The sequence below is a fragment of the Homo sapiens genome, chromosome 5 (genome assembly GCF_000001405.40).
Source record: "Homo sapiens chromosome 5, GRCh38.p14 Primary Assembly".
In the NCBI taxonomy this organism is placed as follows: Eukaryota; Metazoa; Chordata; class Mammalia; order Primates; family Hominidae; genus Homo; species Homo sapiens.
In genome coordinates, this window is record NC_000005.10 from 156,869,390 (window position 1) to 156,973,538 (window position 104,149).

General features: G+C 41.7%; 1 protein-coding gene and 1 pseudogene across 4 annotated transcripts, besides 4 other annotated features; one reads left to right on the top strand and one right to left on the bottom strand.

Annotated features, from left to right (window-relative positions):
- Window positions 43,219–44,418: an enhancer, noted in NCBI's record as "CDK7 strongly-dependent group 2 enhancer chr5:156339619-156340818 (GRCh37/hg19 assembly coordinates)". NCBI's record gives its function as "activates an origin of replication core promoter dependent on BRD2, BRD4, P300/CBP, MED14 and CDK7 cofactors, with strong dependence on CDK7, by STARR-seq in HCT116 cells {active_cell/tissue: HCT116}" and the evidence as "EXISTENCE:reporter gene assay evidence [ECO:0000049][PMID:35650434]".
- Window positions 44,419–45,364: an enhancer, noted in NCBI's record as "OCT4-NANOG-H3K27ac-H3K4me1 hESC enhancer chr5:156340819-156341764 (GRCh37/hg19 assembly coordinates)". NCBI's record gives its function as "activates a minimal SCP1, AML or CMV promoter by ChIP-STARR-seq in naive and primed H9 embryonic stem cells {active_cell/tissue: H9 hESC(naive and primed)}" and the evidence as "EXISTENCE:reporter gene assay evidence [ECO:0000049][PMID:30033119]".
- On the bottom strand, window positions 49,903–93,837 carry TIMD4 (T cell immunoglobulin and mucin domain containing 4). 4 transcript variants are annotated; one of them, NM_138379.3, is made up of 9 exons: window positions 93,752–93,837; window positions 85,026–85,367; window positions 82,123–82,401; window positions 80,262–80,342; window positions 79,027–79,110; window positions 56,874–56,923; window positions 52,710–52,827; window positions 51,075–51,114; window positions 49,903–50,152 (listed from the first exon to the last, which is right to left on the bottom strand). In NM_138379.3, the coding sequence occupies exons 1-9, from the start codon at window positions 93,807–93,809 to the stop codon at window positions 50,068–50,070; spliced, it is 1,137 nt and encodes a 378-aa protein (NP_612388.2). In that variant the 5' UTR covers window positions 93,810–93,837; the 3' UTR covers window positions 49,903–50,067. The 4 variants fall into 4 exon arrangements, with proteins under 4 accessions (NP_612388.2, NP_001140198.1, XP_016865510.1 ...); NM_001146726.2 differs by lacking the exon at window positions 79,027–79,110; XM_017010021.2 differs by lacking the exons at window positions 79,027–79,110; window positions 80,262–80,342.
- Window positions 51,405–51,514: an enhancer, noted in NCBI's record as "active region_23495". NCBI's record gives its function as "activates an Ori minimal core promoter by ATAC-STARR-seq in GM12878 lymphoblastoid cells {active_cell/tissue: GM12878}" and the evidence as "EXISTENCE:reporter gene assay evidence [ECO:0000049][PMID:35858748]".
- Window positions 53,084–53,363: an enhancer, noted in NCBI's record as "active region_23496". NCBI's record gives its function as "activates an Ori minimal core promoter by ATAC-STARR-seq in GM12878 lymphoblastoid cells {active_cell/tissue: GM12878}" and the evidence as "EXISTENCE:reporter gene assay evidence [ECO:0000049][PMID:35858748]".
- Window positions 54,700–55,610, top strand: APOOP1 (apolipoprotein O pseudogene 1; annotated as a pseudogene).
- Window positions 93,838–104,149: the final 10,312 nt, after the last annotated feature.

Sequence of the window (104,149 nt, forward strand, 5' to 3'; positions counted from 1 at the left end):
CCTAGCCTCTGTGAAGTCTATTGTATGAATTCAATTCAGTGCAGGTATTAGGAGAGAGCCTACTGTTACAAGCAGAGGCAGGAAAGGAAATAATGACAAGTTCATGTCCCCCATCTTGTGGGCAAAACACTAAGATACATAACCTGCTCTAGGGCCGGGCACAGTGGCTCACGCCTGTAATCCCAGCACTTTGGGAGGCCGAGGTGGGTGGATCATGAGGTCAGGAGACCGAGACCATCCTGGCTAACATGGCGAAACCCTGTCTCTACTAAAAATACAAAAAATTAGTTGGATGTGGTGGCGGGTGCCTGTAGTCGCAACTACTCGGGAGGCTGAGGCAGGAGAATCGCTTGAACCCGGAAGGCAGAGGTTGCCATGAGCTAAGATCACGCCATTGTACTCCAGCCTGGTCGACAGAACGAGACTCTGTCTCAAAAATAAATAAATAAATAAATAAATAAATAAATAAATAAATAAATAAATAACTTTTCTAATAAAAGGTGGAGTTAGAGAAGTGATAAACAGATGTGTAAACAGCTTCTATTGAGACAGAGGCAGAAAAAATGAAATCTGCCTGAGAGATGAGGGAAAGTGTAATAGCAGAGTTGGTAACTAATCTGGGCTTTAAAGAATGAACAGAATTTTGATAGGCAAGGGGCCTGCAGGCCAGGGACAGAGCATGAATGCAGGCTTATATGTGTGGGGAATGGAAGCAAAAGAGCTCCTTATCTGCCATGATAATCTAAGCACTTCCTGACAATGACGGCTGCCATTTCTGAGTACTTACCCACGGCCAGTTGTTGTATGTGCATTTTCTCAGTAAATCCTCAGTACAAGCCACCAAAAAGTAAGGTACTCTCATTATCATCCTCATCATACAGATGAAGAAAGTGTAACTTCAAGAAGTTAATTTCTCCAGGATAACAGAGCAGAGTCATAAGGGGCAAAGATGAGATACTGGCACAAATCACTCTAGCTCCAGAGCCCTGCCTCTTAAGTCTCTGCTTCAATGCTTGATAATGTTCCCATGAAGGACATTACTAAAAGATGAGAGTGGCTACTGGCATGCGGAACTAGTGGAATCCAATGGCTAATGTGACTGCAAAGTTTTTAAGAGTGTTGTGTTGTCGAGAGTCTGGACTGAAACTGACTGTTCAAGATCTAAAACTACACTGGGGCCCCCAAACATCATTGGTCAAGACAAGAGCTTAGCCAGTTCCTAAGTAAGATGTAAAATCCCTATGCCCACAACCCTTGTGGCCAAGGAGAATAATGCAAAGAAAAGAATTTCCTGTAAAGCAGAGCAGGGACAAGGAAGAAAAATTTACAATAGAAATGTTCCCAGGGAGCAGAATGGAAGCCTGTGAAGGAATATGCTCCAATAACAAGATAGGAAGCCTTCAAAATGTGGTCAGAATTGCTCCAGACCAGTGACTACTTTGTGTCTTCATTTCTCCTTATTCCAAATGGGAATGATTATTAAAATTAATCTGATTCTCCCTCTTTTATCACTGTATATGGCAGACTTAAATGAGAGAAACTTTGTTTTTTAAAAAAGGTCACGAAACAGAATCAAGAATAATCTTCTGTTTCCAGCAGCATTATTGACAAATTCTGAAAGACCCATTCCCTCAAAACAACTAGATCCTATGTAAAGCATACTTCTAATTGCATTGAACTCACAGGATGCAAGAGTAACTCACAAAGGGAAGCCAACAGACATGTATTGAACTTAAAGCCATGAGCAGTAAGCACATAGGAGCAGTGTGGTTGCACACAATCAGTGTTTCAATTTTAAGACAAGACCTGAAGCCAATAGCAAGCTGGGGGTGGAAGCGAAATCTGAGTTAGACAAAATAAGCCAGGGACCCTGGAATGAACTAACATGGTCCTATTTGGTAGCACACCTTGATTCACAACAGAAGCAAAATAATTGCAGGTCCTCTCTGGAGGAAACCATCTCCAATTTAACATCAACCCCATACTCTCACAACCAAAGATTACCAGACATACAAGGGAATGAACCACCATGAGTGAGAGTCAGCAGGACAAAAACAGTATCACATTTAGACTTTTTTGTCTCCAAAAACTTGAGAAATTAGAATTATCAGACTGAGAATTTACAATGACAGTGTATAAAATGATTTTATAAATAAGAGATGGACTCAGAAAACTATTTAAAAATGAACCAATTCTTAGAAATGAAAATCATAATATGCATTTATAATATAAATGATAGTATAGTTTACATATATATTTTTCTGCATATGAATTCTGCTACAATTGCTATATATTATTAATGAGTGGGACAAATAGAGATTAATCATCCCTGATGAGAATACTTGTGGATTAAAAGATAGATCTGAAGTAATGACTCAGCATGTAGCATTGAAAGACAGAAATGAAAATTCCCAAAAAAGAGATTGCAGGATAAAATAAGATATGCAAAACTTCTAAATAAACTATTAGCAAAGTCATTTTATGAATAAATCAAACATGCCTATATGAATGCAAGAATTAACAGAATAACAGAGGGGGGAAAATGATCTTAACATATACAGAGAAAACTTTGATAAAAAATTAAGATTTTCTTATGATAAAAAACAATCAGTAAAATAGGAATAGGAATTTCTTAATTTGATCAAATGCATATATCAAATATTATGCTTAGTAAGGAAAGGATAGAGACATTTGCTTTAAAGTCAGAAGATTTATTACTGCTTCTATTCTATATCAAATTGAAAATTCCAGCTGGAAGAGTATGACAAAAAATAAAAGGTCCACTCTGTCCACTGAAAGGACCAAGACTGAAAGACATCCCACTAGCAATGGGTGCACCTAACACTCAAAACTTAGTCTGAGTTCTAAGGATTTTCCACTGAAAGAAATCAGAGCTTCTCAGAGAAATGACTGACTCCATGATTTCAGGATTTAGGTCAGGTTAGGGAACAAGATGAGCTTGGAATATTTTGGGATATATAAGAAAGCAAAGTCTTAAATAAATGATAAGGGCATATTACAAGGACACAGGAATCAGCTTTGGACACCAAAGTAGTAAAGGACAGTGATGAACTATAAACCTCTGGGAGAAAACTAAGGGAATCATGAGTTCATTCCCATAAAAAAGCAAATAAAGTAGCATAATGATAGTAGAATGCTAAGGCTGACTGGTGAATATGGAGGGCATACCAGAGTTGGGAAATTAGCATTTTGGAACCATCCTAGTAAAGGTCAGATCCGGCAAGAAGTGTCAATGAATGTTAAATCTATAGGAAAATTTTAATGAGGACTAGAGTAATTGTATGGTCTTTATTATGAGTCGCAAGGGAGAAAACAAATAACAGTAGATAAATAACTAATATATAAATCAGATAGCACCTTAACTGGGAATTCAAAATTAATATCACTAAAGAGGGAGACAGGGACATCTATACCTCCAGATGTGATGCCCTCAGAAGGACAGATCACATATACAGTGTCCTGGCCACAAATGTATAACCTAAATATAATTGCAAGGAACCATCAAGCAAATCCATGCTGAGAAACATTGTTTTTTTTAATTAAAAACTTTTTTTTAAATTATACTTTAAGTTCTGGGATACATGTGCAGAATGTGCAGGTTTGTTACATAGGCATACAAGTGCCATGGCGGTTTGCTGCACCCATCAACCTGTCATCTACATTAGGTATTTCTCCTAATGCTATCCTTCCCCTAACCCCCACCCACTGACAGGCCCCGGTGTGAGATGTTCCCCTCCCTGTGTCCATGTGTTCTCATTGTTCAACTCCCACTTATGAGTGAGAACATGCAGTGTTTGGTTTTCTGTTCTGGTGTTAGTTTGCTAAGAATGCTGGTTTCCAGTTTCATTCATATCCCTGCAAAGGACATGAACTCATCCTTTTTGTGGCTGCATCGTATTCCATGGTGTATATGTGCTACATTTTTCTTTATCCAGTCTATCATTGATGGGCATTTAGGTTGGTTCCAAGTCTTTGCTATTGTGAACAGTGCTGCAATAAACATACGTGTGCATATGTCTTTATAGTAGAATGATTTATAATCCTTTCGGTATATACCTAGTAATGGGATTGCTGGGTCAAATGGTATTTCTGGTTCTAGATCCTTGGGGAATCACCACACTGTCTTCCACAATGGTTGAACTAATTTACACTCCCACCAACAGTGTAAAAGCATTCCTATTTCTCAACATCCTCTCCAGCATCTGTTGTTTCCTGACTTTTTAGTGATCGCCTTTCTAACTGGCGTGAGATGGTATTTCATTGTGATTTTGATTTGCATTTCTCTAATGACCAGTGATGATGAACTTGTTTTCATGTTTGTTGGCTGCATGAATGTCTTCTTTTAAGTGTCTGTTCATATCCTTTACCCACTTTTTGATGGGGTTGTTTTTTTCTTGTAAATTTGTTTAAGTTCTTTGTAGATTCTGGATATTAACCCTTTGTCAGATGGATAGATTGCAAAAATTCTCTCCCATTCTGTAGGTTGCCTGTTCACTCTGATGATAGTTTCTTTTGCTGTGCAGAAACTCTTTAGTTTAATTAGATCCCATTTGTCAATTTTGGCTTTTGTTTCTATTGCTTTTGGTGTTTTAGTCATGAAGTCTTTGCCCATGCCTATGTCCTGAATGGTACTGCCTAGGTTTTCTTCTAGGGTTTTTATGGTTTTAGGTCTTACATTTAAGTCTTTAATCCATCTTGAGTTAATTTTTGTATAAGGTGTAAGGAAGGCATCCAGTTTCAGTTTTCTGCATATAGCTAGCCAGTTTTCCCAACACCATTTACTAAATAGGGAATCCTTTCCCCATTTCTTGTTTTTGTCAGGTTTGTCAAACATCAGATGGTTGAACTACAAACCACTGCTCAAGGAAATAAGAGATGACACAAACAAATGGAACAACATTCCATGCTCATAGATAGGAATAATTAATATCGTGAAAATGGCCATACTGCTCAAAGTAATTTATAGATTCAATGTTATCCCCATCAAGCTACCATTGACTTTCTTCACAGAATTAGAAAAGACTACTTTAAATTTCATATTGAACCAAAAAAGAGCCCATATAGCCAAGACAATACTAAACAAAAAGAACAAAGCTGGAGGCATCACACTACCTGACTTCAAACTCTACCACAAGGCTACACTACTGGTTCCAAAACAGATATATAGACCAATGGAACACAACAGAGGCCTCAGAAATAACACTACTCATCTACAACCATCTGATCTTTGAAACGTTGTCTTAAAAATGGGGTTTGGGGCTTCAGGGAGAAAGATCTAAATACAATATGATATTCTAGATTGTATATTAAAACAAAAAATAGATATCTGTAGAAAAAGGTAAATCTGAACAAAGTCTGTAGTTTAGTTAATAATACTGTACTAATGTTAATTCTTAGTTTTGACAAATGTCCTATAGTTATATAAGATACTAATATTAGAGGACACTGGGTAAAGAATACATAGTAATTATCTGTACTGTCCTTATAACTACTATGTAAATCTAAAATTTATTTATTTATTGAGAAACAGTCTCATGGTGTTGCCCAGGCTGGAGTGCAGTGACGCCATCTTGGCTGACTGCAACATCTGCTTCCCAGGTTCAAGAGATTCTCCTGTCTCAACCTCCTGAGTAGCTGAGATTACAGATGTACACCACCACACCTAGTTAATTTTTGTATTTTTAGTGGAGACGGGTTTCGTTATGTTGGCCAGGCTAATCTTCAATTCCTGGCCTCAGGTGGTCCTCCTGTCTCGGCCTCCCAAAGTGCTGGGATTACAGGTGTGAGCCACTGCACCCGGCCTGCTATGTAAATTTAAAATTATTTCAAAATAAAAGGTTTTAACAAAAAATGAAAGTAGAGAAGGTTTTTTTTTTAATGCCCATGTTATAAAAGAAAAAATAAAGTGGTAGAAATGTTGCTGGTTGAAGGAGGCTAAGGAGACAGGACAACTAAATGCCATACCTGACCTTAGACTGGATCCTGTACTAAAGAAATGAAATAAAAGATCTTGGGTCAAGTGATAAAACTAGACTATGAATTGTAAAGTACAACATCAATGTTAAATTTACTGATGTTGATAACTGTACTGTGGTTCTGTAAGAGAATATCCGTATTCTTCAAAAATACCGCTGAAGTATTTAGGGAGAGGTAAAAAAGGAGAAATAAAGGAATACAACAAATGATAAAGCATGCAGGGTTAGATGTTAATGACAGATGAATCAGAGTAAAGGGTACTGCAATGCAATTCGGGCCCTAACTATCCAGAGTTGAGTCAGATTTCACAGGCTAAGGACACAGTCCTCTCCAAGACTGCCCTCACTTCAGAGACCAGCTACAAGCTCTGGGGTTTCCAGGCCAGCCACAATTCTGACCAATTAGATATTAACTCAGGAGATCCCACTATGCCTTCAGGTTTGATAACTTGCTGGAACAACTCCAGAACCCAGGAAAATGCTATGTAATAATACAAATTTTAAAATGCAGTGTAACTAGTATTTACATTGTAATTGGCATTATAAGTAATCTAGAGATGATTTAAACTCCACAGGAAAATGTACATAGGTTACATGCAAATACTATTCCATTTTATATACAAGACTTGAACATGTGTTGGTTTTTAATATCTGCTGGGGTCCTGGAACCAATCCCCCAAGAATACCAAGGGATGACTTTACTTTCAATTACAGGTTTTGGGACCAGCCAAATGAAAAAAAAAAATGCATAGGATCAGGTCTAAGAAGGCACCAAATGAGAAGCTTCCATGTCCTCAGGACACATCACCCTCCTGGTACATCCATGTATGATTACCAATCAATTACCAATCAGGGAGGCTCTCCTGAACCTCAATGTCCCGACTTCTTACAGGGGTCTCATTACATAGGCATAATTGATTCAATCATTGGCCATATCCTTTAACGCAATCTCCAGCCTGTCTCCTATTCCTAAAGATCAGGCTGATATCACCTGACTTAAATCTCAACCATCTAATCACAAATGGTTTTTCTGCCATAGCCAGCCCCACCCTGATTCTTCTCCTTAAGCCTGAACTCAGGCAGGTGCCAGGGACCCACCATGAGTAACTAAGACACTCCCATTACTCAAGACAATCTAAGGATTTAGAGGTTACCTCCCAGAAACCAGGGACAAATCCAGCCAAATTCTTTATTATATAACACTATGTAAGTATACTGTATACCATTTTAATTTTGCAACTTTCCTGTAAATTTTCCAAAGAACACATTGTTTATGTAAAAAATGAAAAATATCTAAGCAGAAATGATCAACACAAATAAGAATTCAAAAGGTTTTGAGGTATAAGTCAATACCTCAAAACTGACATCAACTGACATCAACTCTGCTCCTATATGTGAGCAACTGTTAGAAAAGGTAATACTGTACGAATCCCCTTTATAATAGCAACAGATACTTATAAAGTATAAAACATTAATAAAAAGAATTTTTATAAAACATTCAAGACCTAAATAACGAGTATATACTGTGAACGTGACATATTATGTTGTATTATAAAGATATCAGTTCTTCTCCAAATTATCCTGACAAGGCTGTTGTTAATGTTTTAGTAGTTATTATTAACTTTTAAAAGGGTGTATGTTCGTTTGTATGTGTAAATATAGAAGATGAATCTCTTAAATTTGTATAAAGGAGCAAAGAACTAAGAATAATCATGGCATTTCTTTAAAAGAAGAGTAAAATACAGGGATTGCCCTACCAGGTATCAGGACTTTCTATTAAGCAATGATAATTAACACAATGTGTAATTTGGTGTGGGAACAGATAGAGTAAATGTTAGTAATTATTATGTCAAGTGGATGCTTTTGGCTGCAAACAATAGGAAAACTGACTCAAATTGCTTAAACAATAATTTAATAAGAAATTTAAAAGTAGAGCTATTTTCAGGGTTGATTAATGTCACGGCTTGGCAGAGACATCAAGGAAAGAAGTTTGTCCTATCCCTCTGTTCTGCCATCCTCAGTGTGGTGACTTTGACCCCATGCTGAAGCCCGTCATAGCCATGAGGTGGCTGCCACAGTTCTAGGTATCACATAGGCAGAAAGGGTAAATGCCTTCTTATGTTTCTTTCTCAGGGGTTAGGAAACATTTCTAAAAGTCCCAAGAGAGGACTGGGTCACTCACTCAATTCCTAAACCAAATACACTTATTCTCCAAATACTAGCAAGGGAATTGAGGTCAGTATAATTGCCTTAGACAAATCATTCTAGGTAGAATTGATATTGGGGTGTCAATGCTCAAGACAATAATGTTAATTCTATTTGATGGGGAAAAAAGTGATTATTCTTTATACATTGGGATTTTTTTCTCAAAATTAAAAAATAAATTTACCTCCAAATGAAACTAGATGTCCTACTTAATGAGCATCGTATTCAATCTCTCTCTGAATAAATGTGGAACCCACTGAGAAACTGACATTTGTTGACTGCCTGCTGAAGGCCAAGTACTAAGCTAAGTACACCATCACATCTGTCCTTACAATACCCCTGAAGGACCATTTGCTGAATGATGAAACTAAGTCCAGAGAAGGAAAGTGACTGGGATAAAGTCACTTGTTGAATATGAGGTAAAGCTGGGGACTCTACCTTGATTTTTAGACAATTACCCCATACTTCAACCCAGACCTATGTTCTCTACCCTTTATTGTGCCAGAAAAAAACATATCATTCAGATATATGGATTCAGGTACCAAAAAGAGCTGGCAAATATTTCTATAAATGTTTTCTTCTCCACAAACCATATAAGAAAGAAAGATGATTAAATTTCAAAACTCTTAGGACCTGCTCTCAACCATCAGACCAATGTTGGAGTGGGCAGGTGGATTTCTTCATTGGAAATAGCTTAATCTGTCAAACAAGCTTAAAAGAATTTCCCAGGAAACACAGCAGGTCTGGCATTCCCATTGTGTCCACTCATGCAAATCAGATTTCACAAATACATGGACACCTTGGCTTCCTTACAGGGTACATTCAGGATGTCAATACTCAAGGTGACTTAAGGTTAGACAATTAAGGAAGGAGCAGCAGTGTGGCAGGAAAAAACTTTGAGAAGACAAAGATGAACTTGGCCAATTGGATAGAAATGAAACAGCCCAGTGTTGTGGAGAATTGCAGGGCCAGTGGTGTGGTCATGATGGACAGTCTCCTCCAAGGCCACCTGTGATTGAAGCCCGATTGTCAAAAACAGACAGTAAACCAGGAGAGAGAAGCAAGAAGTTAGATGGTGCTGTCAACTTGCCACAGGATATGCAGCAAAGGGTATCGGACTTGCATGAAGAGTGAGGAGAAAAAAACCAGGTGGGGGTGGTAAGAGGTAGTGGATGAGTTCTTAAAACAGCCTCCAAGAACATCTGGAAGAAAATCTTGGGCATCTGATATCCTAACAATGATTTTGCAAACAGTCTCATTGTCTTCCGGGATGTGAAGTTCTCTCCTAGTACCAGGGCTGCAAGCCAGAGAAGAGCCAGCTGTGGGTCCCCACCTCTAGTGAACCTCAAGAGACTCAAAGGGGATGCTCCAGGAGACAAGAAGCTCTCTCTTCAGGAGCTGACCAACAGTGGGTAGGCCAGAACCCTTGGCTTGTCCACCTTACTCCATCCAGGAAGGAAGGGATGCTTCCTAACAGCCCTGGGGTGTTGACATTCCAGGGCTGTTAGGAAGGCTTGGTTCTGTTCTGGAGCCACTACTGGTGACTCCTGAGAACCATGGGGCAGCTGCTTAATTCATCTTAAAATTCAATGTGGAAGGACAAGTGTGCTAGTCCCCAATAGACCAAGGAATCTGAAAAGCCCAGAGGAAAACTAGCAAGTCTAGTATTGTCACATGGTGCTCTATAAAGTCTTAGGGGTTCTATGAAAATATTTCAGGGACACAATTAGTTGGCGGACAGCAGGGAGGGCTGCCAACACAGCGCTTTACTTTTGCACGGGGTTTCAAGTTATACTAACACTTATCAAGGACTTACAATATGCCAGATGCTGTCTGAAGCATTTTACATGTGTTCTCTCATTTTATTCTTATAACAATTGAATGAGGTGATGCAATATTACTTTTAATGGTAAAAAATGCAATTACTTTTATACCAACCTAATAATAATTCTATTATGCAGGCAAGAAAATAAAGCACAGAGAGGTTAAGTAACTTGCCCAGAGTCATGCAGCTCATAACTTATACCTGTGAGATTTAAACCCAGCTACATGCCACTGTGTTATACCAAAGTCCTCTGTTAAGATTTCCTCAGATGAGAGGGCTTTCTCCCCAACACACAGTAGAGGATTTATCTAAGGTGCCTCATTCACAGGCAGAAACCTCAGGACCAAGACAGCCTAGGGCTATTCAAAAATCTCTTTTGGCAGCTCCTGGTAGTGAGAGTCACAGCTGCTCTGTGGTTTACTCTGCCATCTGTTAAAATGAAAAGAATATTAACTATTGACCTCTTGTGGCTCAGGCAAGCTTTGTGAGTTTTAAGGATTTAATATCTGAAAATCACCTCCTACAGTTACATTGGGAGCTTCACAGTAACCCTCCTGTGGATCTCAGTCTTTTTGTCTTCACACACTCAGGGCTAATGAAGGAGCAGGTGCCAATGTGAGTGCTTTATCCAGACACACACCAGGAAGCTCAGCATCAAAAACCGTAAAAGATATAAATCCCATGGGGGTAAGGAGGCTGCTGGTGGAAACTACAAAGAAAATGATAGATAAGCATGGGGCCAGGCATGGTGGCTCATGCCTGTAATCCCAGCACTTTTGGAGGCTGAGGCAGGCGGATCACCTGAGGTTGGGAGTTTGAGACCAGCCTGGCCAACATAGTGAAACCCCGTCTCTACTAAAAATACAAAAAGTAGCTGGGTGTGGTGGTGGGAGCCTGCAATCCCAGCTACTTGGGAGGCTGAGGCAGGAGAATTGCTTGGACCCAGGAGGCAGAGGTTGCAGTGAGCCGAGATCATGCCATTGCACTTCAGCCTGGGCAACAGAGCAAGACTCCATCTCAAAAAAATAAAAATAAAGTAAAAAATAAAAACCATGGGAGAAAGACAAATGAATGTTATCATTCATATTAAAGAAGGAAACAGTCTGTTTCCTGAAGAATCACTGTTTGCTTTTATGAGTCTGTGAAAGACAGCAACGTTTTTTCTACCTTGCCTTGTGTAAGAAAACTCGGTTAAATTTTATGTTTGATTTCAGTTTATTTCCTTAGCTTAGGTTTTTAGCAACTAGCCTGTCCCTTACAATAACATTGAAAACTATCCAAAATTAGGTAACTGTGCTTTGTTAGCTTCATATTTGGGGGAGAAGTGGAAAGAAGATAAATAATGAAGTATTATACTAAGAATGGAAGAAGACACGCACTGGCCCAGGATATGAGTGCTGAAAAGAGACTTTCTCAACTGGGATCTTCCCAGAAATAATTGCCGCTTCAGGAAACAAAGCCCAAGGAGAACATAAAATTGCTTTTTACTGAAAAAATGTATAAATGTATAACATTTTAAAAATTAAAATGTTTACAATATAGAAGTCATCTGAAACAAACAGAAATAGCATCGGAGTGGTAGGCACACAGCTCTTTTTCTGTACATTTTGAAATCTATCATAATTTTATTATTTTGTTTTTATTTTTTAACTCCTACAGCTCACATATGTCATAATTTTGGAAAAAAAAATCCAAATTGCTGCCAGGTGCAGTGGCTCACGCCTGTAATCCCAGCACTTTGGGAGACTGAGATGGGCGGATCATGAGGTCAGGAGATCAAGACCATCCTGGCTAACAAGGTGAAACCCCATCTCTACTGAAAATAGAAAAATTAGCCGGGTGTGATGGCGGGCGCCTGCAGTCCCTGCTCCTCGGGAGGCTGAGGCAGGAGAATCGCTTGAACCCGGCAGGCAGAGCTTGCAGTGAGCCAAGATTGTGCCACTGCACTCCAGCCTGGGCAACAGAGCCAGACTCCGTCTCAAAACAAAACAAACAAACAAACAAACATCCAAATTGCTGAGAGAGATGATCAGCTAGCATGATCATGAGAAGTCCTGGACAGCCTGAATGGACTCTGATTTTGTCATATAAACAGCTCATATTTTGAATCTGAAGTCAGGTAAGATTAAGGTAAGAAACAAAACTGTCAATCCTACTTTTACATTTCTGTAGTCATTCAGACATTTATAGAGCTCCATAGTATACCTTGTACTTTTGCAGTATACCAGGACCACGTTACACCTGGTCCTTAAGTACCTAAGAGTGATCTAAACAGACATAGTCCCTGCCTTCCCTGAGCTTCTAGTCTAGTGGAAGAAAAACAAAGAAGTAATCTAACAAATGGATGAATAACTACACATAGTGATAAGTGTTCTAGGAAGACAAGAACAAAAACAAATAGTATAGATAGAACACAGTGGCAAGGGAGCATTGCCCAGTTTAGACCGGGGGATTACAGATGAGGTCTATGAGGAAGTTCTATTTAGCTGAGAAGTGAAGGATAAGAAACAAGGGAAGAAGCAATGTTCCAGGCTGAGGTGACAGTATGTGCAATGGTGTGAAGTAGGACAGGCTGTCGAACTCCCAAGTACAGAAGACATCCAGTGTCTGGTGCACGTCACTAAGGAGGAAAAGGAGCTCCAGATGAGGTTCAGGAGGTAGACAGAGGCCAGGCCAGGCAGAGACTTGGATATACATTAAGGAGTTAGCATTTTTACCAAAAATAAATATGGCAGCCACTTTTTAGTGCAATGTAGTGACATGCTCTGAGTACATCTTGAAAAAGATTGCTCTAGCTGCTATGTACGAAATGGGCTTGGAGGTTGGTAAGGATGAAAGCCAGGACATGAGTGAGTACAGGTATCAGCAAACTGCAGCCTGCAAGCCAAATCTGCTGCACCGCCTGTTTTTGTAAGTAGAGTCCGATTGCAACACTGCACACTCATTTGTTTATGTATTATCTCTGGCTAGTCCCACACACCACCACCAGAGTTTAGTTGTTCCGACAGAGACTATATGGCCTACAAAAAATATTTAGTATTTGGCCTTTTGAAAAAAAAAAAAAAAAGCCAACTCCTGAGCTAAAAGTCTGCAGCAGTAGTCAAAATGCTATATGGTGGTAGCTAATCAGCATTTGTCCAACAAGAACTATTGAGCACCTACTGTATGCCAAGGAGACCAGATCCCCATAACTATAAATACTATGTAAGACTAGGTCTCCATTCTCCAAAACTCTCCATCTCATAAGACCCATCTTTAAAATATTCTACTTTTCCAGTGCCTCAATGACTCTTTCCCAAAACTGCAAGTCTGCCTTGAGTTCTAGCCTCTCTGTAAAGTTTTCCCTTACTTACACCTTACTCTGTGTTTTTGAACTCCAGCCATAAGTATCTCCTATGTCCAATACTTTGGGTGTGATTATACTGAGCGTATTTGTGGGTTTGGATAACGAAAACATTTTCTCCTGCAGTTATGAGAACAATCTTCTCCACCTTTTCTCCTAACCTCCAAGGTACCACTCAATCCTGCCCAAAGAGAGAACCCCAGCTCCAAGGCTACAGTAGTTCATTCAGAGATGGACTAGGATGGACTAGGACCCTAACAATCTCCTCCAGAGGTGGATGGTGGGAGGGTGGGTTCTGCTGGAACAGGTAAGGAAGACTGCCTTTTTTCTCTGCTGTGATGGTACTAGAAGGCTATGAGTTTGGGGTGGCCAATGACTCCACCAAATGTGCTCATGGGGACCAACAGAGTCTGCCTTCAGTGAGGGGGGAGACAGTGGAGAAGGAAGCAGGCTGAGAGCTGGGAGTCCTGATGGCTGTCCTAAGCCATGCATTCCACAGTACCTCTCATCCTTCCTAATTGCAGAAGCCAATAAATTCTTAATGTTTTGCTGACTGAGTTTCTGCCATTTACAACAGAAGGAGTCCTATCCCCTATAACAGCCTTCATCAAGTAGGCAATTATCTCTACCAAAAGACGACCAAGTCAGGGCCATTTGGTATCTCCACAACTCTTAGCTTGGCGCCAGTGTAGGAGACCAAAATAGGCTGCCCCAAAATATGAAGGGCTGTTGAGTTAACGACAATAAAGAGGAAGCAGGTGCAGGAGAGTTCTCTGCCCTCCCTCTGCCTGTTTAAAGGTAGAACATCAATTTAAAAGAAAAAAAGTGTCCCCTTCACCTGCCCCTTACACCAGGGAGAACAAAGTTAATCACCAACTTTGGTTCCTTTTCAGCCTGCAGATGGTACAAGCTTTACTAACAAGCCTTTATCTGCCTTTCCATAAGGTGCTGCCCCTAAAGACTCAAAGTTCTTTTCCTTCATCTCATCACTTCTCTAAAAATGTACTGCTCTTTGTTGAAGATGCTGTATAAACTAGAATTCAAAGCCACCACATCAAGAACAACTTATTCTCTGGGTGTCTCCCATGTATATATATGAAATATACATGTTACTAAACTTCTGTTTTTCTCTTGTTCATCGGCCTTTTGTTTCAGGGGATCCATTACAAACAAGAACCTGTGGGGTTGTTCTTCCCCTGCCCTAGGGAAATTCAGATCACTGGCACACTGGAAACTGACTGGTTGATGGACACATAGGTCCTTCACACTTTGCCTGGTCTGTTAGAGCTTCTCCCATAACCAGCTTCTGCCTGGGAAAAGAAACCTGGAAAGGGTCTGGTACAAAACCAAGATACTGTACCCTCTAATAGCTGTGATGTTGTCTTGGCCTGTACCTTGCTGTGTGATCTCAGATAAGTCCTCCTCAACTTCCCTATCTATAAAAGAAAATTGGCCTTCCTGAGCAAACTTCCATATTCTCCAATTCCTTGTGCTTAGGTTATGGTTCAATTCTTCCCAGAAAAGGAACATTTTTAGCCCATCATTTTGGGTCCAAGGTGACTGTTTTCATAGAGCATTATTTGATTTTGTTCTGGAAAAGTTAATATCTGAACCACACACAGAAGCAGGAGTCTGTTATTTACATCGCACTTCTCATTCCATCCTACACTTGGGCAAGCTCCACACACCAGACAAGGACAGGTTAAGGGGAATGAGAACACTTTGTTTTTTACTATGGTTATGTGTGTCCCATGAAAGACCTCAGGGACTTCTTGAAAAATGTAACAAGGAAATATGAAAAGATTTACAAATGTCTTAGAGGCTGGCATGACCTATAGGGAATTCCAAAGCTGGTGGAAAGTGTTATTTTCCTCTTTTCTATGAAAGCACCTTGTTAAAAATAAATAAAAACTGATCAAGAAGTTCTCTGGCGATGGGGCCAGGCATGGTGGCTCACGCCCGTAATCTCAGCACTTTGGGAGGCCAAGGCAGAAGGATCTCTTGAGCTCAGGAGTTCAAGACCAGCCCGGGTAACATAGCAAGACCTCATCTCTATGAAAAATTTTTTAAAAATTTAGCCAAGCATGGTGGTGCCTGCCTGTGGTCCCAGCTACTTGGGAGGTGGAGATGAGAAGATTGCCTGAGCTCAAGAGGTGGAGGCTGCAGTGAACTGTGCCTCCAGCCTGGGCAACAGAGCAAGACTCCATCTCTTTTAAAAACAAACAAAAACAAAACCCAGAACTTATCTGGCAATGGTTTCTTGTTTTCTGTCCTTAGCCCAATTTCTCACAAACCTATCACAGCTACAGTGCAGGTCAAGATCATCACAGTGTTTCTCAGCTGGGACACTATTAGCATTTTAAATGAGATAATTCTTCTTTGTGCTTCAATGTGCCTTGCATTGCAAGACATTTACTTTCCCCAATAAATGCCTGGAGCATAGTCCAACCTCACTGTGATATTCAGTCAAAACATACCCCCGTGCATTGCCAATAACCACGACAGGGTGCCAGTACCACCTCCTAATCATACTCTCTTTTTGTAAATGGGTTAAATAACATCCAGAGATGTGACATGACTTCCCCAAGATCACACAAACAAAAGGGTCAAGGCTAGATCTGAAGCTGCATATTTGGACATCCAGTCCTAGTGATCTTTATACTACCTTATTCCATCTATAATATCTGTGGGTTTTCATTCTACAGCTTGATACTGCTATAAAGCTTAGAACCAACTTACTAATATTAATACCAACCATTACCTCCCTATTATAATTTAACTGCACTTAATACATTCTTGCACTGAGCAACTTTTTTCATATTCATGAGGGTCTTCATTACCTTAAGTGGCCTCATCATGCTTGCATTTGTTCATGGACAAAGGATAGCACACTGGAATCCAAAAGCAGAGTTCTAATTCTTATCCATTGGCTCTAAAGGAGCAGAGAGGAGTTGATGGGAATTTACCCAGAAGGCAGAGATCAATTATATTCAGCAACTCAGAAAGCTACGTTGCCCAGAAAATCATAGCATTTCTGACATTTGGAGCCCTTCTGGATCAATGTTTATATTTTCTTCTGTGTTGCTCCTATTGGGTGACTCCACTACTAAGAGTAGGGTGAGTTTTTACCAGTAATAAAGTATCATGACTAAATATGCTGATCCCTTATCTGTTACAGCTCCCCAAATCCCATCCTGTTACTAAATTCTAGAGGAGGTGTGAAAAGAAAGATGCTATATTAGAGTTAGTGGTATTTGTATTACACTGTCCTGCTACGTTTAAGCCACTGGCAACAAGGACAAAAAAATCTGCCCGCACGTAATCTGGCTCTGACTCCACCTCACGCTCACGCACACCTGATCCATCAATATTGTGCAAAGGTGAAAAAGGACAGAGCCTTCAGGACTCTGTGTTCTCATGGTATTTTCAGAGCAATTCATGAACCTCTTTTAATGCATTTGCCTCCTCCAAGATGTGCTTCAGACAAGCCCACATGATCAATAATCAAGTGATGCCCCGTCACTTTTTCAGAGTTTTGGTAGACCAGCAGGCCTGGAGTTGCATTTTAATAGCAAGCCTCATAATCCAGGGAGTCTTTTTTTCTGCATAAGAATATTGTAGACACGAAAAATAGACTGCTTTAAAAGTTTAATATGATGTGAAAAGTTTGAGTACTGCTTAGCCAAAGGCATTTAAAGCAGTAAATACAATTGCAGGGAGACACTAATTTATGGCTAATGACCATCAGGGAAAAATGGGGAAAAAATGTGTATACCCCAGAGAAAATATGCGGTAATGGCAAAGTGGGTTTTTTTCCCCTCATTTTTAGCAGTGTTATTAGGAACTCATTAGGAGTCAATTAACATTTAATTTCTCTAAAATACCCAATTACAGTTTTGTTGTCCAGGAAAATAATGTTTAAAAATGTTTCTTCATATCATATGGGCTACTTCAAACAAAACTAAGTCTTTCCTCCCCACTTCCACCGCCACACACCAAAAGAGGGTCAGTTGTGGGTTTCAAGTTCCAAAAGCCCCTTTTCTATTTTTGAGAATAATCTTCCAGGGGAACCAGAGAAACTTGTCTGAGTCCTATAAAAATGCTGGCAGCTAAGCAGAATGCCCTCTTCATCTCCCCTCCTTTTGTAAAGCTGAGCGCTACCCAAAGTGTTTATCCAAATTTATTCTTCACCAAATATTTGTTGCCAACAAGGAAAAGGCACACAGAAATGTACTGTTAGCAAGGAGAGTAAAAAAAAAAAAAAAAATCTTTCATGAGAGAGGGGAAAATAAAGACCCTAAAAGATGCAATTATCGGGCATGCCTTAAAGCTAGTCATAACTATTTTAAATTACTTTGCATATAAATATCAGTTATCCCAATAGGAAAATGTAAAACCCAAAGAGAAGTGCCTAGCAATGATTGACTTATAAATCTGGCATTATTGTTGGTAGAGTTATGCAATAGAAAAATGCGTAGCACCCTACCCTATGTTCCCAATCCACCTTCAGTTCTCTCCTCTGAAGCACACGGGCAAAGTACAACTTTCTAGCGGTTAAAAACAACAACAATAACAATCAAAAACCAACAACAACAAGAAAACTTGGAAGCAAATCAAATAACTGCATCAGACCAAAAAAAAATCAATAAGACTGATCTTCAACTCAATTATTTCCTCTCTGAGGATGAATGTCTTTCACAATGAAGTATGTGTAAATACTCTATTGGTGTGTGTGTGTGTGTGTGTGTGTGTGTGTATAGTTCACTTGAACATAGCATCATCTCTCAGCTCATGCCACTATTTCATTCTTTTCCTCCCAAAGCCTCACCTCCATCTTCCAAGAGGTAGTAATAAGAAAATAATCAGAGAAAAGGTTGTTATCTTGTAGCAAACTGCAGATGGTAAAGGAGCAGTATATCTTATTTTGAAAAGCTTGCCAGAATGTGGACAGAAGGATTTTCAAAGCTTAATTCAATAAACTTCAATAAGCTGAGCTCCAGTGTTTTTTGACTAATTAATAAAGAAAAATGTCAACTCATCTGACCTCAAATAATCAAAATCCTCAAGCAAAAGAAAATCCTTTTTTATTCCCTTGACCCCAATTTTTAGTATGTAAACCAGCCCAGGGCAAAGCATGCCTTGTGCTACCAAACCTTTTTTTTTTTTTTTTTTTTTTAAATATACAAGGAGGACCACTGTTTAAATAAATATCAAGCTATATTATAAGAAACATCAGTATTGTAAGATTAAGGTCAGATGCAGTGGCACACGCCTATAATCTCAGCACTTTGGGAAGCCAAGGCAGGAGGACAGCCAGAGTCTAAGAGTTCAAGACCAGCCTGGGTGACATAGCGAGACCCTGTCTCTACAAAAGTGTAAAAAAACAAACAAAAAGAGTTGGGTGCAATGGTGTGTGCCTGTAGTCCCGGCTACTCTGGAGACTGAGGTGGGAGGATTGCTTGAGCCCAGGAGTTCAAGGTTGCAGTGACCTACAATGGTACCCCCGCACTCCAGCATGGGTGACGGAGCAAAAAAAATTAAAAAATAGAATTAAGCCAGATGCAGTGGCATGTAATCCCAGCCCTTTGGGAAGTTGAGGTGGGCAGATCACCTGAGGTCAGGAGGTCAAGATCAGCCTGGCCAACATGGTGAAACCCCCTCTCTACTAAAAATACAAAAATTCACTGGGCATGTGGCACATACCTGTAGTCCCAGCTACTTGGGAGGCTGAAGCAGGAGAATCACTTGAACCTGGAAGGTGGAGGTTGCAGTGAGCCGAGATTGTACCCCTGCACTACAGCCTGGGCAACAGAGCCAGACTCTGTCTCAAAAAAAAAAAAAAATTAAATTAAATTAAAAAAAAATTTTTAATGAAAATTTATTATAGCCATAGGACTCACCCAAACCTCTGTCAGGGCTGACACTACATGTTATTTAGCAGTATGAAGCAACCTGGCCTGGGGATTTCCAGGAGACAAAACCACCTCGGCACAGATCCAACTCTCATAAATCTTAAAACAAAGCTTACCCTAATAAGAATAGCTTAAACTCCCTTTACAAGCAAAACACCTGGTAATTGATCCAGACTGAATACAGATATCAGACAGGGGAATGATCCCCTTAAATTCTACAAATGGTCCCCAGCCATAAAAAGGAATGGGATCATGTCCTTTGCAAGGACATGGATGGAGCTAGAAGCCATTATCCTCAGCAAACTAACGCAGAAACAGAAAACCAAACACCACATGTTCTCATAAGTGGGAGCTGAATGATGAGAACACATGGACACACAGGGTGAACAACACACACTGGGGCCTGTCAGAGGTGGGAGGTTGGGGTGAGGGAGAGCATCAGGAAGAATAGCTAATAGATGCTGGACTTAACACCTACTTGATGGGATCATCTGTGCAGCTAATCACCATGGCACACATTTACCTATGTAAAAACCTGCACATCCTGCACTTGTGCCCCCAAACTTAAAAGTTGATGGAAAAAAAGAAAATTAATCCAGAAAATGGCAATCCCCAGACATTGTGGTTTATTAAGGATATGGAGTTTTTGAAATAGTTTTGTATTAAGGATGAAAAGCTGTGAAATAAATGAAGAAGTGAAGAAGATTCAGATTTGAGCCACTATTCTGACCATTTTGATAGAGTAGAGGCCACTCTGGGAAAAAGTAAGAGCTAAGCCAGGAAAGACAGGGCAGATGAGATGGATTGGGGTTAGGTGGATGACAGCTCACAGAGCCCATTCAATGCCCGGCTAAGGAGTGGTGATGTATCCTCTGTGCTGGATGGGCCATTAGAGGTTTTGGAGACAGAGAGGGCCTTAGTTTGAGTAGTGTTTAGAAAGTTCTCTGGAAGCATTCATTCTTGATAAATTGACCACAGGCAAAAAGACCAGCTAGGGGACAACTGTGGCCCCACAGACAGGAGATAATGAGGGCCTGAAGCTGACAAGACAGTGGGGATGTGGGAGGTCGGATATGAGAAAGCCTGGAAGGAGACGCTAGACAACTGGACGCTGTCTTTGAAACATGCTGGCTTCCAAGTGCCAGTGAGTGTGAGGGTGGAAATGGCTAGCAGGCTGTTGGAAATACTCAGAGAACCAGGTAAAATTCACAAGTTCATGCCAGGCTCCAGACCCCTTTAACTAGATATGATGTATGGAAACAGAGCAAATTCATATGCACAAGCAAACCTGGGCAACCTTCTGCAGAAACAGAAACAAAAAGAACAAATGGCTCTGAGGAGCCGCTCTGCTCAGTCAGCCAAGCTGAAAAATGGCTTCACATGAGCCTCAGCTTCATTCATTTAATAAAATCTTCCTCCTTATCCTCAGGTTCCTCAGCAACAGTGCCTGGCCAGCAGCTAGGTTAATCCAATCACCTGTGGCCTCTCTCCCCAGGTGAGGGAATAGTCAGCTTATAAACGCTGCTGCTGAAGCAAGAGGCAGCCTCACCATGGCCCCCAGAATATGTTCACTTTTCTGCTCCCCTCTCAGCCCATCTCTGCACACTTGAACACAGACTGTTCATTCCCCTGCCAAAACAAGAGCCTTCTTAGTTCTCCCTCTCTTCATGGCCCTCAATTTGAGAGAAATCTCTTCCTCTCAGTAACAATGTCTCAAAAACTCAAGAAGAGACCCCAAAGCCGAGAGCCAGCTAGCTTTGACAGACTGCATTTCATCTAGTTTCAGGAGCCACACACTTCCTTCCCTTTCTCCCACTCTATTTCTGAAAACCACAGGTTAAAAACACTGGGAAGCATCCTGAATGTCCATCAGTAAGTGAGCAGTTAATAAAGTCTGGATTCTCCATGCAGCCAAGCACTATTCACTTAATAAACGATGCAGACGTATGCCAAATCAGAACCATCTCTATACTCACTGTTAAATGAAGACACAACATGGCAAAACAGCGTACATTGCATTCTACCATTTAAGCCAGGAAAGGGACTCTAACTGCTCATATTTGTATCAAAAAGCTCTGGATAAACACTGTTTTTAAATAGATCAATTTCAGAAAGCAGTGCCCATAGGTTTGCCCCAGTCACGTATAAGTTAGGGGTAAAGGAACTTATAATAAAAATTATTTCAGTCACTACTTCTATATATGAAAACTGAAAAAGACTAGTTTTCTGCTAATGTTTTGATACCATACCTTTTTTTTTTTTCAATTGCACACGAAGAGATTACTAACTCTGATTTTATTCCACTGGGACTGTTCAACATTGTATTTCCACCATCCACAGCAGTTAAATAATGAGTTATAAATGTCACAATCATAATGAAATTCTCAGAATGAATTCTGTAAGGTCCAAAATAGGTTTTCCTGGCAGGATGGAGGAGGCCAAGGAGAGGGAAGGTAAGCATTCACAGTGGAAATGTCTGATGTACTCAATTTGATTTTACAGAGCAATGGAAGCCCCCACAAACCTCAATCTCAGAATTTACCATAATTCCATTCAACAAATATTGTTGAGCCCCAGTGTCTGGGAGAGTTTAGAATTAAATGCAATAGGAATCATTTGCAATGTTTGGCCAGGCGCAGTGGCTCACACCTGTAATCCCAGCACTTTGAAAGGCCGAGGTGGGCAGATCACTTGAGGTCAGGAATTTGAGACCAGCCTGGCCAACATGGTGAAAACCCGTCTCTACTAAAAATATTTTTAAAACGTAGCCAGACATGGTGGCAGACACCTGTAATCCCAGCTACTTGGAAGGCTGAGACAGGAGAATCACTTGAACCCAGGAGGCAGAGGTTGCAGTGAGCTCAAATCGTGCCACAGCACTCCAGCCTGAGCAACAGAGCAAGACTCCGTATCCAGTATCCAAAAAAAAAAAAAAAAAGAATCATTTGCAATGGTGCTTGCTGCCAAATTACCTTACCGGGAGCCTCTTTGGAACTTCCACACAAATAGGGAATTGTTAGCAAACTCCGACCTGGGCAACTCTCTCTGTGCAGAGAGGAAATATGGCTATAAATAGCCACTCCAGCCTCATTCTCCCTATGATGAGTTCACGAGGGATCTGTGAGGCCCTGCATCAGGTGAGTCCACCAGATGCAGGTCCTTGAGAGGCAGAAGGCATGCAGCAAGTCCTGGGAGTGGCTGAGAAGGGCTAAAAGTTGAGCCTGGGCCCTGACTGTAGTAGGGACTAGTAGTAAGCCATGTCAGTTGCTATAGCAGCATCTGAGAGCTTGTTAGAAAAGCAGAATCATGGGTCCTATCCAAGCCCTGAAGGATCAGAATCTGCATTTTAACCAGACATCAGATGATTGACGTGCATAATAAATTTGAGTAGCCTTAATGTTGAGTGGCACTAATGATAAATGCTTGCCGTGTTGAACACAAATAAGCAAGAAAGAAGAGTCCCGCCCTTTTGAATCTAGCCATGTAAAATGTTCAAAACTTACTTTCTCAAATCATGGCATGATGCAGATGCTTTGGAAAGATACTTCTGCAGAGAAGCATGGCATCCCTACTTAACCCAGGTCAAGGGGAGGGGAGCTGCAACAAAGGCTCTATTCCTAACTTCCTCACTGTCTCCATCTGATGGCAGGCAAGTTCTTTTCTTTTTAATGTCTGTTTGCATTGCTATAAAGCAGGCAAGTTCTTTGCCCTTTCCAGGGACCTCATTTCCCCAACATGTAACATGAAGATTTCAGAACTAGACCATCTTCTAATCACCCTCCTAGGCAGTGACGGTCTCCAGTCTACTCATAAGAAGAACTGTCTCTGCTGTGAGGTCTCCAGATCCCAGATAAAAACATCCTCAACCTCCCTTTTTCATTCACCCTTGAATTAGACAAGCCCTTTCTTGCCAGAGCCCTCCTTTGATCTTTTTGGCTTTCTTGGTTGTGTTTAGCACCCTTTACTCTGCCAGAGGACCTCACTTTTTCTTTGAGGCCAGCTGGTCTGTTTCCTGGACTCTTTTCTTCAGTGAGTCGTGTTAGACATGAATGCCTGGAAGTCAAGCTTTTGTCAGGAGAACACACTGTTTCCCAAAAAGAAAGATCACACACACAAACACACACATTTGTGAAGATGAGTAGTTTATCTTGTTTGGTATTTGTGACAGTGTTAATCATCGTAGTTTTCCAAAACCCACGGCGGCTATAACACAGCTGATTATTCTTTACATAGAATTCTAAGGTTAAAAAGTCTCCTTAAAGATCAAGTACCCCAAATTTTATTTAATTATCCCCTTTACATACCCTGACACATTATCTTTCAGTCTCCATTTGACCACCCCATAGAGGCAACCAGTACTATTTCACCTGCTCTCTAGAAAGTTTGTTCAGTTTATGAATCACTCATCTTCCCTCTGGTCCCTTCTACTCACTGGGACTGGTTCTTCCTCACAAAGCCTCAGCACACCCCTCTTCTTCAGAGGAGGCATCCAGTTATTGTTCTTCTGTTAAGCATCCCAGTTCTTCCATCACTGTTTAAACTCTTTTTTTTTTTTTTTTTTGAGACGCGGTCTCACTCTGTCCCCCAGGCTGGAGTGCAGTGGTGCCATCTCGGCTCACTGCAAGCTCTGCCTCCTGTGTTCACGCCATTCTCCTGCCTCAGCCTCCCGAGTAGCTGGGACTACAGATGCCTGCCACCATGCCCAGCTGATTTTTTGTATTTTTAGTGGAGAAGGGGTTTCACCGTGCTACCCAGGATGGTCTCAATCTCCTGATCTCATGATCCACCCGCCTCGGCCTCCCAAAGTGCTGGATTACAGGTGTAAGCCACCGCGCCCGGCCATTAAACTCTCTTTAGTAGGTTCACAACACTTTTAAAGAGTAGCACCTGGACTTGAAATCAGTATTTCAAGGATAGAAAAGAGCAGGATCCAATCATGAGTGTTTTGCTGATTCTCTTCTTTGCAAAGGAACTGAAACTATTATGTGGCAGGATGATTTACTGAGATACTAGGTAACGTTTTGTTCTTCCTGTTTGTCACACCATGCCACCTAGACCAATTAGTGAGACCTTTGTTCTCCCATACCTCTGGGGCAGTTTGTGTTGCAAAGTCAAGAGCTATGCTGTCCTCCCAACACTGGCATACTTGACTTTGGTTTCCCAGGATCTTCTACACCTTGGCAAACTTGAGGGATGGCAAGAAAAGCAGAGAGATAGCAGTGCCTTTGAAGCAAGAGAACTAAGAACAGATGCCCCAAGAATGAAATGAGATGAAGGTGATCCACAAGGTGTTGGAAACCTTTGCAAATGTGGTACTTAAGAGATGTGAATGATGTTTGATAGGAGAATAGCTGTCTGGGGAAACTAGGGAGGCTGGGCTGTAGTCATTGGAGATTCCACCTAAGCTTGGCAAAAAAAGCAACTGAAACATTTGTCTTCAAGAGACCCCACCTACCCCACCTCAGGCTTGGTAATGAAGAGGCCATGATGGATTGAAAATGAAGGAGTCTTTCCACCATTTTCTAGCCACAACTTACATCCCCAAAACTTGGATGTGACCCCTGCAAAGGGGAGGGGAGCCTCCAAAAATCACTGTAGGTTACTTTTCTTACAGCCCTTCTGTAGGTTTAAAGTCTAAGATTTAGAGAAAATGAAATACTTTCATTTTTTTACACTTGCACTTACTGTTTAAATTGTTTTTCCATTATAACTGTGTGAAGTATTATAAAGGGACTCAAAGAAAAGGCTTCCTGTATCAATGAAAGTACTGTCTAATCTGGAGATAGCTAGTACTTTGATTTTTCTTGGTGATGACAGGAATTGTAACCTAATATAAAGCAATGTGACCCCTTGTCATGTCATTTTAAATCTCTTTATCTTATTTCCCTCCTCTAATAGAAGTAAAAATGCAATAACTTCATAAAATTAATGGTAGAATTCTGGACTCCCATGCAAATGGACATGTTAAATTTTTACTAACCATAGGATTTGTTTAGGATATGGGTTCAAAGCTTAGACTCCAGGCCAGAGCACCTGTGTTTAAACCCTGGCTCTGTGAGTCTCTGTGTGGCTCTGGAAAGGCTAGTTACCCTCCCAACACTTCAGCTCCTTCATCTATAAAATGGGGATAATAGCAGTAGCTAGTTTGTAGGCTTTTGTGAGAATTACATAATATCCATATAATGTTCTTAGCAAAGTACTTGCTACATGCTAAGTGATAATTAACTATTATACATCGAGGACATTGAGGTGAAAACATTTTGCAAAATTAAGCACATCACACAAATGTAAATCATCGTTATTAAGCACTTACTATTCCAGTTGATTTGACATTTTCTCATTTTTAAAAATAAATTAAACATCTGGACCAAAAACATATATAATTATAACAACAAAAGGAGAGAAAATATTTAAATCCACAGATGGGGCATGTTACTTATATTGGCCTAAAAATAACCCAACACTGTGATATAACTCAGATCCAATTTCCATAAATATTCATGGGATAGTTAAATGATAAAGTACAGTACTCAAAACTTCTTTTGTGCATATATGTCTGAATGTGAACATCTTTTTTCTTTATTTATTTACTTTTTTTTGAGACAGGCTATCACCCAGGCTGGAACACAGTAGCATGATCTCGGCTCACTGCAACCTCCGCCTCCCGGGTTCAAGCGATTCTCATGCTTCAGCCTCGTGAGTAGCTGGGATTGCAGACATGTGCCACCATGCCTGGTTAATTTTTATATTTTTAGTAGAGACAAGGTTTTTGCCATGATGGCCAGGCTGGTCTCAAACTCCTGGCCTCAAGTGATCCACCTACCTCAGTCTCCCAAAGTGCTGGAATTACAGGTGTGAGTGACTGCACCCAGCCTGGATATGAACATCTTTAAAATTAAACAGTTTTCCTTCATCTCCTGGGCAGAAGATGAAAGATCTAATTAATTATTCACCCCTGGCAAAGAAACTCATTATTCAGCCAAGGCTATAATGCAAATCCTGTCAAGAAGCTTTGTTTTGGCTAAAAAAAAAAAAGATAATTTAGTACAAAGTGAATGATCCAGCTCTTTAAAAAATCTTTCATTCCAGAATTAAACATTATAGATTACTCCATTTAATATGCATCCCAGACCTGGACATGTATTAACCTCTATATTGGCTGGGCGCCATGGCTCACACCTGTAATCCCAACACTTCGGGAAGCTGAGGCGGGTGGATCGCCTGAAGTCAGGAGTTCGAGACCAGCCTGACCAACATGGAGAAACCCCCATCTCTACTAAAAATACTAAATTAGCCAGGCATGGCGGTACATGCTTGTAATCCCAGCTACTTGGGAGGCTGAGGCAGGAGAATCGCTTGAACCCAGGAGGCAGAGTTGGCAGTGAGCCGAGATCACACCATTGTACTCCAGCCTGGGCATCAAGAGCCTGTATCGCTTGGCCCTAAGCAATGGCCAATCCAGTGTTCTTGTAGTCTCTTTGAAGCTACCAAGTCCACTGGGCAGAACACAAGCAAAATCAAGTTTTGGAGGAGCCAAGAATTTAAAGTTGGAAGTCCTCAAAGCCAGCCTTTCACATAATCTGGGCATCCCTTCCGTACCTACTGTGAAGGCTGGTCATCTCCTCTGTGTGGAAACTACTGTGAATGCAGTGTTCACTACCCATTTTAGTTAAAACTTTTCACTTCAAATGGCAGAAAACCCAGCCCAAACTGGATTAAGCAAAATGGGAATGTATTTCCTCATATCACAGACCATGAATCTTCTAGGATCTTAATTTCAGTCTTGGCATGATCAAGACTCAGCCAACATCACCAGGGTCTGGTTTTCATTCCCATAGCTGAGCTCCACTTCTCAAATAGGCTCTCTCCGTGTGATAGCAAAACGGCAGCTGTAGCTTCCCATTCTCTTCTTCAGGGTCAGCAGGAAAAGATCAGCATCCTAAATAACTCAAACAAAAGTCTTAGGATTGCATCTTTTGGTTCTAATCGGCCTAACTTAGGTCTTACAGTACCCAGTCACTATTGTCAGGGTTATGGTGGGTTATGCAATGCTCTGACTTGCCAGGCTTAGCTGTCAGATGGATGGGGATGAGTCAGTTTCAAGGGAACTACGAATAATAAAAGGACAGAAAGGAGGTATCGAAGAAATCCAAATGGCCAAGCGTGGTGGCTCATTCTTGTAATCCCAGCACTTTGGGAGGCCAAGACAGGCGGATCACTTGAGGTCAGGAGTTCAAATCCAGCCTGGCCAACATGGTAAAACCCCGTCTCCACTAAAAATACAAAAATTAGCCAGGCTTGGTGGTGCATGCCTGTCATCCCAGCTACTCTGGAGGTTGAGGCAGGAGAATTACTTGAACCCAGGAGATGGAGGTTACAGTGAGCCGAGCTCACACCACTGCATTCCAGCCTGGATGACAGGCACTCCAGCCTGGGTGACAGAGCCAGACTCTGTCTCAAAAAAAAAAAAAAAAAAAAAAGCCAAATGAAAAAAATTGAACAAATGAATCCTGGATTATCAAAATCCTACCCTTCACAACATTCACCACTGTAAATTATTCTAGTAATGTATTTTAGTGAAATAGAAATTAATTTCTGGAATTTTGATTCCTAGTCCTAAATTTATCTTCTGGAATCACACAGAACAAGGCTACTTCCTCTTCCTGATGACAGTCCTTCAACTCTTTGTAGATAGACATCAAATCTCACTCAGTCTGCTGTCTTCCCAGTTAAACATATTGCATACCAGGTGGTAGACTTTTTGGACTGAAAATAAATCAACGCATCCTATTAGGTAGATACCAGAGTTGATTTTTTAAATTAATTTTTTATTTTTATCTGTTTAATTTTATTTTGAAATAGGGTCTCACTCTGTCTCCCAGGCTGAACTGCAGTGGCACAATCTCAATTCACTGCCATCTCTGCCTCCTGGGCTCAAGAGATCCTCCCACCTCAGCCTCCCACAGGCATATGCCACTACACCCAGCTAATTTTTGTATATTTTGTAGAGATGAGGTTTCGCCATGTTGCCCAGGCTGGTTGTGAACTCCTGGGCTCAAGCAATCCACCCTCCTCAGCCTTCCAAACTGTTGGGATTACAGGCATGAGCCACTGTGCCTAGCCTGACATCAGAGTCTTTTTGTGGAAATGAAATATAATGTTAGTTTATATTCTTTTTATCTTCATCTTGAAGAAAATAATAATAATATAATAATAAATTTGATAATGAAAAGCATTGGCAAGGCTATTGGGGAAATAAACATTATCAAGGAGAATCAGTTCTGGTAATGCTGATTTGGTAATTGGGACCAACCATCCTACATTAGACACACAAAAGATGAACAAAATATATTAAAATATTTTTAAAATATCAAAAAGTTAATAAAATTCAAAATGAATAGAACTCAAACTAAAGAATATGCTAATCCACATGAGCTCAAAGTTGCTTTGGCCTTGGAATCACTTTCCAATCTGGAATGAATATCAGCAAAATTGAGCTGAGGTTCTGGCTGCCTCATAGAGCTAGAGGAAAGTGTCCAGGCAGAGGACTCACCAAAGTTAGGGACCTTGATAAACCACTACCCATTATAAGCAAGGACAAAAAAGGCCATACCCTTAGAGTGAGTGTGAAGCAGTAGTAACTATTCTCAGATGGGCTTGTAACCTGGTTCCAGGTCATCTAAGTAGTTCATGGAACCTAAAGCCTTGAACTTGAATTAAGATGTGACACAAAAAGATGCCTGATAGAAGCAAATGCAAGTTTCTGCAGAAGATCACATTATTATCAGCCTCAAATTATTCCTACGAAAAATTTTCAATTGCAATAAGCTCCATACAATCAAAGATAACCAGGCACACAAGAAATTAAGACACATGAGTAAGAGTCAGCAGAGACCATGACCTCAAATGGTGAAATTACGAGACAAACATCCTTAGTATCTTCAAATAAATAAAGCTAACTTTGGGGTCTAAGTCCATTTAGTGGAGGAAAATATTTTTTGTAGGAGTAATTTGAGGCTTGGAATAATGTGTTCTTCTTCAGAAAACATGCATTTGCTTCTGTCAGACATCTACTTGTGCCACATCTTAATCCAAGTTCAAGGTTTTAAGTTTCATGAATTACTTATATGACCTAAAACCAGGTTACAAATGGAACAAGTGGATTTCTAACGAATGCAAATGAATGCGGTTGGACTCCTACTTCTGTGTGTGTGTGTGTGTGTGTGTGTGTGTGTGTGTGTGTGTAATTTTTTAAAATTTTTTTGAGACAAATCTCGCTCTGTCACCCAGGCTGGAGTGCAGTGGTGCAATCTTGGCTCACTGCAACCTCCATCTCTCAGGTTCAAGCGATTCTCCTGCCTCAGCCTCCCGAGTAGCTGAGATTACATGCATGTACCACCATGCCTGGCTAATTTTTGTATTTTTAGTAAAGACGGGGTTCCACCATTTTGGCAAGGCTTGTCTTGAACTCCTGACCTCAGGTGATCTGCCCACCTTGGCCTCCCAAAATGCTGGGATTAGATTACAGGCATGAGCCACCATGCCTGGTCAATATATTTTTAAAAGCTCAAAATGAATCAAGGATCTAAATTTAAGACTAAACCAAAGCACTCTTAAAAGGAAACATTGGGTAAATCTTCATGACCTTGGATTTGGCAATGAATTCTTTGATAGGACAATGACAGCATGAGCAATGACAATGAACATTTCTTGATAATGTCCTTTGTGCATTGAAGGACATTATCAAGAAAGTGAAAAGACAACCTACAGAATGGGAAAAATTATTTGCAAATAATATATCTGATAAGAGATTAAGATTTAGAATACATAAAGAACTCCTGAAACTCAACAGCAAACAGATTAACAACCTGATTTAAAACTGGGCAAGCAGTTGAAGGGAGACAGGAGAAAATAAATAAATAAAATAAAATGGAAAAGGGATTTGAATAGATACTTCTCCAAAGAAGATATACAAATGGCCAATAAGGATACAAAAAGATGGTGAACATCATTACTCATTTGACAAATGCAAATCGAAGCCATGAGATACTGCTACACACCTATTAGAATGACTATATATATATTTTTTTTTAAAAAGGAAAATACTGTCCTGGGTACGATGGCTCACACCTGTAATCCCAGCACTTTGGGAGGTCAAAGCAGGTGGATCATTTGAAGTCAAGAGTTCAAGACCAGCCTGGCCAACATGGTGAAACCCCATCTCTTCCAAAGATACAAAAACTAGCCAGGCGTGGTGGCACACATCTGTAATCCCAGCTACTCAGGGTGCTGAGGTAGAAGAATTGCTTGAACTTGGGAGGCAGAGGTTGCAGTGAGCTGAGATTGTGCCATTACACTCCAGCCTGGGCAACAGAGCAAGAGTGTCTCAAAAAAACAAAAAAAAAAAACCCAAAAAACAAAAAAAGGAAAAATACCAAGTGTTGGCAAGTATGTAGAAAAATTGGAACATTCATACATTTCTGGTGAGACTGTAAAATGGCGCAGCCACTATGGAAAACAGTATGGTGGTTCCTTAAAAAGCTAAGCATAGAATTGCCATATGACCCAGCAGTTCCATTCTTATGTATATATCCAAAAAAATTCAAAGCAGAGACTCAGATACTTGTATGCCAGTGTATTGCACTATTATTCACAATAGCCAAAGGGTGAAAACAACCAAAGTATCTATCAACAGATGAATGAATAAACTAAATGTGGTACATATATACAATGGAATATTATTCAGGGATATTATTAAAAAGGAATAAAATTCTTATACATGTTAAAATAGAGATGAACCTTGAAATCATTTTGTTGTGTGAAATAAGCCATATACAAAAGGACAAATATTGCATGATTCCGCTTATATAAAATAGCTAGAATAGGCAAATCCATAGAGACAGAAAGTAGAATGATGGTTGCCAGGGCCTGAAAGGAGAGGAATGGAGAGTTATTGCTTAATTCTTACAGAGTTTCTGTTTGGGGCGATAAAAATGTTTTGAACATAGGTAGTGATGATGGTTCTGCAATATTATGAATATAATTAATGCCATTGCATTGTGCACTAAAATGGTTAAAATGGCAAATTTTATGAAAAATTTTAAAACGTTGGCAGGGAACTGGGAACTATAAAAATGATGTAGCAGATTTTAAAAACAACCAAATACAAATTTTAGATCTAATTTTAAAACCTAAAATCAAAAACCTAACCAGTTAAACAACATATTAGATTCCGTTTAAAAGATAATTTTGACCTTAAAGATAGAAGACACTGTTCATAATGCTCCTGAGAGAGACAGAATATGGAAAATACAGAAGAGAGGTTAAGAAACAAGGAAGATTGCTGGGTGCAGTGGCTCACGCCTGTAATACCAACACTTCAGGAGGCCATGGCGGGTGAATCACTTGAAGCTAGGAGTTCGAAACCAGCCTGGCCAACATGGCAAAACCCTGTTTCTACTAAAAATACAAAACAGTGGCACACACCTGTAATCCCAGTTACTCAGGAAGCTGAGGCATGAGAATCACCTGAACCCAGGAGGTGCAGGTTGCAGTGAATCAAGATCATGCCACTGCACTCCAGGCTGGGTGACAGAGTGAGACTCTGTCAAAAAAGAGAGAGAGAGAGAAAGAAAGAGAGAAATAGAGGAAAGAAAGAAGAAAGAAAAGAAAGAAAGGAAGAAAAAAAGGAAAGAAAGAAAGAAAGAAAGAAAGAAAGAAAGAAAGAAAGAAAGAAAGAAAGAGAAAGAAAGAAAGAAAAAGAAAGAAAGAGGAAGGACATCAGAACAAGGTCTTTTCTTTTTTTAAGTTAGCACAGACAAAAGAGAGAAAGAACTGAGGCAAAATTTTGAAGTGATGATAGCTGAGAACTTTTCAGAATTAATGAAAGACATGAGTCTATTGATTCAAGAAGTCAAACATCCTGAACAGGAGAAATAAAAAGAAATCCATGTCTAAACACATCATATAAAATTGCAGAAAACCAATGACAGGAAAAAGTCTTTAAACAGTCCAAAATAAAAACATGAATTAACTTCAAAAGAGCAACTGTTAGACTGTTGTTGTCTTCTCTGCAGAGATAATCAAGCCAGAAGAGTACTATGTTATCAAAAATCTGAAAGAAATTAACTGCCAAACTAGGATTCTAAACCCAGGGAAAATATTCTTTCTAGAATGAAAGTCAAATAAAGACATTTTAAGAACACAAAACTATCAGAGATGACTACAAATAAATTTGCACAAAGAAAATGCTAGCATGGGTGCAAAGGCTCATGCCTGTAATCCTAGAACTTTGGGAAGCCAAGGTGGGAGGATGACTTGAGCCTAGGAATTCAAGACCAGCCTGGGCAATATAGGGAGACCCCATTTCTACAAAAAATTTAAAAATTAGCTGGGCATGGTGGTGCACACCTATAGTCCCAGCTGCTCAGGAGGCTGAGGTGGGAGGATTGCTTGAGTCTGGGAGACAGCAGTTAAAGTGAACCAAGATCATGCCACTGCACTCCAGCCTAGGTGACAGAGTAAGATGCTGTCTCAAAAAAAAAAAAAAACAAAAAAAACAGAAATACTAAAGACTGTATTTTAGGGGGAAGAAAAAGAAAAAGAATATCAGATGGAAAGTCAGATATTCAGAAAGGAATAAAGATCACAGAAGCTGGTCAAAACAAAGTAAATGTTGACTATATAAAACCACAACAGGCCGGGCGCAGTGGCTCATGCCTGTAATCCCAGCACTTTGGGAGGCCGAGGCGGGCGGATCACGAGGTCAGGAGATCGAGACCATCTTGGCTAACACAGTGAAACCCCGTCTCTACTAAAAATACAAAAAATTAGCCGGGCTTGGTGGCGGGCGCCTGTAGTCCCAGCTACTCGGGAGGCTGAGGCAGGAGAATAGCATGAACCCGGGAGGCGGACTTGCAGTGAGCCGAGATCGCACCACTGCACTCCAGCCTGGGCAACAGAGCGAGACTCCGTCTCAAAAAAAATTAATAAATAAATAAAAAATAAAACCACAACAATAATATCATGTTGAATTAATAAATTTACATATACTTAAAATGCAGAACAATAGCATATATCAAGAGAGGATTAAGTGAAAAGAAAGTATTTTAAGGTCCTCAATGGTCCAGGAAGTTAATGGTGTTGATCAACATTAGACTTTGATAAGATAAAGATGTATGTGATCAGTTGTAGAGCAAACACTAAAAAATAGATATACAGTTATAATTTTCAACCTAATGGAGAAAACTAATGGGAAATTTTTAAAAAATCAATCCAAAGAAATTAAGAAGAAAAAAACAGCAAGCAGCACAAATAACACAAAATAACATCATATATTTAAATCTAAATTTTATCAGTAATTCACTTAAATATAAATAAATTGTTCCAGTTAAAAGGTAAATATTGTCAAACTGAGAAGCAAATCTAATTGTGTGTTGCTTATGAGGAAAACAGGCATTTCATAATAAAATTAATGGAAGTATAAATTGGGAAGGTACTTTGGACCCTTCCAAGGTATTTTCAATGAACAAACTACCAAGACTTTAACATACGCTTCGAGCCAGGAATTTCACTTATTGCAATTTACCATCCAGTTTTGCTCTTATTCATGCACAAAGATGAACATGTGAGACTGTTATTGCAGTGTAGTCTATAACAGCAGAGGACTGGTCTTCGTGTAACTACTTACCATCAGGAACCTAGTTACGTCGTAATAATCTATATAATGGTACATTCTTCAACAATAAAAAAAATAAATGAAGTATATCTTTATGTGCTGATAGAAAAAGATATCCAAGCTGTATTACAAAGTAGAAAAGAATAAGATGCCAAGCAATCTGTAGGGTATAATCCTTTCTGTATAATAGAATATATTAATGTATACATTTTGCTTATTCATGAATGAAGCATTTAGGAAGAATACACAAACACATACCCAAAACAGGCAAGGGTGGTTTCCCCAGAGAAGGAGACTGCAGACGGCAGGAGGAAGGGAAAGAGATAAAATATTTAAATTGTGTGTACAACTTTTATATAATAAAATAATACAAAAATGATGTAAAAATTTTCTTTTGTCACAGTAAGGAGTTTTGCAATTGAAAGCTGTCTCCTGGCCAGGCACGGTGGCTCATGCCTGTAATCCCAGCACTTTGGGAGGCCGAGGTGGGCAGATCACTTGAGGTCAGGAGTTCGAGACCAGCCTGGCCAACATGGCAAAACCCTATCTCTACTAAAAATACAAAAGTACAAAAGAAAAATTTGCCGGACATGTTGGTGCATGCCTGTAGTCCCAGCTATTCAGGAGGCTGAGGCAGGAGACCCGCTTGAACCCAGAAGGTGGCTGCCGAGATTGCACCACTGCACTCCAGCCTGGGCAACAAAGGAAGACTCTGTCTCAAAAAAAAAAAAAAAAGAAAAGAAAAGAAATAAAGCTGTCTCCTATTTGGCTAGAGCATCACCTTTGCCTTTCATTTTCCATTTCTGCCTATCACACACACACACACACACACACACACACACACTTTCTGTCTCTCTCTCTCTCTCATACTCATCATCCACAAAAGTCTTCTTCCTCCAGACTATGCCAGAATCCCAGCTACTCAGGAGGCTGAGGCAGGAGAATCACCTGAACACTTAGGTAGTGTTCATACTTGTAACAATGTACCAGCAACATAGGCCAGAGAAACTTTTTTTTTTTTTTTTTTGGAGACAAGGTCTGGAGCACAGTGGCATGATCTTGGCTCACTGCAACCTCTGCTTCCTGGGCTCAAGTGATCCTCTCACCTTAGCCTCCCAAATAGCTGAGACTACCATAGGTTCTCCATCATGCCCAGCTAATGTTTTTTTTTATTTTCAGTAGAGATGAAGTCTCACTAAGTTGCCCAAGTTGGTCTTAAACCCTGGGGCTCAAGCTATCCTCCTGCCTCGGCCTCCTAAAGTGCTGAGATTATATGTGTGAACCACCATGCCCAGCTGCCAGGGAAACTTTAATCACCACAAACTCAGTATAAAGTAACTAGGTGAGATACTGCTGTTTTAAATATGATTGTCGTCTTAGGTTGCATTGTAGAATAATGTGATGGCTTTATTCTATTCTATGGTGGCCAGGCCTCTGCATTCATTTCAAGCAACACTTGGCCAGGCTTGATGATGTATGCCTATAATCCCAGCACTGTGGGATGCCGAGGTAGCGGGATCACTTGAGCCCAGGAGTTTGAGACTAGCCTGGGCAACATAGCAATGCCCCATCTCAATTGAAAAAAAAATAATAAAACAAACAACATCATTTTTAAGATCCTTATTAAAATATAAACTACATACCGTAAATTCACCTGTATTAAGTGTTCAATTCAATGGTTTTTAACATATTTACAGATGTATGCTACTATAGCTATAATCTAATTTTAGAAGATTTTCATTGCCCCTAAAAGAAATCTAGCACCCATTAGTGGTCACTCCCCATTTTTTGCATCCTCCGCCCCACATAACCAAAAATTTTTCCTTTTTTTTTTTTGAGACAGGGTTTCACTCTGTCACTCAGGACAGAGTGCAGTGGGCATGATCATGGCTCACTGCAGCCTTGATCTCTTGGGCTCAAATGATCCTCTTCCCTCAGCCTCCCTAACTACTGGGATTACAGGAGTGAGTCATCTTGCCTGGCCATAAGCACTAATCTCTATGTCTCTACAGATTCACCTATTCTAGAAATTTTGTGTAAGTGAAATCATACAATATGTAGTCTTTTGTATCTGGCTTCTTTATCATAATGTTTTTGAGGTTTATCCATGTTGCGTGAATCAGTACTTATTTTATTTTATTTTATTTTAGACAGAGTCTCACTCACTCGGTCACCCAGGCTGGAGTGTAGTGGTGCAATCTTGGCTCACTGCAACCTCTGCCTCCTGGGTTCAAGTGATTCTCCTGCCTCAGCCTCCCGAGTAGCTGGGATTACAGGCACCTGCCACCACACCCAGCTAATTTTTGTATTTTTAGTAGAGATGGGGTTTCATCATGTTGGTCAGGCTGGTCTCGAACTCCTGACCTCAGGTTATCTGCCCACCTCAGCCTCCCAAAGTGCTGGGATTACAGGTGTCAACCACCGCACTCGGCCCATATCTTTTTATTGCCCAATAGAATTCCATTGTATATACCACATCTTCTTTATCTGTTTATAGGTATTTGGGTTGTTTCTACTTTGGGGCTATTATAAGTAATATGAGCTCTACTATGAGCATTTATGTACAAGTCTTTGCTGTATCATATAGTAACTATGTCTAACATTTTCTGAAACTGCCAACTATTATCCAAAGCAGCAGCACCATTTTACATTCTCACCAACAACGCATGTAGGTTCCAATTTCTCCACATCCTCCTTAGCACTTGTTATTGTCCTTTTTTTAATTATTACAGCCATCCTAGTGGGTGTGAAGTGGTATCTCATTGTGATTTTGATTTGTATTTTCCTAAGTGACTACTGATGTTGAGCATCTCATGTTGTTAACAGCCATTCATATTATCTTCCCAGAGAAATTTCTATTCAAATTGTAGGCCCATTTTGAAATTGGTTTGTTTGTTTTCTTATTAGGAACCCCATCTTAACAGGGAACAGTGACAAAGCAAGCACATTCAAAGACCAAGAAGAAAGTAAAAGTGTTGTTAGGAACTAGAAGAGAGAATACCCGGAGGCAGAGAGAAACACAACCATTGTCTTCAAGGGTCTGAAGGGCTGTCATGTGAAAGAGAGAACAAAAGCCTTCTAGTTTATTCCAGGTGGGAAGAGGGATCAGGAGACAGAAGCCACGGAGAGGCATATTTTTCCCTACTTACAAAAATATGTTTTTTACCAGTTAGAGCCACATAAAAATTAAAGAGGAGATACTGAGTTTCTAGTCACTGGAGGAATTCAGTAAAATCTGGCTACCTATTTGTCAGAGGTGTTGTAGAACAGACCAACACATGGGAAGAGAAATAGATCTACCTTCTTTCATTCAAAGAATATTTGAAAATATAGTGAGGCTGGGTGCAGTGGCTCACACCTGTAATCCCAGCACTTTGGGAGGCTGAGGCAGGTGGATTGCATGAGGTGAGGAGTTCTAGACCTGACTGACCAACATGGTGAAACTCCGTCTCTACTAAAAATACAAAAATTAGCCAGGTGTGGTGGAGGACCCTGTAATCCCAGCTACTGAGGAGGCTGAGGCAGGAGAATCACCTGAACCTGGGAAGCAGAGGCTACAGTGAGCCGAAATTGCACCACTGCACTCCAGCCTGGGTGACACAGTGAGACTCCATCTCACATACAAAACAAAAAGTAAAAGAAAAAGAAAAAAGAGTGCAGGCCAGATACTGCAAAGCAATGGAAACAGAGAGGCCATGACAAGCCTCAGTCAGGTAGGGGCGTTCAAGGAACTCAGCTGTGAAACAGGAGCAATAGCTGAGGGTACTAGAGCTAGAGAAAAAGAGAGCACTGTCTTGGGGTTAATTGCAGTGGACTGAGAAAGAGAATAAAATGAGACCTATGCACAGGGTCGAAAGACAAAGGTAAATAAAGCTGAGTGAGAGTTCAGAAACGCAGGGCAAGACCAGAGAGGCTAGGAATTGAGATGGCTGATATCAGCACTGTTTAAATGTGAGCCTCTGAACCACACTCTCAGAGCGTGATCCTTTGTCCCCCTGCTTCAGAATCCCAGTGGGCAAGGTGGAATTGCAGGGCCCCCATCCAGCATCACAGAATCAGCATCTCTGAGGGTCAGGCCCAGATACATGGATTTTAGCGTGTCCCTGGATCATTCTTATGCTCTTTAAAGGATGAGAACTGCAGGCCAAGAGACACATACTCAGCTTCTGAAACAGAGCAGAAACCCCCAGGTTTGACATTCTTGTTTTGCAAGTATACCGAATGCATCCTCAGTGGGAAACTGTGCAGGTCCTGCCAGCAAATATCCACAAACACATACTTAAAACTCTAAACTTGCTAGGCCCAGACAGTGAACAGCAGCATCAGCAAGCAGCACCTGCTAATCATGGGGCACCTGCCCTGTGCCAAGTACTGTGCTGTTTGTTTTACTGACATTAACACATTTAATGCTTACTTATGAGGAGGGTGCCATTATTATTCCCAATTTATAGATTACGAAACTGAGACTGAGAGAAACTGAGCAACTTGTCCTGGGCCACCCAGCTGTGCTATAGCAGCTTCATGTTCTAGGCCAATATGACTCCAAGACCTGTGCCCTTTCCATTTGCCGACAGGTGGCAAAGTTTTTCAACAATAGTTAATAAACGGCGGTGGAGGTCGCAGCATCATCAGTTGATGATAAGTCCTTGGCTAATTAAGAAACTTTATTTATCCCGGGATACCCAGGACATTATGGTGAAGCAAGCCTCTGCTGTCTTTTCTAATCATCTTGATCCCTGAGCAAAAGGTATTGTCAGCATTTGTAATGTTGTTCAGACCTTTCTTTCATCTCAGTGGAGAAGGGTCTAAGATTAAGTTTGGGAGATTGAAAATCAAAGCTCATAGGAACAGATTAAAATGATGTAGAGTCATCCTGAATCTGGAGGGAAAAAAATAATACGACTGTGTTGGTGGAGCTGCTGAAGGGAGATAAGACACTAACCTCATCTCAGAAGGAGGAGAGAAGGGGAAAGAAAGAAATAGAACAGAGGGAACAGAATAAACAGGGTGGAGAATGAATATAAGAGGTGGAACAAGGGCAAGGCCAGGGAGGAGGATTGTGAGACCAGGCTTCTCTAAAGGAGAGTGGAACCCAGGCCACCTCCTTTTTTCTTTCTTTCTTTCTCTCTCTTTTTTAAGTCTTTTTGCGTATTCTTTAAAAAACGAGAGGTGACAACATTTCTAGTATAGTTTTTAATGTTTGAACCTGATCATTTAATCTCTGTGCTTTAATATGTGACTTCATTTGGAGATCTGGGTCTAAACTCGGGTCTCTTCAAGAAGGTGAGACCCAGCCAGGTGTGGGTGGCTCATGCCTGTAATCCCAGCAATTTGGAAGGCTGAGGCTAGAGAATCACTTGAGCCCAGAAGTTCGAGACCAGCCTGAGCAACATGGCAAAACCCTATCTCTACCAAACACACACACACACACATACACACACAAAACTTAGCCAGGCCTGGTGGCTTGTGCCTGTAGTCCCAGCTACTCAGGAGGCTGAGGTGGGAGGATCACTTGAGCCTGGGAGGATCACGCCACTGCACTCCAGTCTGGGTGACAGAGTGAGACCCTGTCTCAAAACAAACAAACAAACGATGCGAGACCTAGACCCAAAGAACTTTCTAGCTCCATGCTTTTCACTCCTCACCCATCTCCATATTGGTGGCATTCAGAAAGTCTAAGGATGGAGAACACGTTGATACAGGCGTTAAGAAGAAATCACTTAGGCAGATAGCAAGGGTATGAGAGTCCTCAGTAAGGCTTATCTTTTTAATGAAGAGCAGCCCCAAATAATTTTCTAACAAAGAGCAGCCTGCAAGCTAGGAGCTTGCATGGGTGAATGCCGGCAGAACTAGGGACTAGACATGTTCAAGATGGTGGTTCCATCATCCCTTCTCTGCCAGCCACATGTACAGTAAGAAGCAGACAAGATGGCCATGATCAACTGGAAAGTCCATTTGCATAAGAAGATTAGGGTGGGGCGACAAGCCTTCCTCATGCGCTATGTAAATGTCATACCTGATCAAACCAATCTAAGAGCCCTATATAAATAAGACACTGCCTCCTCAAACCAGACTATAAAATTCCGCATATTCACCACCAGCAGGTCTTTTGCGCTGGGAGACTCCTTCCTCTACAGAGGCAGCTGTTTCTCTTTCTCTTCTCCTCTACCTATTAAACCTCTGCTCCTAAACTCCTCATGTGTGTCTGTGTTGTAAATTTTCCTGGTTCGCTACAAGGAACCCCAGGTTATATACCCCAGGCAACGCAGTCGCTCCAGCATCATCTTACTAAGGTGATTAGAGGGAAAATGGGAACAACCTAAAAGTCACAGCTGAATAGTTCCTTTCTACCTTCCACATGTATGTAATCATTAAGAGATCAAAAAAGTGCTTTTATATACCTGAAGGGACAGGGCACATGGGTTAAGGCCCTGGGCCATGGAGGTGCTTCTTAGTTAGAATCCCAGCTGACTAGCCTCTTTATCTGACTGAGCTTCCATTTCCTCATCTGTCAAACAGAGATAAAAGTGACAACTACCTCAAAGGGTGATTGTCATGATTAAATTTAAAAGCGTATTTAAAGTGCTTAGGGCAGTGTCTGACTTACTGTACATGCTCAAATAATATTAATGATGATGATTGGCCCTGTTATGAATTCCAAGCACAAAGCCAGGGGCACATGGTGAGCATCCCATAAAGATGGCATGGATCCGTTGATTTGAGAAGGAATCAGGACACTTGATTCTAGTCCTGTCTCACTAACCATGGTGGGAACACAGTCACTTTGCTTCTCTGTGCTTCCATTTTGCTCCTCTATGAAATGGGGATACACTGTCCCTCTGACACAGAGCACCAATGTTTGAAAATGCCTAGAAAAGTATGAAGCAGCATAGAAATATAAGGTGAGATTTCTTTCTATTACTCTCACATCTGTGATAAAGCCAACTGTCTTCCGCCAAGCTAAGAAAGTTCTGCCATAGCTAAGAATTCTTGCTCTAATTTGCCTTCACCACCTAGGTCTGAATGTTTCAGCCCCTTCCTCCATTGACTGGTGACCCTTACAGCAAAGGTACAGGTCCACAAGTTCAAGAACGTATCTATATATATGCAGAATTTCTAAGCATATTATCCCTTCACTCTTTTTGTTTCTCAGGCACATCAGAAATTATCCAAATAATTGGAATCATGAAATGGGTGATAAAGATAGAAATGGCTTTGCAGACTGTAAGCTGCTTAGGATCAGGGACTGGGACTCTCTTGTTCCTCACAATGCCCCAGCTCCCCACAGGGCCCTTTGGCACATAGGAGACAACCAGTAACCTTGTGGTGGATGAGTGACTATGGCAGAAATCAAGACTGTCCACCCCACAGCCATTCCCAGTTTCACCCATGCTAACAGATCCTAGTCAATATGCATAGCCTAGAGAATGAATAATGATTGATTAATATAAGTCATCTAAGCAGTTGCATTTCCCTTTGCCAAGGTCTGGGTATGTGACCCAGTTTGGACAATCAAACACAGGAAAGTCTTTTAGTAATGTCCCTTTTTGATAAAGCATCATATTAGAAGAAAAGCCCCATTTGCCACCTGCTTCCTTTCTTCCTACTTGGCTTTTCTTTTCTTTTTTTTTTTTTTTTTTTGAGAAAGGATCTTGCTCTGTTGCCCAGGCTGGAGTGCAGTGGTGCAATCAGCTCAATACAGCCTCAAAATCCTGGGCTCAAGGAATCCTTCTGCCTTAGCCTCCTGAGTAGCTAAGTGAGCAGGTACATGCCACCATCCACAGCTAATTTTTTAAAAAAATTTTTGTAGAGATGGGGTCTTGCTGTGTTGCCAGGGCTTTCTTTCTACTTGGGATGCTTTTGTGGGAGGACATATCAGAGCTGTGGCAGCCATCCTGTGACCAGGAGAGAAGTGCCAATGAAGACACAGAGACCTGACTAACACCTCATTCTTGTGAAGCTGCTGAACCCAATCCTACAACACTCCTAAGTCCCAACTCTAGTTATGTGAAATGATTCAAAGTCTTTGCTAATTAAATCATTATTTTTTCGTATTCTCTTACTTGCAAAAGAATACAGTCTTACTGAGACAATGAATGACTGCTTGTTCCCTACAGAAGATCTCCCATTATATCTAAGTACAAAAGAAAATATAGTTGCCTTTTTACCAAGTTCCTTATTGTGCAACAAAGATTACCACTTAACCAATCTCCCACTTTTCTCTTACAATCTTGGTGTCAAGACATCTTTCTAGTGTCTTCTGAAGAGATTCATAGTGCCACCCCGACCCTAAGGACATTCCTTCTCTGATTATCTTTTGTCTTATTATCACTTTCCATAGACTAAATATTATATCTTGGTTTGTAACTACTTTAGGGGGCCTCTTCCAGAGTAATTGGTCATTATCTTTATGCCTCAGATCTTCTTGAGCGATATTGATGATTTCCATATGCAAAATCACATGGGGTTAGTAGAGCCACACAAACTTAGGCCAAGCTTTGTTCTGATTAATTAGAAACATTATTTTCTGGTGCAAAGCTACCCCCTCTCTAGGGCTGAAGTTTGCAAACATTGCTGTATATTCAAATCACCTGAAGTGCTTTAAAAACTGATGCCCATGTCTCCTCGTTGTGAATCAAATCAGGACCTCAGATGGGAGCCAGGCATCAGTATTTTTAAAAATGTTTTAATTATTTATTTATTTTATTATTTTACTTTTTGAGATGGAGTTTCGCTCTTGTCACCCAGGCTGGAGTGCAATGGCGTGATCCTGGCTCACTGCAACCTCCACATCCCAGCTTCAAGTGATTTTCCTGCCTCAGCCTCCCGAGTACCTGGGATTGCAGGCGCCTACCACCATGCATAGCTAATTTTTGTATTTTTAGTAGAGGTGGGGTTTCACCATGTTGGCCAGGCTGGTCTCGAATTCCTGACCTCAGGTGATCCACCCTCCTCGGCCTCCCAAAGTGCTGGGATTACAGGCGTGGGCCACAGCATCTTGCCTAAATTTATTTTTAATTGACAATAATTGTGTATATTTATGGGGTACAAGGTGATGTTTTGATCTATGGATCAGGCATCAGTATTTTTTAAGTTTCTCCATGTGATTCCAGTGTGCAGCTGAGTTTGAAAATCAATGCTTTAGACCAGGACTTCTCAAACTTTAATGTGCACATGAGTGACCTAGAGATCCTAGATGTTACAAGGTGAATTCTGATTCATAGGATCTATGGTAGGGCCTGGGATTCTGCATTTCTAATATGCTCCCAGGTGATGACAAAACTGCTGGTCTGAATCTCACACTTCGAATAGCAAGGGTCTAGATATAAAATGTAGATCTAGTAGTAGTCTATTCTAACAGCGGATCTGAACAAACTAAATTCCATTTGGGTTCAACTGCAAAGTCACAGGAAAAGTGATCACTGCAATAAAGTCAAGAGCAGGGGCTGTGAGTGAGAGAACTGAGAGGATGGTTGTTTTTGATCTCTAGTTTATAGACTTAGGTTGACCAACCATCCAAGAGAAGCCATCTTTGCAAAATTATAACGATGAGAGAAATCTGACACAGTCGACCCCATTTTGCATAACTGACATATTTTGACCCCATAGTTTCCACAATCCCTTATTGCTCAGGAGTCATATGGCCAGAGATCACAAGGTTTGCGACTTCCCCAGTTGCTCATCTAGGTAACATCACTACTGTAGAAACTAAGATTGGTTTTTTGAAATATTTTTTCAACAGATCCCACCCGGCCTTGTGACTCATGATTCACCCGGTCCTGTGGCCCCACCCAGAGTTGGACTCAGCACACAAAGAAGTGTTCCACACCCCTATGATTTCATCCCCAATTTATCAGCAGCACCCTTTCCCTAGACCCCTGCTCTCCAAACTGTCCATAAAAACCCTAACCTTCAAGCCTTTGGGGAGATTGATTTGTATAATAACTCTATTTCCCATGTGGCTGGCGTCATGTCCATTAAACTTTTTCTCTACTGCAATGCCGTGTTCTCAATGAACTGGTTTTGTCTGTGCAGATGGCACAGGAAGAACCTATTGGGTGATTACACCAGTTTGCCCAGGACTGAGGGGTTCCTGGCATGTGGGACTTTGAGTTTTAAAACCAAGAAAGCCCAGAGCAAATTGAGACAAGTTGGTCACCATAGTTATGGTGCTGCTAGGAGAGCAGCAGAGCAGCCAAGCTGTGCGCTTTTTGCATTCTGATTCCTCTTCCTGGGGGCAGCAGCCCACTATAAAGCCAGGGGTGTGCTAAGATAGATGGCTTACGGAAAAGGAACGCTGAATTGCATGGCCACACCAACAAGAACTTAATTACATGACTCCAGAAGGGCAATAACAGGGCAGATTCTGTGAAAACTCCAGAATCTTAGCCACAGAGACAAGTCTAGAAAACACAGTTTAGTGCTTTGCTCTAGCACTGGTTAACTGTGGGACCTGGGCAACTCATGCCCCCTTTCTGAGCCTCAGTTTCCTTGGCTGAAAATGGGAGTGAAACTGACAGATGTGTGCGAGTCTTTGCTGTGCTCCCACCCCATTATTTCACATACAGTATGGATAATGCATATAACCGCACAATAGCACCTTTTCAGCACAAGCAGCAAATCCACCTTCTGTTTTGCGAGCAGCCATTTCCAGTGCTCCCCAAACTCCCTCTGGATAGCATTAGCATTCATCTTATTCGGGAACACTTCCCTTCACTGTCCTTTGATGCTCAGAGAGCTGAGAACTCACAGTGCTTTTTTTTTTTAAGGCTGTAACATATTTACAAATCTAAATGAAGCTCTATTTCCAGACCCAGTCTTTCGGTTTTGAGTGGCTTCCTCCTTCTGCTCTCACCTCCACCCAGGGAGCCCACTTCTCAACTTCCTGTTTTCTTTAGAGAGACAAAGAGTCTCCCCAGCCACCCATTGCTGGATTCCTGTTAACCTTTCATTAAGCCTGCTGACAGCTGGCTTTAGCTCTTCATGAGTTAGTTCAACACATTCCCATTTAAATGTGTCCCACCTGGCTTCATTAAGTTTCCTGCCAGGTTCTCCCTTTACAGCTTCCTCTGCAAATGCAAATCAGATTCTGAGTAAATAATATGGGGACAAGGGAAGATTGAGCTATAATGGGGTTGTAACTGGAAAGCCATTGATATACTCAGGTTGCTGTGGATCAGAGGACACTGAAATCCATTTGAGTCCAATGCAGGTCAGTGTTACAGAGCCATATGCATGAAGTCTGGAATTGGAGCCCTCACTGTGAAGTACAGGGTAGTGGTTAGAGTGTGGAGTCCTTCAAGCCTGGTTCAAAACCTGGCTCTGCTACAGGAGATTGGACGACGTGACCTTGAGCAAGTTCCTTCACCTGCCTGTGCTTCTGTTTTCTTAGCTCCAAAGCCAAAATAATATACCCGCTTTATTGAGCTGCTGTCAGGAGTCAATGAGATAATTGCCTTGAAACAGTTAATAGAGTACCCAGAATATAATAGGTGCTCATTACAAATTGATAGTATCTCCTGTGTTTAGCCTAGAAAGGCCATGGTGAGGAATTAGGTTGCTTTAAATTGAGCTTGCATGCGGCCCAGGATGGCTTTGAATGTGGCCCAATACAAATTGGTAAACTTTCTTAAACATTATGAGATTTTTTTTGCGATTTTTTTAGCTTATTAGTTATAATTAGTGTTCGCGTATTTTATGTGTGGCCCAAGATAATTCCTTTACTTCCAGTGTGGCCCAGGGAAGCCAAAAGATTGGAAACTCCTGCTTTAAATTGTGAGGTTTGATTGTGGATCCACCATATAATCATTAGCTGTAAGAAGCACATACTGCATCACATTCCTTCCTTATGGAAATGGAAAAACAACATTGATTCCATTCGATTGCATTACCTTTTTGTTTGTTTGTTTGTTTTTTGAGACAGACACAGTCTTAATCCGTTTCCCAGGCTGGAGTGCAATGGTGCGATCTCGGCTCACTGCAACCTCCTCCTCCCAGGTTCAACCGATTTTCCTGCCTCAGCCTCCCGAGTAGCTGGAATTACAGGCACCTGCCACCAAGCTTAGCTAATTTTTGTATTTTGGGTAGAGACAGGGTTTCGCCATGTTGGCCAGGCTGGTCTCAAACTCCTGGCCTCAAGTGATGTGCCACCTCGGCCTCCCAAAGTGCTGGGATTACAGGTGTGAGCCACTGCACCCGGCCTATTCTATTGCATTTCCCATGTGTGTTTTGTCTCATTCAGAAGTGAAGCTCCTTAAAAGAAGCAATTCTCTCTCCTGGGCCCCACATACAATAGATACCAAAAAGTTATTTATAGATGCTAACAATTCATCCTGATTACACAAAGAGGGAATGAGAGGAGCAACTACATCCACAGCCTCCTCTGATCAAGGAGTCTCAGTATAAGAATTATATATTTATTTTAATTCATCTTTTACTAAAATCCACCCTTTATCCCCAGTCTCAAACTGGCTACCTTGTTTTAGCCCACAGCCATGTTTTGCTTGCCCAGGAAATCATTTTAACTAATTTTAAATTTTAATGCCCTTAAGTGGACATACACTCCGATTTATCATGGGCCATGTCATCTCCCTTTGACTCCCTCAACTGTATCAGCTGCCTGGCCTCTAAATTCATCAGAGTTTGCCACCTCTGCCCCAGGCAGAGCTAAGTGTGCTGCTTCTAGGTAGGTCTAGGGGCCAAGGATGAAAAGGGCTGGAAGACAGGAGACAGGAGACCCATACCTGTATTGAAAGAGGGTATCTCTGCCACAGCATGGAGAACAGACAGGAAAAGGAGTAAAGTCAGAGATTATAATTAGGAAGATACTGCAGGAATCCAGCCAGAAAGTGCTATCAGCTTAAAGGAGATGAAGCAGCAGGACCTTTGCCCCTGGTACTGGAAGCTCCTGACCCTCTGTCTGGCCAAGCCCACCACCACACAGCCCTGGTAAAGGGAGATTGTTTTCTTGAACACTTTATCTGTTAGGAATTACTACAGTGCAACATTTCTCAAACTCTAACGCACATCAGAATCATCTGGAGGGTCTGTTAAAACACAGTTTGCTAGACTCTACCCCCAGAGTTTCTGATTCTGGAGGTATGGGGTGAAGGACATGAATCTGCATTTCTATCAAGTACCAGTGACACGGAGGCTGCTGGTCTGAAGTGCATAGTTTGAGAGCCACCGGGCTAGACCAGCATTTTTCAGAACTTGGTTCCATATTAGAACCACTTTGGGACATTTTTCAAAAATTCAGATGCCCAAGTCATACCCTGGACCAATTACAGAAAGAATCTCTTAAAGGGTAGGACTCAGGAATTGGCATTTAAAAAGCTCCCCAGTTGATTATTCAGCTAACATTGAGAACTACTAGGACAGAGGCTCCTGGAGGCCATTACGAGCTCTAAAATACTATGATTGCTCATGTTAGTGTTTCTTAGTCGGTACAAGGAGTTTCAGAAATACATTTGGGAATCGATTGAAAATACCCCTTTGCAAAACAGAAAAGTAATATTCATTGAGTTTAAATGTTCTGTTTAGGAAGTGTCTGTCGTCTTCTTTTTCTAGTCAGACCCAAGCTGGTAGTGACATTGATAATGGCGGTGGTTTTGGAAGGTGGATAGGGAGCATGAGCTAAGTTAGGGTTGGGTGTATCATTACCTCACAAGATACTATAACCTGACTACATACACAAAGCCATCTGGCCCCACTCCATTTTCTAGATGGGGAAATTCAGGCCCTGAACCTGGCTCTAGACCCACTTCCCCAACGTTTCTAAATAAATGTTTGAGTTTAGCACACTAGACAAAGTCACTTTAAGTATCTTAAGCTGACATCAAAGCCAAGTTGACCAAAAAAAAAAAAAAATTTTTTTTTTAAAAAAAGGGCCAGGCACAGTGGCTCACGCCTGTAATCCCAGAACTTTGGGAGGCCAAGGCAGGCAGATCACCTAAGGTCAGGAGCTCGAGACCAGTCTGGCCAACATGGCAAAACCCATCTCTACTAAAAATATAAAAAATTAGCCAGGTGTGGTGGCGGGCGCCTGTAATCCCAGCTGCTTGGGAGGCTGAGGCAGGAGAATCGTTTGAACCCACCAGGCAGAGGTTGCAGTTAGCCAAGATCATGCAATTGCACTCCAGCCTGGGCAACAACAGCAAAACTCCGTCTCGAAAAGACGAGAAAAGAAAAGAGAAGAGAAAAAGAAAAGAAACAGCTGCCAATCTGCTGCTAATTGTTTTCATCATTGGTGCCAATCATTCTGCCCAACTGCAACTGAACAAGTCAGAAGTCAGGCTGCCTTGGGCCAGTTTTTCCAAGTACCCAGGTGAGGGGGATTTTTACTAACTGTTGGATCAGTGTTGTGTGAACTAATAGGACAAAAAAATCTATAGGCTTCACCAGTCAAGTAATTAGACTGACTTTTTTCTCTCTTAAATGTAATGTCAAGAGAGTTGAAATCCAAAGATGGCTACATTTAGAGAACCACGTACTTATTCCATTAATGTTGCTATTGCTGTAAACATGCTGGGAAGTCCTTCACAGAAATGTCTTTCAGATCTGGTTTACTTTCCACATTTCTACCCAGCCAGAAGCCCCTCTCACTCAGGCACACATGTTTTTTATACATTCATTCAACAACTGTTTGCTTTAATCTCTCTCCCATGGCTCCTCGTGTTAGCAGTTATTAAAGTTTTAAAATAAACCTGTTGTTGCTGAGGAGCACATTTCCAAGATTATATTTAGAGAAACTTATTTGGATTGCCTTGCTTTCACATCCACGCACTGCCCCTGGTTGAATATTCCTGTCATTCACCACATTTTACTCCCACGGACTCTTCCCTGTTTCCAAAATTAAATTCCCCAAGCAAGAACTAGGATGTGACACTATGGTCACCTCTAAAGACACTCAAATGTGAAAAGAAAATAATAGAAAATTTAGGAGTTTTAGAAGTGAGTCAATGTTGGCCAAGTGCAGTGGCCCAAGCCTGTAATCCCAGCACTCGGGGAGGCTGAGGCAGGCAGATTACCTGAGGTCAGGAGCTAGAGACCCACCTGGCCAATACAGTGAAACCCCATCTCTACTAAAAATACAAAAATTGGTGGTCATGGTGGCATGCACCTGTAAGCCCAGCTGCTCAATCAGGAGGCTTAGGCAGGAGAATCGCTTGAACCCGGGAGGCGGAGGTTGCAGTGAGCAGAGATTGTCCATTGCACTCCAGCCTGGGCAACAGAGCAAGACTCCGTCTCAAGAAAGAAAATAAAGAAGTGAGTCACAGTTACGGTGTGATTCCATGTCATTTCCTGCATTGTTAATGAACCATAGGCTCTGTGCTGCTCATATCATACCTGCAGTGAGACAATGAACTCTGAAAGCTGGGCATAAAAGGAGAGATACGAATCCATACGAGATGAAGGCAATTAGGGTAACAAAAGAACCAGAAATTGTATCCCAGAAGCAAGGAAATTTGGAGAAACATGAGATTCTCCTTCTAATACCTGAAGAGTTAACAGCTCTCCAGTACTTCCCAGCATGCTTAGAGCAATAGCAACATTAATGGAATAAGCACATGTTTCTCCAAAGGTAACCATCTTTTGGATTTCTACTCTCTTGACATTACCTTTAAGAGAGAAAAAAAAAAATCAGTCTTATTGACTGATGGAGCCTATAGATTTTTTGTCCTGTTAGTTCACACAACACTGATCCGGCAGTTAATAAAGGAGATGTTCTGATAGGCATAAGGAGCTCAACTATGACCTATGGGCAGATGTCATCCGGAGACAGATTTTGCTATAAATATTTCTTAATCTCAGAACTGCTCTGAGATTGAATGGACTCCCTTGCGTGTGGTAAGGAGTTCACTGTCACTGAAAGTGTTCAAGTGTACTGTGAAAGATCACTTAGCGGTGATTCTACAGAGATGATTAGAGCATGGACAGAGAAGTTGTGGTCTCTAAAGTACCCTTCATTCATGAAACTAAAGCAAGCCTGGATCAATGACATCCATGGAATAAGTGAGTCTTTTTTATGAAACAAGGAAATCTACTAAGACTTATTTTGACACTGGAGTGTCATGCCCCCATCCTCAATCTAACATGCTACTGCGTTGTTAGAGGGTAAAAAGGCCGTCTTCGTCTTCCCTTCCATGCTGCACGTCATTGAGGACATTTTTACTATCTCCAATGTAGTCTAGCCTGTAAACAGAAAAGAGGGGCTCATAATGGGAAACACAAGACTAGAAAACAAAACAAAACAGATGCTGCTAAGTTACAGTGCAATTACCCTTAAAGTTCAAAGGGCTCACAGTTCATTTAGTCTAAGCTCCACATTTTACAGATGGGAAAACTGAGGCTGCAGGGGAAAAAGAGTTTCTGCCAATCCATTATAATGAGATAAAAAAGATTCTTAGCAAAATATAAAATCATGATTTCAATACGTTTATTTACCAAAAGGTCTCTAAGTGTGACCTTGAAAGGTCACCTCGCTGGGTGTCAATTTTCCTTCTTGCTAATACATATTGTGGTATTAATGCAACTAATTAGTGAATGCAATTAATTAGGCAAGGACTTCATTAATAATTTATGCCTTTTTTAAAAATTTCTTTTCCAAAAGCTATAGAATAGGGCAAATAGCTAAAATCCCTTACTAGAGAATCTTCAAATACTATTTTTAAAAAGGCCCCAAAACAAGCTGCTTCCATGGTCTAACTGGGCAGAGGAACCAACTCCCAGGAATAATATTCTACATGCTTTTTTCATTTTCCATATTGCCAACGCTCCTCAATAAACTCCAGTTTAACAATGGCCTCTTAAACTAACTTACCCATAGGTGAACAAAAAATTTCAGAGTAAAGTGCCATATCACCTTCTTTCTTTTGCGTGCTATACTTCTATTAATCCCACCTGCCTTGGTACTGGCATTTTGCTCAGAGTGTTAACCAAGACACAGGTTAATGTGAGCTAAATCTGCACAACTTTTTCACTTCTAATGTCACATCTTTCCAACTCTATGTGTAATCGTAACACAAGCTCAAGTCATTAAACCACTGAGTAGTAGCTAATCATTTGTAACAGCTTGTACAATCATTACAACACCCATTCATGCAAGATAGATTACCTTGTGTGTTTCTGCGAACAATAGGTTTCCATGAGTTTCCCTGAAAAGACAAGGCCACAGTGTGAGCAGAGTGGCTGCGGTGCATAGAACATGCAAAATGCTGGGGGAATTCCAGTGCTGCCCCGCAAAGAGCAGATATGGGCCAAAGGTGAGAACCAGTGGCTGGCTTTGGCAGAAAAAGCCATTCCCTTTCCCAGGTCAAACACTTGCTATTTTAACCACAGTTAGTGCTCATCAATTACCAAGTTGTTCCAACATTCTGGGCAATGGTGTTAAGCTATTTCATTCTGAGTCATCTGCCTATCCAGAATTCAAGCACTCACTTGGGTTTCAAAACACTTCTTTACGAGACATACTCAGAATTTTCCAAAACTGTAATCATGCCTTTGTATGAAGGCTAACAGCAGGATTCCAGTAAATTTTAAATTTGCTTTTGCACCTGGGGCAGGTGTTGAAATATACAAGTTTCATTATTATTCAAATCAGCTGAGATGGTTACTAGTCTCATCTCCTGACATACTGCCCTGAAACAGCTTTTGTTAATGAGTACAGAACAATTTATCCCCATTTTACAACAGTACCAGGTGCCACGTGCCTATAATTTGCCTGAAAACCATAAGCTGTTTCATGGCTGTTTTTGTAGCATTTTAAAACTTTTGGGGGCGGGGGGCAGGGGTGGGATGGAGGTGCAAGGTCATGGAGCAGCTTGCTAACTTAATGAAAACTACAGACCTTGTCCCCTGAAAAATGCAGGCATGAACACATAAACACTTTTGCATGTGATTTCAAAGGATTCACATTACCCTTGAAGTCCATCTGTGGCCTCCAGGTTAAGAAAGCTTGCTTTTAGGGAACATATAAGAAAACCAGGATCACGCCAGGCATGGTGGCTCATGCCTGTAATCCCAGAGCTTTGGGAGGCTAAAGTGGGTGGATCACCTGAGGTCAGGAGTTTGAGTCCAACCTAGCCCACATGGTGAAACCCCCTCCTACTAAACATACAAAAATTAGTCCCGTGTGATGGCGTGAACCTGTAGTCTCAGCTACTCAGGAGGCTGAGGCAGGAGAATCACTTGAACCCAGGAGGCGGAGGTGCAGTAAGCTGAGATCACGCCACTGCACTCCAGCCTGGACAACAGAATGAGACTCTCTCAAAAAAAAAAAAAAAAAAAAAAAAAAAAAAGAAGAAGAAAACCAGGATTGTTCATGGTCTTCGTCCTGCAACAATCCTAGCCAAAAGAAGAGACAAGCTAGGGTTTTCCCAACCAAAGAACAGAGAAAGTGAACAAAGTAGGAAATAGTACTTTCCTCTTAAGGCAGTAATAGGGATAAAATGAATTAGGCACATCAAGAGTATACCATCAGGACTGGCACAGAAATGTCCAATAAATGAAGGTGCTCTTCTGCTTTTTTTCCTTTTCCAAAACGTAAACTCTACCAGGAGGTTAATACACAGAGTCATTAGCAGCTTGGGGAGAATGAACTTACCTGTTACTTCCCTGGCTGGGATGGGAACAATGGCAGAACTGAGCCTCTTTGGGGAGGGATAAAGGGGAAGGAAGTGGAGACAACTCCAGATCCTCCTGCAGTCGCCAGGGTTCTGAAGTGCTCCATCACCTGGCCCTCCCTCCTTACCTCTCAGGAGAAACGCCACAAACAATGCGAAGAGCACAAATCCCAAGGAGGGGGCGATGATCATCAGTAGTTGGGAGATGGGCATTTCATTCTTCATTGACATGGGTATTCCATCCATCTGATGGGACACAGGCAAGGAGATGGACCCAGTCACTGCTAGATGCCACCCTCACAAGATGACATCCCAGCCCAATAGCACCTTACAACCACCAGCAGTTTCACTACATTTCACCACCTTTTGTCAAAAATCTCTGAAAACCCAAAACACGTGACCCATATCCCAAAATTTTCCGAAGTGTTAGACATCAGGCATAAGGAGCTGTGGGGCTCAGGGGTCTGAGGATAAAAAATAACTGTTGTGAGCTGTGTTCTCCATGGTCAAATCTCTTTCCTAGCCGCTGCTCAAATCCTTTGAGCTCTCCCTAGCCCTGTGCTACTCTTTTCATGGCTGACTTAGGCTTCTAGAGAAAACAGGATGAAAGAGAAAATGAAACTTAATTTCACATTTTCTACAGCAGTGGTTCTCAAAGTCTAGATGGGGGGCCCATGAGATCAAAATGATTTTCATGAGACATTTTTTGCCATTTTCACTATCATTCTCTCATGAGATATACAGTATACTTTCCCAGAGGCTATGTGATGTGTGATGTCATTGCTGTCACTTACACAGAATGTGGAAACAGAGATGAGAATCCCTCTGTCTCCTATTAAGCCAGATATTAATGAGATTTGCAAAAAATGTAAAACAATGCCATATTTCTCAGTAATTTTTTCATTCATTTTTCTCACTAATATTTTTTCAAAATAGAGTTAGTTAGTTGCCATAAAACATGTTATGTTAGCACAAAGTGAGTTTGTTGTTATTTTTAAATAAATTGATTTTTTTAAATGTTTTAAATACAGATACCTGTATAACAAACTTGCACATGTACCCCTGAACCTAAAAGAAAAGTTTAAACTTTTTTTTTTTAATTTTAAAAAATGAGATGGTGTCTCGCTATGTTGCCCAGGCTGGGCTCAAGCTCCTGCCATTGCTGGGATTAAATTTTTTTTTTTTTTTTTTTTTTTGACACAGAGTCTCACTCTGTCAGCCAGGCTGGAGTGCAGTGGTGCAATCTCAGCTAACTGCAACCTCTGCCTCCCGAGTTCAAGCAATTCTCCTGCCTCAACCTCCCACGTAGCTGGGGTTACAGGCATGCATATCCAAGCCCGGCTAATTTTTTTGTTTTTAGTACAGATGGGTTTCCACCATGTTGGCTAGGCTGGTCTCGAACTCCTGACCTCAAGTGATCTGCCCACCTCAGCCTCCCAAAGTGCTGGGATTATAGGCATGAGCCACTGCACCCGGCCTAAAAAAATTTTTTAATTGTAAAAATGTCTCAGTTTTTTCTGCTGAGCAGTCTAGAGAATCAAAAACCAAGTCTCAGTTTTAAGAAACTGATTTTTTTTTTCTTTTGTAGAGACAAGGTCTTGCTCTTGCCCAGGCTGGAGTGCAGTGGCAATGATTACAGCTCACTGCAACCTTGAATTCCCGGGTTCAAGCAATCCTCCCACCTCAGCCTCCTGAGTAGCTGGGACTACAGGCATGCATCACGATGCCTGGCTATTTTTTTTTTTTTTAATTTTGTGTAGAGACAGAGTCTCACTATTTTGCCCAGGCTGGTCTTGAACTCCTGGGCTCAAGCAATCCTCCTGCCTCGGCTTCCCAAAGTGGGATTACAGGAGTGTGCCACAAGACCCAGGCTGTTATTTTGTTTGAGACAGGGTCTCTCTCTGTTGCCTACGTTGTAGTGCAGTGGCACAAACAAGGCTCACTGCAGCCTCAACCTCCTGGACTCAAGTGATCCTCCCACCCCAGCCTCCCAAAGTAGCCAGGATTATAGGTACATGATACCACACTCGGCTATTTTTTTTTTAATTTTTATTTTTGTAGAGACAGGGGTCTCGCCCTGTTGCCCAGGCTAGAAACTGAGTTTCAAACGTTTAAAAAGACCTTGTGAAAGTCCCCACTGCCAGTAACATGTTCAAGGTGGTTTAGAGGTCCATGGGGCTGACCAGCCTGAGCCTACTCACCTTCAAAGTCTATGCAGCACCAAAAAAGGACTTCCCTCCCCAAAATCCCATGAAGGTTTATGAGTTTTACTCTACTAAGTTCTCGAGGGCTAATCTAAACATGCAGATGAGTCAAGGACCCAGCTTAGGAAAGCATCTCTCAGCTTTGACATTATCAAGAGCTATATAAAAGTTGGTGTCAGGAAAGGTACTCCTAAATGAAGCCAAAGATGTAAAGTTTGGTTCAATGGGGGTGAGACAGCTATGAATATCTCCAAAATGCACCTGCTGGATTTTTTCCAGGACTGGGTGTTATTGGTTTTGCTGGCCTTGTTGGACTTGTTTTGGCTAGAGGTTCAAAAATAAAGAAGCAGGCATTTCTACCCAGTTTCATAGGATTAGCAGCCTCTATCCATTATCCACAGCAAGCCATCGAGTTTGTGCAGGTCAGAAAGGAGATATTATATGACCAGGGTTTATGAGGATACATAGTCGTGGAAGATTTTTGGAAGGAGAACTTTCTAAAGCCAGGAAATGTGAGGAATTCATCTGAAAATAAATAGAAAATTTCATGCTCTACACATTTTAATCAGTTACAGGTAAGCAACAGAAACTTCAAATGGTCAATCATTATTTTTACAGAAAAATAGCAGAGAAGTCAGTATTGAATATATTAAACTGGCTTTCTTCTTCAGGAAAAACTATACTAGGTCTCTGTTATCTTGGGTGATGCCATCCTACAAGCAAACAAATCTGAAATCCTTTCACTTAGAGATAAGGCACAAGGCTTAGAACTCCCTGTACTCATGTTGCTATTTACATACATGATTAAAATCCAAGTTAAAAAAAGAAAAAGAGAGAGAGAGAGAGAATATAGGCCAGGCATGTTGGCTCACGCCTGTAATCCTGGCACTTTGGGAGGCCAAGATGGGTGGACCACTTGAGGCTAGGAACTGAAGACCAGCCTGGCCAACATAATGAAACCACATCTCTGTTAAAAATATAAAAAATCAGCCAGGCATGGTGGCATGTGCCTGTAATCCCAGCTACTCAGGAGGCTGAGGCAGGAGAATCGCTTGAACCCAGGAGGCAGAGGTTGCGGTGAGTCAAGATTGCACCACTGCACTCCAGCCTGGGCAAGAGTGAGACTTTGTCTCAAAAAAAATTGAGAACTGCTGCTCTGCAGGCAGGCATTGGGGCATCTTGCTGGGGCTATGCCATCTCCATTGACCAAGATATGCTCTCTCCCTCTCTTCCTGTTCCATTCTGTAACACACAGAATCCCAGAGACAGTGGGCACAGCAACCAGGACAGGACAACAGACAGTGTCTGAGAGAGAGATGGGGAAGAAGAAAGAGGGGATGGGGAAACTTTACTTATCCTTTACAGACTTCTGTACTGCCTGAAGCTTTCACTTAAAATGGCTTGAATCACTTTTGTAATAATAAAAATAGCACCCTCAGAAAACAAGAGAAATATTGATGGCAGGTGTTGATTCTGCAGTATGTCATGAACTCTGGGTCACGCAGACGGAACACACAATGATCTTGCATGTTTTTTATATTTTTTTCTTTTTGCTTTTCAAAGTATTGGCACATACAGATGTAACAATCAAGGTTATTTCTGCCAAGAGTACAAGTCTATAAATTATTGGGCTGTTTCATAATTGTTGCAATGAATTTTGCGACAGCAATATCCTGCTTTTCCTAGTCCATCTCTGCAAACCTCTGCGGATTTTTTGTTTGTTTGTTTTTTGTTTTGTTTTGTTTTAAGAGACACAGTCTCACTCTGCCACCAGGCTGGAGTGCAATAGCGCCATCTTGGCTCACTGCAACCTCTGCCTCCTGGGTTCAAGCAATTCTCATGCCTCAGCCTTCTGGGTAGCTGGGACTACAGGCATGTGCCACCACACCTGGCTAATTTTTGCATTTTTGATAGAGATGGGGTTTTGCCGTGTTGGCCAGGGTGATCTCAAATTTCTGGCATCAAGTGATCTGCCCACCTTGGCCTCCCAAAGTGCTGGGATTATAGGCATGAGCCACCGTGCCTGGCCACTACTGTGGATTTTTACTATTTAAGTGATATACTGCAAATACTTCACAGATTTTTTACCTGTCCTGTTTTTGTTGTTTTGTTCTGCTCAGGAACTGCTGTATCAGATGCTGGGAAGGAAAAGAGAAGAAAATGGTTATATGTCTGGTTGGGGAATAAAATATCACATCCTGAAATAGGTAATTAAGAGTCCATCTGGAACTGCAGCTGATGTGTTTAATTATTTAATCCCGTGTTTTTTGTATAATCTATTTATGCATATTTGTTTTGATATGGTTTTAATGTAAATTTTATCTGCTATACAACGTTATCCCTGGGAACATCACCATTTTACAGATGAGTAGAGTCAGGCATTGGGCCAGTAGGCAATTGGCTCTAATTTTTCTGTAGGCTTCAGCAATTCATTCAGGATTTTTATCCGGCAAGAAAATTTGTCAGTTTTCTAGTTAATAAATATTTACTGAGCACCTATTATAGGCCATGCAGTGTGATAGCTATACCTTGGACCTCATAGAATTTACAACTTAGTGCAGAAAATGAAATGTAAAAATGTAATGTAAATAGTTGAAAACATAATTAGTTACAAGTACACAATTCTGGGAAAAATACAGTATAAGGGACATATCATGAGGATGCCAGGCTTGTTCTGGAGGGTCAAAGAAAACTTCCTTGAGAATGGGAGTTTATGCTGAGAGGTGGAGTCATGTATTCATAATCTATAGTTGAGTTACAAGGGAACCATACTGAGAATCTACCAAATGCTAAGCACTGTTCCAGGCACTAAGAATACTGTGAGACTGCGGCATGGCCCCTACCCTCAAGAAATTTACAGTCCATTAGAGAAGAGAGACCGAAAGATGATTTCAGCCTAACAGGCCAAAGGTAGTGATGGAGCACACAGGCTGCTGGAAGGGCAGGTAGAGGGAGAAGCATTCAGCTCAACTTTGTAGTTCATTGAAAGTTTTATTAGAATAAAGTGTCATGAGGACAGAGTCCCTGTCTGCTTGTTCACTACTGAGACTGTGATACCACCTCACATATACTTGGTGCTCAATAAATGTTTGTTGAATAACACTTCTGAGTTAAGGTCGTGTAAGAATTAGCCAGGCAAGGAATGGTGGCAACGGTGTTTCAGGTGGACAGAACAGCATCAGCAAAGCTGTGGAAACAAGAAAGAGCATGGTGCCCATGTCAGATGGCAAGTGGCCATGAAGAGGTGAAATGAGGGGTGGTAGCTGCAAGAGATGAGACAGGTGAGCAAGAGCCAATCAGGGAAGGCCTTTGTTTCCTGATGGTAAGTCTCCATTGGATTCTGTAGGCAATGGAAAACCACAGAAATGTTTAAGCATGATATGGTCCAGTTAGGAGGATAAGGGAAGAGCCAAGAAGAGAGTTGTCATCTAATTCCAGGTCTGAAATTCAGAGCTAGTAAAACCAAAGAGAGAGAGAGATTTCAGAAATGCTTAGAAGGCAGAACAACAGGATATGGACATTGAATGTGGGGGTAAGAAAGAGAGAAAAGTCTTTGATACCTCACCAGTTCCTACTTGAGACACCTGGCCATGGCCTGAGCTGTCCACTAAGACTGAGAACAGGGGAAGGAGTGGAGAAGGGTAAGTCTAGGGGAGAAAAGTGATGAGTTCACATTTACAGTCACTGAGTGACCGTGGGGCACATGCAAGCACAATTCCCCTAACAAGCAGTTGATGCATTTGAATCTAAATCAAACTCAGGAAAAAAAGGGTGCAGTTGGAAATACTGATTTGGGAGTCATCAGTATCCAGGGAGCAGTTGACCCCCTCAGAGTATATAAGAAATCTGGCCCGGGCACAGTGGCTCATGCCTGTAATCCCAGCACTTTGGGAGGCCGAGGTGGGCAGATCAAGAGGTCAAGAGATCAAGACCATCCTGGCCAATATGCTGAAACTAAAATACAACATACAAAAATTAGCTGGCATGGTGGTGTGCGCCTGTAGTCCCAGCTATTGGGGAGGCTGAAGCAGGAGAATCGCTTGAACCCAGGATGGGGAGATTGCAGTGAGCCGAGATTGCCCCACTGCACTTCAGCCTGGCAACAGAGAGAGACTCCATCTAAAAAAAAAAGACAGAAAGAAATCCATGGGCTGCATGTTCAGAGAGAAGAGCAGGGATCCTGGAAAACATCAGCATTAAACAGTAGGCAGAGGAGGTGGAGGAGAGAAAAAAAAAGAGAAGAAATGGTCAGAGAGATCAGAAAGTAAGAGCAGTATCAGAAGCCGGGGCAAGGAAGAAAACATCCAGGAGGGATGTAAAGTCATATGTACAATAAAGTCTTAAAATAGAAACAGAACTTAAATAAAACACACAGGGAGAGGTCCTGGATATAATAAATACCTAAGCTAATAATTAATGAAATTGATCATTGTTTCCCCAGAGCTTCCTTTGTACTTAAGGCAAAAGGATAAATGTGGTAGATTTTGTAAGGCTCATAATTTGGTATCAGAGAGCTGATTTGTTCATCAGGAAAGTGACTTGTTAAATGTCACTAGGAACAAAGGGGAAATTCAGCATGTTTTCATATCCTAGAACTAAGTTATTGTTGTTTTTCTCTCTGCAATTATCCCCTAGAGCTGAAAATTGCAGGTAAGAATTCAAAACTCCTACCCTTGTTCTGTCAAAATCCTGTTGTATTACAATCATTTGTGATGAATAAGCCTGAAATTGAAACTATCAAACAGAAAAGCCAGCCTGGGTCAGTTTTGTCAGAGCTAATCTGTATTTTAAATTGGAATCGTCCAATGGGAGAGACATTTTGCAAACACAAATGCTGCTGCGTGATACCAAACAGCACTTTTTTCTTTCTTCTTCTTCTTCTTCTGAAGATGCTAAAAGCCCAAATGGGAAGCACTCCAAGGGCTACAGTGTCATACACAGAATGGCAACACTGAGAACAAGTTGACTGTGATTTTTCTTCCTTGTGAAAAGTAGCCATGCCAGTGGCAAGGGGATGGGGTTAGACAAGGCAAAACTACTGATTTCCAGGTTGTCTGTGTTCCCCCAGCCCTTAGATTCTCAAGGCCCTGAGCTCTGACACATGTACATTGAGACAAAGGCAGGAGCCTCCCAGAACTTGGGAGTAAAGCAATTCTGCAAGAGGGAAGTATAATGAGTAGCATAGTATCACTACCCCCTCTCCCCACCAAATCACATCCACCCAGAACCTCAGACTGTGACATTGTTTAGAAATTGTGTCCTTGCAGATGTAATTAGTTAAGCTCTTGAGACAAAATCATTCTACATTTAGGGTAGGCCCTAAATCCAATGATTGGTGTCCTTAAGAGAAGGGGTCACAGAGAGACACACACAGAGAAGGTCATGTGAAGACGAGAGAGATGGGAGTGATGCTGTCATAAGCCAGGGAATCCCTGGAGTACCAGAAGCTAGGAAGAGGCAAGGAAGGGTTCTCCTTTAGAGCCTCCAAGGAGAGCATGGCTGTGCCAACCCCTTGATTTGTCAGACTTCTGCCCTCCAGAACTGAGAGAGAATGAAAATTTCCGTGGTTTTAAGTTTGTGGTACTTTGTGTTACAGCAGCCCCAGGAAATAAATTCAAAGGAATCAACACACAAAGAATGAAAGCAACCTTAAACAGGGGTAACCAACCTAAAAAAAAGTCAGGAAGTGGGTGCTGAGCACAGGTAAGAAGACTAAATCCAACGAAAGATCCTAGTATTAAACTCCAAAGAGTATAAATCTAATGTCATATTGTTATTAAAATTCCATTGAACATTATTTATTTATTTATTTTGGAGACAGAGTCTCGCTCGGTCACCCAGGCTGCAGTGCAGTGGCACGATCTTGGCTCGCTGCAACCTCCGCCTACCAGGTTGAAGCGATTCTCATGCCTCAGCCTCCCAAGTAGCTGGGATTACAGGTATGCACCACCAATTTTTTGTATTTTTAGTAGAGACAGGGTCTTGCTATGTTGCCCAGACCAGTCTCAAACTCCTGGCCTCAAGTGATACGCACGCCTCAGCCTCCAAAGTGCTGGGATAACAGGCATGAACCACTGCACCCAGCCTCACACTGAATATTTAATCCTCACAAGCAACCCTATGAGACAGACATTATGCCATATTGCCAGTGAAAAAAATGAGGCCCATGGGGTTGAGCAATGTGATGGAGGTTGGACAGGTGGTAGTTGTGGAGCTGGGATTTGAACTGTTTGACTGACATAAATACCTATACTGTTAACAACCTCATTATGCTGGAGTTCAAGTGCCTTGTACCATATAAATAGCATGTCCTACTGACAGAAGAAAGGAATGTTCAGGACAGTGATTTGCACTGAATGTAGAAAAAGGATAGTTTAGGACAGTGGTCTCTAAAGAGGGCTCGGTACTCACCATGAGTGTAGCAGGCAATCCACTGGCTGTGGGGAAAATGACAACTTCTATTTACATTTATTTATACCTTATCTTTTAAACATTTTCCAGAAGGATATATTTCATAATGTACTGAACAAATTGGTAAACAAATATAAATAAGCATCTTAATAACAAGAATACATTATTTTTCATCAGAACACATTATTAGTCTGGTCTAGAGAAGAAGGAGTCATTCATCTCTCAAATGTAGTTTGGAGACTGTGGTCAGCAAAATAATGACACCCAAATATGTCCATGTCCTAATCTTCAGAAACTGTGAATATGTTCTCTTCCATGGCAAAAGATATTTTGCAATGTCATTAAGCTAAGGATCTTGTGATGAGAAGATTATCCTGGGTTATCTGGTGGGTCTCATGTAATTACAAGGGTCCTTATGAGGAGGTGGCAAGAAAGTTAGAGAAGAAGTCAGAGGATGTGTGATAAAGGAAGAAGAGATCACAGAGAGAGAGAGATATTTGAAGATGCTATGCTGCTGACTTTGAGGATGAAGGAAGGAGTCACAAGCCAAGGAATGCCTCTAGGAGCTAGAAAAAGCAAAGAAACAAATTATCCCCTAACAAATCCAGTATGAATATAGCCCTGCCAACACCTTGATTTTAGAGCTTCTACCCTTCACAACTCTGAGATAATAAATTTGTGTGTTAAGCCAGTAAGTTTGAGGTCATTTGTTACAGCAGCAACAAGAAACTAATACAGAGACAGTGGTTCCTAAGACCTTCCAAAAGAACAGTTGTTCTGGGACAGGCACAAGATATGAAAGGAAGATTGACTTTTCATGTTAACATTTTTTGCATGCTTTGTACTTTTTCCATGAGTGTGTATGATGTATCTTAAATTAATTAAAATTTAAACATTAACAAAACAATCTTAACATTAACTCCACTTTTCCTGGGTCCATGGATTCACCAAACCTTCTGGTTAATATTAGATGTTTCTATAGGATGAGAATACATTTACAGGAGGATTACAGGTTAGATCTCTTGGCAGCTAGAATTCTTACTGTAAGTTAGTAAATTGGCTTTCTAGCTTGTATTTTGGTCTCTTGAGTTCTTGGTAGGCATGGGCACTCTGGTAAAATGAAATTCCTGTAACACTTAACCTTAGATCTTGGAGTATTGCCAAGGGCTTGCCCCTCAGCCTTCCTCACTGTGGCATCCTGGGACTCTCTGCCATCACTAAGTATTTATGTCAACTTTCCTGGCTATGCGACCTTGGCTAAGATACTTTCCTTCTCTGAGCCATAGTTTCTTCATCTGAAAATATTAATATTTCACCAACTGATCTCCTATATCCTTTTTAACCTTTCTAATTCTGGATATCTTTTTTCAAAGAATTTTACTGAGAAAAATTATCATTACACAGTATTCTTTTAAAAGGATATAAAACTACGCTTAGTATAGGGAATGAGTATGCAAATACTTAAAAATACATACAGAAATACAATTATGTATTCTTAAATATTTGCATACTTATTCCCCAAAGAAAACTAAAAAGAAACATAAAGACTAAATACACCTGCTTTCAAGTAGAAATATCAAGACAATTAAAATTATTCTTCCTAGTACCATTTTAATTTTGTCTAATTTCTAAATTTTCTCAAATGTGACTTTTCAATGGTAAAATATTATTTGTATCATGTGTTCATCACTGGAAACTCCACGATGCTTGAGGCAAGAGCAAACTCTTGGGGTGTTTATCATTTCCCTGAAGCAGCGTCAAAGCGACCTTCTATGTGAAACTTTGAAGACAGGTGTTAGAAACCCAGTAACCCACAGCCAAAAAAGGACACCCTCCAGATCTAAAAGTACTGACATGGAAAGCTGCACAATAGATATATACTGCTTGTTTTTTAAGTCCAAAGAATTTTTAACAGTAAGTACATATAAAACCCAACAAAGGCCTGCGAGGGTTAATATACTAGTTAATTACATTGTGCCAGTGTCAGTTTCCTGGATTGGACAATGTTCTATAGTTAGGTAAGATGTGATCATTGGGGGACACTGGAGGAATATATAGGAGAACCTCACTGCACTATTTTTGCAAGTTCTCGTGAGACGAAAATTATTTGAAAACAAGCATTAAAGAAAACGGTTTAAGGGCTGAATGCAGTGACTCACGCCTGTAATCCCAGCACTTTGGGAGGCCGAGGCGGATGGATCACCTGAGGTCAGTTCAAGACCAGCCTGGCCAACATGGTTAAACCCTGTCTCTACTAAAAATGCAAAAATTAGCCAGGCGTGGTGGTGGGTGCCTGTAATCCCAGCTACTCCGGAGGTTGAGGCAAGAGAATGGCTTGAGCCTGGGAGGTGAAGGTTGCAGTGAGCTGAGATCGTGCCACTGCACTCCAGCCTGGGCAACCGAGTAAGACTCTGTCTCAAAAAAAGAAAAGAAAAGAAAAGAAAAGAAAATGGTTTAAATATCAGCCATTTCACATTGTTCTATCGAATATATGAATGGTATATAGCAGCTTTGTGGTAAAGATTTCTTGAATGAAACTAATGAAATTTAAAGTGAGTTTAAAAGAATATAGAATGATTTTGAAAAGAAAAAATTGAAAGTTTTTGTGAAAAACAATAATCTATTGTTATGAGGAAAATTAAAAAGACTGGGCAAGGGTGGTGACTCATGCCTGTAATTCTAGCACTTTGGGAGGCCAAGGTGGAAGGGTCGTTTGGGGCCACAACTTTGAGACCAGCCTGGGAAACATATCAAGATGCTCTCTCTACAAAAAATTTTTGTAACAAATTAGCCAGGCATTCTAGGCTGCAGTGAGCTATGACTGGTTCACTGCACTACAGCTTGGGCAACAGAGTGAGATCTCGCCCCCCAACCCCCCCCCAAAAAAAGCTGAAAAGTGAAAGGATATAGTCCAAACTGTAACAGTGATAATCTCTTTATCTGTTCATGGGTGAGAGTGTTGTTTTGTTTTGTTTTGTTTTGTTTTGTTTTGTTTTGTTTGAGACAGAGTCTCACTCTGTCTCCCAGACTGGAGTGCAGTGGTGCGATCTTGGCTCACTGCAACCTCCACCTCCCAGGTTCAAGCGATTCTCCTGCCTCAGTCTCCTGAGTGGCTGGGATTACAGGCCCAGCTAATTTTTGTATTTTTGGTAGAAATATGGTTTCATCATGTTGGCCAGGCTGGTCTCAAACTCCTGACCTTGAGGAGCTGTGATCCACCCACCTTGGCCTCCTAAAGTGGTGGGATTATAGGTGTGAGCCACCGTGCCCGGCCCTTTCTGGCCCTTTACGGAAAAAGTTTGCAGATCCCTATTGGTCTACTGGTGCAAAAACAACCCCCATGGTATCAAGGAATTAATTTAATTGTAAGAGCCTTCAGAAGTTAGGGTAATAATAGACTTCCTTTTCAACATGGCTATGCTTACCGTGGTACACCAGAACCTGCTTTGTCACTTAATTAGAACTGTGCTATGTGCAGTTCTGAAATGGCATTACAATTTTAGACAAGAAGATCTTTTAAGAATCCACTTTTAATATCATCCCCGTTCCCATCCTATTCATAGAAACTTGCTTTAAAATTAGCAGAGACTTCCTCTTTGAATACATTTATTGAGCTCTTACTATGTGCCAGGCACAGTTATAAGCACTTTGTATAAATTATAATTTTTTAAAAACCTAGAGACAGGGTCTTGTTCTGTCGCCTAGGCTTAAGTGCAGTGTGCAATCAGGGCTCACTGCAGCCTCAACCTCCCAGGCTCTGGCTCACGGTATCCTCCCACCTCACCTCTGCTTCCCAAATAGCTGGGACTACAAGTGTGTGCCACCACACCTAGCTAGTGTGTGTGGTTTTTTTTGTTTGTTTGTTTGTTTTGTTTTGTTTTGTTTTGGTAGAGATGGAGTTTTGCTATGTTGACCAGGCTGGTCTCAAACTCCTGGGCTCAAGTGATCCTCCCAAGTCGTTCTCCCAAAGTGCTGAGATTACAAGTGTGAGCTACCATGCCTGGCCAAATTATCACATTTAATGTTCATAAACCCATTTTACAGATGGTAAACTGAGGCTGAAAGAAGTTACATTGATTGCCCAAGGTGACACAAACAAAGGAAATTTGAACCCAACTCTGAATGACTCAAAAAAAAATGTTCTTAACGAATCTGACAGAAAAGAAAAAAAGCATATTATAATCCTACTTGAAAACACAAATTCTCGAATGAGTGAGCTTCGAGCCAGAAATCAACGGAAAAGAAGAGCACTCTGTCTTCTCAGTGGGTGCATTTTAAAACAGATATCACATATGTTGACTCATCATTGAATTCATAGATGCTGGGACTCATCTGTCCTATGTTTAAAACAAAATTAGTTCTGAAATAAGTCAACTCAAAGATACAACTTCAACGCAATCCTAGAATTTTAGAAGTGACAAGTGCAAGCCTTCAGAGAACAGTTTCTTTTCTTTCATGGGTAGCCTCGGGCTTACGCTGCCCCCTGTGGATCATGGGCGATATGGTCTTAAAAAATCCAAAAGAGCAAAAGAATCCAAAAATCACAATCTGAATGTTTAAGAGTTGGGAGGGATTTGAAATTGTCTCCTCCAATTTCTTTTTTTTTTTTAATTTGTCAAGAGGGAAGCTGAAATCTAGAGAGAAAAGTTCATTTGCGCAAGATTTTACAGTAAATAACAAAGGAAGGGACTACGTATTTTGCTGACCTCTACTCAGAATTCATATTTTCTGACCTTTCCCAGCAGCACTAATACAAATCCGGAATTTCAAAACTCCTTTTGAAAGTGGAAGCACACATTTATTGAATTCGCATGCTTGCTTCAAATTCTAAAGGACTTTACATGTTTTTATACACTTAAATGAATATATACACTGAAATGAATAAATCAACAGAGCATTACATACATCAGTCAGGCGTTCCTTAGTTCCAAGGGAAGAATTGGGTGGGGTCCATGTTGGTAATTTTGAAAGAGAACAGAGAGCAAGTTCTGTTGGCACCCAATGTGGTTCAGAAAGAGAAAGAAATGGTGAGATACTGTCACATTTCACGCAGATTAGGTAGATAGAAGGAAACCAGGGATTCTAGAACACCATTGTTCAAGAGGCACCTTGGTTCTGAACCTTGGCCTCAACCTTCCACTAGCAACAAAATCTCATCAACCTTGAGACACCCTAGCAACAAAATCTCATCAACCCTGTGAGAGCCTAGAGTCACCTCCTTAGGCTTCTGTTCTCATGTGCCAATAGCTGAGGGTCTCAGTAAAGCACAGATAAGACCTCATTCCTAATCCTTCATCACTGGACTCTCCTCTGGAGGGCAATGTCTAGCACTGGGCTTTGCCCACATTAGCTGATCAATAAATCTTCAATGAGACCAGGCACGGTAGCTCATGCTTGTAATCCAGCGCTTTGGGAGGCCGAGGCGGCCAGATCTCTTGAACGCAGGAGTTCAAGACCAGCCTGGGCAACATAGGGAGACACCATCTCTACAAAATAAAAAAAAATTAGCTGGGCATGGTGGTGCATGACTGTAGTCCCAGCTACTCAGGAGGCTGCGGCAGGAGGATCGCTTGAGCCCAAGAGATAAAGGCTGCAGTGAGCCATGATCACACCACTGCACTCCAGCCTGAGCTGCAGAACGAGACCCCATCTCAAAAACAGAAATAAATAAATTAACTAATCTTGATTGAGGGAGGTGGGAAGATCTGCATTTGACCTAAAACACTCAGAATTATTGATAACAACAACAATAATAATAAATGGCTACCATATACTGAGCACTTACTGCATGCCAAGTACAATGTGAAGTACTTCTCATGTTCTTAGTTAATTCTCAGAAAATGCTCGTCAGTAGTTCCCATTACTGCCCTCATCTCACAGTGGGAAACTTGTGGCCTGGAGAGGTCAGGCAACTTGCTCAAGTTGCATAGTAGGAAGGGACAGAGCAAATCTTGGAGCCAGGATCATTTAACTTCAAAGCCCAAACTCCTATCCTCTGGGCTCTATGGACTTTGGAAAATGTGGCAAGATGAGTGCTGGAGAGTGAATACAATGGGAAGAGTGGCTCACGCCTGTAATCCCAGCAGTTTGGGAGGCCGAGGTGGGCAGATCACCTGAGGTCAAAAGTTCAAAACCAGCCTGGCCCACATGGTGAAACCCCGTCTCTACAAAAGTACAAAAAAAAAAAGAAAAAAAAATTAGCCAGGCATGATGGCGGGTGCCTGTAATCCCAGCTACTCAGGAGGTTGAGGTAGGAGAATCGCTTGAACATGGGAGGCAGAGGTTGCAGTGAGCCGAGATGGCGCCCTTGCCCTCCAGCCTGGGTAAGAGAGCGAGACTCCGTCTGGAAAAAAAAAAAAAAAAAAAGGAAATGAAACCCCAGTCCTGTACCACCTGGATGGGTACAGTTTTTGGAAAAGAGATTCTAATAATCATTATTATCGATGATTATTATTGTGAGTACAATGTAAGCATCTGAAAGTGCACAAAGCACTTTCACATACATTATCTCATTGGAGCTTTAATATGAGTCTATGAGCTAAGTAAACTTGGGCAGACTTATTGAAAGAGGAGGAAATGAAAGCTCTGAGGGGTCCATATCTTGCCCAAGGCTGCATAGCTAATAATGAGAGCTAGTGAATGGTAGGGCAATGACATCTGATTCCAGGTTCCACTTCTTTTCCTCTCTAATATACTGCTGAGTATCACAGGGTTCAACAGCCCCCAGTTACAGATGGTAGATCTTACCAAAGGGCGTTTGTACCTTTATTTATTGACTTGTTTATAGGGCAGAAAACAGAGAGAGAGACCACACTGCAGAACACACTGAGGTTTACTCTTTTATTCTACCCGCTGTGAAATCAGAGACCTCTCCAGTGCCTAGAAACCCCTCCCTGGCTCTGCATCAGAGAGATGTTTTGGCCTACAGAGGGGCCACCCAGCTCAGTTTGTTAGCCATCAATGAGGACCTATCTCGGGGCTGGCTTTGTGTTCTATTTCAACAGCTCACCCCTTATTTCTTTTTCACTCTTTGTTTGTCTTACATGGACATACCTCTTTTAAAGCTTGGCAATTCTCTTTGATCTTATTTGGTTGACATTTCTGAAGGTGAGCTGTTAGATGCTAGAATTACATGGATTCAATTCCAATGTTATTAATAAAAAATTGTACAGTTGGTAGACTAGAATGCTATTGTGAGAAAAAATAATAAGAATCCAATTTTGTCTTTTTCCTTTATCCCCCAGCCGGGCTACCAACTGATTCAAGTCTGTGAACAGCACTGGGCATGAGAGATAAAACAAATCTGTTAATACCTCATGAAAGATGTTGACTTTGAAATCAAGTGCATCCAATTTCTTTCTTCCTAACAATGGCATTGGTGAGTACAAATGTGGTTTCCTTCATTCCTCTGCCTTTCTCTGTTCCTTCTGCTGAACTTGCACTGAGAATGGCAATTCCTCCTACAACTTTTCCATGCCCTTGATCAGCGAAAGGCTCAGAAAATTGTCAGGTTCTGACAGGGCTCAATTTTATCTTTACTTTATTAAAATAGTGCAATGTAGGGCAATGAGCTCTAATTTGGGAGCCAGAAGAGACTCCTACCTAAGGACGAGTGCTCACTCCTCTTTAAACTTTTTAAATGTCTCTGTGCCTCAATTTCCTTATTTGTAAAATAAGGAGAGTGTACTATACTAGGAATTCCTAACTGCCTTCTTGGGACCAGGGCTGTGGCTTCAAAAGACTCATCTGAGGTTTGTTAAACATATGATTTCTTGACCCCACTGCCAGAGGTTCTCATCTGCAAGTCTTGGGTACACTAAGGAGACCTATATTTTTACTAAGTTCCCTGTGATTCCAGCACATGATCAGGTCTGGAATTCATGGATTAGATAATCTCCAAGTTCAAGGTCTTGCTTCCCCAGTCTTCTCCCACCTCCTAGAGGTCAACACGAGATCTGATTGTTCTCACACCTTCATTTGTTCTCTCCTCACCCTCTTCTCTCTTATCTCCACGTCTAGATCAAACCTACCTCTGCCATGTTTGACTGCATCCTCCTATGCCATGCCAGAATACATCTTGCTCGTTCAGCAGCTCCTTCCTTCTCTACCCTGCCTTCCCTCTAAATTTCTTGAAAGAACGTCAAACATTCATCCTCTAGCAATTGCTCATTTTGGGATTTCATGGAGTCCGCCCACAGAGCTCATACTCTCTGTTCACTTCATGGTGACCCTGCTGCAGTACACAGCCACCTCTCTAAATGCCTCATTCCAGAATTTCCTAATCTTTAACTACAGCCTCCCTAGGCTTTGCCAGCCCAGCTTCCTCGGCCCTTGTGTGCTTATGCATCCCATTCTAATTCTGGTGTCTTCCTGTCTAGCTCCTTAGCTGGCTTAGGAGTAGCTCCTTAGTTGGCTTTTCTTCCTCCACCACAAGCTCCCCCAGTGTACTGCTCCTTTGTGGGGAGGGAGTCTCCCTTTGCACCTCTTCACCTCTCTCTTCATCTCACACAATATCTTTAGGTGATTATACAGGAGCTTCCATTATCCCTCCTGTGCTAATGAGGCAAGACAATAAAGTGTGTAAGAGCTCAGGTTCAAGCACCAAAGAGACCTGGGATTCAAATTCTGGACAATTTTTTAACCTCTTCAAGCCTTAGTTTTTCTCCTTTATCGTGGACCTTATAATAGAATCTGCCTCATAGATTCAGACAATTGCTCACAATGAGACAATGCACTAGACACGTTGAGCCAAGCCTTGGCATATAATAAGTACTCAGTAAGTGTCATTTATGAGCAATGACCTCCCAAATTATATCCTTAGTCTTGCACTACCCCTTTTGAGAGAATATACATGAAAGTATTGGTATACTGGCAAGTCTTTATTTAGCACTTATAATGTGAATCAGTGTAGTAATTATTTTGACCAGATATAAGTGCCAATTAGCAAAGACACCCACCCAAGCATCCATGAGTCAGCCCAGACCCACACTTTCAACTGCCTGTTAGACACTTCTGAGGCATTTCAAACTCAAGATCTCACACACAAACTTAACTCTTCCTCATGGAGCTGCTTTACCAGTTAACCCACACATTGACCCATTCTCCCAACTGCAGAGAATTAGCCGTCCTTCATTCTCCATTTAGGCCACCAAGTCTTCTGACTCCTAATTGCTAAATGGCTGTTACTCCGTCCCCTCTCTATTGTTGTTGCTGCTATCATTCTAATCTAGACACTCATGCTTCACCTGAAGTATTGCAGGAGACTCCAGCCTTACTCCCATCTAATACATCTTCCACACCCTTGCCACAGCAATTTTTCCTAAAACAACTGAAAATGCCATTCCCTACTCAAAAAACATGAACCCTCTCCCTCTGCCTCTCCGTCGTCTCCGTCTCCCGCTTTCCACGGTCTCCCTCTGTTGCCGAGGCTGGACTGTACTGCCGCGATCTCGGCTCACTGCAACCTCCCTGCCTGATTCTCCTGCCTCAGCCTGCTGAGTGCCTGGGATTGCAGGCGCGTGCCGCCAGGCCTGACTGGTTTTTGTATTTTTTGGTGGAGACGGGGTTTCGCCCTGTTGGCCGGGCTGGTCTCCAGCTCCTGACCTCGAGTGATCTGCCCGCCTCGGCCTCCCGAGGTGCCGGGATTGCAGACGGAGTCTCACTTACACAGTGCTCAATGTCGCCCAGGCTGGAGTGTAGTGGCGTGATCTCGGCTTGCTACAACCTCCACCTCCCAGCCGCCTGCCTTGGCCTCCCAAAGTGCTGAGATTGCAGCCTCTGCCCGGCCGCCACCCCATCTAGGAAGTGAGGAGCGTCTCTGCCTGGCCGCCCATCGTCTGGGATGTGAGGAGCCCCTCTGCCCGGCCGCCCAGCCTGGGAAGTGAGGAGCGCCTCTTCCCGGCCGCCGCCCCGTCTAGGAAGTGAGGAGCATCTCTGCCTGGCCGCCCATCATCTGGGATGTAGGGAGTGCCTCTGCCCCGCCGCCCCGTCTGGGATGTGAGGAGCGCCTCTGCCCGGCCGCCCCGTCTGGGAGGTGAGGAGCATCTCTACCCGGCCACCACCCCATCTGGGAGGTGAGGAGCGCCTCTGCCCGGCTGCCCCGTATGAGAAGTGAGGAGCCCCTCCGCCCGGCAGCCGCCCCGTCTGGGAAGTGAGGAGAGTCTCCACCCGGCTGCCCCATCTGGGAGGTAGGGGGCACCCCCGCCCGGCAGCCGCCCCGTCTGGGAGGTGTACCCAACAGCTCATTGAGAAGGGGCCATGATGACGATGGCGGTTTTGTTGAACAGAAAAGGGGGAAATGTGGGGAAAAGAAAGAGAGATCAGATTGTTACTGTGTCTGTGTAGAAAGAAGTAGACATAGGAGACTCCATTTTGTTCTTTACTAAGAAAAATTCTTCTGCCTTGGGATGCTGTTAATCTATAACCTTACCCCCAAGCCCCTGCTCTCTGAAACATGTGCTGTGTCAACTCAGGGTTAAATGGATTAAGGGCGGTGCAAGATGTGCTTTGTTAAACAGATGCTTGAAGGCAGCATGCTCGTTAAGAGTCATCACCACTCCCTAATCTCAAGTACCCAGGGACACAAACACTGCGGAAGGCCGCAGGGTCCTCTGCCTAGGAAAACCAGAGACCTTTGTTCACATGTTTATCTGCTGACCTTCTCTCCACTATTGTCCTATGACCCTGCCAAATCCCCCTCTCCGAGAAACACCCAAGAATGATCAATAAATACTAAAAAAAATTAAAAAAATGAACAATTCCTCATGACTCTGAAATAAAATATAAATTCTTTAGTCGATCATACAAGCCCCTTAAGAACCTAGACCATTACCAGCTTCCTATCTCTATTTTTGGATTAAACCAGACTGTTAAATAATCACCAAAGACATCATGCTTGTATTACATTTCTCCGTCTTTGCTCATGCTGTTCTTCCATCCTGTTGGCTCTTCCCTCCTTAATAGCATTTTCTCCTTGAAGAACCAATTCAAAGGTCAATGAGTAAAATCAGCCCTGACCCTGGTCCTCATTTTCATTTTCACCTCTTCCATCTTTGGGCCCCAGTGTGCCTTTTCTTACCTCTATCTCAAAGCAGAGCTCACTAAAGGATGGTTTGTTATGCACAAGCCTGTCCATCCCACTAAAGTGTGATCCCTTTAAAGAAGAAGGCCATGACTTACTCATTTTTACATGTCCTATGCCACATAAAGTGCAACCAAATATATTACCTACTGTCATATATCTAAACCAAATGCCAGAGTTACAAGGTACAGATTTAAAATTCCATGTGCAACCACATATCCCTCTGAGCATGCCTTAACTCCATGGAAAGGCCAGCTTGTTTTGGACCTTGAAGCTTCAACTGGCTTTGCAAAATAAAAAGATACAGTAATAGAAAAAAATGTTTCTAAACTCATCCCTAACCCACTCCCCCATATTCTTGTCCCTGGGACCAAGAAATAACTACTGTTAAGTATCGCAAGGAAAGAAAAATGTTGTTATTGTCAGAGCAATCTTCATTTTTCCCAATTTGAATATTGACAGCAAAGTCCTCGTGTGTTTTTCAGTGCATTCAACTTGAATTTGTGCTACAGTTTTTGACTTCCTGCTGATTACAGGTATAATGATTCATTTGGGGCACAAGAAAAGTGAAACCTCATATGTAAATAAGGAACCTGCCTTCAAGAAAGCTCTGTTGAGAAACAGTGGCTGCCCATCTGGGAACAAAGACCAACTCTGCACGGGGTCAGGACCACTGGCCTCTTGCCTTAGCTCTCTTCCTAACTCACTACAAGCCTTCTCTCAATTCCCTGGCCTTCTCTGGGTCTCAATTTCCTATCTTCTTAGTTTCCCAGCATTCTACAGACAAGACTTCCCCCCTACATCCCCTGGAAGTTCATAGACACAAGTTTAAAATCCCTGAAATGCGGATGTGAGTCCCAGTTCTCCCTCTGTCTAGCTGTGTGACCTTGGATAAATCATTCTACATCTCTGAGCCCTATATCTGGCATCCAGAGAGTGGAGATTAGAATTTGCCACACTAAGTAGGGCTTCTTTGGTTGATATCTGCAGACCAGCCACCTAAAAATTGGAGGAGAGCATTGAACTAGAAGACATGTACACAGAGTTGCTTTGTAAAATAAATAACACAAACCTGGAAGCATTAGAATGGCAAACTGGACCACAGCTCTTTTTCAGCTGTAACTTGATTCTCAAGCCTAAATTATAGAGTGGAGCCTCAATAGATTGAGCAACATGAGAACAAAACAACTGAGAGGCAGTTGAAAATTAAAGATATTCACCCACAGGAATAAAACCAATAATTGAGAGTTCTACATAGCCATCTAAACAGAGGTCAGTGAAAAGCTTTCAGAATCTCAGATTTATTCTAATACTGAGAATTACTACTATGAGATTGTAAAAGCTTTTGTAACTTCTCTGGGTTTGTGATTTTGTCACTCCTCAGCTGTTTCCCTAGTGTGATTAGTAGTTTAAAAAAATCATAAAACTGGAAAGTATCTATATACTGATCAGGAACAGCCAGTTATTTGGGAGCTGGCAGAAGTGGCCTCTTGTTACCCTGCTGGACTGCCTGAAAATGAAGGTTTGTGATCTGGAATAGCAGCAGAGATGTAAAGAAAAGAAAAAAATAGAAGTTCTTCCTAATGACTATTATTTACAAGCCAGTAATTATGTACTAGGCATTTTTCTCATGCATTTTCTCACTTAACAGCCCTATACAATAAGTACTACCGTTATCCCCATTTTACATTTTGAGGAAACTGAGATTCAGAAAAGGATAGAACAAATAACTCACCTGAGATTCTACAAGAAAAACAAAAATCTCACAAAATGGCAGAGGTAGGATATAATCAGGAGCCTTTGCACTCCCTGACTCAACTCTTTCAACTCCCACCTAATGCCACCCAACAGGCTATGAGAAGAAAGGACTAGAAAGAAAGGATAGGGATTTGGGATGTTATAGAGGCAGTGAACATGAGCCTGAGATACAATCAGTAGGGAACTTAATCCCAGCCCACCTGATTTTATTTAGGAAATGGCATAGTTATGTAGCTTTTTATGCCCTGGCTTTGGAGTCCCTACCCAGTAGAGAGGAGGCCTTTTGGGAGAAACTGGGGGCCATTTCACACATTCCTGCTACCAAGCAAGAAATAAAATTAATCCCAGCTGGGTGCAGAGGCTCACACCTGTAATCCCAGCACTTTGGGAGGCCAAGGCAGGTGGATCACAAGGTCAGGAGTTTGAGACCAGCCTGGCCAATATGGTGAAACCCCGTCTCTACTAAAAATACAAAAAAAAAAAAAAATTAGCCAGGTGTGGTGGTGGGTGCCTGTAGTCCCAGTTACTCAGGAGGCTGAGGCAGGAAAATCGCTTGAACCCAGGAGGCAAAGCTTGCAGTGAGCCGAGACCATGCCACTGCACTCCAGCCTGGGTGACAGAGGTGAGACTCTGTCTCAAAAAAAAAAAAAGAAATAAAGAAATAAAATTAATCCCATAGGCGAAAAGTATGATCAGAGTTCCTAGGTATCTTGAGGTATGAGTTTGTATCACTCTAATAGATTTGGGGGGAGTGGGACCTATGTCATATTTTCATGTGAGTTGTTACTGTTGTTTTATCTGTTTGTGCTTGTACTTGTTACTGAATTATAGCTCCTAGCCATTTGGGGTTTTGTAGAATATTTAGAGAATTGAATGAAAGTCCTGGACTTTGCCCCAGAAAAATGTGTGTGCACACATACATACAATTATGCATATCATTTCAGGAGGGTCATGCCCTTCCTGCAAGAAGCTCATCTACAGATATCCCCCATCCAGGAGTCCTCAGACACAGTTTAAAATCTCTAAAAGCTGGGTATGACTCCTAGCTCTCCCGCTGTTCAGCTGTGTGATCTTTTTTTTTTTTTTTTTTTTTTTTTTTGAGACGGAGTCTCGTTATTTCCCCCAGGCTGGAGTACAGTGGCGCGATCTCGGCTCACTGCAAGCTCCGCCTCCTGGGTTCACACCATTCTCCTGCCTCAGCCTCCCAAGTAGCTGGGACTACAGGTGCCCGCCACCACGCCTGGCTAATTTTTTGTATTTTTTAGTAGAGACGGGGTTTCACTGTGTTAGCCAGGATGGTCTCGATCTCCTGATTTCGTGATCCGCCCACCTCGGCCTCCCAAAGTGCTGGGATTACAGGCTTGAGCCACTGTGCCTGGCCTCCCAAAGTGCTGGGATTACAGGCTTGAGCCACTGTGCCTGGCCAGCTGTGTGATCTTAAGACAAGTCACTCTACATCTCTGAGCTCCATTCTAGGCAGCCATAAAGTGGAGGCAAGAAATTGCTACCCTGGGTCATGCTAATTTTAGAGAACAATGATTGACAAGACCCTCTTTAAGGATTTAAATCAGCCCACAACCACAGAAGCTTTGCCATCGAAAATTACATGAAAAAATGGAGAGGGAATTGTGGATTGTTAGCCAGAGAAAGAAAAACCCACAGAAGCCTGTAGGCCCTCTGAAGTGGGTTGGAAGGGTTTTCATGTGAATGAAGATGTAGTCTTATTCTGTAAGAGGCACCAGAGGGGAGACCAGGAGGAAGCAGAGTGGCACGGTGTTAGAGTGATCTGGAGTTGAAAAGACGTGGTTAAATCCAGGTCGGCCATTTACCGGACAAGTTTTTAATCTTCAAGGGCTCTAAAATGGAGGTGAGGAGATAATGGTACCCATTTCTTAGGAATGTGGGGACAATCAAAAGAGATAATACATGCAACGTGCATGGTGTTAAAACAAGGCAGACCTACAATGGTAGGTGTTAGCTTCCCTAATAAAGTCTCTGACCCTCCATTTCTTTACCTATAAAATGAGGATAATATCTGTAGCTGCCTAGGAGGTTGTTGTGAGATTCAAATAAGAAAATTAATGCAAAAACGCTGAGCACAGTACCTAATGCATAGGTAAATCCTCGGTGGATGTTAACCACAATTATCACTATGAATGTTTCATTACCAAAAAAACAGTGGGAAGAGAGGAAGTAGGGAGTGAAAGAATTTTATTTCTATCTGTTTTCATGTACCCCTAACAAAAAAGCATGCGTGTAATGTTTGTGTAATTTAAAATAAATGAATAGTAGTTAAAAGAATATGACTTTTAATTTCAGATTAGAGAACCAGATAAAATAAAATGATACCTAAAGAGTGTAGAATCAGAGCTAGACATCCCAGACCTGACACCTGAGAGCTGTGTGGCCTTGGGAGATTTTGATAAAACAAAAATATGAGCATCTGCTAACGAGGGATTAAATGAAGTGGCCCAGGAAGATGGCTTGACACAGACCTAGAACATAACACGTGCGCAATAAACCCTGCTTTTCATCCCTAATGACTAAATGTTCCATAGAGACTGACTGGCCTTCTTACACCAAGCTCCTCTTCACCAGAGCAGCAAGTGTTCTCTCTTCTGGGATTTGGTCAAGGAGGAGAGAAATGAAAACTATAAAGAAGCTTATGGAAGGTAAACATCACATGACCTCTTATTCCCTTGTAATTCAATGTAAAATAGTCCAAGATTTAAATGGAATAAAGGATGATGGTGTTAGAATGTTCTCCCTACTTTCCATCACCTTTCTAGTCACTGTCATCTCTTTCTTTGTCAGAAAATAGTCCCCCACCCTTACCCCATCCCATAGACAAAGAGGGTTTGGATCTTTGGCACCCCATTTCCCTTAAATTATCAACTCCTAATCCAGATTTTCTGTTTTCCCACTGTATGAGTTAGTGCAGGCCAAAGCGTCTTAATATCAGGGCCCCCTCGCATTTCATCCTAAGTTACAGTCTTACTTCAAAACCTATCCCCTTCCATTCACTCTTGTCTGTTTCCTCCAACTCTGAGCTTTTTTTTGTTTGTTTGTTTTGAGACGGAGTCTCACTCGTCGCCCAGGCTGGAGTGCAGTGGCACAATCTCGGCTCACTGCAAGCTCCGCCTCCCAGGTTCACGCCATTCTCCTGCCTCAGCCTCTCGAGTAGCTAGGACTACGGGCGCCCGCCACCACGTCCACCTAATTTTTTTGTATTTTTTTTTTTTTAGTAGAGACGGGGTTTCACCATGTTAGACAGGATGGTCTTGATCTCCTGACCTCGTGATCCGCCTGCCTCGGCCTCCCAAGGTGCTGTAATTATAGGCATGAGCCACCGCGCCTGGCCTCTTCTGAATTTTTGAGAGTGATGCTACATTGTCTCCTTCACAGAATTAAATGATGCCTGTTTCCTGGCTAATAAACATATAGAAAGGAACTCAAACTCTCTGTTAATCAGGATAAGAAAAGAACAAGATGGGCCGGGCAAGGTGGCTCATGCCTGCAACCCCAGCACTTTGGGAGGCCGAGGCAGGTGGATCACCTGAGCTTAGGAGTTCAAGACCAACCAGGGCAACGTGGTGAAACCCCATCTCTACTAAAATACAAAAAATTAGCCAGGCATGGTGGCATGTGCCTGTAGTCCCAGCTACTCAGAAGGCTAAGGCACGAGAATCACTTGAGCCCAGGAGGCAGAGGTTGCAGTGAGCGGAGATCGCACCACTGCACTCCAACTTGGGCTACAGAGTGAGGCTCTGTCTCAAAAAAAAAATAAAATAGAAAGAAAGAAAAAAGAAAAGAACAAGATGACATTTTCTTCTCATAAGATTGAAAAAGTTAAACAAACAGTCATATCAAGTGTAGGGAGAATATGGGAAAGCAGATACTCTGTGGGTGGAAAAATAAATTGGCACAGCCTTTTCTGAGAACATTTTTCTACAAGCTATTAAATTTAAAGGTGCACATTTCTTTTAACCAGCAATTTTTACTTTTTGGTCACCATCCTAACTACAGAAACACTTGCATGAATGGTTAGGGAGGTATGCATGTGCTAGGATGTTCACTGCAGCACTGTTTATAAAAAGGAAACATTGAAACAACCTAAATGCCCCTCAATAGACAAGAAATACTGTGAGTACTCATAATGTGAAATATTACACAGCAATTTGACATGTATCTACATAGATTAAAGAAGAAAGTGGTCCAATATATAACAATAAGTGAATAAAACAAAATGCAGAATGCTGCATATAGCATGATAACATTGTCTAAAGACATGCACAAAACTGAACTATGTATTTCTATAGCTATGTAGACACATAAGGGAATGGAAAAAAGACCTAGAATGATCATCTTCAACTAATAACAGTTATTATCTCATGGCAGGGGGCTGGGATTGAAGACAAGGAGTGAAAGAGAATTTTATTTCTATCTGTTTCTATGCACTCCTAACAAAAATGCATTAGTGTGACATTTGTGTAATTTAAAATAAAAAAACAAAATTTGAAATATGAATAGGTGGTTTTCCTACTATCATTCCTGGCATAAGGTCAGCAGTTGCTAAGGAAGAAGGAAGATTTCAACAGAGGGACTTCAGAGATGAGCAGAGGAGAGGAGAAGCCAGCACTGATGCTTGCAGCATGTTTTGCTTCCACTCCAGCTGGCGGGAGGATGTGGTACGTGGCCACGAAGGAGCCAGAATAGTTGAATCCCAAGACAACCAGATAGATGACAGATTGTTTCCACATCCAAAGACAAGCCACTCATGAGAACACAGCCCCAGGCCAGGCAAGCTGGCTCTAGAACTTTGAGAGGCCAAGGCAGGAGGATCACTTGAGGCCAAGAGATTTGAGACCAGCCTGGGCAACATGGTGAGAACTCATCTCTACAAAAAAAAAAAAAAGCAAGATTCTGTCTAAAAAAAATAATAATAATAATTAATAAAGTAAAATAAAATAAAAAAAATCACAGCCCCCCTACCTCCAGGCTGAGGAGAAGACACAGAATCACTCGTTTTCCACATTGACACGTGGGATGTTGATGGGAGATCCCAAACTTTGGACTCTTTGGAAAAACAAAGGAAAACAGAAAACAGACTTAGGTAAATGCTTGTCTTCCTGCTTTTGGTACTCAACTGTCCCTATACTGACTTCTGTCATTGAAAACAAAACAAAACAAAACAAAGTATGTGCCAGACACTGTCTTAAGTGACCTACATGCATTCTGTCATTTAATCCTTAGAAAGGTGTAAACACAGGATAGGTGTTATTCCCAGTTTACCAGTGAGGAAACTAAGGCCCAGAGAGATTAGGTAGCTTAGCTAAAATCACACAGCAGGAAAGAGGCAGGATTTGTGTTTAGGCAAAGTGAAGCCGGAGCACCCACATAAATCACTCTATCATACTGTGTCCCTGTGCTGTACTATCACAAACGCTGACTTACTTACCTTACAGATGTCTGTTTTCCCTTGCTAGATTATTAGCTCCATTATGGTAACACCTCCCATGTGAGTGCTTACAAATGTGCCAGGCACTCTTCTAAGTCCTCACATGCATGAAGTTATACAACTCTACAACAAACCTAGGAATATAAACTGAGGGCAGGGACCCCCAGCAAAAAGGAATAGAACTGGGAGTCAACCCCAAGTGCTCCTCTCTAGCACCCCAATCGTGATGCCAATCGTGTCTTATTTCAGGGTATACCCCGTCCCAGGCCCCAGTAACTACCTAAAGAAGTTTTGATGGGTAGATGACAGGATAAATAATGAAAGAGTGACCAATTCTCGCTCCACTCTAAAAACCCAATGCATTGAATTAGTAAACCCCTCAGCAGTCTCAACAAAGAAGATTTGCGTGCATGAAATCAGAATGAGACAGCTAAGTGCTACTTAGCCTAGAGTCTAAAAGCAAACATCCTAGAGATGTACCATGAGCTACTGCAGAGAATTGCACCAATCAAGAAGGGTCTTCCTTTTCCCTACCTCCCTCCTCCTCCTCCTCCTCCTCCTCCTCCTCCTCCTTCTCTCTCTCTCTCTCTCAGCCACAAGAAGGAACAAACTACAAAGGCTGCCTTGAGGCCAATTTGCCACAGGGGGATTTTATGGCACAAAAGACCCAAAGAGGTTGTCAGTCATCTGATTCAGCAAGACTTTTAGTAATTTCCTTCTCCTCAGTACAAAGGGTGAGGGAGGACAGAGAGAGTGAGTGTCTGCACACCTTTGGATGTCAGCAGGACAGTGTCAGCAGAAGTAGACTCAACACTACTCCAGGAATCACTGGGGAGGACAGTTTCTGATTCTGGAAGAGAAAAAAGTTGGATAAAAGGCAGCTGAAAAGTAGTTATTGTGTTTGTGGTGGGTGGTGGGATTTGGGATTATCTTTTTTTAATTAATTAATTTTTTGAAACAGAGTCTTGCTCTATCACCCAGGCTGGAGTGCAGTGGCACAATCTCTGCTCACTTCTGTCTCCACCTCCCAGATTCAAGAGATTCTCCTGCCTCAGCCTCCCGAGCAGCTGGGATTACAGGTACCCGCCACCATGCCTGGCTAATTTTGTATTTTTAGTAAGAGATGGGGTTTCACCATGTTGGCTGGGATGGTCTCAAACCCCTGACCTTAAGTGATCCACCTGCTTTGGTCTCCCAAAGTGCTGAGGTTACAGGCATGAGCCACCACACCTGGCCACTTTTTTTTTCTAATTTATCTAATTCTTTAAAAGACAGAGTCTCACTATGTTGTCCAGGCTGGAACTGACTTCTTGGGCTCAAGGGATCCTCCTGCGTCAACCTCTGAAGTAGCTGGGATTACAGGCTCACATCACCATGTTCCAGGGTATTTTTATGGCTGTCTTTGTGCTTCTTTATATATTTCAAGTTTTCTTCAAGGATTGCAAGTAATTTTTAGAATCAAGGAATAGAAACTACAAATGTTGTGTTTTATGGTAGTTATTTATTTTAAAACCCAAAGGAATAAAAAAATACATACAAGAATTGATTGGTTTAGGGTTCATGGATTTTAGGTACTATTCAGAGTATAATAGAATTAGCCAATTCAATTTTGTAAAGCTATTGGAATTTTCCAAGACTTATTGAGGCAGCTGAAATATCTAAGAAAGCCTTCAAGCTATCTCATGATTGCTTTCCCAATTCTTACTGCAGAATCAGAGTCTGACATAGAGTGACAGCCTTGACAAGCCCCCCTAAGCAATGGAGCAAGTCACTCAGTGAGAGGTACAAGTTGCAGGGTCAAGAATTCCAGGGGAAAAAAAAGAAACAAAGAAAAGAAACAAGGCTAGAACTAGTTCACCATCAGGGGATATTTTAAAGGCGTCTGGAGGTCTTTCCTCAACCAATCTCTAATGCTCAGGCAGCGACTTAACCCCTGAAAGAATGGAACTGGAGTCTGACCAGGAGTGACCTTTCCTGGTTCTTCAATAAACATCTCTTGCAAGACTCCTTAGAGGTCAATTGGAGAACCCAAAATGCTGACTTTTCAAAAACACTAAGGAAAAGGCAGAAGAAAAGAGAAACCATAAAAAAAGAAAAGGAACAATTTGGTGAAAACACCTCCTCGTACACACACACACACACACACACACCCATGCCTACTGTGAAGGAATAAATTGTGTCCCCTCAAAATTCATATGTTGAAGTGCTAACCCTCAGTACCTTGGATGCAAATGTATATTGAGATAGCGCCTTTAAAGAGATAGTTAAGGTAAAATGAGGTCATATCAATGGACCCTAATCCAATACAACTGGTATTCTTACAAGAGATTAGGACATGGAAGGACAGGCAGAGGGAAGACAGCCACCTGCAAGCCAAGGAGAGAGGACTTAGAAGAAACCAACCCTGCTGACACCTTGACCCAGGACTTGTAGAACCCAGAGCAGTGCGAAAATAAATTTCTGTTGTTTAAGCTACCCAGTCTGCGGTGTTTGTTTGATAGGCCTAGCAGACTAATATACGCATGTGTACACGCACACACTCACACACACACTGAGAGAGAGCAAGTCACTGGGCTGCCTCATTCAGTGAGACAGCACTGTTCTAAGAAACCCAAGATACATCTGCGTACCTGCAGTGAGGATGGGCCCTTCCTTAGAAGGCTCGGGAGTCAGAAGACCTGTGGCTTCCTCCGGAAGGGTGCTTGGGGTTAGTGAAAGGCACGTGTTTGCTGTTGTGAAGACGGCAATGGTTGTCATCTGGAGTGGTGTTCCGGTTGTGAGATCGGGTGTGGTCACGACTGTTGTTGGAAGTGCAGCTGGGGTTGTTGTCATTTGTCGGGTGGTGGTGGGGCTTGTTGTTGTTGTTCTGCGTGTGGTGGTGGTTGCTGTTCTGTGCGTGGTTGTTGAGGCTGTAACCAACAACAGACATGTTTGGCACCAAGCGGAGATGGAGGAAAAAGAAAATAATGCAAGTATATCTGGGACCCATCCATTTCTGTTGTCCTCACCTGGTCCACTGGCCTGGACGATTGTAATGCCCAATAAAATTGTGTTTCCTGCCCCCACCCTGACATGTTCCTTCCAATCTATTCTTCACACATTGGCTACATAATCATTTAAAATGTTGGCCAGGTGCAGTGGTTCACACCTGTAATCCCAGCACTTTGGGAGGCCGAGGCGGGTGGATCATTTGAGGTCAGGAGTTTGAGACCAGCCTGGTCAACATGGTGAAACCCTGCCTCTACTAAAAATACAAAAATTAGCTGGGCCTGGTGGTGTGTGCCTGTAATCCTAGCTACTCAGGAGGCTGAGGCAGGAGAATCACTTCAACCTGGGAGGCAGAGGTTGCAGTGAGCTGAGATAGTGCCACTGCATTCCAGCCTGGGCAACAGAGTAAGACTCCATCTCAAAAAAAAAAAAAAAAGTCAAATATAATTATGTCCATCCCCTGCCTAAATCTTTTACTGGGTCCTCCTTGCCCTTAAGATAAAGAACCCAGTCCTGCACCTTGGCCTGCAAGCTACAAGCCTCCATTTGACCCCATCTTGCCTTTCTTTCCAATCTCATATCTCCACCCGCCCCCGCTATCACTTTTTCCCACCCAACTGGCATTTATTTAGCTCTTTGAATATATCAGCAACCTTCCCGCTGCACGAACCTTTGTACCTGCTGCTTCCTATTCTCATTCTTCATGAGGCTGACTTCTACTTCACTCTCATGTCTCAGCTAAAGGTTACTTCTGCAAGGAGGCCATGTAGATTCTCCAATAATGATTAGGCTTTATTATATGCTCTCATAGTTTACCTCCACAGCCTTTATTGCATTTCATAACTGCACATTTATTTCATTGCTATTGTTTAAAGCCTGTTTATCCCGTTAAACTTTAAGCACCATGAGGGAAAATCTGACATTTATTTTGTTCTATGCTACAAATCCAATAACTATCACAGTGTCTTGCATATAGTAGGTGCTCCAAAAACATTGCATGAATACATAAATCAGTGCATCAAAAGTGAGCTCAAAGTATGCAACCTAGAGTGAGAATGTGGTCTCTTTCAGACAGTAAAGATTGGTTCATACCAACACCACTCACCTCCTACATATCTGATTTGAGCTTCATTAGCTACCGTTTATTCGACAGATCTCATCCTCCCTAGAATATGCCAAATTTCCATTGACTCTAATGGACCAGAAAGACACCATTTGTTCCAAGTGAACTTCGAAATGACCTCATAATATATAAAGGTCAAGTATTTTATAAAATAATAGCTGGTTATACCCAACTTGAAAAGAGAAGACTTGAGTGGGAGTCATCTAACTTCAATAAACCTCATTTCTCTCTTCTGCAAAATTGGAATAGCTTTTATCTCAGAATGTTGCCTTAAGAGAAAGACATACTAATATGTATGTAAGTTCTTAAATTAGAAGCATTTACATCAGTTGGCCTCAAATTTTAGAGTGCGTTAGAGTCACCTGAAAACTTGAGAATATAGGCCGGGTGTGGTGGCTCATGCTTGTAATCCCAGCACTTTGGGAGGCCGAGGTGGGTGGATCACTTAAGGTCAGGAGTTCAAGACCAGCCTGGCCAACATGGTGAAATCTCATCTCTACTAAAAATACAAAATTAGCTGGGTGTGGTGCCAGGCACCTGTAATCCCAGCTACTCAGGAGGCTGAGGCAGGAGAATCGCTTGAACCGGGAAGTAGAGGTTGCAGTGAGATGAAATTGTGCCACTGTACTCCAGCCTGGGCAACAAGAGCAAAACTCTGTCCAAAAAAAAAAAAAAAAAAAAAAGAGAGAGAGAGAGAATATAGATGTCTAGATTCCTGTCTTCCAAAGTGCCCATCCAGTTAGGAATAGAGCCCAAGGATCCTCCAGGTGACACTGATGCAGGTGGAATACAGAGCTCATTTTGGGAAGCTCTATACTGGACAAGCCCTAAAGGTAATTATTGTTAGCATTATTCAACCATACGCTCAATGCAGCTCAAATTTTTGAAGTCCCACCATATCCCAGATTTCATCAAAAGCAACTGATAGTAACAGAAGAAAAAGCTCCTGAAAACTGCTATGACTGTGTCCAAATCTCATGCCCTTTCTCCCCTGCCAGAAGTGGCAAACTGTTGGTTTACTGGTTGAAGGTGACCCCTGAATACATTTTATTTAGTTCATGCAGTTTTTTTATTATTTTGAAATCTGGCAACATGTAAAAAATCAACAGAGTTCACATAAAACTTGATAGGTCTGAAAACACTGGACCCAAATATCTGCAAGGTGGTAATCCCCTAGATACGTAGCAGCTGCCTTTTCAGATTGACCCTGCAATTCACGAGTTCCCTTTCCACCTTCCACTCATTTCTGTGGCTGCTTTTGTATTTACTTGCCTACTTCAAACCACGGCACTTTATTTCAAATTCAATCTTCCCACTCACTGTGAAAGCAACTCTAACCTCTTCACCACCATCCACTGATCCCATTGTCCATTAACCACTGAATCTCTCCTTCCGCAGGCATGAGGCCCTTCGTGTGCTTACCTCTCTGTAGATTCAGGCGCACGTTTATCTTTACATCGTTGAACCAGCCAGGCACTTCTATGCGGCAGCAGTACACACCGCTGTCACTTTCACTGGGGTTTAAGATGGTCAAGGAGACATCACCTCTCGGGATAGTCCCCTGAAGTCTATATTTTGCTGACTTTCTTGAGGTCACCCTCATTCCATCAGTGCGGATGAGCGCCTCCTTGCAACCGGAGTAGGGGCACTGGTCTTTCCCCCAGCACATGCTGTTGCTGTTGTGAGACCAGGATGAGTACAGACAGGGCAAAGTCACCCGGTGACCCAAAACCTCCGTCACAACAGTCTCTGAAGTGACTGGTGCTGCAAGGAAAAATGCGAAATTTAGGTCATGCAGTACTGAAATCTCTCAAACATGCTACACAGTTTTTGTGCTAATAGATGCTTCCAGGAAGATGAAGAAAGCTGTAGTCTATGTTTCTTTTCTTTCCTTTTTTTTTTTGATACAGGGTCTTGCTTTGTCACCCAGGCTGGAGTGCAGTGGTACAATCATGGCTCACTACAGCCTCAACCTCCCAGACTCAATCCATCCTCCCACCTCAGCCTTCTGAGTAGCTGGGACCACAGGTGCGTGGCAGCATTCCCAGCTAATTTTTGTGTTGCTTTTGTACAGACAGGGTTTCCCATGTTGCCAGGCTTATGTGGTTCTTTAGCGTAAGTTTTGATGTGCCTTGCTTACTCCTGTGCTCCTAACTCCACATGATTCTATCCCCTAAGTGGAACCAGGTGACCAGTTGAGTCTCTAACCGTGGCAAGACCTTTTTGCTGATTTAAATACTCTGATTTGAGTTCCATTCGCTAACCAATAAACTCTTACATGAAAAATCCTGACCTTGAAACCCAATTTCACTTATTCATATAATCAGGTGGGCTGTTTTCCACAAATAGATATTGTGGACTACAGACTTAAAAGCTTCAAATGGCTGGGCATGGTGGCTCACGCCTGTAATCCCAGTACTTTGGGAGGCCGAGGCAGGCGGATCACAAGGTCAGGAGATCGAGACCATCCTGGCTAACACAGTGAAACCCCGTCTCTACTAAAAATACAAAAAATTAGCCGGGCGTGGTGGCAGGCGCCTATGGTCCCAGCTACTCAGGAGGCTGAGGCAGGAGAATGGCATGTACCAGGGAGGCAGAGCTTGCAGTGAGCCGAGATCATGCCACTGCACTCCAGCCTGGGCAACAAAGTGAGACTCCATCTCAAAAAAAAAAAAGCTTCAAATGGGTCTCCCAATCCAGAGAGTGCTATGAGAGAAAGATAGGCTGTAAAACTGTATTCCATTTCCTTCTCTCCTTTCAGTGGAAATTACTAGAATTGGAAATTACTTAGACTATTTGTTTGCTGTTAGATAATATGAAGTTAGGTGGAGTTCATGGACTATCTATTTATTTTTAATGGACAAATAATAATTGTATATATTTATAGGATACAATGTGATGTTCTGATATACATATACATCGTAGAAAGATTCAATCAAGCTAATTAACATATCCATCGCCTTACCAACTTAACAAACTTTTGTGGCAAGAACATTAAAAATCTATTAGCAATTTTGAAATATACAACACATGATTAATTACTGTGGTCACCATGCAGTGCAATAGATCAGTACAACTTAGTCCTTCAGTCTAACTGAAACTTTGTACCTTTTAATCAACATCTCCCCTTTCACTATCCCACCCACTCACCCACCCCCCAGCCTCTGGTAACCACCTTTATACTGTTTCTATGGGATTAACTTTTTTAGATTCTGCATATAAGTGAGATCTTCTATTTGTCTTTCTATGCCTCGCTTATTTCACTTTGCAGCATGTATTTTTTGTTAACGTTAGAGCTAGAAGGAACCACAGGAATTATCTAAAATGGCAGCTGTGCCATAAAAAAAAAATGCTGGAGGGTAAGGTTTACTGCATCAGCTACTTGAGATGGAATGTTTCTCCCTTTCTAAAATGAAGCATGAGTGTGTTTTAACCACTTCTCCTCATTAGCATGACCTAGGGAGCTTGTTAAAAATACATAGTTCATTGCCCAAACCTGAGCCTGAATCCCTAAGGCCAAGGCCAGTGCATATGTACTTGAATCAAGTTCTCCAGGCCACTTTGATGTAGTTGACTACCCATCCAGTGTTTGAGAACCACTAGACAAGCTCCTCTAAGATTCCTTTCATCTCTGACAATCTGCAAAACATTTTCACTGTTAAAAATGTTAAGCCCATTGGTTTAATTGTGCATCAGAGATTATTCTAAACCATTTCCTTCCCCAAAAATGCTATTGAAGTGAAAGCCAGGCAGGCTGTAGATCTCAGATTGTTGAGACCACACCCTGCTCCCCCTTGGGTACCCAGGTCCATGCTTGTTGTTTTCTCTTAGGCACCCTCCTGTGAGATTCTCCATTCACTAACTTTGCTTATTTAGTTGGCTAAGTTATAGAAGGCATGGCCAGCAGTGCTGTGCTCCTCCTTGACTCAGCTGGCAGTAACATCCAGGCATTCCTCTCTCTAGGAGAAGGTGGACATGAGCCCTAAGAGTCACCCATATGGTAAGCAAGACTATGTGCTTCTGGGGTTTTTCACAGTTGGCTTTTTTTTTTTTTTTAAAGACAGTCTCATTCTGTCGCCTAGGCTGAAGCACAGTGGCGCGATCTCAGCTCACTGCAACCTCTGGTTGTTCTTATGATAAAAGATGATTCCCAATTTGGACCAGCCTGCAGCCTTCCCCGAATTTAGTCTCTTCACTTTGCCAAGTGGAAATGTTTCCCAGATTATAAATGAAGTGGGAGGCTGGGCACAGTGGCTTATGCCTGTAATCCCAGCACTTTAGGAGGCAGAGGCTGGCAGATCACCTGAGGTCAGGAGTTCAAGACCAGCCTGGCCAACATGGTAAAACCCCATATCTACAAAAATACAAAAATTAGCTGGGCATGATGGTGGGTGCCTGTAATCCCAGCTACTTGGGAGGCTGAGGCAGGAGAATCGCTGGAACCCAGGAGGCGGAGGTTGCAGTGAGGCGAGATTGTGCCATTGCACTCCAGCCTGGGTGACAGAGCGAGAGTCTATCTCAAAAAAAAAAAAGAAAAAAGAAAAAGAAAAAAGTCAATGCAGTGGGAAGTCCATTTTGCCTCCCATGAATCCAGGAGAAAAATAAGAAGTTTATTGTCATCACCCTCAGCTATGTTAACAACATAGAACACATGCACCTAAAATTAATAACTACTAAAATATGAACTTAGCCAAGTGTGGTGGCACATGCCTACAGTCCCAGCTACTCAGGAGGCTGAGGCAGGAGGATGGCTTGAACCCAGGAGTTTGAGGCTGCAGTGAGCTATGATCATATCACTGGACTCCAGCCTGGGCAACAAAGCAAGACTGCCTCAAATTCAAGAAAGAAAAAAGAAAAAATAGATGATCTTGTTCCTATGAATATTTGGTAAATTAATAAAACATGTACAAGAAGTATTCCACTGGAGAGTCAACATTTTATTTTCCCAAGTACTTTTGCATAAAAGGAGGCATCCTAATTGCTAAATAAGAAAAGATCTGGCCGGGCGCGGTGGCTCACACCTGTAATCCCAGCACTTTGGGAGGCGGAGGCAGGCAGATCATGAAGTTAGGAGTTCGAGACCAGCCTGGCCAACATAGTGAAAGCCCGTATCTACTAAAAATACAAAAATCAGCTGGGCGTGGTTGTGGGCGCCTGTAATCCCAGCTACTTGGGAGGCTGAGGCAGGAGAATCGTTTGAACCCGGGAGGCAGAGGTTGCAGTTAGCCAAGATCACACCATTGCACTCCAGCCTCGGCAGGGTGAGGGAGGACAGGGCAAGACTCTGTGAAAGAAAGAGAGAAAGAAAGAAAGAAGGAAAGGAAAGGAAAGGAAAGGAAAGGAAAGGAAAGGAAAGGAAAGGAAAGGAAAGGAAAGGAAAGGAAAGGAAAGGAAAGGATCCAATAGAGAAACTAGCAGAGGACATAATAGACAATTCGTAGATAAGGAAATAGGAGCAGCCAATAAATTTTACCCATTAGACTGGGAAAAGCTTAGAACACTGATAATATTGAGTAATGGCCAAGGTGTGAGTAAACAGGACTCCAAGACACTTGTGGGAAGGGACTTAGGAAATGACTTAGCCTCCTGAGATAAACCAGAGTGAAATGGGGATATGAATTGTTATAGCCACACTGTGAGGAAATTTGGCAGTTTCTATTAAGTATTCACTACCCAAGAGTCCTAGTATGCCTTAGCAATTTCACGTTTGTTATCCACCCTAGAAAAACACAAGTTGACAAAGATGCCTATTTGCAAATGTTTATTGCAGCCTCCATGTATATGTGAATGAAATGGACAATGTATATATGGGGAATGGCTAAACTGGTGCATATTTATTCCATGGAATTCTATGTAGATTGATAGCATTAGAGATAGATCTGAGTGAATTGACAGGAAGACTCCAAGCCATTTAATGATGAAAAGGGCAAATTTCAAAACAAGACATAAAATATAAAACCCTTCTTGTAAAATAAATAAATAAAACAATTTCCTTTGTTTTTGTGGGCTCAGACTTTTGAAAGTAAATGCACAGAAAAGTGTCTAGTGGGATAGACACCAAACTCATTGTGTCAGTTACCCCCAGGATCAGAGAAAAGGGATTGGAATTGGGGATAGCAGTCCAAAGGGCATTTGGCTTTATAACATTTTAATTTTTTCACCAGGAGTGTTTCGTGTCACTCATCTTATTAAAAATTAATATAAGAAAAGGAAGCAGGTGCTGAGTATGGCAGGAACAACATCCATTAAGCTCACATTGTAAACCCCATTCTGCCATTTACTGCTTTTGTGTTGTTGGAGGAAAGCCATGATAATCCTGACCTCATTATCATCACAAGGCAAAGGGGATAATACTCACCTCAGAAATGGTTCTGAGCTCCACTTGAAGAGGAGTAACAAATGCCACGTGAAATTAACAAAGTATTAATACGCGTAACAAAGGACATTAGAATTTAGAAATAAGACAAAAAAAAATGGTTCCTGTCTGTTGTAAAAGTATCCCTGAGTAAAGCAATTGTTGGTATCAAACCAGTTTCACTTCTGTGGAGCTACCTGGAATGGTGGATACAACCTAGGTCCTTATGCCAGCTTGGTTCCTTCCATAGCTGGTGAGCTTAAGCAAGGCTGGCCCTTCCCCAATCTGAGTCTCAAAATTGCCATCTACAGAGTGAAGGGCATCTTTTAAGAGTACATCCAGCTCTGATCCTTGGTGATTCTGAGCAGTCACTCTCTTTTAATTTGGTTATCTTAGAAAAGGCACATATAGGCCGGGTGTGGTGGCTCACACCTGTAATCCCAGCACTTTGGGAGGCTGATACAGGTGGATCACCTGAGGTCAGGAGTTCAAGACCAGCCTGGCCAAATATGGTGAAACCCTGTCTCTACTAAAAAATACAAAAAATTAGCCAGCTGTGGTGGCGGGCGCCTGCAATCTCAGCTACTTGGGAGGCTGGGGCAGGAGAATTGCTTGAGCCTGGGAGGCAGAAGTTGCAGTGAGCCGAGATTGCACCATTGCACTCCAGCCTGGGCATTGGAGTGAGACTCTGTCTCGAAAAAACCCAAAAATATTTTGAAAAACAAAAGAAAAAAGAAAAGGCACCTATGAAAAAAAAAACAAAATAAAACAAAAAACAGCTCACCAGGTGCTGCCTCCTTCAAGCAGGATTAGAAAATTCCCCTCAACCAGTGTCTTGCTAGTAGCAGGACATGTAGACATAGACCCCTGCAACTTTCAACCTAACAAAACCTTCCAAACTTCAAGTTTCCAGGATAAGACAAAGACAGTAAAAAAAAATTGATGAAAAGGCAGATGGTAGCTTTCTTACATCCAAACAAACCCATACCAAACCCAAAATATAAGTGTGAAAGTGACAGGGACTGCTTTCATTCTGTAGATTGTTTTTTTCTTCCCCCTTTTTTTTTTTTTTTTTTTCAGAAAGAGTCTCACTCTGTCACCCAGGCTGGAGTGCAGTGGTGCAATCTCGGCTCACTGCAACCTCTGCCTCTCTAGTTCAAGCGATTCTCCTGCCTCAGCCTCCTGAGTAGCTGGGATTACAGGCACATGTCACCACGCCTGGCTAATTTTTATATTTTTAGTAGAGACGGGGTTTCACCATGTTGGCCAGGCTGGTCACAAATTCCTGACCTCGGGTGATCCACCAACCTCGGCCTCCCAAAATGCCAGGATTATAGGCATGAGCCACCACCCCTGGCCTGTAGATTGTTTCTTCAGTGCCTATAATGTATCAAGGGTGGAACTAGGTGCTGGAATATAACAAGCCACAAAGCAGACCTGGGCTGCCCTCATGGGGCCTGCAGAGTACCTAGGAAGATAGTCAAATGAGTGAGCATTTGCTATAGAGTGACAAGTTTACAGATGCAGGAACTCCAAGGAGGATGCGAACTCATAGCAGAAACACCTGAACTATTCCAGAGGCTACAAGGTAGCCAGGAAAAGCCTGAATTAAGTAGGGACCTGAGGATGCATGGCACTACGGAGGAAAGAAAGGCAGAGAGAATAGTACAAGTTTGAGAGGTGATGAAACACATTTGTTTTCCTTCAAATATGGGTGTTTTCTCATGCACCATGTTGGAAAGGTTTCTGCACATACAAAGAGCCAAGAGGTAGAAGAAAAAATGTTTAACATTGCTAATCACTGGGGAAATGCAAATCCAAACCACAATGAGGTATCACTTCATTTCTGATAAAATGGCTACTATCAAAAAGACAAAAAGCAAGCATTGCTGGCGAGGACGCAAAGAAAGAGGAACTCTCGTACGCTGTTGGTGGGAATGTAAATTACTACAGCCATTATGGGAAACAGTATGGTGATTCCTTAAAAAACTAAAAATAGAATTACCATATGATCCAACAATCCCACTACTGGGGATATATCCCAAAGAAAGGAAATCAATTAAAGAGATATTTACTCTCCCATGTTTATTACAGCACTATGCACGATAGCCAAGATATAGAAGCAACCTACGTGTCCATCAATGGATGAATGGATAAAGAAAATGTGGTATATGGCCAGGTGCGGTGACTCACGCCTATAAGCCCAGCACTTTGGGAGGCCGAGGTGAGTGGATCGCCTGAGGTCAGGAGTTCAAGACCAGCCTGACCAATATGGTGAAACCCCGTCTCTACTAAAAATACAAAAATTAGCCAGGCATGGTGGCAGGCGCCCATAGTCCCAGCTACTTGGGAGGCTGAGGCAGGAGAATGGCGTGGACCCAGGAGGCAGAGCTTGCAGTGAGCCGAGATAGAGATAGTGCCACTGCAGTCCGGCCTAGGCAAAAGAGCGAGACTCCGTCTCAAAAAAAAAAAAAAAAAAAAAAAAAAAAGAAAGAAAAAAAAAAAGAAAATGTGGTATATAAACACAGTAGAATATTCAGCCATAAAAAAAGAATGAAACTCAGTCATTTGCAACAACATGGATGGAAACAGAGTTTATTAATATTGTGTTAAGTTAAGCTAGGCACAGAAAGACAAATATTGCATGTTCCCACTCATACATGAGAGCTAAAAAAGTTGATCTCATGAAAGTGGAGAATAGAATGATAGTCACTGGAGTCTACAAAGGATAGGGGAAAAGGGGTATGAAGAAAGGCAGGTTAATGGGTACAAAAATACAGTTAGTTAGAACATGAGGAAAAAGGGAAAAAATACAATTAAATAGAAGGAATAAGTCCTAGTGTTTGATAGCATAGTGGGGTGCCTATTGTTATTAATAATTTCTTGTGTATTTCAAAATAACTAGAAGAGAACATTTGAAATGTTCTCAGCACAAAGAAATTTAAATGTTTCAAGAAATGAATATCCCAACTACCCTGATTCGATCATTGTACATTGTATGTATATATCAAAATAACACATATGTAGCCCATAAATATGTATAGTTATTTTGTATCCATTTAAAAAAAAAATGGACTTTTGTAAAACTGCAAGGGCCATTCAATATTATCTTGTCCTAGAAGCACAGATTGTGACAACTGGTCATTTAAAAAGCCAGGTCTCTCATTTCAAATATGGGAGAGCCAGAGCAATTTAGACATATTCCCAGTGTCAACAGTTAGTGCCCGAGACGCAGCTGCAGCTCAGGCCAGAACACTTGGCTCTATACCACCAGGATGCAAAGAACTTCACTGGCCAAAACTGAGTGTGTACACTTGCATCATCCAAAACCCAAAAACAACGTGCAGAAAAGAAACCTTACATAAAGCCTCACCCCAGCAAAACAAAACAAAAAGCAAACACTTCTAAAAACAGAGGGAATGATAAGAATTATCACAATTCTCACCAGAACAAATTCTCCTGGCTTATTGATTATATGAATAACACCCATAGAGGAAATCTCTTTTCCCCAATTTATCTGACCACTTATTTCTGTGTCTCTTCTTCAGTTGCTGTTTCCAATATAAGCCCAAATTACCCCAGCCTAAAACCCCCAGACCAGTCTCTGGATAAACCTCTGTGTAACAAGGCAGGACAGAGACCCTCCACAGAAGGAAGCCTGGTAGGGAGAGGGGAGGGATGCAGAAATGAAGTGAGCTTCTGCTTCACTGAGGCCCAAACCAGTGCATGGAAATCCATCACACAATAGCAAGTCCTCTGGAAACTTCTACATAGAAGGTTTCAGAACACTTACTCAGGTAAAGCCACCAAAACTCAATCATCAGCCAGAGAATGAGAGGTTCTTTGGACATTTTGACGGTTGACCGGACCCAGGAGTCTGTCTATCTATCCAAAGCCCAACCTCTTATATCCCAGTTAATGCTGACAGGGTGGGACTCTTTAGTTTCATTTCTCTTTTTGCCTCATAATCTTCCCTTTCTCCTGTCCTACATGGCTTCCCCCAATGGGCGATGCATGATGAAATGTGCTGAGCCCTTTTCTCCTGGTGACTAGTGTGTGTGTGGAGGGATGGCGTGGACATACTTGTGCTTCTTTGTCCATGTGTATAGTGGGTTTCCTATATGTGCACAAGCATCCATGCATGTGCTGGTGCAAATATGCCTGTATAACCTGTGCATGTGCCACAGTTGTCCCAACTGCTGTACAGCCTGTCACAAAGTGCAATTGACTCTCCATACTGGCAAGTGTTTACATGTAGATTCCTCATGGGGCCAAAGCATAGTTAGACTGAAAGTTGCCTCCATTCCCATTCTAGGTTCTCCCTCACCCTGTCCCCTGGCCTCCTTGCCCTAATAATGGAGAAAGAAAAGTGAGGACAGGCACAGTGGCTCACACCTGTAATCCTAGCACTTAGGGAGGCCGAGATGGGAGGATCGCTTGAGGCCAGGAGTTTGAGACCAGCCTGATCAACATGGCGAAACCCCATCTCAATTTTTTATTTAAAAAAAAGTTTAATAAAAAAATTAAATTTTTTTTTAAGTTTTAGGAAGACACTGAAGCCCAGAACTTCCTGATTCCAAAGCTTATGGTTAATCACTACATTGTCCTTTGACCTGTGACCGTTTGGGTAATGTATCCATATGATGAGGCCTACCTGTGGCTAGCTCCTACTTAGTACCAGGAAGAAAATATAAGAATTCACAAATGTTCTAGATTTTTAAAAATCCTTAATTGATTGTAAACAGCCAGCAAACCTCAAACATTCAACATTGCTTCTACTGAAGGTATCAGTGAAAAATCTAAATATCAGGTGAGGTTCTAGACCCAGAGAAGCCAGACTAACATGAGCAGGGATGAAAATAACGGGATTCAGAGTGAATCTTCCCACTGAATGCCCACAGAACCAAGGGATCCTTTCCCCATTCTATCCCAGGAAACTGGAGGATTTAATCTCTGGATAAACTAAGTGGTCCCAATAAAACATTTTCAGATATTTATAGTTTTGAGTGTTCCCCAACAAAACCACTCAACCCTCCTTCAATAAGTTCATCAGTGCATGAGCCTCAGCCATGCATGCAGAACTGTTAATGAGTCTTTAGTGTCCCTTTCAGATATGAACAGATAACCAGGGATCATCAGACATTTGAGGAAAGCATTTAACATAAAAAAGAGACAAAAATAACAGGGAGAGCTAAAGAGAACTTCAAAAACTTTTTAAAAAGCTAATATTTTCTCAGAAAGAAAGATTTTACATTCATGAAAAAGAACATAGACATTATAAAAATGTCCCGAATTTTATGGAAGTTTTGAAAAATAAAGTTAAGAAAATTTGTTAGAAATTATAACCATCTACAAAGTCAAAGGACTAGGATTGTTTCAGAACATTAAAAAAGAAAATAGAGGAGAGGAAATTACTAAAGAAATAATAAAGGAAAGACTCTCGTAACTAAAGGAGATGACTCTCAGTATTGAGCGGGTCAATCAAATGCTAAACTCAATGAATAAAAATATCCCCAAAAAGCAAGACATTATCATGTAATATGAGAACATCAGACATAAAGAAAAGATACGAAAAGACTCCAGAGAGAAAGAACAACATATTGCACTGAATGGATTTGGAAATAGAATGGCATTGTTGTTCCAAACAACAAAGCTAGAAAATAATGCACGAATGCCTTCAAAATTCAGAGGGAAGGCCGAGTGTGGTGGCTCACATCTGTAATCCCAGCATTTTAAGAGGCCAAAGTGGGTGGATCACTTGAGTCCAGGAGTTCCAGAATAGCCTGGGCAACATGGTAAAAACCTGTATCAGCCGGGCGTGGCGGCTCACGCCTGTAATCCCAGCACTTTGGGAGGCCAAGACGGGCAGATCATTTGAGGTCAGGAGTTCAAGACAAGTCCCAGCAACATGGCAAAACTGGTCGCTACTAAAAATACAAAAATTAGCTGGGTGTGGTGGTGCATGCCTGTAATCCTAGCTACTTGGGAGGCTGAGGCAGGAGAATCACTTGAACCCAGGAGGCAGATGTTGCAGTGAGCTGAGATCATGCTACTGCACTCCAGCCTGGGTGACAGAAGGAGACTCCATCAAAAAAAAAAAAAAAAAGAGGAAAAGAAAATCTATATCTGCCAAAAATACAAAAAATTGGCCGAGTGTGGTGATGCGCACCTGTGGTCCTAGCTACTCCAGAGGCTGAGGTGGGAGGATTGCTTGAGCCCGGGAGGTGAAGGTTGTAGTGAGCTGAGATTGTGCCACTGCACTCCAGCCTGGAAAACAGACAGAGAACCTGTGTCCAAAAAAAAAAAAAAAAATCCAGAGGAGAAATTTAATTTCAACCTAGAATCCTACTCGCAGACAATCTATTTCTCAAATGTAAGATCATAATAAAGGCCTTTTTGGACATAGATTCAAAATTTACTTACTATACTTCCTTTCCTAGAAGTTATGGAAGAGAAATCTGTAGCAAAACGGGAGAAATAACCAGGAAACAGAAAGTCATGGGGTCCAGAAAACATGACATCTAACTCCAGGGAAGAAAAATTTCACAAAGAAAACTGCAGAACAGACCTAGAGGGGAACTGTTTCACTGCATCACAAACCACCCCAAAACCTAGTGCCTGAACAATGTCAATGTACTTTTCATGATTCCCTGGGATGACAGTGTTCAGCTGGGTAGCTCTCACCCAGTGACAGTGGCTATCTCAAGACTAGATTGGACTATTTGTCCAAGATAACTTTCTCACTCACATGACTGATCATCCAAAATGACACTTCTAGCTGGACTTGTATGTCTAGCAAATTAATAGAATGACTAGAAGAGATAGGGGCTGGACTGACAACTGTCTCTCTCCACATGACCTTTCTACATGGAAGCTTGGGCTTCCTTACAGTATGGTGGTCTCAGAGTAGTTGGATTTTTTACATAGGATCTGGCTTTCTCAAAAATTAGCATTCCAACATGCTCAGGAATAATCCACAAAGGTTCTTATGACCTAGCCTTAGGTAACATTCAGTATCATTTTTACAGTATTTTATTGGTCAAAAGGCAAATTATAAGGCCATCCCAGAGAATTCAAGTGGAGGGAGCAATACAAGGATGTGAATGCGAGGAAGTGTGGTTCATTGGAGTGGTAGGGGAAGCATCTTTGGAGAATAATTACTTTAATAACCACCTCAGGCTGGGGCAGAAGAGCAGAGGAATAAGCCTTGGGGTGGTGGTAGTGAGTGTCACGAATAAGCTCATGTACTTAGGTAATTTGAAAATAACTTTGATAGGTGTTTGGCAGATATGATGGAATACTTGGGATGAATTTTTTTTTTTTTTTTTTTGAGACAGGGTCTTGCTCTGTTGCCCAGACCGGAGTGCACTGGTATGAACATGGCTTAGTAAAGCCTCAACCTCCAGGCTCAAGCAATCCTGTTGCCCCAGTCTCCCAAGTAGCTGGAACCACAGGTGTGCCTCCACACCCAGCTAATTTGTTTAAATTTTTGTAGAGGCAGGGTCTTGCCATGTTGCCCAGGCTGGTCTCAAACTCCTGGTCTCAAGTGATCCTCCCATCTCAGCCTCCCAAAGTGCTGGGATTATAGGCATGAGCCACTGCCCACAGCCATGGGATGAATTTTTGATGGATACTTGGGAAATTAAGAAAAAAACACAATGAAGGCTGGGTGCAGTGGCTCACGCCTGTAATCCCAGCACTTTGGGAGGCAGAGGCAGTTGGATCACTTGAGGTCAGGAGTTCCAGACCAGCCTGGCCAACATGGAGAAACCCCATCTCTACCAAAAATACAAAAAGTTGCTGAGTGCAGTGGCACATGCCTGTAATCCCAGTTACTTGGGAGGCTGAGGTGGGAGAATCCCTTGAACCAGGGAGGTGGTGGTTGCAGTGAGTCAAGATCATGCCACTGCACTCCAGCTGGGGTGACAGAGCGAGACTCCGTCTCAAAATAACAAACAAACAAACAAACAAACAAAAAATGAGATAATTATTACAACCAGGAAAGATAAAATTTTGTACGAGAAAAGAAATGTAATTATGGTGCATTTGCTAAGTGTGAAAGATATTAATAGTTACATGCTGGTAATAATGTAAAATCTGGCTACTGGCTTAATACACCATTTTTATTTTTATTTATTTATTTTTTTGACACAGGGTCTCACTCTGTCACCCAAGCTGGAGTGCAGTGGTGCGATCTTGGCTCACTGCATGGAATACTTCGGATAAATCTCTGCCTCCAGGGTGCAAGTGATTCATGCCTCAGCCTCCCAAGTAGCTGAGATTACAGTCATGCACCACAATGCCCGGCTAATTTTTGTATTTTTAGTAGAGATGGGATTTCACCATGTTGGCCAGGCTGGTCTTGAACTCCTGGCCTCAAGTGGTCTGCCTGCCTCAGCCTCCCAAAGTGCTGGGATTACAGAAATGAGCCACTGTGCCCCAACTTAACACATATTTTGATTTGACTACACTGGAAAAATTGGTAGAGAGGAAGCGGGGTGGGGGTGTAAGAAAGCCAAAGTCTATTCACCTTTACAGGGAGTCAACAAATAGTGTCTCAAATTGGTCAATCAGACAATACCAGCATAAACACGCTGTGAGTAATATGAAGGTAAAAACCAGAAGAACAAGCTCAAAAGAGTTTAATGCAAAAAAGTGGGAAAGAAATTCACTATTTTTTTAGTTATAAACCTTTTACAACTTGACTATTAAAAATGCATATATTGAGGCCGGGTATGGTGGCTCATGCCTGTAATCCCAGTACTTTGGGAGGCCGAGGTAGGCAGATCACTTGGGGCCAGGAGTTTGAGACCAGCCTGGCCAACATGGCAAAACCCTGTCTCTACTAAAAATACAAAAATTAGCTGGGTGTGGTGGTGTGAGCCTGTAATCCCAGCCACTCGGGAAACTGAGGCTGGAGGATCTCTTGAACCCGGGAGGCGGAGGTTGCAGTAAGCTGAGATCGCACCACTGCACTCCAGCCTGGGCAACAGAGGGAGATCATCTCAAAATAAATAAATAAGTAAATAATAAAATAAAATAAAATGGCTATATTGAGCATACCTAGCACCCACATCTTAATTTCTAATTCCATCCTCCCATAAAAAGAACCAGGGCTTCTTGGAGAAATGGCTGACTCTAGTACTGAGGTGAAAAACATACGGACTGAACCTGGAACATCCTGCAATGTCAGTAAGTAACAGCAAGAAAGTGCTTAAAAAAAAAAAAAAAAAAGGAAAATTAAAAAAGAATCCCACAATAATGAGATTATTTTAAAGAGCAAAGGAGATTATCAAAAGAGCTTCCAAAAAGCTTTGGCTCCACCTCAAAGCTGGAACAACCTGAGCAACAAAATAAATAGAAGAATACTGGATTATAATCCAAAGTATAAAATAAATATCTGAGTCCATACTGACAGAAGTAAATTATGACTCCATAAATAAGTAGGGGAGAATAGACAAATCTTCTCCCCAGAAGCATTATAAATAATTTATGTAGATACTCCCCACTCAAGGAGATAAAGCCTAACTCCCCACTCTTTCAGTGTGGGTTTGACCTACTGACTTCTTTCAAAAAAATACAATGGGGAGTGGCGGGGCAGGAGTAGCTTTACAGTAGAGAAAACTGACAAATACTACCTCAGGCGCCTGTTGATCAAGATCAACATCAACAATCAGTTGAGTTGATAATATGTACCCTTGACATGATGTAATATAAGGGTCACTTTATCTCTATGGACTTCCTCCTCAAAACCCATGACACTGACATGAAGAAAACAGGCAAAGTGAGGTGGTTCACACCTGTAATCCCAGCACTTTGGGAGGCTGAGGTGGGAGGATCACTTGAGCTCAGGAGTTCAAGACCAGCCTGGCCAACATAGTGAGACATTGTCTCTATTTTTGAAAGATAAATTAAATAAATAAATAAATAATAAACTTAATGTAGTATCCCAGGTGGGATCTTGGCACAGGTAAAGGCCATTAGCTAAAAAGTAAGAAAATATAAATAAAGTATGGATTTTAGATAATAATAATGTACCAATCCTGATTCATTTATATGATTTGATTTGATTGTTATTATTATTTTTTGAGACAGAGTCTTGCTCTGTTGCCCAGGCTGGAGTGCAGTGGCATGATCTCGGCTCACTGCAACTTCTGCCTCCTGGGTTCAAGCGATTCTTCTGCCTCAGCCTCCCAAGTAGCTGGGATTACAGGCACCTGCCACCACACCCGACGAATTGTTTGTATTTTAAGTAGAGACAGGGTTTCACCACATTGGCCAGGCTGGTCTTGAACTCCTGACCTCAAGCAATCCACCCACCTTGGCCTCTCAAAGTGCTAGGATTACAGGCATGAGCCACAGCGCCGGGCCGGTTCATTAATTTTAATAAATATATCACACTAATATAAGATGTTAATAATAGGGGAAACAGGTGTATGGTACATAAGAACTCTGTTGTATTATCTTTGATTTTTCTGCAAATCTGAAACTGCTTTAAAATAAAATTCATTTTTTAAAATGCACATATTCCTTTGTTTTAAGAGTGTAAATGTTAAAAGTAATCTAGTATCTGGAGGGGTCAAACACCGGAAAAAGAGACTAAACTTGGTTGTCTCTTCCTAAGTTAGATTCCATGATCAAGTTTCAGAATATTCACAAACATCCTAATATTTGATGCTCAGTTTTTATTAAAGCATATTATTGACAGAGTCCAAAGCAGTGCTGGATATTTCATGTTTTTGCCACCTTCATTCTCTGCATTTGGAGGTTTGCCTCTGGAGAACCGGACTTCCCTCATTCTCAGTCAATGCAGTTCAGGTGGCGTTGATTTCATTCATGGGCACAATTGGCTCAAGGATAGGCAATTGACTCAAATGAAGTCAAGGATACACAATCTTGAGATGTTTATTGTGACTTTTAACAGATAGAGACCCTCTCTATTTTCCTGTGGTCTGAGCTGTGAGGAAGTGAGCTGGAAGCTAATGTCAGCAGTCTTGCCACCAACGAGGAAAGCCTACCTCACAAGAGAACCAATCAAGCAGAAGGCAAGTGAGGAACTAAAGCAAGTCTAGGTCTATGACATGAGTGGAATCCCTGAAACAAGGCACATCAATGAGGCAATACATTTCCTTCTGGGCTTAAGTCAATTTGCATTGGGTTTGCAGTCATTTGGAATCTTAATTCTGAAAAAAACAAAAACAAAAAAACCCTCTGCAAAGCGAGAATTTGGCTGGATGATTTTAAAGTTTTTCCTATTTTAAGAGTTTAGGACTGGGCACCCTGGCTCACACCTGTAATCCCAGCACTTTGAGAGGCCGAGGCAGGTGAATTGCTTGAGCTCATGAGTTTGAGGCAAGCCTGGGCAAAATGGTGAAACCTCATCTCCACAAAAAATACAACAAATAGCCAGGTGTGGTGGCATGTGCCTGTAGTCCAAGCTACTTGGGAGGCTGAGGCATGAGAATTACTTGAACCCGGGAGGCAAAGGTTGCAGTGAGCCGAGATCATGCCACTGCACTCCAGCCTGGGCAACAGAGCAAGACCCTGTCTCAAAAAATAAATAAATGAATAAGTAATACAAGAGTTTATACTATTATCTGGTCCAACCACCTGCTTCATCAAACATCTGATTCACCTCAACCTTTTAATCATTCAGCAAGTGCCTGTCAACCTATTATGCTTAGACATGTGAGAATTCTGTTAGGCCCTGAGAATAAAGACAAATAAGGCATAGATTTTACCTTTACAGACCTGACAGTTCCAAACCTTTAAACAAAGAAGGGATTATCAGACCCCATTTTACAATAAAGGCATGACGCCAGAGAAGATAAAAGACTCTTATGTAATGGGATGAAAATAGAATCCAGGTTTTTCTGGATAAAGAGTCCTTTATAGTACCAATACTTTCTTTCTGGTAAATGGCATTATTAAATAAAATCCCATTCGTTCATTTTTATTCATTCGTTTCTTCATCATCTATAGCAAGGGTCAGCAAATTAAGGCCCATGGACCAAATATAGCCCAATGCCCATATTTGTAAATAAACTTTTATTGCAACACTGTCACTTCCATTTTTTAGCATATGGCTGCTTTCACACTACAATAATAGAGTTCAATAATTGCAACAGATATCATATGGTCCACAAACCCAACAATATTTGCTATCTAGTCCTAACAGAAAATGTTTGCCAACCCATTGAGTTCATGTTATGTGTAGGCACTGTGCTAAGCCCTGAGACTGTCATATCAGATGAGTCATTCTTGCCTTCAATAAACTCACAACCTAGGCGCTAGGGAAATGGAAAAGGAATGAACATTCACTAAGCTGTGGCTATGTGCTAAACACTCTGCTAGGTCTTGTTCACATGTAATCCCAGCAACAAACCCTCAAAGGAGGTATTATATTTGGCACTATACGTACAAGGAAAGAGGGATTGGAAGACATTGAAAACTTAACTCGAAATATAGCTTTTACTGCCTAGTATATTCGAGCTGATATCAGGACAAGAATAGAGATTCACTCAAATCACCCCGAGGAGGAGGTTACTCATGACAAGGGCACAGGCAATCTGGAATCAGCACCTCATTAGGAAACATCAAGGTGTTACTTCTGCTCTTCTCTGGGGTATCTCTTTCTGTCCCTCTCTGAACCTCTCCCCTGACCAGCTTTCTCATAAGGTCAGCTTTCTCATGGTCCTTATTATACACCCTAGCCCCAAATCCTCTAAGTAACCCTCAACCCAGCTCTCTGAGCTCACTCACTCATTCTTTCTATTCTAAATGCCAGATTCCTGAGGGAGAACTTGAGCCCCTCTGGTTCGCATTTTCCAAGGTAAGCCTCAGATTGTTTTCCACTGGCTGCCTCTGTGACTGGCTACCCTGAGATCAGCCTTACCCTGGAGAAGAAAGATCCCACCGTGCAGAATGCTACCATTCCATTTGCAGTTTCAGCAATTGGGCTGTGGATGGAGTATGGTTGCTCAGAAGTGGCTGGGTTTGGTAGGCAATGACTAACAAATCTAGTACAAATAGAAATTTTTTATGAGTCTGTTGCCAAAACAATCATTTAAGTCACTTAGGAATCCAGTCAACTGGAAGGAACAGAAAGTCCAATTCACAGAAGCCTAAACATATAAGGAGCTTGTTTTTTCTCTCATAAAAAGAAGCCTGGATGTAGACAGCCCAAGGAATCAAAAATATCATCAAGGAGCCAGACTCTTCTCTTTCTGTTCCTCCATACTGGTTTGTCACACCCTGGTCACAGGAGGGCTGAGGTACTTCTGGACATCAAGTTCATGTTTGGGAAGGGCAAAGGGGAGACAGAAAGGCTTTCACATTGTTAGTCTTTGACTTTTTATTTGGGAAGAGAAGCCCTTCTCAGCAGACTTGACTTATCCAGAACTAAGCCACCAGCTTACCCCCAAATCTATTGCATGAGGTGGCTATGACTGGTTTATTTATTTATTTTTATTTTTTATTTTTCCATAAGTTATTGGGGTACAGGTGGTATTTGGTTACATGAGTAAGTTCTTTAGTGGTGATCTGTGAGATTTTGGTGCACCCATCACCCAAGCAGTACACACTGCACCATATTTGTAGTCTTTTATCCCTTACCCTCCTCCCACTCTTCCCCACAAGTCCTCCCCAAAGTCCACTCTACCATTCTTATGCCTTTGCATCCTCATAGCTTAGCTCCCACATATCAGTGAGAACATACGATGTTCGGTTTCCCATTCCTGAGTTACTTCACTTAGAATAATAGTCTCCACTCTCATCCAGGTCACTGCAAATGCTGTTAACTCATTCCTTTTTATAGCTACATAGTATTCCACACCACAGTTTCTTTATCTGCTCATTGATTGATGGGCATTTGGGTTGGTTCCAAGATTTTGCAATTGTGAATTGTGTTGCTATAAACATGTGTGTGCAAGTGTCCTTTTCAAGTAAAGACTTCTTTTCCTCTGGGTAAAATCCTACCCAGTAGTGGGATTGCTGGATCAAATGGTAGATCTACTGTTAGTTCTTTAAGGAATCTCCACACTGTTTTCCATACTGGCTGTACTAGTTAACATTCCCACTAGCAATGTAGAAGTGTTCCCCATTCACCACATTCACGCCAACATCTACTGTTTTGTTTTTTTTCTATTTTTTAATTATGGTCATTCTCACGGGAGTAAGGTGGTATCTCATT

Coding starts and splice junctions, on each gene's coding strand:
- TIMD4 (NM_138379.3), bottom strand. CDS start 93,809: ATGTCCAAAGAACCTCTCATTCTCTGGCTGATGATTGAGTTTTGGTGG. Junction 56,924..79,026: donor GTCTTCTCCTCAGCCTGGAG/GTAGGGGGGCTG, acceptor TTTCCTTCCCAG/CATCTGATACAGCAGTTCCT. Junction 50,153..51,074: donor TGTTCGCAGAAACACACAAG/GTAATCTATCTT, acceptor TTCTGTTTACAG/GCTAGACTACATTGGAGATA.